We start from the raw sequence: 144,179 nt of genomic DNA, 5'->3' as shown, positions 1-144,179 counted from the left end.
GACCGACAACCATGGATCATGTACGCAACACATAGTCTAATCATGAATAACATTTCTGTGTAGAAATAAAAAAAATCCGTTAATATAATTAAAATATATTGGACAAAAACAAATTTTTACTTGACTTTTACCAGTGACTTTGATCTTTAATATTTTTTAAAATGTTTGTACATGTGGAAGATATATTTTGCAATACTTCTGAATTCTGTGTCCTTTTCTGTTTACATACCTTTGCGTTACTGGGTTTTCGGAATTGTTTTACGTTGTTAGTAGTGTCATTTCTGTCCAAATTTGAAACAAGTAAGGGTTCGGGGCATTTGTAATTCCTTCTGTTTTATGACAATTCCAGGCGTTTTAAAACCTTTTAATAAAATGAAACACTTAAGGGGTTTCCACTTTTACTGCAATTGAAATATTATGAGTGAGCATTTCAAAGGCAAAGCGAAAAATTTTCCCCTATAAAGCAGGGCTGAAAAATGTTTATGCAATTTAAAAAAATAGAAAGATCTGAAAGGCTGCAAACTATATTGCACAAACTTAACCCGGGCTGGTTTTTTCGTTTTTAATTAAGAATCATAATTTTTATTGTTTGACAATTAAAATTACTATGCGTAACATGTACGTTATTTTAAAATAATAACCCGTATTTTTTTTTATTATATTCTTTTAAAGTATCATGCCTCTCTTTCAACCCTTGGGACCAAGGACCACAGGAAAAAAAGAGTTTTTTTTTCTTTTTTTGTGTCATCCTTTAATTTATGTGAAAAAATGTTCATAACTTACTTCATATGCAACTTTTATTGTGATTTTAAATTTTTTTTATATGCATTTTTTTTATTTATGGGGAAAACTGGAAAAAAACAGTGAATATAAATCAAATATCAACACAGTGCCGAATTCTTTTTTTTTTCCCGATAAATTATCTCCCCCTTTAAATTTTCTTTATTACCTCCCCTTTTCTGCCTTTAAAAAAACTGGATTTTCTAAACCAAAACCCTCACGAGTCTGAACTGCTAGACAAACCATATAAAAAAGCAAGCTGTATAATTAAAATTTTCAAAAGAAATAATGTTACCTTTGTGATTGGTTGCTGGCCTTCCATTCATGTGCTACAATATGTGTGTTTCCTCTACTTTTTTCCATTGGGGCACTATCGTGTGGTAGATTTTACTGGCGACAGCACATTTAGTTGGTTGTTGTCTTAGTTAATTATCACAAGACATCAACTCAACCTTACGTAATATACCAGCATTTTCGTCGAAGTATTCCCACTCCAAGACCCATCTCCGAGCCCAGCCAGTTGTGTTCCAACTTCCATCCAATTTGTTATGCTATGCAGCTCCTAGATCAATATTTCCTAGCTATTTCTATTGAATCCATGATGATATTTAATTCTGCAGCTTGATTTTCCAAGGACTTACGCATATTCCACAGTTGTTTAGATTTTTCGTGTTGTTTTTTTTTAATCTAACCTTCAGCGTGTTTTGGTAAACAAAGCAAGCCTCCGGTTATTCAACGAACTGACGGTTTGACCCGAAAAGTTTTAAATATGCTTCTACTTAACTACCGGCATTTGTCAATGTCTCTGTTAGCCGCGGACTGTGTATTTTCACACAAAATATTTAATGCAGTTTTTGTTTTTAACAACAAAATGGCGTCGTGTTGATTTAATGAAACTAATCACCAATATTCGATATTAATGTGCATAAGTTTCCATGGTAATTTAGCGGATGTATCATATGTAACACGGTAGCTTAAATAAATCTGAATTTCGTCATGAAATATTGGATTTATATGAACATTTTTGCACGTAATAAACAGAAAATTCGTTGATCTTCACAAACTAGCATAAAATAAAAAGAAAATTTGTTTGTTTGCAGTGAGATATCGAAATATATCATCACCGATAAGGGAGACAATTCTGATATTTTCACTCAGGCTCGGCCTTCGTGAAAATATTCAATTGTCTCCCTTATCAGTGATGATAGATTTCGATATCTCACTGCAAACAAACAAATATTCTCTATGTATTGTAACTATGTTATATTTGCTCAATTATCGAAATAAATCTATCTATCTATCTGTCTATCTATTCTAACGTCCCAACACTAAAACAACAAAAATATATATGAAAAGGTAATGATTGGATCTTATACACAGTTTTATATTCAATGACATTGTAGTTGACCGGTATTCACTGGAAAATGCGCCTAAATGCGAGAAAGCGGGTAGTTCACTCTATCCTCCATTGTCATAGTACTAACTGTTACCATCTACACACAAAACTGCCCAGTGCCCGTGCATCGCTGTTTAGGATTAAATAAAAAGTCACGATCGTCCGAACACAACACCGTACATAAACGTAGGCCACAAGGCGTACGTATGCTATTGACAACACAGAAAATGACGTTGAACGAACGTCAGCTTCTCCCGGAAGTTAAGAAAATGAAAGTACACCTGGACCCAGTTGTTCGAAACTTTAACAGGCGATTAAGCTAACGGTATATTAACTTTTAGAGTTATTTTTCGGCATTTCAGACGACTTTGAAAAACAAATGTATAAGGTAAGAATTATGACCACTGAAAAATCTTTACAACAAAATCAAAACATCCTACTCGTGTTTCCCACTAAGTGTAGTATTTTGAATCAAAATTTAACCGGTGGTTACTTTAACAGCCGATTAAAGTTTCGAACAACTGTGCCCAGATGAACTTGAAAACAAAACTTCCATTTGCATCGGTCTACTGTCCTGGTTCACGCAAAATGGTCGCCCAATCTAGAAGAAATTTTTAAACCAGTACCTCGGAAGATTCTGACATACCAAGCGCTTATTACCTATAGTGTGTCCCACGTGCAAAAACCATAGAGTTTAAACTTTAAATGCGACGCTAGACTGCAGTTTGATATACAAGTTTTGTTCGCATTCAAGTGACAACGTACAAAACACAGATATATCAATCATAGTTATTGTGTTTTCCCTGAACATAAATGCTATAAAAGAAACAAAGCTATTTTTGTTTTTGTTACATCTTAATCATTCTCAATTCTCAAGTAACATTTGGTCGTAAAACTCATTCTCATAAAATTCCTTTTCTTTTATCTTTTGGAACAGCTTGTGAAATCTTGTCAGAAAGCCAAGAGAAATACAGGCCATTGCATTCGCAGTATGCACTGTCAGAAATACATACACCATACAGACATTACGAGGGCTGTTCAAAAATAAATTAGACTTTTGCTGTAAAAGCCGCCAATTGTGTACAGTGCAATGCGAATTATATGACTGCAATTGTAATTTGTTCATATATTTTCTGTCACATTATTGCTAGTAGGAGAAGTGCGTGGAAAGTTTTAATTATCATAGTTACGCTTAGCATTCATCTGTTATGATTCGATTTCTATGGAAAATGTTCGCAGTTATAGTAAACTTGATTATCTTAAAATACGCCAAAGTGCAGCAACACGTCAAGAGTCAAAGTTCACTTTGACATCCAGAAGGTATTCCTTTCCTTAGTTTTAATACAAAGGCGACAATGGTGTGCCATAAAGACACACGGAGCTTCGTCTTTTCCTTGTGAGATGATATAACACCAAAAGCAAATACAAAAACATTTAATTATTTTATGCGCACCAGTTACAGAATACTTTGATCATAAATGATTAAGAAATCTCCCACAACATTTCTCAGAACATTTTCTGGGAATTTGTCAGAGCGCCAGATGAATGTAATTGCCCGCACCATCAGAAATAAACACATCATACTAACAGAATGGTTTACTTCCATTATACTTAAATTAATAGCTCGTAGATTTTTTCTCAGTTATTAGACTTTTCAATATTTCAGAACAATGCCGAAAATCAGATCAAAATTCAGTCGTGTCAAAGACGTTTTACCTTTTATTTGTGATACGGATATTCTCAAGGTTTTCACAGAAAGACAATAATGGTGTGCAGTGATGATAAAGATGATATCAATCACATAGCTCTGTCTTATCCTTGTTAGATGATATAAGCAACACCAAAAAAAAAGCAAAACTCGTTATTATTACATGCTCAACAGTTACAAAATATTTGTCAGAGCGCCAGATGAATGTCATTGCATTGCCCGCATCATCAGAAATAAACACATCATACTAACAGAATGGTTTACTTCTATTAAACTTAAAGATATAACTAGTAGCTTTTTTCGCAGCCTTTATAATTTTCAGTATTTCAGAACAATGTCGAAAATCAGTATGAAATTCAAGGAGTATAGAAGACCCTGTGTCTGCAAACGATGCGAGCAATACAGAAATTACATTTAAATACAATTTGAGTCCGTTATATTGTCAAAACTTTGTAAGATAAATACAATCCTAGCTCAGATACTATGGTAAATTATTTGGAAAATGAATTTCACTGTAATTTCCAAGACAGTTAATATAATGAATCCTCTGTTTAGATACGTTTAATAAAGCGGTTATATACTGTACATTGACAATAGCCGCAATTAGTGTATAATCTTTTAAACATTATAGAAACATGTTCTTGCCATTTAGCCACCATCACCTAACTGATCTCATTTTCAGGATTACTGTTTATAACTCGCAAGACTCAAACAATTTACGCCCGATTGATATTGTTGTTATGTTTTAATACAAGGCAACAATTTTGATAGTGTCCATATCAATACTAGTTAGAGATAACAAATAAAGACAACTCCAAAGTGAGGAATTACAACAGTTTGTTGTGTAGTTTCCTGTAAGCACAACAACTGGTACGTGCCCACTATTTAGCTTTTTCTTTTAATTTGCTTCTGTCCTCCTATAATATAAGCCTTAGAGCGTATAATGCCCCGCTAGGCGGAGCTTATGTTTTACAATCTCACAAAGCTTACGCATGCTATTGACAACACAGAAAATGATGTTTGACGAATAAAACTCCAATTTGCATTGGTCTACCGTCCAGGTTCACACACAAGGGTCATCCTATCTAAAAGTATGGGCGTAGAAATGTTTTTGCTAATAAGGGTTCAATTTTAGCTCTTTCTAATGATTTAAAACATCTTTAAGTTTGAACACGACATGTTAGCTTTTATTCAATAAAAATGTTTCACGCAGAAGAAAAACAAATCCCACGAAACATAGAGGATATTACATGAGTGTCTTTTCATATTGAATTTATTAAACAAGTTGAATAAAATAATAAAATGCGAGCCTCTGCCGAGCATTTTATCAATTTTATTGAACGAGTTTTAAAAATTAAATGTGGAAAGTCACAAATGTAATATTCTTTTTATCACATGTTAGCCTTTCCTAGCTAATCTTTTTTATGTTGCTTTAAATGTTTTCCAATCTGTATGTGGTAAATTGCTTTCCTTTTCCTTTTATTTGCTAGTACCTATGTGCTATTTTTTGTTTTAATGTGCTGTAACATGTATGTGATAATTTGTGATGTGTTTATCAGTTGCTTTATTTGTTTTAATGTGCTTTAACATGTATGCTTTTTATTACAGCTGTTTTACTTATGTTGGGCTTATTTACATTTGTTTGTCGGAAAATAGCTTTAAGCTAGTGTTATATGTTTTATACTTATCCGACGTTAAATAAATCTTCTTGTATCTTGTATCTTGTATCTTGTATTCCTGTCGAAACATAAAAAATACTTTCTTTTACTATATAAACAAGTCAATTTGACCAACGTTTCCTATACTATAAATGACGTCGACGTCAAAGCTTTATTACACTGTGTATTATCATTTTTATGTAATGGCTTTATTACACTCCTGTGACGTCAAACATGTGATAAAATGGTATATGTTTTTTCGAACCTCTTCAAACCGTTTTAAGGCCCTTTTTGATGTTGTCTAAAGTGTAAAATGTTTTTGTATCTTAGAGCTGCTGACCTTTACGTTTTAGACATACTTTCAAAATAGACTTTCGTGTATCAAATGTTGATTCTGCGTAAATATTAAATGGCCATCAGACGCAAATACGTTTTATTACGTGACATGCGCGGAAAGGAGATCTCAAATGACAGCGTAACATGAGGAACCAATCATAGAAGATCAATGTACAGGTAGTATGCTAGGGATTAATGTGCGCTGTTCTCTTTTGCAGATCGTTGCACCTAAACCTTGATCAAAATGTAAGAAAATTCATATTCTGTTATTTCTCTATATACCATACATACAAGCTATCAAAAAATTACTGACGCCATAATCTCTAAATAGTTGTTGCCTGTCAAAGAGCAACAAAATGTTTTCATTTAGAGATGAAACTTTGTACATAGAAATAATTAAGTACGCTGCCTCCTATAATTTGGTTGCAATAATAATCGTAGTTTCTATTTGTCATATATTTCAAAGCACACTTCTGCTGAAAGTAACATATATTGGACTGATGTCAAAACTTATGTCTGTAGTAGAAAGCGATGTTTGCTTTTGCTTTCAGGAAATTAAAAGTATGTAATTCATTGAAGATTATTACAAGTTGACTACTTGTATCAAAAGTATCACCTGTAACGTAATTAATCGTATAAGCGTCTGATGGCCCTTTCAGGCTTGCTTCGTAGAATAAACACTTATTATATGAAAAAAAAAACAAGGATAAATATCAAACAGGGAAATACCACGTTCCAAAAACGCAGTCTCCCTAAAACGAGTCATTATAAAAATATGCCTGAAATGTCTAGGTTATCAGCTCTCAAACACGGAAATATGTAACATCTGAGGTATATGCTTGTCAGCACTTTAAGACAATATCTAAATGGGTCTTTTTACAATTTGTCAAAGTTCCAAAATTCCCCATATACCCATGCTTCGTTACGTTCATAGATAAAAAGGCTCATAACAAGATATATTCAAATCATAAGAAAGTGCTGAAAACACCCTTTCGCAAAAAAAAATGTCCAGGCGCACACTATTAGTCAATGAGACCCTCTTGCGTGAACCCTGAATGAAGAACAATACTAACGCCACATTCGTTTTGAAGTTTAGCCTGTGTACTTTCATTTTCTTTACTTCTGGTAAAAGCTGAAGGTCGTCTGATGTCATTTTCTGTGTTTATGCCTTGTGAGATTATATAAATATATAAAAATGTGTTCTAAGAATATAGGAAGTATGCAAAATTATTGGCTTAAGAGCGATGTCTGATGTCCACCATATACCAGTATAATTTTCTTCAGTGGTATTTTCTGCCACATACCGTGCCAAGACAGTGTTGATGTCTAGTTGTTTTACTTTGTGTGCGTATTTTGTGTTAATTTCAATTATATACACCACATTATGGTTTTCTTTCGAGGAGACTGCCTCTCGTAAAGTGGTTGTTTTTATTGGATCACTGTCCTTGCTGTTTTGCACTATACAATGCAGTCAGTTTGCATTTTCTGTTGTTGTTTTTCTTTTGTTTGCTTTTTGACAACCTTACTTTCTGTCAACACAACGTATTTGCGCATTGTTATAAGGCATAAGGTTGATAAGTGATAGTGTAACAAATAGGTCAAGGCTGCGTAGGATATCTTGATAACACAAGATATTGAATAGATTTGATTTTGTGTAATAGTTATGTTCCAAATGATGCAGCAAATTTTAAACAAGGACATCAGAATATTCTGATCCACCGAGCGTTACAAACAGTCAGTCTCACTGCAAAAGCAATATTCTGTGGCATAGGAAATGTATTCGCAGTATGCACTATCAAAAATACATAATACTCTAATAACCGATGGAAGTACTTGCTGTCTTTTATCAAAATACACAACATTTAAAAGTTACAAACAGAATACAGAAATAAAGCGATTATTCATTTATCTCAAGTCTCTCGCCTTGGCCCTTGCTTTCCTTTGCGGTTGTATATGATCATCGCGCATTTAGCCCATTAGGAGATTATACTGATGGCCCGTTTCCGGGTTTAGAGGAATTTGTAGGACCCTAAAATCTTAGAAAGGTACCACAAATAGACATGGGCATATATTTTTAATAGTCATTGACGGATAATCTTAGTGTTGAACAGAAACGTTCCCCGTGATAGCACAATGTGTCAATACATGATCTATGCTTGACGGCTTAAGGTCAAGGTCACTGGTAAATTGTTTCGGCGCCATATATATTTTAATTGCATTGAAGGATGTTTTATTACTACACATAAAAGAGGAGGATTCGTCGCAGAAGCGGTGGATAAATATAGCCGGCTGACTTCATTACGGTAAGTTTTCTGATGAGTTTTCCCATATTTATTCGCGTTTGAATAAAAACAACAAGTGAGACAGGAGCCCACATGCGTACTCTTCCAGCCACAAACACTTGATCGCAAATCTTTGTCATTATTGTAAACAATTCTGTACAGTTTGACGAGGAACTGTCGTTTTTTTGTAGATTGTTCATCAAAAATGGTAAAATATTGTACAAAGCGACCCCTGAGCACGTTTGCATCAAATCGTTATTATGACACTGTCAAGCATAATCTATTTCTTAGTAATCTGTGAATTTTTATTTGAAGAATTTTCTTTACTTTCCGGTAAAGCTATAAGTCGTCTGATATCTTTTTCTTTGTTTTTCCCTTGCGAGATTGCGGATATAGGATACCGGAAGAATGTAAAATGGATTAAGATAAAGAGCGAAGTTCAGTTTAAACATTTCATTGGTATTTTCTGGAACTGACCATGTCAAGTCAGTGTCCCGCTGTGTTTCTAAATGTGTTTGATGTATAGGTGTTTTACATTGTATGCGTGTTTTTGGTGTAAATGTCAATTATTTACATGTAACTAAATACACAGCTGTATGGTGTCGTTCCCAGGAGGCTGCCTTCCGTATAGTGGCTGTTGTTACAGGATCGTTGTTCGGCAGTTTTTTGTTTTTGGCAACATTATTTTCTGTGTGTACGACGAATTGTTATGAGGCTTTAGATAATTAAGTGACAGGCTTTAGATAATTTAGTGACAGTGTAGCAGATCTGTCAAGGCTGCGCAGTACATTTGCATGACACCTACCGAATATATTTTGTATAACCATTGAATACCAGTAAGATTCTGACATACCACGCACAAAAACCATATAGTTAAAAACTTTAATGCGACGCTAGACTGCAGTTTGATCAACAAGTTCTGTTCGCATTCAAGTGACAACAAAACATAGATATATCAATCATAGTTATTGTGTTTTCCCTGAACATAAATGCTATAAAAGAAACAAAGCTATTGTTTTTGTTACATCTTAATCATTTTCAATTCTCAAGTAACATTTGGTCGTAAAACTCTAATGAAAATAATTCTCATAAAATTCCTTTTCTTTTATCTTTTGGAACAGCTTGTGAAATATTGTCAGAAAGCCAAGAGAAATACAGGCCATTGCATTCGCAGTATGCACTGTCAGAAATACATACACCATACAGACATTACGAGGGCTGTTCAAAAATAAATTAGACTTTTGCTGTTAAAAGCCGCCAATTGTGTACAGTGCAATGCGAAATATATGATTGCAATTCGCAATCTGTGTGTAATTTGGTCATATATTTTCTGTAAATTAATATTATTGCTAGTAGGCGAAGCGCGTGGAAAGTTTTAATTACCATAGTTACGCTTTCATCTGTTATGAATTGATTTCGATGGCTAATATTCGCACTGATAGTAAACTTGATTACCTGAAAATATGCCAAATCAAGAGTCAAAGTTCACTTTAACATCCAGAAGGTTTTCCTTTCCTTTGTGTTGTGGGTATTTTCCAGGTTTTAATAGAAAGACGACAATGGTGTGCCATAAAGACACACAGAGCTTTGTCTTTTCCTTGTGAGATGATGTAACACCAAAAGCAAATACAAAAATTGTTACTATTTTATGCGCAACAGTTACAAAATTTTTTGATCATAAATGATCATGAAATCTCCCACAAAATTTCTCAGAACATTTTCTGGGAATTTGTCAGAGCGCCAGATGAATGTAATTGCCCGCACCATCAGAAATAAACACATCATACTAACAGAATGGTTTACTTCCATTATACTTAAAGTTATAGCTCATAGTTTTTTTCTCAGTTATTAGAATTTTCAGTATTTCAGAACAATGTCGAAAATCAGTTTGAAATTTAAGGAGTATAGGAGACCCTATGTCTGCAAACGATGCGAGCAATACAGAAATTACATTTAAATACAATTTGAGTCCATTATATTGTCAGATTTTTGTAAGACAAATGCAATGCTAGCTCAGATACTATGGTAAATTATTTGGAAAATTAATTTCATTGTAATTTCCGATTACTGTAACAAGACAAAAACATGTGTTTCATTTCATATCAAAAGTTTTATTGTACAATGAAATAAATTCTTGCGAGACTCTTGATGTAATGAATCCTCTGTTGAGATACGTTTAATAGAGCGCTTATATAAGTACATTGACAATAGCATTTAGTGTATCAGAGATATTTTTTAATTTATCTGAAAGCCAACCACTATCATTTCCAGATAATCTTTATACACTTAACAACCTTCCTAGCCCTACACTTGTACATTTGATGCTCTTTCTGTCAATCTTCAGTAAATGTGTACTCCTGTAAAAATTATAGAAATTAGCTACAAGCACCTAACTGATCTCATTTTCAGGGTTACTATTTTGTAACTTGCAAGTCTCAAACAATTTACTCCCGATTGATATTGTTGTTATGTTTTAATACAGGGCAACAATTTTGATAGTGTCCATATCAATACTGGATAGAGATAACAACCCCCAAGTGTGGTATTAAAACAGTTTGTTGCGTAGTTTCCTGTAAACACAACAATTGGTACGTGCCCACTCTTTTTCTTGAAATGAAAAATATAAAAATGCTAAAAATGCAATAGAAATTGAGCGGTTAATGAGGGGTGGTGTTAGGGCTTCAAAGGCCTGGAAATAGCTCAATTTATGTCACTTTATTCAGAAATGTTCTCAGGGACATCCCTCCCATACCAACCCTGTTATTTACTACAACCGCCACCGATTTTCAAGCAGCGTGACGCGACATCTTACTGTCTAACGCGACTGAAATGTCACAAAACGTAACGTCAGGCTCAGTAAATTGTCGTGAAACTCCAAAGTTAGCACTTCAGCAATCGAGCAAGGACTACTTTGTATGAAATACTTCGGACAATATATGTTACGTGCAATGAAAAGAATCAGTAACGAAACAGACAGGGTGTCGTCATTGGCAATACTGGTTACATGAAAGACGTGGACGTCGGTGAAGAAATTTGCATCTGGGAAGTTTTTTTGCCATTTTGGCAATGCCTTTTTCATGAAGCGGACATTAATTGACGTAATAAACGTAGATGTATATCCACCCGCAAATAAGCAAGGAATCAGAACCTCATAATTAAAGAATAGTATTTCAATACGCGTGAAGAAAATATATTCTGTGTAGGTTAGGAAAAATGCACAGTTATTTTTGTACTTGTTTTTAGTTTTAGATAGTTTTAGCACTTTCAGATTTTTCATAAAATGATAACGCATAATGGCTTATTTCCTTTATATGTAAGTGTACCTATTGTATTATTTATCTTTATCTATTATGATCCAATAGTATGATTTTTATACTTTTGAGGGAACTGAAATTTATACGTTTAGAAATGAACTGATATGAGTGTCTAAACGTAAATATGCACTGCATTTATTACTTAAGGAACTGTTTGTAATATCCACAATAATCACATGCATAAATAATCTATCACCATGGTTGCTATCTGAATATTTTTTATTTCCTAGCAACAGCTGGCTTATTAATCTAAAATGATATTTTGATATACAGCTTTTATATCGCAATAATGATGTGCCCGAGGCAGGCTCGAGTTCCATACAATCTGTTAAATAATTGCCAAACTGTTTTCTACTGACGACGTTTGGACAGTGAATAAAATCAATAAAAAATCTAATTTATTTTATTAAAGCATAAATAATGGGATTAAGCATATTTATATCGTTCTTATATAAACGCTATTAACTCTACAATTCTATGATACAGGGGTAAATGTAACGAAATAGGTGTTGTTTATTACATAAACATAAAAGTTTTTTTCTAATTCTTTCTTTAATTTTCCTGATTTGCTGATAAGCCGTTGAAGATATCCATAAAAAGAAGCATTTTTTTAAAAAAAAAATAATAGTAGGAATCTGAAAAAGAGCTCTGATGTAGACACTTTATAATTTTCTTGAATACCTTTTGAGTTCATTCATACCCAGAAACAGCCATGTTGAAAATGAAACAACACGATCCTTTCAATTGTATTTAACTTAATGCATTCTACATGAATTCTCGTAACACTTTTGCCGGTACATTTTTTTAAAAAATGATAAATATTCCAAAACTTTTTAATAAACAGTGACGTAGTAAAACTTTAGCTTTTTCATTAAGTATTAAATGTTATTATTCAGTGTGATGAGTTTTGAAATGAATGACGGTTAGAAAACTACTTTTTGGTCTTCAAGTCAAAATCCGATGACGTTATACGCGTTTTTGCGTCCAAACGTATAAGTTCAAATGCCAGTTATCCCTAAAATGTAGAAATATTAATAGTGTTGTCACACGTAGCCAGTTCCATATTAGATTGCAACTCCTTACCTCATTTTGACGAATTATGTTAAAACTGACTTAAAATGAAGGGACAAGTAGGGGTCATATATCTTCTCATAGAGAGTTTTCGCGTCACACTAGGTTACTTTAAAACCACCTTAAAATTAAACTGTATTGACCTTACTTAAACTGAGCTTTACTGCCTCAAATAATTCTTTTTTTTCTACCAATGCAAAACAAATACATTCACAATCATATTTTTAAAAAATGACGTTGGGATAAGTTCCAATAGAAGACGTTGGTCAAAAGACTAATATTAATTAATAGATAAGGAAAGGTTTAGCTGAAAAAGCTAACTGGTGAAAAAAGGAATCCTATGTCTTTGTCTTTCCGCGCTGAATTCTTTGGGCTCGTTGCATAAAAGTGATAAAACGCTCGCTAGAACATCGCATTTTATTATTTTAGACAATTAGTTTAATAAATTCGATATGAAAAGAGACTAAAATGACACCAACTTATTTAAAAACTGGCGTGGTATATACCATTATTAAATACAAAGCAGTTAAAAGTTACAAACAAAATGCAGAAAAAAAGCAATTATTCATTAATCCCAAAGTTTTCTTTGTCTTTTCCGCCCATGGTCAGCCCATTAGAAGGTGATTCTTATAGCGTGTGCCATTGTTCAGGGTCTTATCTATCAGGGTTGTGAACCGATGTTTTTATCTGCCTGTAATGCTCTATACATCAAATTCTTTAATTTGTACAGGTGTCACAGATTGTGTTGTATTGCGTGCCGTGTCTCGAACGCGAGCGTTTATTTTTCCTTTATTTTAATTAGTTCGGGTAACTTTTTATGAGAGAAATCTTTTAAGGTGTTAAGATTTCAGGTGTTTAAAAAAGATAAATATTTTTGAAAATGTGAGTCAAAATCGAAAAATGGCTCGTTCCCGCTGTCCTTGGTCATGTGGCACATTTGTAGGACCTAGAATTTAAAAACGGCCACAGATGTGAACATGGTCATAAATATGACATAATTTAACAGCAAGAAGTACCAATATGGTTAATACCCGTATAAATTAGCGCGATTCATGGATTTACAAGAAGTCCCAATGTTGTTTATACCCGTATAAACGCGCACAAATAGCATTCAATTCTTATATTTACATTTTAATTTGCTTTCCTTGAGTATCACAGAATAAAATTAATCAGTATAATTATTGATCCTTTCATTATCCAAATAGAACAACCAAAAAAGGCCCTCCCACGTTCATTTGAAATTCGCCTTCCGATGAAAAATACAGTTCCTCGTTTTTATTTAAAATACCGTAAAATCCAGTAAAAATCACACAATCATTCAATTTTAATCTCTATCGTCAGAAAAATCATTTTAAGCTATATTTAAATGTTCTCTTTGGAATTTTGGCGTCCAATATTGATTTTTTTTCAAACTACGCCATTTTGTTTATGTTTTTGGGGAATGACGTCAGACTGCTCCTGCAATCTCGTGGAAAGGGCCGTCCTTGACAGTATTACGCTAATGTTGTTAATTAAGAAATAATGTATAGAAAACCCGTGTTTTAACGTTATTAATACACGGAAAGAGGTTATACGTCCGTGGAATAATTTCACGAGGGCGTAACTCGAGTGAATTATTCTTGCGACGTATAACCCATTTTGAGTGTATTAATTTAGGTAAAACACGATTTTGCAACACATTATTTCGATTCTAATATGCCCTTAATATAAAACTGTAGATGAAATATAGTAGCGCTCTTTCTTGGTCGCAACAAAAACATTGACGTCATCGCACGCTAACGTGACGTTATTTTAGCGTAAGCGTATTTTAACAGAAACAGGCTGAATGGCTGCGACTAAAAACATATCTGGTACGCCTGTGATATTTTACAGACTCAAGTATAAACCGGATTCAAGCAATTTGAACGAAAAATATATTTTGTAACCACTGTGATACTTACCCTAACCTTTAGTCAGTATATTATACATACCATACCTTAAATTCGTGCGGACATGAAAAAATTTGCGCATTTTTGCCGTGCGCTCCAACTGATAATCAAATCCGGGCATGCGCAGAACGGCTGCACCAGATCTGCTATGAGAAACATCGTATAAGAATACGAAAATAAACGCTTTAATGTTTACTTTCATACAAATTGTAGAGTGAATGTAAATATTCGCGAAAAATACCATTTGCAAATTAAAGATGTTCGTGCATATTCATCTGCATCATGTTCTTAAACGCAAAAATACGTTTTTCGAACAAGGGTACTAACCATGAAAATGGTAAATAGTTTCTACACGAAATTTACTCTGTCTGCATTGTGGGTAGATAGAGTTCTTCCATTAAAAACACTGCAATAAAATTGGGCTTTAAGCAAACCTCTCTTGAACAGATACAATCAAGCCTTGTATATGACCTAGTATTTACAGACGAGATAATTGCTGTACTGTTTTCACAGTGTATAGACTCTCTGTACGCCCAAACGGAAGTCGCCAATAACTAGGCGTTCACTTTCGTTTTTCAAATTTTTGGAAGCTGTCGGTAGTGAGTATTTTTATGTTTTTCTTTGGCTTTTTGAAATAAATATTCTTGTTGTATATATTTTTCAATGTATGATAAATGTCTCTGCAACAAACTGCCGTTAAATAGACATTAACACATGAAATTAAAACGTATTTTCACCAAAAACCCAGCAGGTCAAAGCAAAAGATGATACATTCAGGCTAAAAATGCCCATTATTTAGGAACTGCGAGTGAAATACATGTCAGAACCGCTTCCGAATGTTAAATTATAAATCCATGCAAGTGAGTTTATACCTACAAATATGAATTTACAATCCTGAATAGTTTAAATATTGTTTAATTCAACATGCATCTGAATTATGCACTGACCGCCTAGTCGCAAAACTTTCTATAAAACTGTCCCACTATTCGCCAAAACACTGTACGCCTATTCAATAAAGAAATGACGACGTGTCGGCTTGTAGGCTCTATACACTGTACTTATTGAATTTATAAATATAAGTTTTGTTTTGTATTTTACTTGCGACAGTGAAACAGTATTTATTGGTCTGTTTCACCAACGACGTCCTTGTCTTGGACAAGAAATATAATCTGTGTACGTGTTTCCGTTAACATACGAGAAAAATATATATTTATTCCGCTCAGCTTGACAGGACACTGTTTTTTTTTTCCTTCGTATTTTCAGCTCGACTATTCGGGGAATAGCGGTGCTATTCTACTCGCCCTGGTTTCGGTTAAAGTTAAGTTTTTCGGCAACCTTTTTTCTGTCACATCTTTTTCTTGTTTTACTTTTGCTTATACCTTACTGTAACTTCACATAAACATTGTGCAAACAAAGCCTTTTTATGCAGGGACTTCCCATTATACCCAAGGTGAATGTCACTCTGTGTTGTTCTTGAAGTTTTTTTTTGAGTTTAAGCTCCGCCAACAGACAAACGCGCTGTCTATATGAAAACTTTGTACAATCAAAGTGTCTAAAACGAGTCCGCTCATATATCTTCCAAGACGGTGGTTAGTTATACGTGTAGAACAACTGATGTAAACGTTAGGAGCCAGGTCATTTTCATTTTGATTTGTAGCGATTACGGCAGCTGTTTCTTCTGTGAATGATGATAAAGTTCCCGAGGTAAAATTCGAACAAGTCTCTGAGATGCCGGAAATGGATCAAACACTGAGTTGTGCCACGTAACGATTATATGAATGATGCGTTAGTGATTTATGTGTAAAGAATCTAGTCATTATTACAAAAAATAATTTCATACACTATGCAGGTTAGAGTTTATTAGTACGCATTTACCAAATTGAATTAGTCGCGCGGCAGTGCCGCGCTAGACTAAATTGATTTGATAATTACTTATAATAAACACTAACCTTTACGAAAAGTAGATTCGAAACTGCAGTAATAACATATAAAATGGTCCGTGACTGTTACGAAAACGAAAGATAATATAACTATTACTTTTTAACTGTTGGTTATCATAACACAAAGTCAAATTATTGAAATACATGAATGAAAAGAAGTTCTGAATAGGCGTACAGTTTTTCGACTAAGCGTTCAGTCCGGATTTTAGAAATTGCGATTAGTGGGCCAGTAATGTATCGACTAGTGGGACAGTGTAATCGGCATATATGTCTCAGAAAAACATATTTTCCTACAAACGCATTCGTTACCATAGAGCCATGCTAGTATTTATCGATGCGTAAGATATTTATCTACGAAATAGCAAAGGTTTTAATTATTTGCAAAAGCTCAAGATATATGCATTTCAAAGAATTGATAGTTTTATTACAAAATCGAACAAATACCCACACGTAATTTGACTTGAAATGAAGTATATTAAGAGTTTTAATAGGCGTGTTTGGTATCTACGTAAACAGTAGCTCTTAAACAATATGTTGATTAAAAGTACACTTACTTTATACGATATTAACGAAATAAACAATGAAAATCCAAGCCATCCGCGACAGCAAAACTTTGTGTTTTGATTTCTGAACGCCTAGTTTCTGGCGACTTCCGGTTGGGCGTACAGAGAGTCTATACACTGTGGTTTTACATCACGATTATTGCCACACATTAGCCTGCTATTAATGAAGATCGTATGGTTTGTGTCAAACGCACACTGAAGGTGTTATGATTATGTTAATGATATAATCAAATACTATGCAATGGATTTACCTTTGCACTTCTGATGGCGTTAATTAGGATTCCTTTTAATCTAAACGGGTAGACCTGCAGTGTGCTTTGGCAGATTACACTAATTTTAAACTTTAGTTTTATACATAAATACTTGTTCAAAAGAAATTAAGCATATCGGTGTCTCTCAGAGATGATATTCAGTATGTTATTTATTGTCTTTGATCGCCATTTCTAAAAATTGTCTGCAGTGAAAATTTAGCTTTACATGGCACCCTGCCTTTACACGACAGGTCTATGAATCAGACAACACGCAGAACTCTTCATCTCATGGCTAACATCGATTTACCTTCCAAATGTCAATGGAGAGGTTTATGAGAACTCAAATGTTATTTTCAAAGACAGAATAGTTTATTGAACACAAACTGTGTGTAATCATTGGCAGCCGCCACATTAGATATATATATATATATATACTGTTATTTATAGATAAGGGAATTAAAACTTAGGAACATTTCTCTGGATGTCGATTTAGTATATAAAACAGTATATGAGCATATCCAGATCAAATTTGACATGAACCATGATACCTCCTTAATATCAGGAATATGTGTAGCAATAATCTTAATGTAATAATTTACAGTAAATATTCCCCCACAATCAAACCAACTGTTTCTAGGTATGTGTATATAATATGGAGATAACAATACCTTTCTGTATGGTACTGTAGCCATGTAAGCAAAAAGCAATAGTCTGCGTACTCAACTGGGCTTATCATATTGACTTTGTTTCTGGAAACATACTTTTAATTACATTTTGCTTTACATACTTGCTTTAATCTTTAATTAGGTCTAGGATTATTTTGTTGAAAAATGTACACATCTTGTTTGACAACAGACACATGATATATTAAATTAATTGGTTTAGAATCGTGTGTGTTTAGAAAAGATAAAAGGTTCAATTTTCTATGTACATGTTTCTCGACAGTTGAATGGAAAACTGTCCTAACTCAGTCAATTTTAGAACAAGTTACGACAGTTCGTCGTTTAACCCTCGATCTTTTTAAACTTTATTTGGTTTAGCTTTTTATAACAAATCCGTATGCCTTTCTCACTAGCGGGGTATTACCTTGGCTGAATGCATGAAATATATTACAGCTCCAACCATCCTCCCATATCAGTTTTCACAGATTACTTGTTGCCGTGCTGTAATGGTACTATTATCTGAAAAGAAATTACAACGTTATTACACAAAATGAGCGTGTTACTTTGCAGGAAAAGGAGTTAACAATCTAGAATAATTAACAATGTTGATTTTATAATTGAATTTATAAATGTCTAAAAGTAATAGATCTATCATAAGATATCAAACGTTAATTAGAAAATAATGATAGTGGTTAATTACTTATTTTTTCTAATTGACGAACCAGCACTGCCTGCTTGCACTTGTCAATATTTAAGGATCAGTACTAAATCATATGTGCAGGCAGCATAAACTGAATACAGAACATTCAGAGAAAAGATGTAGAAAGATTTCATAAAATCAAATCCGAAATGCAAGTCACTCGCATGTTACTGTAACACATTCAGCTCTAGATAACAAGATTATGTATATTGGCAAAAATCAGCGCAGTAATTATTTCGTCATAGCAGTAATCAAGCCTACTGTTTCTCGAGATTATATTGAAGGTTACACTAAAGAAAACAATAGTCATATCAAACTGTAATCATGATGAAACCAAATGATCCTCATAAGGCACTACACACACCTGTTGTTTGGAAAACAATGAAATACATACAGATTTTATTGTACTTGTGTCGATAGATATTTTCCCCGTTCAAGAAAGATGCGTTTCTGTATGACGGAAATCTTGATTATAGGCTTTTCTGTCTGGTGTGTAGTAGTTTTCCGCATAAATATGACGCAAGTATCTTTTCTTTTGACCTCCTGCATCAGCAGTTGAAACCTCACGTAATGCGACAACATATTTTTATTTCAATCCATTATCATTTTAGAGATCATTTTGAGGATACATTTGAGTAAACAATATAGAATTATGCAAGTCATGAAAACTCTCAGAGGAAAATAAACCGGCATAATCTGCATAATACTGTCGTCTGCTTTGTGATAAATGTCATTCACTCCATAACGGCTTTAGATTAGTATAATGTAATCAAAGAGAAAAAGAATGGAAACGAGTGTTCGACTTTAGGCTAAACCCTAGCAATTAATGAACAATGTTATTTAAATATTTGGATCTATAAATGTTTAAAAACAAAACCCATTTTCTGTGAAATTTAACACTAAAAATCTATAAGACCCTCTGGTAACATAGAAAGCAAGTAAGCAAAATTATAGCAGACTCAAGTTGACACTATTCATGATATTTAATAAAATCTACAACAATTCTCCTTGCACCCTCTAGCACCGGTTTCAGTGGTATACAGACTCGTTGAATGGATTTTATGATTTCAAAGGATTATCATTAAAAACAAACTGAGTCTATGTATGTGCAGTAGTGATGGGCAAATCGGTTAGATTTGCCAACCGATTAATCGGCATAATCGGACAAGCCAACCGATTCGATTGATCGGATATAATCGGTTACTCTAGTTGCATATCTATAAGTTCACCTCACAGTGTATTTTTTATGTCATTACTTAAGAAATGAACGACACAGACACCAAATATCATATTTTCATTGTATCCCTTCATAAACACGAGTAAGTGAACAGCATAAAAGTAGAAATATTTGTGAAGATTGTAAACTTCAAATCAGGTACTCGTCTTAATTTCACTAGGGACTTATCCAGTGATATTGTGTTATCAAATTAAAAATATTTGGAGGCAAAAAATATTAACGATTTATTAATTCTTAGTTAACGACTGGAATGATTTCAATCCCACAAAATCAAAAATTGAAATACCTTTGCTAAATATATGCTTGCGTAAGTCTTACGGCATGCTATGAATACTGCCATACTAATGTCAAGAGTTTAGGTTGATGGTTTTCCCGGCTTAATTTTGTAAAAGCCATATATCTTCCAAAATCTGCGTGATCACAGATTACCTCAATTTCTTTTGAGACTTTTGAGGAAAACATTTTTACATAGAGTAGTTTCCCTTGGCGTAATTGCACCAAAGAACCGTAATTTCCAGAAAGTAAAAGTTCAGAAACAACTAAATTATCCGTTTAGTGTGCCAAGTAATTAATCGGTCAGGCAAAAGTGAAGTCGGCGTGCAACGCCGACGATTATTCGATTGTCGCCGATTGCCGGCCCATCACTAATGTGCAGACTTTTTATGGTAGGACTTAACAGGACTATGTTTGACAACAATTATGACGTAACACAGTACAGTAATAATATCGTCATAGTAATGATCAAGGCTGTCGCAGTGTTAGTTAATAAGTTATACAAGAAGATCCTATCGAAATATAAAACACACCCAAATAAAATAAAGCAAGTCTGGTATGGTTGAGTCTGTTCATAAGAAGTAATGAAACATCCAACATCTCTGATGCGTCTCAGTGTCGACTTAAGATCGCTTCTGTTATACAGAAACATTAAATGGACTTCTTGATCCGAAATGACCATTAACTATAGCATCACTGAGTCCAAGAACGGAGGCGATTTTGTAAATATAAACATTTATTCAAAATTACAATCTGCAAAACACATGTTCTTCTTTTCATTGCTTGAAGAAAGCAAACGGATATATATTTGCCGCCAGATTTCACCAAACGAGACAGTTGTTTCGTAAAGAAAATTGATTTATGCTTTCAGCTTATGTCTTAATTGTAACTTGAGAGCCTCGCATTTTATAATTTTATTCAACTCGTTTAATAAATTCAATCTGAAAAGACACTCATGTAATATCCTCTATATATTAATTTTACAGCATCAAGAGTGTACTGTTTACTGTAATTGTTGAAACTGTGACGTGACACTTAAATATAAGCAATTTATCAAGGAAACTCATAAAACAATATCTCAATTTCTAGTGATATCAAATAATCCAGATGATGTCTTATTGTCAGTGTGAAATGCTGTTAATGATTCTAAAGCAGAACATTATTATTGGTGTATACATCAGTCACAAGCTTCTGTTTGGAAACTTGTCAAAGACCATTTGAAATATAGGCCACTCTGTTTGATAGAATGCATCTGCAGAAATACTTACATTGTACTGTTAGAAGTACTTACATTAACAATACTTAAAGTTATAGCCCATTAAAATTCCTGAAGGAAACTAATTACTTTTAATTTTCTGCTTTCGCATTGGCTTGAATGTTCCAGAACGTCGAATATCTTCGGCAATTTCATTATTCAGAATTCAGAGTAAATGAGTCCCGATGCCCGTAAAACATGCAAGAAACTTAATTTTGACACTACAGCGTTATGCTGACAGATATTATTTTGGAGTATGTGGTAAGACAAATGAAATTCTACTTTTAATAGTAAGGTAGATTTTCCGGGAGCACAGGGCACAGTAAACACAGAGCCATACGTCACAAAATATGTCCGCCACAGATAGCAACTGTAGAACTGTGGCAAGATACAGCGGACGAGTTGGTTCAAATGTTCATCAAGAAGAACACGTCAAACATGAGAAAACAAATTATGTCAGAGATATTTGTTAACTGATATTTTATCTAGCACCTTAATCTGACATTGTACATTATGCGATAATCATCTTTATCACCATCTATATAGTGTTACACATTTCATTTGCAAAAGGCGTATATCAAACCATTTTTTATATTCGACTGTATTTGATTATACCTCTTTTAGATCTTACGGAGCACCTAAATTGACATCCGACACTTTATTTTAGATATCATAATACTCCTTTTTATTTCGTAAAATTCGTTCTTAGAAATAATAAATTCGAAATATTTTTCGTGTGAATTTTGTTTTTATAAAATAGTATTACATTTCGTTTTTACGAAAGTAACATTTAGAATAAAGTGTCGAATATTACTTTAGTAAGATATATACCTGTACGTAACATTATTTAAAAGGTTAAAACAGACCTTTCTGTTGATGTACACGATTTCGATCTGTTATAACAAAGTTATTATCATATCTACATAACATCCCTCGTATACGTTTGTAGAAAATATAATCCGGTTATGGAAAAGTATGCATAAAACTGACGTAGCAACTCAGAGGTCAATGTTCCCATTTAATTGTCTTATATCTACCATTTTTAAATTATATCTACGAATCTTCTGCAAAACAAGAATTTTACGTATCGTATTCAAGGTTACGATATTATTATTTGCCAAAGTAAACAACGTATTTTGATCTACAGTTTATTTCATTAGATATTGCACAAATTACTACTACGTGCGTTTTCATCCAGGACCAATCGCAATAATAAACAAAATAACAAGTCTTGCTAATGAATATTTCATTATAACACAATTTGATCCTATGGAAACAACTTGTGAATTAGTGGCAACAATCATGAAGTAGCCCAGTACAGTAAAAGTAAATTATGTCTCCATATTTCCAATGTGTTTTTCGGCGACGCCGTCTAAATTCGTTTTCGTTACCTATGCCACGTGACTTCAGTTTGCAAATCAAACTACTTGATAACGCATTATTATAGATAATTTATCAAAATGGAAGATTTATGCAACGCTCTGCCTGATTGGACGAGAGTGTCAATTTCTTTCACTCTGTTGATTGTGCTACGCTGAGTGAAAGGTAGACAAAGCGTTTATCCTAAACGACGCTGTTCACAGTTTTAAAGCTAACTTTGGCTCAGTATATTTAGCAAGAATATTGATATATCTCAAAATGATAAGTCAGTTTAATAAATATGATAAAAACCTGTTCAAATACCAACATATATCAAATTAAAGAAAGAGCTGAATACGGTCTGCGTATCACATGAATAAGGGTGTGATAAAAGTCTTTTATGTAGAGAAGTGCTTTATAAAAGATTTTCCTTGTTACAATTGTCGTCTGTATATGAAAAGGTTTCTTGCTTTTGTGACTTATTCAGATTGCATATTAAAATGAGTACTTGTTTGCTTTGATATATTTGTTATAAATTATTTAACTGATTTATTATACTATATATGAATATTTTTCTTTAGTATGGTATGCAAATATTGAACTCAGTTGAAATCTGTTTTATTATATATATGCTATATAATGACTGAATCTCATTACACAGAAATGAAGGTACGCTGCATACAGTTTATCTATGTGATATGAAAACGGTCAAACTTTGCTTATGAAACAGAAATATTGAAATAATTACAATTGTATGTTTTGCTTGACCTTCACTTTTTTTATAGGTGTGACGTCATTGTCCAAAGATTCATGAATAGCGAATATGCATTTGTTAAAGCGGGATCAGTTGGCCTATTTTAGAAATAAATAAAAATAATAAATAAAAAAATCCTTTAATTGATTTTTTTCTCATGTATTCTAATCAAACTTGATTTGTAGCATCTTTATTAGGCCCGCAGCCAACTTTGTTCAGCTGGGATAACCCCTTTTAGGGGCTGCTAGAGCTAAAACTAGAAATGCCTTTATACAGCGTCTCATGAACAGCTTGGTGGATCTTTGTCATACTTGGTCTGGAGCATCATTATAAGGTCCTCTTCCAAATTTATTTATATAGGAACTTGGGCCCTATTAGGGACCACTATAGCTAAAAGTAGATATGCCTTTCTTCGCATTAAAATGTAATGGATTTTTATCAAACTCGATGTGTAACAATATCGTAAGGTCTCCTGCTATTTTGTTACAAATGGGGATAGGGACCAATTTAGCTAAAAATATAAACACGTTTAATGACCTCTTCTCATGAACCGCTTCATGAATCTTCATCAAACTACTGCTGTAATTATTCGTCTAAGGATAAACGAAACAAAATTGCAACCCTACGAAACCTTTGCGAAAAATTAAAAGAGAACCATTTAAATTGTTAAAGTGCGGTGTTAAGTTTTGCAATTTGAAAAATGTTTGATGAAAGATGAATGTTTGATGAAAAATTCATAAACTTCTTTCCTTATTACAATTCGCCGACCATCATTTTTAAAGATATTTCTTGTTAGGCTTATTACATAAATAAACGCTTGAGGTTTTTACATACAATTACCCTGATATTTTCATACTTTGCAAATTCACTAGCTTTTTGGAGGAAACTGATATTTCTTAACTTTAATTGTTACTAAACTTTTCATTTTTCAGCCGCGAACAGGCTTATTGGACAATTGTTTTCATTTATTAGCAATCGTGTTTTTAACTATGAAAGGTTTAACCGTATTAAAGGCCTATCTGCCTAACTTAACGTTTTCTGCATAGTATTATATCGTTTTTTTATAGTAAACATCTGCATTATGGGGCTTCATTTATTAAAGGCCATAACGAGTATAAAAATATACAATGTATTAATTATTGATATTTTCTATGTTCTGTAAGTGTTGTCTCATATATTTGTCATATCTTCTTTTATAGTCATGCGAAACATAGAAAGTAGCGCTTATCCAACCGTGTCATAACGAATATTCTTTATTTAGACACCCCTTTTATCTGTTTCAACATAAGATTAAAAGCGCTATTGAACTTTAACATATGACTGTTGAGTCAAATTCGCTTATCTAAAATTTCCGGCTATCTCGAAGACATTTTCAAGTCCCGGCCCAAAAATACGTGCACAAGATATCATTTCAAATAAAATTTCGGTTATCACGAAATAAAACGCTCGATTCCTTGGAACTCGAAATACCGAGTTTTAACTGCATATACTTACGTTGCTACGGAGTTTGGCTGTTCTATTTGGCTCCTTGTCCTTTTTTCGGCGTATCTGACTTAGACAACTTTTGACCTACTTAAAGAACTAATTAAGTAAAGTTTATAACTCTTCAACCAATAAAAACAGCGGGACAGAAATGAATATATGCATACTTTTAATTGGCGGAGAGTAATACAAAGATACTGGTCCGTAATGACGTTTATCGAAGAAGCACAAATACAGGAGGTATTTATACACTTTTACTTGAATGATGATTGTTTTTTAGTATACGAATCTTGGAATTCCAAATTTATGTAAATTTGTGTAACTTTTTATGCATAGTGCAGCTGACGGTCGTGGTGATCTTGGGCGTCTCCGTAAACTCTGTAATGTACTTGTGGATTGATTTCAAACGCTTGATTAAACTAATAGCAATAATAATGTCTTTTTGCTGGTATATCAGAAATCCAGTATCACAAGAAGATTCGAACTTTTTTGTAAAGCGTCATAATTGTGTCCAGAAGTATTGCATTTCTTACGTAATTAACGCGCGGGAGATTGTCATTGGAATGTCAAACGCAACAGTTAACGTGACTTTTATTGAAACTTAACATGGTTAAAGAGGACATTGCAAGAAAGCATGCACAGTATGAAAGAATAACTTATCTTATTACATACTCGTTTCTATTCCCCGTTAAGTTACACTGGTACCGGAAACGTCAATATTTTTCCATACACTGACGCCTGAATTTCATATCGGGTGCGTGACGTAATTCAGTGTGTGTTGTTGCACTATTTTTTTCTATTTAGTTCAGTATTGTCAATCCTATTCAGGTTATTGAACAAATTTATGATATTTACATTATATTTTTACATATAGATGCGTATGTAATAAAAAGGTTATTATCTTTGCATCGGGAAATATGCACTCGTTCTTCAGCGGAAGAATATTGCACTCCTAAAGTCGCGCAATATTTCCGCTGAAGAACTCGTGCATATTTTCCGATACAAATCTAATAACTTATAAATACTTCTTTATCTATAATGCAATACTGCATGTTCAATACATTAAATCTCCACCAAAACCGATTTTTTTTAAAAATATATTTCTAGTTTAGTCATACAGTTATATCGTGCAAGGTAGATAAATGAAATGCATTCGTCAATATGTTTAAAATTCTGCGTTGAATATTTTTCAATGCATATAGCACAAAAACAAACACATTCATGTTTACGTTCAAGGAGGATGGAAATGTGTTTGACGGAAACAATTTGAGAATGCACGTAAACATTACTGATAATGAAAAAATTATCATAGGTTATTCTATCCGTTGTGTGGTAGTTTCCAGCATGAAACCAGTAACTTGAATCCTCGATCTCCCGAATGAGGGGGCAAAACTTCCTTTACAACGCTACTCAGTTCATTATTCAGTATGTTTCTAGATGATTAATTTTCTCAAACAATATTTATTAGAACAGGAAACATGTCAATCATGACAACTCCCAAAGCTAAATTATCTGTTTTTTTTATAAATGACACAGACTCATTAATGATTACTGATCGGTAGTAATGCATAACATATAAGTCAGTAAAAACATCTTTGGAAACAAGAATGCAACCAAGAAAAATAATAGCAGACTCGGTTTGACTGATTCTCTTCAGAGAGGTAATGGAAAGCGCAACATCTCTCACGCTTCTTAGTACCAGCTTAAGCGGAATTCTATTATCTATATATTGAATGTACAAGACACGTACGTACAGCAATCTAACAGAAATGGTAATTGATAAGAAACAAACTGAGTGTTTAGAGAGATGAATAAGTAATAAAATAAACAACGTTGCTTCTACATTTGATTCTATAAGTGTTTGAAAGAAAGACCTCTTTCCTATGAATTCTAAGATATAGATGGCGATTAATTGTTAAAAAAATCCTTATACATTCACTACTCACACGTCCGTTTATTTAACCCTTCTTTTCATTGTATAAACCGATATTGATTAGCCACCAGATGTTTCCACATCAAACGATGTCTTCATTAACGGTTTGCGTCCTCTTTCAGCTGCTGACTAACCTCTTAAATTAAATTTGTACGTAGTGATTCTTATTCTGTGAACATAATACATTTTGTAGAAGAGATTTAATGAATAAAACTTGTGTTATAAATTATATTCATAACATTTCTGGCATACATATCTAGGCAACGTAGCATTACCCATCAGAGCAATTAGACAGGGAACGTCAATGAAATTGACGCGTCAATTTTATCATGACGTCATAATTTTAAAAGAAAGTCGTTTTCAATATTAAAGCTAATGCTTTGACCTCATACATTTGTCTCGCAATGCAAAAACAGTGTCTTTGGATTTTGCTGTAGGTACTGTTGCTTACGTCATCAATGCCTATTTCATAGATACAATGACATCATGGTGCTTTGTGTTTGAAAGATTTTTAGGTGCTGCATATCAGTTTAAATTTTATTATGAATTAGTTTTGATATTTCGTCATAGTAAAATAACACTAAATTAGAGCAGCGAGCAGCACATTTTCTAAAAATAAATATTTAGAAGAAAAAAATAATAAAACAATCCAGATTATATATTCTTAGCTGCTTTTATTTCTATCACCTCAAAACCTTTCGCACAAGTTTCGTTTTTAGTTATTTTTGAAAATGTTCCTGGAAACTTAACTAAAGTAGGCTACTTCGCCCGATGGAATGCCTTGTAAGAAAGGATCACATTGTACTAACAGAAGTGTTAACTTTTATTATAGTTATTCTTGTAGTTCGTAGAAATTCTTGAAGGAAAGTTCCAAATTTTATTTGGTGCTTTAACAGTGGTGTTATTGCCCTAGTGTTTTTTAACAACGTCGAAAGACATTCGATGAGTTTCATGTTTAGAATTCAGAGAATGTCGATGACCCGATGCGTATTGGATGAGAGTAATACTTAAATTATACCAAATAAGATCTTCTTTTACTTCAAATCCTACTCTAAACAATTTGGAAAACGAATTGCATTGTAATTTCCAATCCTTACAATAAGTTATATGCATTAAACTACATTTCCAGGATAATTAGCCAGTTGTTGAAACTGAATTGGCGTTTAGTTTTGTGAAATTTCTACGATGATAGAACCCAAACATTGCAGCACTTTGCAAGTGTTGTTATAATATGTTCTGGTCTTTTGAAATCATGGAGTCCATTAACTGTTTATTGATAATAGAATTCCGCTTTATGGATAATTGAGTATCGCTGGGGCTTAATGTATGTGTGTTGCACATTTCATTACCTCTCGTGAACAGATTCAATCAAAACAAGTCTACATTTATTTATGCTTGGTTACGTTCTTTGCTGCCAAAGGATCTTCTTGTAAAGTCTATTACAGTCCGCAACAGACTAACCTCTCTTCAACTTCCGCTGACTAATTGATCATATGCATCAAACCCGGCTCTTATTGTTTACAAATCATTTGTTGATGTCCATTTACATCTTTTTCATATTAGTATCTTGAATAAATGGTTTAACATGTCCAAGAAGGTTTTTCAAGCAAAAATCATTTCCAAATTTCGGGTCCGCGAAATCGATTTAGTCTGCAGGGGATATTTATTTTTCAGGAGTTTCAGTTTGAAAGGGTTTTAGTGTTATAAGAAATTTTGTTAAAAAGATATAATTGATGGATGAAAAGAATGCATAAAACACATGAAGTAAATTGTTGCAGTTAACATTGTTAAACCTAACATGTAGGTGAACAAAACCTAACATGTAGGTGAACCGGTGTCGTCTAAGTAAGAAGACCAGAAATATATGGCAAATAAAACCATTAACAGGTAACTAGTTTGTAAAGTGTGTTCTGGCTTCGTTTGGATCCTATGAAGTTTTCGCAAAATGAAATAATACATAACAAAAAGTTCGATAAACAGGTAACTAGTTTTTTTTTTTTTTTTTTTTTTGTTTTTGTTTGCTTTAACGCCACACTGACACAATTATATGTCATATGGCGCCTTTCCAGCTTTTTGTGGCGGAGGAAGACCCCAGGGCCTCTGCGGGCATTATTTCATCACGGGCGGGGAACCTGGGTAGAACCAACCTGGATGGGTTCCTAACGTGTACGGTTCGCCTCGAGTGAGACTGATAGGACTATTTTCAACAGAAAAAAGTGGAAGTTTTACAGATCCCTCAGCACGAGAAAAATGAGAATATTGCAGGCTCGGTTTGATTGAGCTTGTTCGTGGACGGTAGTAGAAATGCGCCCTACCCTCTTCACCCTGTGGCCTAGGTTTGAGCAGAACTCAACATTTACACATGCTACAAATACCAAAAACAATTTAGAGACATACGCAGATGTGTTCATACGGCGATGTACATGGAACCTTCAATGATACACTGGTGCGTTATTCAATGAAAAGCGGCGTATGGTCCCCAGTTAAAATAATGTGCTTGCCCTAAACGAGAAAACAATTGGCAGAACTTAACAAACTGGAATTTAGAAGGTGGGTCTAAGGTTACGGAGCTTGCAAGCGGAGCAGCATGGAAATTAAGTACGTAATGTCAGAAAATATCATCTTTCTGTCTGTTTATTTTATTCAAACAGGAACTCCTCTGAAACCATTTACTGGAAGTTGATGAAATTTGGATAATCCTTTCAAAATTGTTTAAACAGTTCTACTTGGTTGGAGATGGGACTGCTAGAGATAAAATTGTAGCCAATTATTAATATTTTATTGATTCTTGCAGTAGTTCTTTTGAAACAATTTAAAAGTTCTAAGGTATCTTACAATATGTTGCAGTCACATTTTGGATTGTTCAATTGAACTGGATAAAAAACAAACACCTACATCTCTTCATTCTTGCTTTCATCAGTTATACATTAATCTAGACTTACATATGTTCTGACAGTAGTATGACAGGTACTGTGACTGAGTTGCTAAGGTCGCTGACTTCAAATCTCTTGCCCATCGTTAGTGTGGGTTCGAAGCCTTACTATGGTTGTAGAATTATTTTAGGGCGGCCAACCCACGTTAATTTTTGATATTGTACGGGGAAAATCGCTCGATTCATGGAACATTTTTGTTTGTAATTTTCTTGTTACTTGATAGATTTTAATAAAAAGCGTCGAAGACAGAACAACGAGTGCTTTCCTTTGCACAAAACGTCTGTCACTCTTTATCAATACTGTCTTCAAACACCTCGCCCAAATTACAGTGTACGTTACCTACACATACGGTCCTTGAAAAAAACATTTGGGCGAAGTATTTGAGAACAGTATCAAGAATTTCTAGCAGATGATTTGTGACGTTAAAAGCACGTCTTAATATTTTTGAGGATTTCTGTTTTATTAAAATCTGTCAAACAAAAAGGAAATTATAAGCAAAAACGTTACCTGAATCGAGCGATTTCCACCGTGTGTACGGTACCAAAAAGTCAAGTGGGTTGGCCACCCGGTATTTCATGTGAGGAAGCTATTCACCTGATTTACGAAAGATCAATGGTTCTCATAATGTCTAGATGGGCACTTGAGTACTGGCACAACTATCAAGACCTGGAAAACTGGCATATATCATTGTGACGTAAAACCATAAGAACAAACGGTAACAGCATTACGTTTTGAAGAACTGTGGGAAAATGAGTTTCAAGCGAATATTGCTTTCCTTATTATTACAAACTATCATAATTTGTGGATGGATGTAATAACACGTAAGTGCAGATATTAGGGTGTCATAAAAGGTAAATACAGGTTACCTTGTTAATGAAAACAACATAATAATGTACAGATAATTAAATGAGGGTGTTACGAACTATGCCTCATACCATTTGTAGACTCAGTATCTAATGAATTCCGCACAGACATATAACTAAACAAATAAATAGACGTTTTAATATTATTGTACCTTTGCAGTTATTACAAAGGTCTTTGCCATCTTTTTCTTGTTTGTTCAATGTCTCATCCTAGGCATACAATAAAGCAAAAACACGTGCCACTTTTGCTTAGGTGTTTGGCTATTTTTTTTTCTGTCCACAGGTCAAATCAATTAGCATGTTACTTACTAAACTATATTTCTGGTGCCCTACCTGTATTTCGTGTAAAGAATTTTTATTATATCATAATATAACACATTCAGTTCCTATTTTACATGAACCCTATAAACTTAATTAATAACAGTATCAGGTGGTATAATAATGATGTTACACAGTTCATTAGTTATCTCTTAATAATGTAAACATGACGAATCCAGTAATAGGTGTGAGTTATTTACATTATCGTATGTCTGCGGTTTGGCAGACAATGAAGTACAGTTTTATGAAGTCATACAGTTAAATATTACTAAGCCAATGAAGTTCGTTCGGTAGTATATTTATGTTCAAACAGGATATATTTATTCTAAACGGAAAGAAATGAAAGCAGAGCAGACCTTACGTCTTTGTCATAAACGAATCTGTCAACCATGTATCTATTTGAATCATTAAGCCAAAATCCCTTTTTAACGAGACCCTAACATAAGCAACCGACACTGTATTCTTATTTAATTTAACTATGATTCTAGATCATATGAACATATCAGCATAAAAGTTATGCAAATCATGAAATCTCTAATTCGGGAGATAAATTAAGTCGGCTGCACAATTTGCATGTTGCGGTCGTCTTCTTTCTTACGAATGTCAAAGTCATGATTATGATTAAGTACTGACTTATAACTTTATTTAAATATACGTCATTGACATACAAAACAGAATGAAACAAATTGTCAATTTACCGTTTTGCATAGCTTAAAGAAAAAGAAAGAAATAGAAATCAGTTGCCACCAGACGTTCCCACATCAAACGTTTGTTTTATCAAGACCCTGATATTCAAATATTTAAATGAAAAATGTCTGAGGCAATTCAGTTTCCTAGATATCATTGCAATCATCTTCAGAATTTTAACAGCATTCTAAAGAAGTTCCTGTTGTTATCACTACAGTGCTTCTAACCATCACATACTTAATCAATATGTCTAGCGAAGAAATGTGGCTGCGGTTTTGGTGCGTGACATTCACTGTTTGTTATTTCTCTTTGTAATAATAAATCACCGAGACAGAAATTGGTGAATCTATTTATTAAAGTGGCAAAATATTGCTTGGTCAAGAGCAAAAAATTCTTGTACATGTGATAGGCATTTAAACAAAATAACAAATTTCAAGTAGGACTGCATATTTTAGATATATGTGTACTTAAATGCATCAAAGTTCAAAATCTGAAATAAATGATGGGTCAGATTCTGAAAAAGAATTATTTGAGTCAAATACTGGACACAACTCCGCGGAGATGTTATTGTAGACTTACGTACCTTTCGTATTCTGCAAACTATGCACTTTTTACCTCTAGGTATGAGAAAACAAGCTTCTAAAATTCTACAGATTGATTTGAGCAGACAGTTAATTGGTCAGTGATCAGTGATTTGAAAATTGAATAAATATATGTAAAGAGAACATCAACAAATGCCCATGGGAAACATTTTCGTGACATTTTCAGATGTGAAATTTGTCAGCAAAAGACCACTTTCAAAGGATTTCAAAAGTTGAAGTATGTTCATAAAGCTATTGCTGTATAGAGAGCAATCTCTCATCGATGCATGTCGTCAAAGTATGTGGTATATATCTAGAAATACAAGTAAATCGAAAGGAAAACCAATTTGAAGAGGGTTGGGTGTTATGACAATTATCCTGTATTGCAAGAAACAGAGATAAGTAACTTCTCAACTTCTCTATTGCATTGAAAATAAAATCATCAAAAAGGTTTCATTACAAACAGGTTGTTCCCTTGATTAAAAAGGTTTCGGTAGGGAATATATAGTATCAGCATGTTGATCTAGGCGTTTGCTTCGCCTCCATTGGCTATGTTATTTTCGTATCGCCTGAGCTCCAAGGTCGAGGGTGAAGGAGAAAGTAAAAACAACAGAAAAAAGAAGGATGTTCAATGCAGTTATTCTAAATATTTCTGGATAATGTACCTTTATATTCCCCAAGCTGCAATAGCTACAGCTGATGAGTAGCACATCTGTCGTATTCATCTGACTCTCATCTCTTTCTCGAACTGAAATCTGAATCGGATGGAATTCATTTTCATAGAGATGATGAGGTAGCTGAAGCTGTTGAGATCTTTTTAAACTAAGGAGCAGGAATAAAATTTCTTCAAGATGGCATAATAAAACAATAAATGCATTGAACTCAATGGTGGTAATGTCGAAAATGTGAGACCAAGTTTGAATTCACATTGTTTTAACAGTCGGATATAATTTGATGTTCCCTCGACTGTTAAACGATTGTATATTCGAGACAGTTTTGTCTAAAGCGTCTTTGCTATCTTTATATAGATATTTAACTTGATCAGATATAGATCAGTCTAGTTATGTTTGTTTATTTAACGTTAGTATGCTTTAAAAATGTTGATGAACGAGTTTCAAACGGAAATTTTAGTTGACTCATATAATCACACTCAGACTGAATGGGACAACCCACGGTAAGATAGAAACATAGATATCGGATATGACAATACATAGCAATAACGATTTGAATAAAAAGCAACATACATTCACGGTAAAACAGAAACCCTCATTGAGGAAGGCAAATGTGTAATTTGAATTGAACAGTATACATGTGAATTGGCAAAAATACACACACAAAAACCAAAACAAATAACTTTCTAAGAGATAAGTTACAAGTAAATTTGCTATGAAATATATCCTAAGTCTGTATTCATCTATATCCATTTAAGGATTCAATGCCACTTGTATTATTTTAAAGACCAAGAGTCGCAAGAACTGTGTTCATGTAAACAGTTTTAAATAAGAATATTTATCACAGCACAGTCCATCCCAAGCCGGAAACTCAGCTTGAGTCTAATATGAACTACAGGAACGAATGTGTGCCAACACACGTAAGATACCACACAACAGAAAGTTATCTCAAAACAACAATGATAATCAAGCCTTATGTTTCTTGGAAAATATGTTATGTTTTCGTGGACTATATCTATTTTAATTGCCGTAAACATGAAGAAACCACTAATAGGCGTAAGGTATTTACATAAACCTAGGATTGTGGTTTGGCAAGCAAATGCCCACTATAGAATTTCATATTGCTACGCGGTTTATGCAATAATTTAGTTGAAAAAGAAAACAGAACAATATACTTCTTCGTACGAACAATGCCATAAGTTATTTATTAGCCCACTCTGAAGGCGGAGGGATATTGTTTTGGTGTTGTCCGCCCGGCTGTTCGTCCGAAATTATATCCCCTGGACCTAGCAAAAGCAGAGTTTTTCATATTGATTTTGTAAAAGAAAGTTTAAATGCTCATAATTCAAACATATGTTTGCTCGAATCATTAAACCTCACATAATTATTAAATAGCACATGAATTGTGCTCACTTACAGAAGTATTCCTTCTTGATCTAGTAAGAGCAAAATTTTCCCCTTGATTTGGTAATAAAGAGTTTTTTTTACCGTATCTATGTAACTTATTGATGGATCTTCATGAAGCTTTACACAAATGTAGATCACAGTAGGATCGATTCAGTAACTGTTCAACTTTTCCATTTGATTTGGTAAAAAATAGGAACTCACAAACCATGGCACAGTCCGATTGTATAAATTTCTGTATTATCTCGAAATTTAATGTATTTCAAAATATAGTCCCATCATTGTAAATTCATTCAGTTTGCTAGTTTGTTAGTTGCTGTGATGAAAAGATCTATATACATCGATACAAAAAGTTCTAAAAAGCTTTTTATAAATTCAAAAATATACAGCTTTGCTCTTTCAACGTTTTGCAAATTCTGCAGTGGCGCAATGCATTAAATGGTTTGTTTGTTTCGGCAATTAGTTAAGAACAATTAAAATAATGTTACCTGTGTGTAAAAATACTTTCTTCTAGTTTCCTGTAACTACATTCAACCCAATGATTTGGTTTCATACTTTTCTTCTTTGAGTTATCACTTTCTCTACATTCTTCACATCTGATGTTGTAATGATTCCGAAGCCTTGTTACGCCACAAGCAAGCAAGTAGAACAAATGGAGTTCAAAAGCAACATTGATTATTCAGTACTGATATTTCCTCCGTATAACATTATCTAAATATAGAAATGAAGGGATATTTAACTGTTGTCCGGATATGTTCCCATTGCAGACGATTGCTTCATTACAAATTTGATTTAAACTTTCAGACAGACATCTCGCCAACATCTCATATATAAATTGCTTGCACGCGCAAAGATTCATAATTGGTAAGAAATATGTTTGTTAGATATGCATCGAAAGAAATTAAGCTTATCAGTCACCAACAAGCGGAGGGGACTATAGGAATTATAGGAATACTCTGTCCATCCGCAAATCTGAATCCTGCAGTTACTCAAAAAATATTCAAGCTAGGTCCATAAACCTTGGTATGTGAATAGAGGGCAATATGTAGATTATGCACGTATATGACTTATGCTTGTAGGTCAACGGGCAAGGTCATTATTGAATGTCAAGTAAAAATTGGTTCTGCTCCATAACTTTTATATGCATTGATCTTAACACTGTTGCCAAAAACCAAAGGGACAAACACTAACAAAGATTTATACCGGTAGGGGACTTTTGTATTGCCACTGCAATACCCTGTCACTTGTTCAAATAGGAACTGATCAGTGTGTTAGCAAAGAATACGAGCTAAAAGAAAGTAAGAAGCCAATGATATGATGTTGCTTGAAGTAGTTTTGATAAGAGTATTTCACAGGTGAGAAAGAAAATTCTGTGGAAGGAGAAAATAACAACTGCACGCAGATACCCGTTGATCTTAATCTCCCTATTATACCTTGTAACATAAGAACATAAGATACATTCAAAATCATTTCAATTATCAGTTGAAACATCACCAAGTTTGAAGGAAAAAACTATTTTATTACCCCCTGTTTGGCTTCACCGGGAGAGTAAATGGGGCTTGATTACGGAAATTGTTTGTAGTGGTTAAAGACCAACCACAACATAGTGACCTACTTTTACCTCCCACATGAACTTCTGATAATACTGTTATAATACAGCTATGCTACAAGAAGACAGGTGGAGAATTAATGCCCTCCTTAAATTACTTTATTTTGGTGGCCTTTTTGCAGCTATTACACCACAGTGTCGCCTCATTACTGTTACAAGTCCATCAACCTCAAAACATTTTGATCGTAAAGTCAATGAAGGAGTGTTCCTTTGTTTATCGTAGAAAGAGCTGCTGGAAGCCGGAAGAAATACATGCCGCTTCGTCATGAACTCATCGTACTGGTAGAAGTGTACGCTGCGATTGTACTTGAAGTTATCGACCGCAGAAACTCTAGGATGTAAAAAACTTTGTGATTTCCCAGAGGTTAGAAGGAAAAACAAATAACTGTCAAAACGTTCGGATACATATTCATGTAGTTAATATTTCTTGTGTGTATGTGCATGGTAATTGATTTAACATCTGGCATAATGCTATTTTAAACCATTTAAACTTAAACAAACGGACAATGAATACATTGCCTTATATTTCTATTAATTTCAAACAGTTTTTATTATCTGTATATTCCTTGGCCAGTGTTTGAACAGACGTTGTTTTTTTATTAATGTCTACATATATGACACCTTATGTTCATTGCAAAGATAAAAGATAGAAGTAGAAAACTATCTTATTTAAGATGTAAGTAAAAGTAAAAACGCAATGCATGGCTGGTGGGCGAGAAGATTTCAAAAACACAGAAAGAGAGAACAAAAGGCATGTGTTCAAGTTAACAGCTATAAATCAGTAAGTTAGGTAAATATGATGAGAGATACCTAGAAATAGAAAGCACATCCTTAACACAGTTCCACGATTCGACTTTTTGGACTGTGGAATTACACAACATACGAATTTGTGTTGTTATATTTTCTAGTCCTTTGACATCATGGAGTTCATTCAATTTGATAATAATAGAATACCACTTCAGTCGGCTAGGGGGCGTGAGGGGGAACGATGGTGCTTTACATTTCATTACCTTTAATAAACAGACGCATGCAAACCGAATCTGCTATTATTTTCCCTGGTAACGTTTATGCCTTCAGACTTCCAGTGGATCTTCTTATAGATCTTATCTCAAAATATCATTAATCAACAATATGTATTTAAACTGATAGGGAAAAACATAAGACCTTTAGAAATGAGGGTTTATGACATTTTACGAACATTATCGCTAAATCTCATTACCTTTCGTAAAGTTCTAGTAATAGTTACAGTAAGTGTGGTCCTTGTCAAATTAAAAAACTGATCTCACGTCTACTGCTTTAATTTTGATTTATTAGAAGATGTCTCACAGACGTATATATGAGTAAATCACCAGCAAAAGTGCGTCGTATTCGTAAATACAATAGGGTTATTATAATAGTAGCTCGATCTGGGATGCTGTATTCGGCTCGAGCGGATTTTGCCAGATCGGATCTCACTAGGCGCGCAAAACCCACGAGAGCCGAATACAAAATCCCAGATCTTGCTACTGTAATAATGACCCTTTTATTATATACCTCCATCTTTTTGTTTGTTGTTGAACGAAATCTTCAATATTTATTGATGTTAAAATAGAACTTAGTGAAGTTTTTAATTGCGCTATTTATGCAACTGTGTCGGATCATGCATATTAAATGAAAGTAGTCCGGCAACATACGATACAAGAGGTACAATACCGACTTTTTCTGCCTGTTAATATTTACTTGTGAAATACAAGCCGAAGTTATTACAGAACTAATATCGGTATATAATAAATTAATTTCCACCGTCAGTCCTGAATACGAAAGAGAATAATCGTCTGTGGCGGCTTTTAATCACTAAAAATATTTAGTCTGTTCTTTTTGCAAATAGAAGCACACAGGCTATGTTATGTCTTTTACAAGCAAGAACTAAAATGTCAACTTTAAGAAACTGTAATGAACTCCGTGCCGCCCAGTCATGCATATTGATTGCTCACAACAATATTTATGTTTCATTTTCATCACCACAGCGTTGCTGTGTTTCCATTCTGTCATATATGTAGGGAATGTCCTTAATATGTTTTTGCAGTTGATTCACAGACATTCTTGCCTGCTTAAGCACGAAACTTTTCTTGCATACCGAATGGAGGGGTTCGTTGTTTTTTCTTGAGTGTTACAGTGTATGGAAGAAAACGAATTATTCGCTACTTACCGCCCAAACAGAAAAACTTTAAACCACTCCGCGATTTTTTTTCAAGTTTTCGTCTTCTTTCACAAAGTCCCGTTGTAAACTTCCTGTCTGTAGCATACTAAATACAATCTGACATATATAAAGGGTTGTGTAAAACTTCTGGTAAAAATTTTAGTAGTTACTTGCATATTATCAGATGTTGGTATTAATGATGGTTGGGTGAGAGGAAATATCCTTTTAGAATTCCATACCAGATTTCATTTTTTGTTTGTTTTGTTTATGACTTTTTAGGCTAATCTTCTTTCAACTTACTTGTATTTTTGTGCAAACTGTTTTTGTATATTTTGTTAAAACTTTTATCGAAAAGTGACAAAATACTTTTGCTATAAACATGTACACAATTATCTAATCAAACATTAATATGAGCAAGATAGAACCGGGAGTGGCGAAATTGCTTGTATTTTTGTCAATGGCGAGTTTAAGAAATTCTCGATAAGAAATATAGAATAAATATGACTTCCTGTTTGTTTTGAGACATAACACGAGGGTAGCTTTTACGAATATAGCCATGTTGAATTGTTTAAAAAAAGTTATATGCATTTAATTGCTATTACTCATCTGATCACCATATCTTTGCTTCAGCAAAGAGGTTCTGACAGTAAAACGTCTGACGGATTTTTTATGCACGTGCCCTAACAACAAATATATATTTCTATCTTGAGTTTTCCACGTGCAACACAATTTTTTTTTAACTTTTTCCTTTAATTTTCGTATTATCATTTACATGCATAGAATAATTAATTCAGATCCTGATGTATAAAAACAAAGAGAAATATCAAACAGGATAATATTTTAATATTTAGCTGACGCGATATTTTAAGTATTCTTTGTTACTTACCATTCCACTAAGAACGAAACGAAAAATCTTATTAACTGTTTTATAGCATTTTACAGCAAAATTATTTATAATCTGGCAAGTGCATTCTACATGCAACCTAAAAGATTTTTCTCTTCTCGAATTTTCAATTGTGACACAAATACAACATTACATTGCTAGTTTTTCAATAATTATGACATGTCTCTCCGTTTTGGGACGATTCAAGCATTAAACATGAAACAACATGTAGATCTATTGAATCCTGTTTTATAAAAGTTCATGAGCACCATATTACAAAAAAAATAATGATAGCATCTTATACACAACCTTTGTAGGACTCGATACAAGTTTTTCACTATATTCAACAAATATTTATATTTCTGCGTAAGCACGTGCTTTGCAACAGATGACGTTGTACTATAATTGTTTTATTACTGTTACCCACAAATACTGATGTTGGATGTGACAACATGCTTTATGCCCAATGTCGTTGAACTAGTTTTTCTTTCCGGTGTAATCCACAAATTATTATTATATAACATATAAACAAACATTTGCTTCCTAACCGATAATGTTGTCATATCCACATAAAAATGCTTACTATTAATTGTGACCACATTACATTTAACCGATGACGCTTTATCCACATAAACCCACAAATTTTGATGTTGATGACATGCTTTTGCTGAAACTATACTAGACTTTCGCGCTCTAATCAACAAAATCTAATGAATAATTGTTAGCACGTGATGAAGATGTACTATCACTAATCCACCACTGTTTTCTGTATTGTAAGTGCATTCCTCATGACTGTTGTACTAATTGCTTTTCACTAACCCACACGTTCAATATCTGATGGTGTTTGACTAGCGTTTTTCCACTCTAATCGACAAATTCAATATCTATGACGTTTTACTAGTAGAATTACCACTCTTATCCACATATTTAACATCCGAGTACATGTTCCACTCTACTAATAAATCAGTATCCGATGATGTTTTACTAGTGTAGTAGATTTTCCACTCTGATCCATGAATTAAATATTCGATGGCATTATTCCCCTTTAATTTACAAACATATACTTCATAATCGATGAGATTGTATTATTTGTGTCCCTCTTAAGAGCACAATTGTATTTTAATACTTTAACATTTAGCATGTGCTTTATAACAAGTAAGACTGTTCTTTTGTAAACATCCATAATTTGTTCTGTTCAAATTATATTATATTTAGTTCTATGTGATGAAGGACTGGTATTTCCACTCAAATATGTACAATTCTTTTGTTTCTGAAACGTGCTTTTCATATAGAACGTTTTCCTCATTTCAACGTATATATCCGAAAAATGTTAACAATTACCCACTGTTATAAATAGCATATCAACAAAAGGCACAGATAAATAATTGATTTCATAACCTATGTAAGCTTTATGTTAACGATGATAAACACACACGCTACAACATTTAAAGATCTAAACAAAATAAAGAATAAGCGAAAATACAGTTGTCTCTAAGTTCCTTTGTCTCCCCCACCCTGAACCTCCGCTTGCATTTGGCGCTTCTTTGCCTTAGCTGTTGTTCTTTGTCGTCGCGTATTCGGCCCAGAGGGAGGTAATCCTAATGGCGCATTTTCTGGTTTAGAGCCATTGCTTGGCTCATTTTCCTTATTTTCTTTACAAGTTTCATCTGATTCCACACTTTGTAACCTAAGCTCTGGAGAATCAGACTGAATTCTACCGATATCACCAATTTTTGTCTTATTTGGTTTAACGTCATTCGTTGTAACTTCAACAACCTCTTGAATTACATCATCGGCCAGCTTACTTTTAAATCTAGGGACTAATCCATCCATTGACTTAGAGAATGCCGCAAACTGATGTTTAAGTCCATCGGTTTTATCTTCCTCTTTAATATTTTCTTCATCAACCTCTTGGATTTCATCAAATGTCACTGGTTGAGTCTTGTATCTCGCACCATTTCTAGCGCGTGAGCGTTTATTTTTCCTCTGGACCGGATGACCAGAGTACTCTGGGTTAAGATGTAAACGTGATAGTCGTTCTGGAAAATGCGTCTCAAAGTGGAAAAGCGGGTCGTTCACTCTTCCCTGCATCGCCATATTGTTCATAGTTTTATTCTAGTTGCACATCAACGTTTAGTCTACCTGGAAAATAAAAAAGAACGTGATAACTTCCACTGTCTTAAAGTACAATTAAATGTAACCGGTCTAGAAAAGGACATCAGTCACCTGGAAAGCAAACTGGCACAAACATCTTAGATACGCTTCAGAATTAGTGCATTATAATTAAGAAATAATAAATCTGTTCCTATATTTTATCAGTTAATAAAATATGGGCCGGAGTTTGGATGCGTAATAATTAAATCACGAGTGCGCAGCACGAGTGATTTAATTATTCGCATCCAAACGACTGCCCATGTTTTATTAATTGATAAAACTATTGGAACATATTTATTATTTCGATTCTAACAATGCAAATAATTCGCATTTTACAGTACTACATTTTCCGCGTAATACGTCATTCGGGTCATATGCTGTTACAATTTACCCCCTATGGTTAGAAAGTGTTGCATAGCCAATGGAACGTATATATATTTGTTTATTTTTTATCAGAATTTTGAGAAGTATATATAATTTAGTAATCTAACAGCTCGCAAACTAATTATGAACAGAATCATCAAAATAAGCGAGTTGACCCTGTATTACGAGTGACGAGATTAACTTTTATATGACGTCACATCATTATGACGTCATACTTTATGTCATACATTTATGACGTCACCGCTGAATCATAATTAAGCTAATTGAATTCGCTCGTAGAAATCAGAGTGTGTTTTACGGACCTACACATAGGTCAGTATGAGTTTTTATTATATTTATGTTTTTGAAATGCTGTTTTCAACCGTCAACCGTTTGGCCCTGAAATAATTCGTATGTAATGGAACTAAAGTAGAAGCTCTAATGGTACAATCATAGGGGGTGAAATGTAACAGCCAACCATATTTTATCGTAGATTCATGTATAGGCGATTTCGCTATATGTTTATATAGCAATGGTTGCGGATCGTGTTAGAATGTGTTTTATTTTTCATCACAAAACATCTGTAAAGAATACGAGAACTTAACTTAAATATGTAACATTATTGTAGCGGATAATATTGCCCGTATCAATTGAAGACAATTCCAAATAGTAACTGAGAACTCAAAAAGAACAGTTGAACCGAATAAGAAACCTTGTGATTAACGTCATATTTTATCCTATTTATTTAATATATATTTTCCTTCTATAAATAAACACTAAGGACTGATACACTAGTCTAATTAGGCATGTTAAAGTCATAGTAATATGTTTTGAAAATGCGGAGAAACGAATTTCAATTTCATATACTTCCAAATAATCCCGTGCGAAATCTGCTATATTTATGCTGCTTGTTGTAAACAAGAGAAATGTTTCATCTCTAAATTTACCCATTTCTTGCTCTACGAGTAAACACAACAACGCAGGTGGTAAACAAGCTATGATATCGTAGAAGAGAAATGAATATATCGTAATAATAAACAAAATTATAGCATGTAGAGACAAGGAATCGGTAAAACCGAATGATCCTCCCCGATGCATGTGCTTGTCCCAATATGGGGAATAACGTATTAGAAACCAAAAAAAAAAAAAAAATGGTGATAATAAAAAGAAGAATAGGTAGAGTTATGGTTCTTTCTTTAACACTGCACTTCCCGTCAATTGCCTCTAACAATTTGTGAAGTTTCAATGAAATGTCGTTAATACTTTTCAAGTAATGCTCCGGACAAGCTTTATTTTGTATAATAAAGGAAGATAATTAAAAAACTAGACAAAGTAGGGTTATTGTTCTTTGACAAGGCACTTTTTGTCAATGGCCTGTATCATTTGGTGAAGTTTCAATGAAATGCCATTAATACTTTTCACGTTATACTCCGGACAAGCCTTATTTTGTATAATAAAGAGAGTTCTAATATGCTTTTCTCTGTTAAAACACTCTTACGCTAGAATGACGTCACGTTAACGTGCGGTGACGTCAGAGTTTTTGTTGCGACCAAGAAAGAGCGCTACTATATTGTGTCTACTGTTTTAGATTCAGAGCATATTAGAACCGAAATAATTCATAGCAAAAGAGTGTTTTAACACTATTTATACTCTCGGGCGGTAATACGTCGTCAAATAATTTCACTCGGGCTGCGCCCTCGTAAAATTATTACGCCCGACGTATAACCGCCCATCGTGCATATATAGCGTTAAAGCACTTTTTTCCTATAAATTATTTCTTAAATAATTCAAAAACTAGTAAGGTAGAGTTATGATTCTTTGACATTACACTTTGTCTCATGGCCTCTATCATTATGTGAAGTTTCAATCAAATGGCAATAATACTTTTCAAGTTATACTCCGGACAGAAGTGTGACGGACGGGCGGACGGACGGACGGACAAAGCGGCAACTATATGTTCGCCCTTTTGAGAGCATGAAAATAAAGTACGAGTTCACGTGCCATTTTAAACACTGAATTCGTCGCAAAAATATCAGTGCGCCTACAATATGTGTTTCTATTGGTTTGTATTAACGCAACCATTCTAAAAACCTTTGCAAAAGCCTTCGCATCATGTGTACAGATACGTTAAATAGTTCCTTAAATACAGGGTAATTCAATATCATTTTGATTACGGAATGAAATATATTAACTAGAAGGTAATTGACCAGTATTACGTCTAGAAATCTAATTGTGCATTTTACTATTTCCCCAACGGTACTTCCGGTAAATTAAAAGTCACTCAGCCAGTGTTCCTGAAATTCTGTTAAGTGCATACATGTTTTAAGCAAAATGAGGCCTTTTAGTCGATGATCGTGTTACGTCTGCTGAAAGTAAAATATCTACATTGTACATCAATAATCTTTTTTCATATAAACAAAATAGTACAATTGGAGTATTTGTCCGGCAGAAAAATAAAATGTTTTCTAACCTTTTACGGCATTATTGTAAATTAACTTGTAAGCTTAAAAATAAGGTGGCATTCAAATTTGCTTTAGAATTACTTTCGGTTTCGTGTGTTGTTAAAAATATCGTGTACTGCCTGAAGGCCTTACCTAAACAAATCAAACAGCTAAAAATTAAAACAACAACTAAGAGGTTGACAAGCTTAGATAACAAAGTCAAGAGCATCTTAAATGACAAACTCAGACACTAAGCATGGCTTAAATAGTTCGTTTCCATGGAAACAAGCATAAATATCCCAATAGGAATAACCATGTCCAAAGTCTATTATGAATGTTAAAATAGAAACCCTCATTGATTTGCACTGATGTCTGGTTAATCCAATGTACTATTCAAGGTTATAAGATAATATGACTTGCCAAAGACAACGCAAATATCTCTCCTAGTGATCACCACATTATAACAACAACTCCACCGATATTTCAACGCTGTATTTTTCCCTATATAACATTGCTTATAGAAATACACGGAGACATAGAAATAAACGGATATTAATCTGCCTTGCTTCCCACCAGATGTTCCCACTCAGACGATTGCTTCATTAAAAGTTTGATTTAAACTTTCAGACAGACATCTCTAGCAAGCATCTTAAATGGATCACTTGCTCCCACAGAGATTTAGAATTGATTACAAAAGTGTTTATAGATATGCATCCAAATAAATTCAACTAACATCAGTATGTTAGCAAAGATGCTGTGTTGGTAAGGAAGATTAGCATTGTTTGAAAATAAAGCATAAATATCAGTACAGACCTAATAATTTTCACAGCGGTAATTAAAGTTATCAATTAAATTGTAAGGTGGTATTCTTAAAATCAAAAGAAGCAACTGTCTGTTCTAACGACTTAAAACAATTTTATGTACAATTAACCAGAAAATTCTCTTTCGTTAATCATTTACCTGCTGGAAACTTGTCGGAATGCCAGAAAAAAATTAGGCCACTGCGTTTGTAGTATGAATACAATGTACTGCGATATACAGATTGAGGAGCTTTTGATTCTGCAAAAAGCCTTGGAGGCAAACGTCACTGTTTCATTTTCTATATGATCTGCCCTTAGAACTGTCCCGTATTTCAAGATGAGTTCGAAAGGTTTTGTAAATTTCCAGTAAGTATTATACTGATGCTATTTTTGTGGTTTATATTTGTACAATACATTTTATTTATCTTACGTGTAAAAAGGGGATATTAGGTTAATTGACTAAAACCTAAAATGCTATACTGGATACTGTCGAGTTAACAAACGCTGGTTTGCATTCTGTTGCACGTGCATCTTTAAGCATTTTATTTACATCAGACGTAATACTGCTGCAAAAATATTTCAACTTATCAACATCACCTAATATTTCTTATATCATCAAATAGTTTTGTTACCGAAGTAGCATTTCTCTAGTCATTTTTAAAAATACAATTTAGATATATGATACCTTATCTATATTGCCTGTGCTAAGAATATGGAAAAAAAAACACATAATACCTGGTTGGTAGGCAAAGAATAAAACATAGACATAAAATCACAACAGACAATTGTTCTAGTGAACGGTATTCAAATTATGTCAGTGTGGTAAATATGCGAATATGTGGTTTCCAAGAGAAAACAGAATCGACTGAGTAAATTATAGTAAGTATGTCGTTTTCAAAATTCTACGATTTGAATTCTGACGAATGGATCATTTTACTTTTACTTCCATATTTAAAGACAAATACATTTAAATGTGCAGTCATATGTTAATCAATATAAATACAGACGGCTGTAATTCAACAAGCTTAAAAATGTACGAGTTAAAAAGGTTTTCTCTTGGCTTCTAGTACGTATTTTTTTAAACCGATTGGCTAAACAAAACCTGTTTTATTCAAGAAATTCTTGTAGCAATGTTTGCCTTTTGTGAATCGGGTTGACAAGAAAATAAATATATTATAATAATATATAATCACAATGAAATGCTTTTGAAATAAATATCGGTATAATGAATCACACGTAAACTGGTAATACGCTTTTAGATTCTTACATCTTTCGAAACGCGTAATAACTAAAGTAGAGTTCAAGTAAGCATAGAGCACAGTAAGCTAGACCAGAGCCTCATTTCGCAATGCGGGCCACCCGAAAATAGACACTGTAGTAGAAAGAAGGTGTGAATAAAATAATTCCCCGCTGAGATCAGCTCTACTATAAGTGACTAAGTATCCGCTATAAGTGATAAAGTATCCGACTGTATGACGAGGATCAAGCCAGGTATCAGTACACCAATGCTCGATTCAGACCACCAAGAGACTAATTTTTATAGGCAAGACTAGCCAAGTTATATGACAAAAGTCTACTCACTCAATCCTTCATGCGTTATGAGATGTTAAGTAAAATATGCACCAGCAAAAATGATTTGCATGCTTAAATGGATTAATTTACGCTGCCATTCTTGAATAAAGAACACATGCGTTCATGTCTTTCACCTTTGATTTGGATACAAATAGTTTTGATATTATACTATTTATGGTTCAGAAAATAGAAACGCCACAGTTGATTTATTTCATTCACATTATCTTTACACGCAAGGTTAAAGTCGACAACTTGAAGAAACTGTAATGAAATAGAAACTATAATGCATAAAAGAACAATTACGTGCCAAAGAAACAAAAACTTATTAGAAATAATACTAGCTATTGTGGGCTATCAATACAGTTCAAACATTCCCCAGAATAGCAATTAAGCAAAAATGAAAAATGTTATTAAAGGCAACAAATATTAGAAGAAAACAGTCTTATTCCCCACAATAATAATAAGTGGCAATAAAGCATAACGATTACAAAATAAAATCGCAGAAAAAAACTGCTTTAATATGTGATACAGTTCAAATTTCCCCTTAAATATAGAAATATTTAAAAGGTAATGAAAAATAAAAGTACAACAAAACCGATATTTATTAAGACAGGAAACAGTTAATCCCGCATGAGGATAATTAAATAGAACTGAGTAGCTCACAAGAAAGTTACTAATATTAGAAAAAGGCACTTTTCACACAGATCAAATATTCCCAACAATAATGATAAAAGTGGAAATGAGCTGAAGTTTTACAAAAAAATATCACAAATATTATATAAAAAGGAGAGCTATCAACATCTGATAGAGTTTTAAAAAAAGTTGGAAACACTTCCTTCGGGAATAATTTGATGAGAATGAAGCAAAAAGTTATAAACAAGAAATATTAGAAAACAGTGTGCTATTAAAATAGTTCTTCGCGTTCACATAACTTTTTTTCTATCAGGTTGAATCTGATTAACATTCAGAATTACTAAGAGCTTTTGGCAAATAAAAAATATATGGCCATGTGCTTGATTTATTGCGAGACTGATATGAAAAAAAAAATTGATTTTACACAAGTTTTCATAATTGGAGTCATTGGGAAAATAACAGTTTTAATGACATTATCGCAAATAGAAAGTTTTCTTTACAGTAGATTTCCATGAAACTTCTAACAACTGAAAATATGGTCTATTACATTGTGATAAAAAATGCATCACTTCCGGTGTTTCAAACGAGCAGAACTAGCTGAGATAATTTCGATATAAGTTTCATTTTTCAATACTTTACGATAACTGAAACCCAATCTGACTAAAGTACTTGATCTTCTAAACGAAGATCTGAGAACGACCCATTCACATTCGTCTTCTGTATATTTTGGATTTCCATTATTGCTATTTTTATGTTATCCAACCAGGCGACTTGTTTGATTGTTAAAGAGTAAGAATAATTTGCAGTTATTCCAGGACTCGAACCTGGGACCCCTCGCTTACAAAGCAAGTGGCCTACCGACTGAGCTAACCGGCTATATGATACATTACGACATAAGAATTGTAAATATCAAAAGTCAATGCTAGAGGTAGATTTGCAAGATGTTGTAAGCTAGGCTCTGATTGGCTAGTAAAAGGGCCGTCAGAACGAGGCAACGAATAGGTCGTTTTCAGATCCTATGCGAAGCGTAATAGGAGATGTACTTTAGTCAGATTGATTGAAACCATTATTACAGTTTTTCTAACATACAACGGAAATTATATCCGCTATTCTTTTGCCATTTCTTTCAGCAACTGTATATATCTTCATACCTGTTCACTGCATGTGCTTATAAAATCGGAGAAAATGGTTCTTACACTGAAAAGGAAATCAGTTATTGAGTGAATTCAGCTAGTAATGAGATTGTATGTTTTGAAAGAATTATGTAAAACAACAAAAGAAAAACAAGAGGACCATGATGGTCCTGAATCGCTCACCTATCCCCAAATGACCCAGTGTTCAACTGAGTATGACGTCGTTATTTCTATTATTTGACAAAGTGACCTAGTTTTTGAGCACATGTGACCTAGATATCATCAAGATAAAAAATTCTTACTAATTTTCATGAATTTCCACTGAAAAATATGGCCTCTAGAGAGGTCACAAGGTTTTTCTATTATTTGACCTAATGACCTAGTTTTTGAAGGCACGTGACCCACTTTTAAACTTGACCTAGATATCAACAAGGTGAACATTCTCACCAATTTTCATGAAGATCTCGTGAAAAAAATGGCCTCTAGAGAGGTCACAAGGTTTTTCTATTTTTCGACCTACTGACCAAGTTTTTGACCGCACATGACCCAGTTACGAACCTGACCTAGATATCATCAAGCTGAACATTCTCACCAATTTTCATGAAGATCCATTGAGAAATATGGCCTCTAGAGAGGTCACAAGGTTTTTTCTATTTTTAGACCTACTGACCTAGTTTTTGACCCCACGTGACCCAGTTTCGAATTTGACTTAGATATCATCAAGATGAACATTCTGACCAATATTCATGAAGATCTCATGAAAAATATGGCCTCTAGAGAGGTCACAAGGTTTTTCTATTTTTAGATCTACTGACCTAGTTTTTAACCCCACGTGACCCAGTTTCAAACTTGACCTAGATATCTTCAAGGTAAACATTCTGACCAATTTTCATGAAGATCCATTGAAAAAAATCGCCTCTAGAGAGGTCACAAGGTTTTCCTATTTTTAGACCTACTGACCTAGTTTTTGACTGAACGTGACCCAGTTTCGAACTTGACCTAGATATCATCAAGGTGAACATTCTGACCAATTTTCATGAAAATCCATTGAGAAATATGGCCTCTAGAGTGGTCACAAGGTTTTTCTATTTCAAGATCTACTGACCTAGTTTTTGACCCCACATGACCCAGTTTCGAACTTGACCTAGATATCATCAAGGTGAACATTCTGACCAATATTCATGAAGATCTCATGAAAAATATGGCCTCTAGAGAGGTCACAAGGTTTTTCTATTTTTAGATCTACTGACCTAGTTTTTAACCCCACGTGACCCAGTTTCGAACTTGACCTAGATATCTTCAAGATGAACATTCTGACCAATTTTCATGAAGATCCATTGAGAAATATGGTCTCTAAAGAGGTCACAAGGTTTTTCTATTTTTAGACCTAATGACCTAGTTTTTGACCCTACGTGACCCAGTTTCGAACTTGACCTAGATATCATCAAGATAAACATTCTGACCAATATTCATGAAGATCTCATGAAAAATATGGCCTCTAGAGAGGTCACAAAGTTTTTCTATTTTTAGACCTACTGACCTAGTTTTTGACCCCACGTGACCCAGTTTCGAACTTGACCTAGATATCATCAAGGTGAACATTCTGACCAATTTTCATGAAGATCTTTTGAAATATATGGCCTCTAGAGAGGTCACAAGGTTTTTCTATTTTTAGACCTACTGACCTAGTTTTTGACGGCACGTGACCCAGTTTCGAACTTGACCTAGATATCATCAAGATGAACATTCTGACCAACTTTCATAAAGATCCCATGAAAAATGTGACCTCTAGAGTGGTCACAAGTAAAAGTTTACGGACGCACGGACGGACGACGGACGACGGACACCGCGCGATCACAAAAGCTCACCTTGTCACTTTGTGACAGGTGAGCTAATAACAAACAAACAAAAAACATATAGCATAATGATGTGCCTGTGCAATCCTAATTACTAATTACTTTGGTAACCTAGCCAGCAAGTTAGAGTATCGCCTGAAAATTGCTTTATTTTAATTATTTTAATTCTCCTTTTTCTTAATTTACTATTAACTTAATATGCAGACAAAGATAAAGAAGCAAAATCACCACGAATGTTAAAACCGGTTATTTTTTTCTAAACCTTCGCCATGTGTAAAATAAAAGGTATTCCCTCCAGGTGAATCCCTTCAAGTGTCATAAAAGATGCTTTCAATCTATATTACTGTAATACAAATAAAGATATATGTCAGCTAAGATGTATATGTTGAAGCGGCTTAAAAGATAAAAAAAATCAGATTAAGGCTGGATAATCAGACATTAGAAAGAGAAGGTAGAGCTGTCTGAGTGAGTCAATCTTCTGTGCAAAGAACGTTCTTGTATATATTTATGTATTAATTTAACTTTACACGTCAAAAGCAGCAACCCTCTTGTTTATTGTAATATGTTTTCATCCACATCAAAACATTGTAATCATAAAATCATCGTGGAAATGGTTCACAGAATATCTGTTATTGCTAAACATTTGGAACAGCTTCTGGAAACATGTCAAAAGCCAAAAGGTCAAAATATAGGTCATTTCGTTCTGAGAGATTGAAGCTCACAGATACTTTAGAAAGTAAATTACAATTCTTGCTTATCTTCATTAGAAATTATTTTGCTTCATACATCTTAGGACAAGAATGGGTACTCTTAAAAGCTGAATAACATTTTTTGTTGGGTTAAACGTCGCACCGACACAATTATAGGTCATATGGCGACTTTCCAGCTTTGATAGTGGAGGAAGACCCCAGGTGCCCCTCCGTGCATTATTTCATCACGAGCGGGCACCAGGGTAGAACCACCGACCTTCCGTAAGCCAGCTGAATAACATACTTAGGCTAGTAATAATTAGAGAATACCAGCGACCCGGTGTCTTCTAACAATGCCTGGAAATTGATGCTGTTCTACTAAACCGGCGTCGTTGAAATATGTATAAAACCTGCATGAAAGTTTTTAAAGTACATTGACAAAAATACTTAATAACGACGAACTTTCACAGGAGGCCGTAATATGATCTGGTGTATAAAATCTTAACAACATTGAATTTTAGACGAACATAGGTGTAGTGCGATTATAAAATTACATTAAAAGTAATCATTTTAAATCTCCCCATGCGTCTACTGTCAGAATAGATTATATAAGTAGCGGAAGTGGAAATTGCGAGAATTATATCCAACTAAAACTACTTTTTCAGCATGTAAATAGTATCATTACCGGACTACTAGGTAAAGTTTTTACGCATTCAGGAGAGAAGATAAAGAGCCCTTATCCATGTGTACGTCACAGAGCTACTTCTCAAGTTTTTATGAGAATTGATACACACATGTGAGACTGAAATTTCTATCATTACAAAATGCACAGCTGCTTTAACGTCGATTTATAGTTTCGTGTGTAAAGAAGAAACGGAGGCCTTATTGTGTTCGGTAAACAGAGTTGGTATACAGTTTGGTGTTGATCTAACAAGCATAAACATGATAAATGGTCGTTTGCATCTTGTTGTATGCATAACTGCATACTGCTCTAGAAAACTATTTAAACTGCACTTTACCGAGACTGAAAATGTTGCCATAATTCACTTTATTTATTACATATTAAGTTTTATTGTCTTAATCATTTCAAACATTCTTTTGATACATTATATATGCCAATGAAGGATAATTCATAAAACGCCTGCTCGACACTGTGATATTAACTGAAATCATTTGTGTTGCTGCAATATTTTATAAAATAATAATCCACCTGAGCAACCAATTTTCATTTGATACATTCTTAGTTATTGTTCAGTTAAGCTTCAACTGTAAAGAAATTAAGTAAATAATTAATTCGTAATTTGCCCCTAGCTGTTCACAGGAGTGCAAAATTTAATTTCTGTCATCAATCTACACCTCCCTACGTTCGTTTAACCTGATTATTCTGCAGTTAGCCTGAAATTAATTCACACTTTATAACATGCATATCTATTAAATTATAATAAAACATGAAGAATTGAATTATATTAGCCATAAACATTAAATTGAAGATGATTATTGGATTCAGTTAAATGTGCATGTATGTAATTTGAAACTAAACTCTTATGGGATTACAACAGAAACCCATAGAAATATGTCTTTTCTTGGCATTTTAAGCGTTTTCTGGCGTACATCAAGAGTAATAATACTTAACAGGTAATCACTGAATAATTATGCTTAAGCAGGAGCACAAAGCAGTTTGAGGGAAACAAGGTAATAGATAACTGGAATTTCATGGTCATAAATGCCTTGAAACAAAACCAACTACTTGTTGCAACAATGACATGGTATTAAGATTATACATACGTGTAGAAATGTATTCTCACCGCTTAAAATATATATTATAATCAATCTGCTGATAAATTGTGATATTGAATGATGGTAAACTTTTAATACCCAGTTATGATTATATAGAACAAAATTTCCTTACTTAAATTATTAGCAAGAATATACAGATTTTGTCCCAAATCTTATTCAAGATTTAACATACTAAGTACTAATATATAATCCGGAAAGAATGAAGCTAAGAAATACTCTGTCATTAACAATTAATGGTTAAAGAACTCTATCTAATATACTATTAAAACAGACAAGATATGAAACATTGTTCAAACATGACATATTGCCAAAATTCAGAGGAAATGTTTCTTCTTGTATGCTTACCATGCCAAATGAATCAAACAGAAAATTCAACGCGTACAACATTACAGAATACCTAAATTATTTCAAAAGTGAAAGAAACACCTTTCAGTAATCTGACAACTTTTTTACCTTTACATACCAAGCTGGTAAAAATATGACAGCGTATCTACGTTCTTCCTTCTTAAATATATAGGATATACATTAAAATTATATTGTAGGTACAGATAGGTGTAAACTGAGATTTTTTTAAACCTTAAACACACATAGAACTTTAAATTTCCTAACACAGAAACACATTGAGTATAGTCTAGAAATTGATATCTAAGTCCTTCAAATGACCAAAAACTATTTTGGAAAGCTGAATTTTATGAAGGTTTTGTTTATATCAACAAATGAAATTTTGATATTTTTTGTATCTGTGTCCGCAAAAATCAGGTTTAGATACAATTTGCTATTTTTTTCGCAACAAATATTATTTGGACATATTCGTCTATGTGAGATTTTCCTTAGTGTCACTGTTTTAGATAATCTGTCAGGTTACTTACTGAAAAACAATAACATGATATTTCGCTAATTAAGTAAAGTATCTGTTGTATAAGTCAGTATTTGATATTGAATATACTTCAATTTTACTGGATACAAAATGTGAAATATATGATCGGGTATTGTAATACCTAACAGGTAGGATTAGTAAGTATAAAGTTATAATGATCTGAAGTATCAAGGCCTACCTTAAGCAATATAATCACGATACCCCTTACTTAAAAAAACATTACTTTGCAAAAGTCTGGTTGAAAAATGTTTGAAATATGTCCTGCATATTACAATGTTAATATAACCTTGAACCTGACTGTAGATTCATATCTCTACTGGAACATAAAACTAAAACTTGAAAATAGCACTATGTATTCCCTTTCTAGTTTAGAACTGTTCCACAAGTCTTGTTTAGGAGTTTGACATTGTCAATCTCAATTATTGTAAACTTTGAGCCTTCCCTTTCATCAAAGAATGATATAATGAGAATAATTCTGAGTTACCTGAGGAATTATATTGTATATATCTCTGTTGATAACAAGAAAGTCATTAATCATCGGCTATAAAAGTCGAAATAATATTTTTATGAGACAGTTAAGTCGTAATTACAAATAATTGTTGAAAAATATCAATCCAACATATCGTTGCTAAAAGCTTTAAACAATATGTAGAAATTGTTATTTTAAGAATAAATGAAAAAAGGTATTGACAGGGACTTTTAAGTTTATTATAATTCATCATACTTAACAAACACCACTATCGCCAGAACTTTAGCATGTATGATACACACCAAATAAATATTTAATTTCAGTCTGTAAAACTAATAGAATGCAGTATATCTGAATGTTCACTTGTATATGCTATTAATGTTACGACGTGCTCCAGTTTACTCATAAAGCATATGTAAAAGTTAATTTAAGTCAATACTTTCTTAACCACATATCACGTAGGAAATATCATGCCAGTTAACCAGTTACTTAACAATAAAGATAGACAGATCAATTTTAGAAAGATACGCGTGTTACCACTATTAATATCGTTTCTAATTTTTCCTAAATTATAAGTAAATCTAAACTTCTCAATTCAGAACTCACCACGGACGACTAGTACAAATAAAAATCGAAAGTCCTTTCAAGTTAATCCAAACACCATATCAACAAATTTGCACGGCAACAATGAACACGCTACGCATTATCCTGTATCTTGTAAATGACTGAACACTTTCTATATAATACTGATGTAATTTGTACATACCAAGCATATCAGTAACAACAGATGCTACCTATGATAATACAAGCATGTTATATATAACAAAAACAGATTACGATTTTTAGTGTAGTATTTCTGTATATTCACTCATATATGTTATCAGCGTTATGGCGTGCTCCTGTTTTACTCATAAAGCAATAGGTGAAAGAACGCTTTCAATTTAAAAATCGAAATAATGTAGACGAAAGGATTCTAGAAATAAACACATCGTTTACACCTGCCAGTAATGTTTTATTTTGCAACAACATAATCATTTACGAAGTATGATACGCACGAATGCTCGTGTTGGGAGGAGACATACATGAACTAAAGATAAGCCAGTAACATTTTATTTGTTTCTTATGTTTGAAAAGTTTAAAAAGTATGGGTGTTGAATTTTTACTATATTTTTATGAATTAATTTCCAGTTTAATCAACACTTTTTCCCTTTTCCAATCGAGATAATCTTTCCTCGGCCCAAATTTTCCATAACAATAGCCAGTTTTTTATCATAAACATCTGCAACAATATAAATCAGAATCAACGTATTTTGTATCTAACTTACTTATACTATTTATGTTTGGTTTCAGTTTTTTTTTCGTTCGATTTATTTGATGATACTTCTTTCTGTTGTAACTATTTTGTAGGACAACCTTATATTTTGATACTGTAACCTTCAATAAATAAAGAAGTGGAAGTTGAATTTTATCAACCCTCAGATATTACAGTCTTCAGCTATACCGATATTGCGTGTTATCAAGAAACTGAAAGAGGATAAGGGTATTCGAGTTGGATTTACAAACCACAGATAATATAAATCGCATAAGCTATTGTAATAGTTAATTCAACTGTTTAGTATAATAAATTCACCGACAACAAAACATTTTAATCGTAAAATCATCATGGAAATTCACAGAAAATTCTCTTTTGTTATACATTAAGAATAACTCTTAGAAACTTGTCCGAATGCCAGGTGAAATATAGGCCACTGCGTTCGCACTTCTTATGCTTAGACTGTACTTGAACTGATAGCTCTGGAAAGTAAATGCCAGTTCTTCTTGCGTTTCCACTTTCCGAGTGAATATAAATTTTCTGTCGGGAAAGAGTCTGATAGACTTAAAAGCTCGTACATACTTATAAAAATAACGACGAGCTATATTTAAGTAACTTTACTTAGTCTATGTTACTGGTACGCCAAATTAATCATATCTGATGTCAAAACTAACTTTGCACTAATGCTAACAAGCGATATTATGGTGATGAAATTACATTAAAAATAATCTCTATCTGAATAAATTATCTAGGAAGTGTAAATTGAGAGAATTATATCTCACAAACTGAACAATCAAAAATGTTCCCGTATTGGACAAATCAGTACTGTCAAATAATAGAACTAGTGAGTGAAGCTTTTACGCATGTGCAAAAGGTGTGAAAATAAACACACATGTTCACTATGAAACTCTCTCCCTTATAATGAAGTTGGAATGTACCAAAGAATCACAGAAATAGACAATCATAATACAAATTGATATGTTCATTACTATAGTCGGTTTTTATACAGCGTTGTGCTGATCTAACAAGTGCGTCTTGTTGTATGCATAATGATCTTAAAACGATCAAACTGCACTTCATGGAAATTCAAAACATTGGCATAATTTACTGCCTGATAATTCTAACATATTCTCTTGCCTGAATCATTTCAACAGATGTTTTCAATCATTATTTTCATATTTCACAAATAACGTTTATTGTATGTACTTAGAAATCGAAGTGTAACACATGTAGAATACCTGGTTGGTGGGCGAAGATAATGCATAAAACATAGACCTAGAAACACAAGAGGCAATTGTCCTAATTAACAGCCCTAAATCTGTCAGTGAGGTAATACATTTAAACAGTAAGAAAAATGGAAGTGATGGAATACAGAATCTTGGTTCATGGCAAGAATAATGCATTAAAGGTCCATTACTAAGGGAAAGTGAGTTGGCAATTTTTTTCATAGCCAGTGCATAGACTTCTGCAAGACACTAAATAATGAAGATTGGCAGGTCAAAATTTACAGAAGGTCTTTGGTACTCAAAGAAATGTATGTGTATTATGTTGAAATTTCAATGAATCGACAGAATGACCCCCAGGTCTTTTTAACTTTCTTCATACTTCATAGAAAAATAATTGTACATATACTGCGATTTATTTCGAATTTCTACATACCAACTTTCATTTTCCAATAAAATGAAATAGTTTCTGTGCTTTTTAAAAGAAATTAAAATGTTCACTTTCCTTAGTATTGGACCTTTAAAATGCAAGAGGCAATTGTATTGGTTAAAATCCTTAAAACGAGTTACAGATTAATAGTAGGATACTTTTCTGTTAAATATATTATGTAAAACGTTATCTTTTGTTAATAATACTATAATTCCAATATCCATTATTTCAAGCAATTTGATTGGTTTAGCCAAGTTGTTCACAAATCGATGAACTTTTCTATCATTTTTGTTTTCATGCGCATGTTTCAGCGTTACGTCAATGCCAAAACCGATATCAATAATATTCGAAAAACCATTAATTTCTTTTTTATTTAGATCATTTCCAATCTCGATTCAAAATTTGACAAAAAGCTGCTTTCAAAGTATTTGATGCATATTATAAAAAGAAATATCCCTGCAGAAACATGTTTACATAGAACTATAAGGATTCTATTGTTGTTGTTTTTTGTGTTCATTTTTGAACATATAACCAAACCAATTTGAAGCATTCATTTTTTTTTCTTAAAATAGTATTCAAAATAGCACACATCTTTATATTTATTTCAGAATCGCTTTTGGTGTTTCGTTTTATTAAGTATCATTAGCACACTGCCTTCATATTTATTGTCTTGTTTAGGAAAATCTCATTTTAGTTATCATTCCCATTCCCATAAATGGAAAATCAAAATTACCATGTCTTTCATCCTGCCTTATCATCAAACGTCATTTATTGTCTGAACATTTTGTTTCGTCTCCATAAATATAAGTTAATACAGAATAATGTTATGATTATCAGCTATCAAGTTGTAACAAAACTATCATGTTGCCGATTCGCATCACGTTTGTTTTGTTATTAAATTGACAACATACATATGTTCAAAGTTAATTGTTTGTTATTCTTTTATTGCTGTACTGAAGGTATCGTATGTCATAGACGTACACTAAAACTATGACCAAATAACATTTACCTACTAAACTGTTATGCTGAATTACTTTCTTATATTATATATCGAGACATTTGCGTGTTTCGTTATAGTGACTTTAACGAAAGGGTAATCTGCACAAGTAAACAGAATACTCCTATATTTGTTTATAATGACTATTGAACGCCGATGATGCTTCTGCCGCACGACAATCTAGACAGTAAACAGTGTAAACATTTATACACAATACTGATGTGATCTTAACATACCTAGCATACCGACTGAACAGATGTTACATAAAACAGGTATGATTTATCTTCACACACAGAATAAAAGTAGAATATTAAACAAATGCTAAACACTTGCAAAGTGAAGTAATTCTGGAATGTACAAACACTATTGAAAACTTTCTTGAAGGTTCGTAAAACTTGAATTCAAACGTATCAGCTTAGAGATCTTAGAAGTGCTAGCACTTATTTAGGAATTTTAGTATTACCTTCATCAACTAGTTTTCTTGGATATCGCCATTTAAAATCAACACTGACATTTACAGCAACAAGTCAGTGTAATATACATATTTAAATGTACGTTCCGTATGTTGCAATGTCAACAACAAATGAATGTACACAAAATTGTTGAATTTGGATTGGTTTATTTATTGCCGTAGTCTGTCGACTATACATCTATTTCAAATGACAGACAATGAAGAATTTTACATCTTCACTACAGTTAACTACGGTGACCCGTTGGGGTCATCGCCGCATAATGTGAGCTTTAAACCACGAAAACATGATACTACGATGTTGGAAAAAAATAAAATAACTAAAACGCGATGACGAAACTATGATGTAGAAAATTCGAAACAACGAAACTATGATGTAGAAAATTCGAAACAACGAAACTACGACGGTGGAAAGTCGAACTAATTTCGCACTTTCGACTTTACACCGAGGTTTCGTTGTTTCGACTTTTTACCAACTAAGTTTTGCGGTTTCGACTTTTCTCCATGGCAATTTCAACATCACAGAATAGTTCTTTCGTTGTTTTGAGTCCACAGTATGTGGCGATGACCGTAACAGCACACCTTAATTTACAGCCACAAATTACGAATTAATCAATGTCATGTTTTGTGTAACGCGGTAACTTACCAGTAAAACAATTAAGAATATTAATTTGCGATTAATATCACACAGTTGGGTGTCTGTTGGCGAATGATTATTATAAAACATGGTGCTCCATAGTATAAAACGTGTCTTCGGTATCAACTGGGATTTTTACAATTCATATAATGCAAGAACACCATTTACGTCGTTTCTCCTTGCATAAAAGTGTAGTACAAGCTATAAAGACGTCCATAACAAGCTTTATTTAAACTAAACATATATGCTGGATAATAACACAAACCATCAAGGTATTTCTTAAAAAGCATATTTACTGGATACTTTACCAAAAAGGTATTAAGAAAAAAAAATCAGTTGTTAACAAGTAATTGTTAAAGATATATTACTAAAGCAATAACTGTATTCGATCTACTCTTAAATCATTGAGAACAAACAGAAAAAAGAAAACACGGATGATTGTTTGCCAAAATTTATAGGAAATGTTGTACTGTTGTATGTTTATCATGCCAAGCGAATCAGACAGGAAATATAACGCCCACAACATTAAAGTACACCTGAAGTAATTCAAATGCAAAAATGTCTGATCACTGAAATCTGACAACCGTTTTATCCTGGCATACCAAAAACAGAGCTGGTAGAAGGTCTAATAAAATAACAAGAAACTGCAATCAAAATTGAACGTCATAATTACATCGTATTGAAGCTACTTGATACATTTGCGAGTATAAGCTCCTAGACTGAGATGTATCTTTGTTACATGGAATTAAAACAATGTAAAAATATCTTTATTATCCGTCTAGTTGTTACTCTAAATTGTGAGGTACACAAAACGATTTACCACGTATTTATTCATTTTTGATCGGTACATGAATGATATCAAGAATAGCAACATATACACAAAGGGAAATACAAAGCCTACAGTAAATGATATTGAAAACAGACAGAGCAACGAAATGTGTTTTGACCAATGTCAATTATTTGTGATGACCATTATTTTATTACCAATTTTATTTGAATTCAAACAAACTAATGTTCATCAATAGCTTCTACATTTGTGCCTACATATTAAATATTGCATACTGTAATGTAGCCGAACTTACACAATCTGCAGATATCTCTCTTATTTCATCAAATGACATTCTCACCAGAAATACGTGTATGAAATATACAAACATTTATTTTACAGATATTATGTCGATTGAAATTCCAATACTTGCGATAAGGCATAATAAGATATGTTTTATCTTCGCCTAAAATAGCGCTTCATTTACATACAAAATTCTACAGTTGCACCAATAGCAAGATAAAATGCTGCACAGCTGCTGTATATTGAGGTGTCTTCAAATTCATCTTTATACTGATGGATTGTCGTGGCTTTCTAATTACTGTCAGAAATAAGGAAATGAATTTGACAATTCTGTTACACATGCAACAATATAATTTATATTCTTATTCTTATTACTGAATCAACAAATAAAGAAAATAAAAACTTCACGATCAGATTATATGAACATCCGAGTTATTAAGTAATGCAATGTACGAAAAGCGGCAAAACTTTAGGGTACGACCATTAGAAAACCTCTCAGAGTCTCGTCCCACCCTTCTCCGGACGAATTTCTAAATGTTTTACTGTAATAACAAACGTCCTAAAATAGTTATTGTTATCTCGGTTAAAAGAACTGAAAAATTGTAAGTAACAGAAAATACTGTTGACGACGGTTCAAGTTTGACAAGCTAAAATGAATAGATGATAAACGAGTAATATGCATCGAAATTAACGAGATATTTTCCGTAATACTTCTGCATCCATTAAATGTTATATTCTTGTACATCCTTACACCAGAAGGAACGATAGCCAATTTTCATAGACAGTGTTAGCGTACAAAAAATCTCCCGGTATCAACAGACAGAACCTGTCATAAAGGCTAAAATATCATAAACGCAGAATATGACGTTCCGAATTTATGTACGCATAACATTATTTTTAAAACGCTAGTCAAAACAGCAGTCTGATCACTTTTGGAAGACAGTCGCAACACCACAAATGAATGCGTAACCTTAATTTCATTGCAAAAGTGACTAGTAAGCTGATTTATTTATTCGTGATATTGAGTGTTCTTCAATCCGTTTTGTCATTTGAGTAGACACACTCTGTGGCCGAGTGATTAAGGCCGCTGACTTCATATCACTTGCCCCTCATCGATATAGGTTCGAGCCTCACTCGGGGCGTTGAATTCTTCATGTGAGGAAGCCATCCAGCTGGCTTACGGAAGGTCGGTGGTTCTACCCATATGCCCGCTCGCGATGAAATAATGCATGGAGGGGCACCTGGGGTCTTCCTCTACCATCAAAGCTGGAAAATCGCCATATGACCTATAATTGTGTCGCTGACGTTACACCCAACAAAACAAACAAACAAACAAAAAATCATAAGAGCTATGACTTAAGGTGATTAATACCAAAGAAACTGTTTTGATACAATTGGAAAGTTGAATGTTGTGATCATGACCTTTGACCTCCAATTGTGACCTTGACCTTAGACCGAGTGACCTGGATTGTGCGCTCTGCAGGTAATCTTGATTAGGTTAATATTAAACTGATGCAAGCTTTATAAAAATCTTCCTAGAAATAAAGGCTATTTTATTGGGAACAGAAAAAAAGAAGAAGGCGAAGCAGAAATGGGTCAAAGTAATTGCCTATCTGAACTCACAAGAAAAGGAAATCCAGCGGAAAAGTAGCACTATGACATTTATGTATTTGCCTTGTTTTGGAGACTGGCCAGAAACTGCATAAAAATTCTTACAAGGTGACAAATTGCCTGTCTCAGAACGTTATCATTGATGATGCAAAAACAAGCTGCAAACAGAGATATACAACTTCCTTTTAAATATCAATTGCCAATCTCTATTTTACATACTTATTTCAAATGTTCAAAATCCTCAAAAAATGTATTTATCTTGGCTACATAAGAAATAACGGTGTATGTAGAGCTACGTTCAACTTACTTGCATCAGTACACACTGGTATAGACTAGCTCCTAGACTATGAAATATCTTTTACATTTATATGATTCAATTTAGTGAACTGAGCCAGTCTATATGCTATGTCCAATATCATATCTTTACTTCGTTCTCCTGTTAAAACCTTAAGAATAGACTGGCTTTAAACTCTATGAAATTGAATAAGACAAAAAAGGAAAAATAAATGCAGAACTACCTTTATTACCAGTCTAGTTGGTAGTCTAACATTTACACTGTTTAGCTAGTATTAGGTGTGAACTATTTCATTCCCAGTATACAGTATTGTGCATGCAACAATTTATTTGGTGTACTGCTAGAAACGTATAAATGTATAAAAAAATAAATTTTACATCATTTTGATCACTGTGTGAAACAAAACAAGATAAAAACACTCAACACTCACCATGAAAAACATACCCATTTCTTTCCAGATAATATGTCCATATGTATTAAATCAAAACACATATGTACACGGCGACACCATATCCTGTAAGATATCCTGTAAGATATCCTGTAAGTAAGTGAATATTTTCTATACAATATCGATGTAATCCTTACATACCTAGCATACCAGCAGCGGCAGATGTTATATACAATAATACAAGCATGTTATATAGCAAAAATAGATCACCATTTTCCGGTCTTTGTTGTAATATATATGTGTACTGTATCTTTGAACATGTTATATATATTATGGATATAGATATAACATTTCATTTAATGCCTTAAATGACGTCTAAAGTTTTAAAACTTCACGTTATGGATGTTGAATGAATTAATAATGAGCAAATCCAAACGAAACTGAAATACACTAAATCGTAAATATGTCCTTGAAATTTGTTTAAACTGTGTTGTACGCGTGCAGACTGTCATATAACGGTTTGTATTCACATTATTATTGTGAAGTGCGAAGTGGTAATTTGAACTGATATATTATTCAATATATTAAATCATGATATGATCGTATTTAGATGTTTCACTGTGAAACTAAACAAGCCATCTATTTCTTTGTTGTTTTTCATCAAGATATGCTTTCGTCCTAATTATGGACGAGTTACATCAATCCTGATTTCATACCTGTCGAAAAATCCGGAAAAAGAACTTAATGTCAGTTACATTATTTCACTGTGTAGGCATAAAACTAAAGAAACAAAAATAAAGTGTAATTTAATCAAATCTGTGATTGAGTAGATATGATTGTATGATTTAAAGCAACAATTTATGTTATAACTACTGTACGTCGTTTTGTTCTCAGCTCATGGAAACATCTGCCTCTGCAAAACGCTTTTGAATACATCACATTTGTCATAGTTGTAACACATTCTAGAATTGACTTTACATGTATTTTTGAAAATTTCTCCTTCACTACCATCTATTTTATAGATGCAGTATCAGAACATGGTTAAAGGATTACTTAGCCAGTCTGAGACGGAGTTGTCATTCTTGTTTCTCTAAAAAAGTACTTTATTTGATATCATTTATACCAATAGGAAAGGTACATTTTGGTACTCTGAGAAATGAATTCTGTAGTGTTTTATCAAAACAGATTTTAAATTTCAGTCCCATTTCAAAGACATTTTTTTTCAAAAATCATAGATATATGTAAAAAGTGTTAAAAGAACTAATATATATTTTGAGGGCAGTTATATGGCAAGCCTTAGAAAAAGCCACAACTTGACATTCACTTTTTAAAATGAAATGGAGAATTGGTAACTTTGGATAAAACTAATAGATAACTAGGACGGATATTTCTCGACATTGCATATCTGTATATGCATATCGAATTCTGTAAAAGATAATAAGGAAATAAATAAATCAGCAAAGAAAATGAGACAATCTAACGCTTATGAATGTTTAATACTACCACTGACAGGCTGACGAAATTACTTGTTTGAATGATATGAAGATTCGTAATTGTGCATATTTTACAATAAATTACTTCCCCTAAGAACATACGTAACAATGTTACAAGTGATATCTTTGTTTTATCTTTTAGTAAGAATCACATGATCTATTTTTTAAATGTACAAGTCTTTCCATACAAATCGTAAAATGATAATAAAAATAAATAAAAACAACAGGGAAAATCATTGGACATAAAGTTTTTTAATGATTCGGTTCGTATGTTTATAAAAAAATATCGCAAATCAAAAAAAAAAAAAAAACATATAATACATGTACATTATTTTACAAATGATTGTAATTTTACTGATATATGCCTTGAATTTCGGAAAAAAAGACTGCAAGAAAGGGCACGCTTCCGAACAGTTCAACGGATTCAAAAACTCAACATTTAAAACAACAAACAAACAAAAACTGTTACATCTCTTCGTTTCGATGATTTTGCAATAATGTCCAAATGCTGAAATTCAACATATTTAGGTTTAAGATCGTTTTCGACAATTTTGAAAATTGTTTATTTTTATTTCGTTACAAATGGCATACAAAGCGGGGACAACTTTTTGAAAGTATTACATGTATCAAATTGTACGCAACAGGGACATACGGTAAGACAAGTACTTGACTAGTAAATTGTTGGTGAAGATATTGGTCGCTTACTAAAAATTTTGAGAAGTTCATTTTACGATATTTGCAAAGGCTTGTACAGTTTAGTTTGAACTGCAATAGTTTCATAATAAATGCACAGAGATGTAATCTGTATTAAAAACCCTATTTTGTAGCATTCAAACTAAATGCATTTCTGACTTAAGATATATAAAAGGCCGGAAGTCGGTCTTTAGTGAAAGGATTTAAACAGACACAAACGTAAATACCAGTAAACTTGTGAAAGAAAAGAAAAAGAAATTTACCGGTAATTGTTGACGCTGTTAAAAAGGCAGAAAAACTTGAATTCTTGAAAAGACCTTACATATTAATATCTAAAAGGGGCAAGAGGGAAACATGTTAAGTGTGAGTAGGATGACCTGACCATGCGAATTGCACGTGACATATTGATATTGTCTATGAGGCTATGAAAACAAAACTACTGTTTGTATTTTAAAGCGTATCTATCTTATCTTTGCACGTATCTGGTTTTGTCTGTGTGCCATGAACAACAGCGCTTTATCAAAAAAACAACAATGTACTTGTTGACTTTATATTCTTTGTATCGATTTCTTCAGCTGTGATATGAACATTTGTGATATAACATGTCTTTAAGCAATGAATATATTTTCATACATACATCTGATATCAGTCCCTAACACTTTAATATCAGATATACATGGAGATACTGAATATTGCACAGAATAATGATGTTATCCGTGTATACCTGACATACCAATGGCAGCAGATGCTTCATACAAACAAGCATGTTATATAGCAAAAACAGTTTACACTGCGTTCTGTTGCTTGATATGATATGACTGCATCTCAAAGACTACAAAAAGAAGCTATCTATGAAAACTGAAATAATTGAATGAACACCGATTTTAATTTTGTTAACGGTGCATCCCCTATTAAAACAAAAAAAAAATCCGTAATCTTATAAAGTGTTAATTGGTAGGTAAATATTTGTCTTAAGCATTTATATTTGTCTCTTGCTTTGATATTTGTCTATTGCTTTTATAGCTGTCTATTGCTTTTATATTTGTCTATTGTTTTTATATTTGTCTATTGCTTTTAGATTTATCTATTGCTGTTATATTTGTCTATTGCTTGTGTATTTGTCAATTGTTTTTATACTGTATTCAAAATAATAAATTATTAAAATTGTTCGCAAAGGGAGTCTGAGAAATTATTTAACTTCAGAAAAGGGCGAGCACGTGGTTAGAATCGCTGACCTTTAGTAAACAAGCTAGATGGCTTTCTCTCATGACAGAATACTACACTCCATGCGAGGTTTCGAACACACAACAGTGAAACACAAGTATTCAAAGTCACTGTCGTTAACCACTCTACCACGGAAGCGAAGATCTTCTTTTTTAAGTATCGTTATAACTTCTGTTGTAGACAGCAGATTGTCCATACTTTGTAAGTGTTTACCTATTTCTATTTCTTACTGGCATTCAAAGCATCGCATAATCATTATTGCTAATATTCTTACATTTAGACGTAAGTTCATATTTCTTTTTCTTCTCAATACTCTATATCGTTTACAAGAATAATTTTCTTCACTTGCAATAACACAATTATTTACACAAGACGACACGAAATGACGCCCAAAGAGCCAGACGATGTTTCACTATATATAACTTTCCAAGCTAATACAATATGGGATTTAAAATAAATTGATTTACATATGGAAGGTCAACGTAAAAAAAAAACAAATTCTGTAACCAGTAAATATTTTCAGTTCTGTGTGCAATTGCTTTGATTAAATATATATAGATAAGCGTACATAGAAAACAAGAGGGCCAAGATGGCCCTAGGTCGCTCAACTGAGAAACACACCATTACAGTGTAAACATGTTTGACCTAGTGATTTCATGGGAAAAAAATATTCTGACCAATTATCATTAAAATTGGAGCAAAAACAAGTATTTTCTTTGATTTGACCTAGTGACCTAGTTTTTGACCCCAGGTGCCCCATATTCGAACTTTACCTAGATTTCATCAAGACTATTATTCTGGCCAAATTTCATAAAGATCAATTGAAAAATACAGCCTCAATCGCATACACAAGGTTTTTCTTTGATTTGACCTAGCGACTTAGTTTTTGAACCCAGATGACCCATATTCGAACTTAACCTAGATTTTATCAAGGCTATCATTCTGACCAAATTTCATGAAGATCAGTTGAAAAATACAGCCTCTATCACATACACGAGGTTGTTCTTTGATTTAAACTAGTGACCTACTTTTTGACTACAGATGACCCATATTCAAATTCTACTTAGATTTCATCAAGGCAATCATTCTGACTTACTTTCAAGAAGATGAAATGAAAAAAAAACAGCCTCTGTTGCATACACAAGGTTTTCCTTTGATTTGACCTAGTGACCTACTTTTTGAGCCCAGATGACCCGTATTCGAATTTAACCTAGATTTCATCAAGGCAATCATTCTGACCAAATTTCATGAAGATCAATTGAAAACTAAAGATACTTTTGAGAAAAGCGCATGTCTCCCACAACTGCCCAATGAAAAATGACTAGTTTCTCTGGATGATCTAGAAGAATGGATCCAATCAGTAATTTTTGTTTGTTTTGGGTTTAACGCCGTTTTTCAACAGTATTTCAGTCATGTAACGGCGGGCAGTTAACCTAACCAGTGTTCCTGGATTCTGTACCAGTACAAACCTGTTCTCCGCAAGTAACTGCCAACTTCCCCACATGAATCAGAGGTGGAGGACTAATGATTTCAGACACAATGTCGTTTATCAAATAGTCACGGAGAACATACGCCCCGCCCGAGGATCGGATCCAATCAGTAATTCAAGGGCCATAATTCAAAAGTGCCTAAGCGGATTTTGCTAGTTATCGAACTTGGCCGAGGTGTTATGGTCAAACACAATTTGGTCAAGTTTGGTGAAGATCTGATGAGAAATTTTCGACGTAGAGTGCGGACAAGCTTTGTGACAGTGCTGCCCAACGAAAAATGACTAGTTTCTCTGGATGGTCTAGATGAATGGATCCATTTTTGGTAATTCAAGGGCCGTAATTCCGAAGAGCCTATGTCGATTTGGCTAGTTATCAAACCTGGCCGAGCACTTATTGGAAGACACATTTTGTTGAAGTTTGGTGAAGATCGATGTGAAATATTCGACTTAGAGTGCGGACAAGCTTTGTGACAGTGCTGCCCAACGAAAAATGGCTAGTTTCTCTGGATGGTCTAGATGAATGAATCCATTTTTTGTAATTCAAGGGCCATAATTCCAAAGTGCCTAGGCCGATTTGGCTAGTTATCGAACTTGGCCGAGCACTTATTGGCAGACACATTTTATTGAAGTTTGGTGAAGATCGGATGAGAAATGTTCGACTTAGAGTGCGGACACGCTTTGTGGCAGACACACAGACACACACACACACACACACACACACACACACAGGCTGGAGTAAATCAGTACACAAAGTTTTTCTTTGATTTGACCTAATGACCTACTTTTTGACCCCAGATGACCCATATTCGAACTTGACCTAGATTTCATCAAGGCAATCATTCTGACCAAAATTCATGAAGACTAATTGAAAAATACTGCCTCTATCGCATACACAAAGTTTTTCTTTGATTTGACCTAGTGACCTAGTTTTTGACCCAGATGACCCATTTTCGAACTCAGCCTAGATTTCATCAAGGTAATCATTCTGACTAAAATTCATGAAGATTAATTGAAAAATACAGCCTCTATCGCATACACAAGTTTTTTCCTTTGATTCGACCTAGTGACCTAGTTTTTGACCCAGATGATCCATTTTCTAACTCGGCCTAGATTTCATCAAGGTAATCATTCTGACCAAAACTCATGAAAATTAGTTGAAAAATACAGCCTCTATCGCATACACAAGGGTTTTATTTGATTTGACCTAGTGACCTAGTTTTTAACCCCAGATGACCCATTTTCAAACTCGGCCTAGATTTCATCAAGGTAATCATTCTGACGAAATTTCATGAAGATCAGTAGAAAAATACAGCCTTTATCGCATACACAAGTTAAATGTTGACGGACAGACGACAGACGACATACAGACGCCGGACGCCGGACATCGTGTGATCAGAAAAACTCACCTGAGCACTGCTCAGGTGAGCTAAAAAGAAAACATTTAAGCGTGAACAATATCATCGGAAATACATGCTTGTGTGCACGAGTTGCTTTAGTTTTAACATATTTATTCCCAAGAGTACATTACAGATTTGTACAATTACAACAACAAATCAACATGATATTAAGGAAATGGTAAGAATGAGTTGCTTTAGATCAAACAACAATAACACACTGAAAACAAGTAGAAGCAGCAATCGGTTAATATCTCTGACACTGCAAACAATGTTATAAAATAATCTTCTATTGACAGATTAATAGTAAGTGATGTCGAATTTTAGGATATGCATGGCAAACGAAAATAATGTAATCATTTTACATATGCAAAAACGTGATTTATAATATTTTTCCGTGACACATTGACAACAAATACGTATATGAATTAAACATATATACCCACATTTTTATGAACATATATATAGCCATATCTTTTCTGTACCAATATTTTTATAAACAAATAGGCCAACATTTTTCATAAACATACCTGTCCAAATATTTGAATTTTTCATCAACACATACACCCGTGATGTACATCAAAAACAAACACACTTGAATAAGATTCAGAGAACCTTACAAGAAGTCAACGATCATTGATATACACTATTAAAGACACAGAGAACAGCACAAGATTTCACAGAGTTTGTTAATGACCACTTTCTATACAATATTGATGAAATCCTCATAATCCTTGTATACATGGTATAATGAGTGTACCAGATGCTACATAATACAAACCAGTTATATTACAAAAACAACTTAATCTTATCGGCATTGTAAAGTACATTTGTTTAATGTTGACCAAAGACTCCGCATTTGCATCATATTTAAATTAATAAACCTAAGACGAAATATTTACACCTGGGTGTAAACTTGGAACCCGATCAATATTTGCATCGTAAAAATGACATTTAAATTCATTCGTAACGGACTGATTAACTTTTATTTTTGATAAACCATTGTATTGATATGAATGTTGTCAGCAAAATGCTTCATATATATATATGGTTAGACTTCAAAAGTATAACGGTATTTTTCAATAAAGGAAACTAGAACAATATCATTTTACCTTGTATACTTATAAGTTTTAGCTTTTTTCCTTTGTTTAGTCCCTTGTTAATTTAATGCATTAAAATAATTCCATATAAATTCCCAATAAATCTGCGCGTGTTATAGTTTTATCTTTGGTTCCCATGACGACAAAACACATCCTGCGAAGGAGTAAATATGATTTGCATCTATTATGCGTAGAAAGTTTTGCGCAATGTGTATTTTAGTTTACATGACGGAAGATTTGGCGAAACTTGTTCATTTATGTGAATAATGCTTTAAACAATCTCTATAAATGCTAAAGTGCAATGCAAAAAAAATCAACTATAGATATGCTACTGTGTAAATCTCTTTTGCATCATATACGAAATTGATATATTACCACAAAATTACGTAAAGTTCTCTAGATATGGTCGCAAATGCCTCTCCTAAGTCTATAACGTTTCTGAAATCTCTGTAAATGCAAAACAAAAACAGCTATAGATATGATATTGTGTAAATCTCTTTTGCATCATATAAGAAATTTATATATATCCACAAAATTGCGTAATAGTTCTCTAGACAGGGTCACACATGTCTCTTTCCTACAGTCTACAACGTTTCTGAAACTGTTGTTTATTTTTGCAATAAAACAATTACTGATATAGAATGACACAAAGCGACTCCCGCGTGAGCAATTTAAAGTATTTTTTTTTTTTTGGTTGGGTTTAACGTCGCACCGACACAATTATAGGTCATATGGCGACTTTCCAGCTTTGATGGTGGAGGAAGACCCCAGGTGCCCCTCCGTGCATTATTTCATCACGAGCGGGCACCTAGGTAGAACCACCGACCTTCCGTAAGCCAGCTGGATGGCTTCCTCACATGAAGAATTCAACGCCCCGAGTGAGGCTCGAACCCACATCGATGAGGGGCAAGTGATTTGAAGTCAGCGACCTTAACCACTCGGCCACGGAGGTCCCTTAAAGTATTAGTGTATATATGCTGAGTTTATAGTATTTTTGAATTTCAAGCTGACTTTATTGGTTACGGACTGCAACTCCTTCGTACATGATTATGTTTTATTCCTTCAAATATATATAATAGAGAATTAGATACAAAACACCAAAATTACAGGGAGAGCGAAAAATCCTTCCTTAAATTTACTATAATATTTTCACACGATGCGCTAAACTATAATAGTACAAAAGATATACATTGTAATTTTTCTCTCTGTGTGATTAGCTGGAAAAGGTAGTAACTTCATGCTTTCCACTGACAAACAGAAAACAATGACAGTCGAGCTTATGTCTTTAAGATGATTAAATACATGAGGTGTTTTAGAGTCGTTAGCGTTGATTTGCTTGAATGAAATTTCTTTTTGGAAATTTTGGGATCAGCGGTGGATCTGGTCATTTCAAAAGCTATTGTCTGTATGTAAACATACTGAAATACAAACAATAATAACTAAGTGTTCATGTCCTAGTCTGCACGCACGTAAAAATTTCAAAGCAGTCAAACCTTTGTTAACCAAATTCACCTAACTCCCAAAGGTAATGTGTAACATATCAAATATCCAGAAAGTGCTAAGAAATTGAAATGTGCCAAATTAACCTTACAACGATCAGTAAGTCGGGAATGAAGGTGAACAAACAGACAAGGCCTGTCTGAATGAAACATTGTGATAGCAGGATGTATTGAAGTTTCTATTTATCATGCCAAATGAATCAGACAGAATTTTAGACGCCTGCTACTTTACCATATACCCAGAGTATGTATTATTATAAATCTAAGGACATTTGGGCAGCATGACAATGAATTCTTTCCAGCAACCAACATAAATTTATTCATGCTGAGAAAATTTGCCAGACGTGATTGCATCTGCACCAGACGCTGCAAATAGATAAAAGGTGATGAATACGCTGTACATTATATTGCATTGGGCTCATCTTATAACAGTAACATGCACCATGCAAGAAATGTCAAGATAGTGAAATTTTCAAATATTCAAACTTATTCATATTTTAAACGGTATTAACAAACAACAGAAAGACAGACCTTACTGTAATATGAATGCTATATCTCCAATATTCACCAACACTGGACGAGTAAATTAATCCACGAATGAACATTCGTGATGGTGCATACTTTGCAATCGATGTCATCAAGTTGGCTGGTATGTAAATCAAAGATAACACTAAATTGCTAACAGTGAAACACACCGTGTATTATCTTCCATTTATCTACACTTATTCTCATAGTTTCTGGACAGTTGGGTGCATAGAGGTTATTATTACTCAATTCTGTTTATAACGTTTAGCCGAATATGCTATTTAGATCTCTTTAGAATAAAACAAGTGTATGAAGTATTGTCATGCAATACAAAGTCCCCTACTGTGAGGCACCTAATTTTCTTTATTGTTATTTATAGTAACAACAAAGAGAAGTTAATCTTAAACAAAATCTACATTAGTCCACACATAACTCTTTACCAGGTAGAGATAAGTCAAAAAGCACCTAAAAATTGGATGTAACATGCATGTTGTACCACAGAAAAGTGGTCCCGATTTTTTCCTACACCTCTAAGTGTGACCTTGACCTTAGACATAGGGACCTGGTTTTTGCGCATGACGTCTCATGGTGGTGAACATTTGTACCAAGTAATATTAAAATCCCTTTAAGGATTGTTGAGTTACAGACTGGACAGGAAAAAAGCCCTTTTGGCCCTTGACTTTCAAGTGTGACCTTGACCTTTCAGCTAAGGGCCCGGGTCCTATGCATGACACGTTGTCTCATCCAGGGGAATATTTGTGTCAAGTGCTATCTAAATCCTGTTTTGCATGACAAAGTTATAGACCGGACAAGAAAAAATTCCTATTGACTTTTGATCTGCAAGTGTGACCTTGACCTTTAAGCTAGGGTTCTGGGTGTTGCGCAAGACACGTCATTTTATCATGGAAAACATTGATGCCAAGTAATACTGTAACCCCTTGATGGATGACAGATTTATTGACCGGACAGAAAAAACACTGTTGACCTTTGACCTCAAACTGTGACCTTGACCTTTGAGATAGGGGTCTGGGTTTTGCACAAGAAACGTCGTCTCATCATGGGAAATATTTGTACCAAGTAATATTAAAATCCCTTAATGAATGACAGAGTTATGGACCGGACACGAATGTAAACATTTGACTACCAAGTGTGATCTTGACCTTTGAGCTGGGGGTCTGAAAGTTGTGCGTGACACATCCTCTTATTATGAGGTATATTTGTGCCAAGTAATATTAAAATTTCTTCATGGATGGCAGAGTTATGGACCGGACAGGAAAACAGCCCTGTTGACCTTTGACCTCCAATTGTGACCTTGACCTTTGAGCCAGGGGTCTTGCGCATGACACGTCGTCTCATCATGGGGAACTTTTGTGCCAAGTAATATTAAAATCCCTTCATGAATGACAGAGTTATGGACCGGACGCGAAATTGCGGACGGACGGAAAGACGGAATGACGGAATGACGGACGGAAAAGTGAATTCCTATAGTCCCTGAAACTGGTTTTCAACCAGTAGGGGACTTATACATACCTGCAAATTTAACTTAGAATTAAAATTTAGATTAAAATGAATTCCAAACCAAGTTAGCGGATATAAAGACCTTCCGACATAAATCAACGAAATTCTTTTTTATGTTGTTTGTTTGTTTGTTGAGTTGATTTACAGAAACACACACTGAAAAGGTGTCAGATGTAAAAGAAAACAAATAGTTGTAACAGTGTGCTGCAGTACACTTTTTATCTTGGTTTGGTGTTGACTGAATTTCTTGATTATAACATTACAGCAAAGATTGTCTCACAAGCTGCCGGAAGAGCTCTTGGTGTGATTATTGCCAAGTTTAATAATGCTGGAGGGCTTCCATTAGATGTTTATACTAAGTTATATGATTCAATTGTTTGGCCGGTGATTGCATATGGCGCTGCCATTTGGGGTACAAGATCATTCTCCTGTATAGATGCTGTTCAACACCGAGCTATGAGGTTCTATTTAGGAGTGGGAAGGTATACACCGAATGCAGCTGTAAATGGAGATTTGGGTTGGGTAGCTCCTTTTGACAGACAATGGCAATCCATATGCAATCTGTGGTCAAGGTTTAGTAAGATGGATGATGATAGATTAAACAAGACAGTGTTTATATATGGTATGAACAATGCTAGGGGTAATTGTAGGAACTTTATGTACAGAGTCAAAAGTCACCTAAGTAAAATTGACTGTTCTCAGTTTTATGATATAAGCTATCCTATTCCCAAGGCTGCTATGAAAAAATCTGTATTAGAAAAGATGAGATCAATGTTTCAGATATTATGGCTCTCTGTTGTTAATAAAACTAATAGTATTAGAGGTACTGGTGGAAATAAACTCCGAACTTATAAGTTATTAAAACAGGACATCTTTTGTGAGAATTATTGTAAACTGGTAATACCCAGAATGCATTGGTCTTCTTTTGCTAAGTTCAGATTTGGAGTTGCACCTATTCGTGTAGAAACGGGTCGATACGAGGGATTGCCTATTCAGAATAGAACATGCTTATGGTGTAAGGATTGTGTTGAAGATGAGTTTCATGTTCTTTTGCACTGCCATTTGTATACTGAAATTAGAGCGAGTTTATTTGAAAAAGCTGTATCAATAGACCCAGACTTCTATAAAATGAACGATACAGATAAATTCATCTTTTTGTTCACAAATTCAGATATTATTCGTTGCTGTGCCAAAAGCTGCCATCTTATACTACAACGTCGACAATTATTTGCTTGTAAATAGTTTGGTTCTTGACCTTGGTATCTGAAATAGACACTGACTGAGAAACTGTGTTGCTTCCTGAAATTGATTCTAGGGGGAAAAGTTGAGAAAACTGTTTCTCCTTTTGCCTCTCTAGTTCCTTATTTGTAAGTTTTGGCTGCAGTCAGCAGATGTTTGAGGTATGAAGGTCAAATGCCAGGTTTATCTACAGTGTAAGATGTTTAAGGCCCCGTAACTAGAACTTTATTGTAAATTGCACTATATAAATTTTACTCTTTTTTAAACGACATAGATGACATTAATGTTCACTATTTGACGACATAGTATTATTATGTGATAGGCTCCGTCATGCCACTTATCGCATGACTGGGTACTTTTTCAGTGATTAGGCAAATATGTGATTTTGCAAATATCATGTGTTACAACATGCAAAGATAATATGACATTGTATTCTAAGACATCTCCATTTACTGACTATTTGCTTTGAATACGTCTGAAACATGTTAACAGAACCTTTAGCTGACCCTTAACGTTTTCAACAGGCTAGGTGATTGTAATGTGTTGGTAAATACCATATTTCTGAAATTCTGTGATATTAATAGTACAATATTAAATGTTAAAGGATCGATTTCCTTTATACAGTTTATACATGTAGAAATGCAAAATTACATGTCTGGTCTTAAATGTACATGTTTTTAGTCTTCTATAAAATCTTTTTAGGTTGGTCATATATATATAGTCTTAAGGTTTCTAGCTCGACTTTTCAAAGAAACGGTAGAGCTATTGCACTCGTCCCAGCTTCGGTGTTAAAATAATAATATATTTACTAACTGTCAACTATCGAAGTCTACGCCTCATAACTCTGATTTGAATATAAGAGAATTATCCCCCTTTATAACTTAGGAATTTTGGTTAATGTTTTTGATATAGTCAAATTATTTTAGTTACCATCAAAACTTAGAATAATTAATAACTATCCAAGTATACACAAGGAGAAATAATCCCCATAGCTCTTATCTGAATTTTGACAGAGTTAGGCCCCCTTTTTTTTATGTATATACTCGCGTAGCTCTAATTCATAGTCAAGCACTGAAAAGTCGAACGAGCTGTTTATTGTAATGGTCAATGTTGGTTTTATAAATGAATGAGACAGCAAAGTTCTAGGTTGCTTGTTTTAATTGGTATATTGTTTCGAAACCACATGCAATTCATAAAATGTGTATGTTCTAGTCTCCTGTAAATCTTTATAGATTGGTCATGTATATGTTGTCTTAATGTTTTTTTTATATTGTAAATGTCAATGTTTGTTTTATACATGAATGAGACTTAAATAAACTAAATAAACTTATTCTAATCACAAGTTTGCTTTATTTGAACAAGAGTTTATGATAAGATTATCATGTAGCAAAAAATAACAATAACTTGACAAAGCATTTACCTCAGCCACAATATATCCTAGATAATTCTCAACTGAGACATAATTTCTCCAAGAGTTCACATTTTTTATGCGTGCTAAAATTTCTATAGATTCCTGTGGCAATCTTCCGATATCAAGTAAAGATGGGCACTCTGTTGTTTATAGAACTACCTTTCTCTTAAATCATGTTACTGCTGCTGATGGTAATAATGCGTAGTAAACAACCTCTTATTATTGCCTTTAACTTTTTATATATGCTACTGCGGTTACTACTTCTTTTGCTGTTGCCGACGATAATAAGATTATTTTGATGTTGATAACTTTGCTTACTTTGCAACAGATGTTGCCACCGCTGACGATGATTTTATAATTATTATCATGGGACCAAAACCATAAATACCTGCGTTATGTTAAAGGCTGTTTTATCACACCATAAGTAAAGAAATATTTTCAACTTTCCCTTATCTTACAGCATATAGAAAAAATTTAACAAGAGAACCTTACTTTTTTCCAATTCGAAGGCCATCAAGTTAAAGTCTGTAACAGTGTGAAATATCTGCAACAGTTGTCAGACACAAGAAAATCTTTCCTATTAACTTTAACACCATGAACTAGCACGTTTTACAACACGAGTCCAAAAATAGTTTCGTCTTAATATTTATAGGCATGCTTTCTTCGAAAAATAAGTTATGGGCACTTTACAATAACGCATTTATATGGGCGCTTTACAATAATGCATTTATTACATTTCAAAGCTACTGCTGTTTGAGATGCACCACTTAAACTGATATATCATTCCAGCACTTCTCGGCGAAAGAATTTTTGCTTAAAACTTCGAAAAAGACCGAAGTCATCGAATCCCATTGAGACTTTTTGTATCTTGCTTTCTATATGAGAACAGTTGCAATTACACTGGCAGGCTAAGAACCAGTGTCATAGGGACCTGCCGAATGGAATTTCATCTTTGCGATTTTGTTGTTGATTTGTTTATAATTATATTTCACAGTCTGTCGAATTACCTTTTTTTTTGTGTGATAAAGACATCATGAATTTTGTACATTACTTAACAACAGAAAGGAATTTTAAAGTAGCTGAAAACGTCCAATATGTTTCGATCTCCAGGTGATTTCAGAGAACTATTAATAATGAATATAATTTGAAGGAATAAGTTTCTGTGTTTAGAAGACCTACAAAATTTATTCAAGAACTAACCAAAGAAGAAAAAGCAGAATGAACAAATCTGACTTAATTAAATCTGAAATTACAGAAGTGAACTTATCAAAATCTGTTACATTAAGACCAATAAACTAAGACCAATTTCCACTAAGATTCAAATCGCAGTTTGAATTAAAACGTTAATGATTAATAACTTTTAGTGTAATGCTCACGATGCCATCACAAATTGAATATGATATTGCATCAAGCATTAGCTGTTTACATATTAAATGACACCAAATAAAATGTATCAAAAGACGAAATCTGTTTCAATTTGGACAAGTTTCTTATTTTCGAATATTAGAATTTCTAAATGTGCATGTTTCCGTTACACCTCCTGCTTTGGAAATACTTTTTAGAGATACCGTAAAGCATATAACGGCATCGTGCTTGGCATACAAGGACCGTGCGATATTGATACCGTGGTCTGGCATCATCATATCTGGCATTTGCGTCGTATTTTCACGCCGTTGCTCCGTCTACCAAAGGCAGAAAATACGCTAAGACGATGTGAAGGCGCAACAACGCAATGCGAGTGTGCAGTATTCGCATTTGCCTAACATGAAACAGGCCTGTGGAGTTCTAAAATAACTCTTGGCGGCATCGTTTTTAAATTAACACGTATCGATCTGATGATCTTGATGGTGTCTTAAATCTAGTACAAGGATGCCATTACGATTTCAAGCAAGGTTTCTGCTGCAGTATGCAGATCATTTAAGTTTAGCATACATATTTTTGTAAACAACAATTAAATTATTAACGATAGACAAAATTGTTCATAAAGGCTTTATTATTCTGAAAACAGTTTTAGAACTTACGCTTGAAATCGATTTACTGCGCAATATGAGCCTTTCAAAAATCAAAATATTGCATCGAAGTATTGATAATATGGGAACAACTGTGAACGAACTGACAAAACGGGGCCTTCGTAGGCGAGTCTTAAAGTCGCTGACTTTAAATCACTTGCTCCTCACCGAGGTAGATTCGAGCCTCAATCGGGGCATTATTTTCGTCATGTGATGCATCCTTTTTTACGACATACCCAAGAAATTATCCTTATCAACCCTATATGACACAGCAATCGAAATAAGAATGGGCTGGCTCAAAACATTTGCCAGAAAATTTGCCAGACAGAGAAAGCCTTTTCAGCCGGCGGTAAAAAACACGAACATCAACATTCAAATCTGATCGATACAGTAACATGTAAATGTTTGTCCTTGAGAAAATGTCTAGAATATTCACATTTAGATACGTATTTCAGATTCTATGAAATATATTATCAGCAAGCAGAAAACAAGAGTCAACTGAATACTGTATCTAAAAATTAACGCATTGATGAATACGATAAATTTGTGTTGGTTCTGTTTTGCAATCAATGCCTGCATATTGCCTGCTACGTTAACCAGATCAGGCTAACAGTAATTAAATTCTTTATGTGAGCAGCAAGATCATTTCACCTTCATTAGCACCACAGCAACACCATCGACACGTATATTCCTTCTCTTACCAACAATTTTTCTCAATAATAATTTCTTGACAGATGAAATGAAATTGAATGTTATTTTTCCCCGTGTACTTTGTACCTCTGTTACACTATCTATTCAAATAATATGTAAATGATATTTATTTACTTTGTACCTCTGTTACACTATCTATTCAAATAATATGTAAATGATATTTACTTATATCTCTAAATCTATACATGCAATTAATCAGAACAAAAACTGGAATAACTGAAATGGTAAATTGTACAAAGGAGTCAAAGATAAAATATTGTTTCAAGCTATGTTTACGAGTATGCAGCTCAGCAACTAATCAAATCAAATGTAGCAGAAATATTAAGTATACGAAAACAGAACAACATTTCGTTTGCATCTGATTGTATTGAAAATCGGCTCGTCTTGTAGTCCCTGTGCGTATTGAACAAAATGAAAATTCACGTTGTTTGTCTGTATACCAGTTATCCGTCAGTAAGGTCACTTAAACAGACCCGATGATTGGCAATAAACTAGAAGTCTGTAAATAATTAAGAACAAATTGCCACAATATCAATAAAGTGACAATGAAACAATAAAAGTCACGCTATGAGAATGGATTTGTTCAAAGATCAATTTAAGACAAAGTCAAAAATAAAAGACTGACACAGTAACAATCCGTTCGTATCCAACGGGCTGATAAAATGGACCCCATTATAGTAAACAGAATATTATGAAAATAAAGAATCGGAAAACACCAGTGTTAATAAAGAAATGTCTCTTGGGCTACTACATGTATACATCGGTCTCTCCACCATGAAGAATCACCCCCATTCGATTCCTTAAAGCTCTAGATTTACATCTATTCTACACAAAGTAAGACATTCCTGTTTACATTTACATTCCATGTTTAAACAATATGCAAATATTATTCATTTGTCTACTGGATTGTCATTTTGTTCCGTCTATTTTGTATCTATTTCGAGGATATTTCACTGTTACATGGATATTTTCAAGAGACTGAATAATGAGCTCTTATTTTATATTGATAACTTGAAACAGAATGGTGTGTAAATATTAGGTATTATATATATTCCGTTTATTGTTCACTGATATGTGCATTTCATCAGGGAAAATTTTTCATAACACTCAAGGTAAATCAGACACAATAATTTTGCAACAATTATCAATAGGTGGTTGTTTTCTAAAGTATATTTATACAACATATTAAGTTGCAAACATCATAAACAATTATTTGAAACACAGAATAAGACAATAACTATGCAAGGCAGTTCACTCAACAAAATTATTTTTATCTGTGGCTTTATGTCTTCCAAGCATGGGACTATATCTCGTTCTGATTTACTGATTACTTTTCTACATCACCTTTTACAGCTGTTTTATAGCCGCATGGACCTGTAAGGTGAATGAACTTTTTCGTGAAAAATCTTTGTGTTTATTTAGATTAAATATATAACAATGACGGGAAATAGATTTGTTCGAAGCATACTGGATTGTATCATATTCACTTTAACCTTGGCACGTAATATTGCCGAGCTAATTTACAGGTAAAACCGAGAAAACACATTGGAAATATGTAAGAGGTAAGAGAAAAGCCAATAGGTATACGAAAATGCCGGAATACAATTGTACCTGTCATTGAAATAGGGTTTCTTAACAATGCTACAGTCCACAGTGTAGCCAAATTCATAAACATTCAGGTTGGACGTGACCCTTAGAAAGAAGTATTTATAACCAATTTCAAAATATCTTCAACCTGTATCTGGTTAAAACAATTAACGCTCATTGTAACTGAGTATATTTCTCAAACTAAAAATTATTTTTTTTTGTTTGGTTGGTAAGATATTATAGTTATTTTACGATATGTGATAAGTGTTATCTTCCTAAAGAGAGTGGTTAAGATCACTGACTCCAAGTCACTTTCCCCTCACTGATGTTGGTTCGAGTCTCACTCGGGTAGTTGAATTCTTTATATGAGGACACCGTCTAGCTGGCTTACTGAAAATCGGTGGTTCTACTCTGGTGACCGCCCGTAATGAAATAATGCACGGAAGGGCACCACCATCAAAGCATCAAAACAAGCAATAATTGTGTCGGTACGACGTTAAAGCCAACAAAAACATAATAATCTCTTCGCTATCAAAGATAAATTATTTAAACCATCACAGAAAAGATATTAAAAAAAAAATAATGTGATAATTATTTCTGTATCAGCTACGTTTAATCTGTTAAAGTATTTACCTCAACAACAATATATCCTAGATTCTATCCCACTGAACAGAATTTCTCCACGAGTTCACATTCACTAATGCATGCTAACATTCCTATAGATTCTTGCAGGCATCAGCTTGTGCTAATCTTCCAATATCAAGAAAAGGTAAACACTATGTTGTTTATATAACTACCTTTCTCCTAAATCATGTTACTGTCGATGATTGCAATAACTAAGTCAAGTTTTTCGATGCTGCTATTTCTTCTTTTACTGCTGCTGCTGCTGCTGCTGCTGCTGCTGCTTTCAGTGATAATAACAGAAAATAATAATGGCGCTGATTGTGCTATTATGTCAAACGCCTTGGACTTTCTAGAGAGGTAAGCTCCGCAGTTGTGGTTTTGCAATCGTCCGTCCCAAGGCGGTGCACAACTGTGTTTCTTTTTTGTTCGTTTTGTCCTTTTTGGGTTTCTGTTGTTAATCTGACGTTTTGCTGTTTCAGTTATATCTTTGTAACTGTAACTGCTTCTGTTTTGAATCTGATGTTATTTCAGCAGCTCCAATGAATGAAATAAACAGTTCAAAGTTAAACCGCATTTATATATATTCTGTTTAAGAGCATCCGACTCTAAAGATGCTGATGCACACGAATGATATAGAAATTTGTATAACGCTTATTATCAAGCATACAATTTGGTTTCTAGTTTTATGAGTAAAATATTAAAAGTGCACAACGTGTGTGATGATGAAAATGTACAATCATATCCTGTATGACAAACTGTAAATATGGATAGAATATTACATGAGGTTTCTTTCTCCGTATTTTGAAATGAAGGTTTACGTCATTGTGGGTTGCACTTAAAACTTTTTTTTCAGGTACAATTTTCACACCTCTCGCTTGTTCGCATACTTAACATCATAAGTCCAAAACTCTTTTCATCTTACCATTTATTTAAACGCTTTCTTGGGAAAAAATCAAGTTCTGGGCAGTTGACAATGATACATTTGTTATATAAAATTAATCGCCTAGTAGTACCTTTTTGCTGCCTGATAAAGGCGCGCCTTTATGTGCGATGAGCCCTTCGACATAATAGTATTTTAATAAAACACTAATTTGAGATAGAAACAGAACAGTGAAATGTCGATACAGAATCTATTCATTTGCTAAGTTGATTTCTAACTTTTAGTGTATTTTATCCAATTACATGGTTTCAGTGAATTACCGAAATATTGGCGTGAAATAATTATATCTGGTATTTTCACAGTGAAAAACTATAAATGGGTAAATTTAGTCAAAACATGAAATAAAAAGAAAATTTGTTTGTTTTACATGTAAGATCAAAAATTATTTTTCACTCATGAACAATATATCTTATATTTTCTCTCGTGGCTATGCCACTCGTGAAAATATTGCTTCTGGTGTTCATTCGTTCAATCTTACACTGAAACATACAAATATCCTCTATATAGTTTTCTACGTAGTTTTTGATGCTGTACATTTTTATGATATTGCAACAATGATAAATGATGTGTATGTAAAACGAAACCAAATAAAGTAAACCAAAACTACAAATCAGTTTCCATTTCGAGAAAGTTTTTTAATTAAGAATTTTTAGATGCGTATTTTTCCATTACATCTCCTACTTTCATGACATGAAACCACACATTCGAGATACCAGATGACATAATTCGAGATACCAGATGACATATAACAACATATTGCAAAGTAGTTTAAATTTATTTTGGAGTTGAATAATTAGCCAACGTGTAAAAATATGTTTCACCGAAGATGTCAATTAAATTTATACTGTAGTCTTGTCTAACAGGTTATATCACGAAAACAGTTAAAAAGAATAAAGAAAGAAATTATATATAACAATTTTGCAATGTTTCTTATGTGGCACAGCCCACCCGCTTAACTCAGTAGGTAGAACGTTGGTCTACGGATCGCGGGGTCGTGAGTTCGATCCTCGTGTGTCCTCCGTGGCTAATTGATAAACGACATTGTGTCTGAAATCATTAGTCCTCCACCTCTGATTCATGTGGGGAAGTTGGCAGTTACTTGCGGAGAACAGGTTTGTACTGGTACAGAACCCAGGAACACTGGTTAGGTTAACTGCCCGCCGTTACATGACTGAAAAACTGTTGAAAAAAAGCCTTAAACCCAAAACAAACAAACAGACAAACTTATGTGGCACACAAAGACGTAATACATCACACAAGCAGTATTACTTACGTCTAATGTCAAAACTCAAAATCACAACATTTACACTGTTTTATAGCTTAAACTTCATGGTTTCGAATTTGATTATAATGTAGATACTCTGAAGATGTTTTTTCGTATCATTTCCATATCTAAAAGCATAGCCATTGAATTTTAATATAAAAATATTTTGACCAATATTCAATTTCAGATGCGTGCTTATACCAATGTGCCAATATGTAAGTGTTAATAGTATTTACGTTAAAGAAATCCATGATTTTTAATAATATATTTTAATAACTTCAATATTATCCAATCCTACTTTTTTGGTTTATTTTGTTATTCTGGAAACAGTTTACACACAGATTAAAACTATAAACACATTAAGAGTACAGCCACAGCACGGACTGTATTTAAATGTTAATTAAAATTCATTAAAATTCATTAAAATGCCTGATTAATGCACTTCACGCGCGCAGACAGTAACATTAGGTACATTGCTTTTATTTGCCATGTTAAACAGGTTACTTTTTGTCATGTCATATTTCTGTCTAGATTACAAGTTCATTTCACGTGTGTTTATGTTTCACCTATGTTTGATTTTACTAAACACTCTTTTGACATATCTAATTTAAAAACAATATGGTAAGTGTTTCTATGTCTATACAGATAAATGACGAAAAGGAGGCTTCGTTTCTCGCAGTGTTTAATAAATGTTCGTGTGCTTGTGTGTGTGTGTGTGTGTGCGTGCGTGCGTGCGTGTGTGTGTGTGTTCGGGTTTAACGTCTTTTTCAACAATTTTTCAGTCAGTTGTTTATTCAGCCTGTTACCACTTCACATTGATTCTGTGAAATAAACGCGGAAAAAGAACCTGGACGTAAATTCGTAGAAATATCTTCAAATAGTTTTATTCTGCACTGCCTTTAAGTTTTAACTTTTGAAATAAATTCTATAAGCTATATTGTTTTTTTTTGTTTCAGCTTCAGCATTGTGATTTAATTTTGTTGTTAAATATGACAACTTGTAACATTATGTCTATTTCCACTTTTATTACCATTTTATTGATTTCAATATCGGTCTGATTCATTCTAGGAAATTGGGGAATAGAAAAAAAAACATAATATAAATAATTTTTAAATAAAATGACAAGTCTAGACGGTGAATTATTTATCAAAAAGATTTTTTCGTCTGCATTGCTTTATCAGGCAACCTATGGAGATATGCACAAGCTACACATATTTCAAAGCCGCATCAATTTCTGTTTAGAGACTATGCTGTATTTATAAAATAAATCAAGTTTTCATAAGGTCAAATATTTGAATATTAATAACATATTTTGTGTAAAAGGACAGGGGGTAAGAAATTCTGCAATACTTGATTATATCATACACAATAACTGAAACGCAGTTGTATTCCAGGTCAAACGCTTATAATACAGGTTCCTTTGAAATAGATAAACAAACAAAACAAGATATTATTCACTAATCTGTGCACAAGACGTTCATTTTTTCAATTCTAAATGTAGCGTGTATTTAGTTTTCAACACTTACTCGCTATACTTGCCGGCTTCATACTGTTTGTTTGTATCCTTAACATTTCTGAATTAGGAAATAATATTTATCTAGAAGTCAACAAATCATTCTGATTATTTCGCCTTAACAATGGCAATGGAATAACACAATAGAGTAAAACACAATACAATCAGGAGTGTCCAAACTGGAATTGTAGTATCACAATTTGCAGCAATCGTGTTTGACAAAAAGGCATTACCAAATTTACTTGAATTGTCTTTAAAAGTCGGCATAAATGTAATAAAAACTGAACATGATTTAGCCAAACATTAATAAAGCATGAAAACATTATACTGAAATTAAAACTGTAACTTTCTAAAGAATACCTTTCAGTTTCAACAAATACTTTGAATTATCATACAGAGCCTTTGCTTCAGGTACTTAGAAAATCAAGACAGAACAGGTTATACCAGGCAGGTAAACATTCTGAGTCATAGAACATTAGCCTAGAAACACAAGAGGCAAATGCCCTACTTAACTGCCTTAAATATGTCAGTAAGGCAATTATGAACAGTGGTTGCTGAAAATACTTACAAACATAATATGCGAATATTTGTAAACACATCATTTGAAAAATTTGAAAAGGTGAAGTAAGTCTTAGTATTAAACCCCCTTGGGAAATGATCTTCCATTAATTTAATGGTGTAATACTATAATCTTTGTTGCCTTGTTCAAGTTACCAAATATTGTTGTAGACAAAAGTTTACCGATAAATCCGACTCATAAATTCAAATGAAACGGCAAAATCATGCTTAACTGCAAGAATCAACTTCACTGAAAAACTTCAGAGAGAAATAACATTATGGAAAAAATCCCATTTTGTAATGATACTAAATCCTTCTTGTGTCTGTAATAATCCTATTGGATTCTATTTGACGTCATTGAACTCACTGAAATCTACGGATTTCATTAACAAGAAACACATGCACACTTGCCTAGTCAATTGTAATCTTTAATCAACAGTTATTTTCATACCTGCTTTATATTTAAAGCAGACAGAGTAAGAGGCAAGATAATTTTACATAAAAATATAATGCATCATACATAAGAGCCGCGCCATGAGAAAATCAACATAGTGGGTTTGCGACCAGCATGGATCCAGACCAGCCTGCGCATCCGCGCAGTCTGGTCAGGATCCATGCTGTTCGCTAATGGTTTCTCTAATTACAGTAGGCTTTAAACGCGAACAGCATGGATCCTGACCAGACTGCGCGGATGCGCAGGCTGGTCTGGATCCTTGCTGGTCGCATACCCACTATGTTGGTTTTCTCATGGCACGGCTCATATGTGCATTTGTCTAAACTGATTTTCGAAAAGAGACCAAACAAATGTTTCAAGCACTAATTGATATTATGGAAAGTAAATCGATGCTACAAATAAGACATTTTAAATAAAAGACGTGTTGCTCGATTACAGAAGTTAATTTAACTTTTTGAAATTTTGGAAATTTTATAAATATTTGTTATTCATACACATTTGTCATTCAAAACTTCTGCCCTTCATCATTGAATACTCCTTTTGTGATTTTTGCATGACTTTTCGATCGACACTAATTTGTTTTTAGATCGACTTCGAAAGGTTAAGCTTTCGACTTCGTTTACTTGAAACAACAGTACTGGTGTACAATGAGAAGGCGAGGTTGTGACCCTAGTTTCGTCCGAACCCACGACACCGAGGTTGAGCCTAGTAGTCCACTCCTCCCCTAAAACTGGTAGTGTTTTATTATTTATTTTTTTTATTTTGTTGGGTTTAACGTCGCACCGACACAATTTTAGGTCATATGACTACTTTCCAGCTTTGATGGTGTATGAAGACCATAGGTGAATTATTTCATCACGAGCCCGCACATGGGTAGAACCACCGACATTCCGTAAGCAAGCTGGATGGCTTCCTCACATGAAGAATTCAGCGCCCCGAGTGAGGCTCGAACCTACATCGATGAGGGGCAAGTGATTTGAAGTCAGTGACCTTAACCACTCAGCCACGGAGGCTCCCGGTAGTGATTTTGTGAATTATGGTTTGAACCATATATAGGTAAACGTATACCTGTTTATATGAAATATACATGTACAGCGAACAAACATCTTGTGTTTTACGAAAAATCTTAAACATAAGATTTACACTGAACATTTTCAATACAATATTTTATGTTATCCATAACTACCTTGCACAACACTTAAAGTGTATGCTACTTAAATACAAGCATGTTATACAACTTTTTGCAGATTTTGGATTTAATTGACTCTTGGAAGAGAGCTCCACTTCGGCAGGTTCATCCTGACGATGCCTATAAACAAGCATGTTCTTTCATTTTTGCTTTAATATTGTTAACTGCATATTTGTGAATAATTGACCGTTGTTTACACACATGTCATAACAATTTAACACCAACGAGAACGTCAATAAGTTGATTGCACGTATTTTGCAAATAATGTCTTGACAAGAACAGTAAGAGAATGACTGTAAATACTTTGTGAATGATTTCCGACAAGAACGTCATCAAGATGAGTGTTCCTATTTTATAAATGATTTCCGACAAGAACGTCAAGAAGCTGAGTGTCCATATCTTGAAAATGATTTCCGATAAGGAAAGGCAATGTCTTGATTGACGTAATTTTGTAAACGATTTCCGAAAAGAACGACAACAAGCCGACTGTTCGTATTTTCTAAATGATTTCTTACAAGAACAACGTCAATAAGCTGAGCATCCGTAATTTGTAAATGATTTCCATCAAGAACGTCAATAACCTGAGTGTCCGTATTTTCTAAATAGTTTCCGTCAAGAAGAGTGTCCATATTTTGTAAATCGTTTTCAGTCAAGAACGCCAATAAGCTGAGTGTCCATATTTTGTAAATGATTTCCGTCAAGAACGCCAATAAGCTTAGTGTTCGTATTTTGTAAATGATTTCCGTCAAGAACGCCTATAAGCTGAGTGTCCGTATTTTGTAAATGATTTCCGTCAAGAACGTCTATAAGCTGAGTGTCCATATTTTGTAAATGATTTCCGACAAGAACGTCTATAAGCTTAGTGTCAGTATTTTGTAAATGATTTCCGTCAAGAGCGTCGATAAGCTGAGTGTCTGTATTTTGTAAATGATTTCCGTCAAGAACGTCAATAAGCTGAGTGTCCGTATTTTGTAAATGATTTCCGTCAAGAACGTCTATAAGCTTAGTGTCCGTATTTTGTAAATGATTTCCGTCAAGTGCGTCAATAAGCTGAGTGTCCGTATTTTGTAAATGATTTCCGTCAAGAACGTCAATAAGCTGAGTGCCCCTATTTTGTAAATGATTTCCGTCAAGAATATCTATAAGCTTAGTGTCCATATCTTGTAAATGATTTCAGACAAGAGCGTCGATAAGCTTAGTGTCCGTATTTTGTAAATGATTTCCGTCAAGAGCGTCGATAAGCTTAGTGTCCGTATTTTGTAAATGATTTCCGTCAAGAACGCCAATAAGCTTAGTGTCCATATTTTGTAAATGATTTCCGACAAGAGCGTCAATAAGCTGAGTGTCCGTATTTCTTAAATGATTTCCGACAAGAGCGTCAATAAGCTGAGTGTCCGTATTTTGTAAATGATTTCCGTCAAGAACGTCTATAAGCTTAGTGTCCGTATTTTGTAAATGATTTCCGACAAGAGCGTCAATAAGCTGAGTGTCCGTATTTTGTAAATGATTTCCGACAAGAGCGTCAATAAGCTGAGTGTCCATATTTTGTAAATGATTTCCTTCAAGAACGTCAATAAGCTGAGCATCCGTATTTTGTAAATGATTTCCGTCAAGAGCGTCAATAAGTTGAGTGTCCGTATTTTGTAAATGATTTCCGTCAAGAGCGTCAATAAGCTGAGTGTCCGTATTTTGTAAATGGTTTCCGTCAAGAACGTCAATAAGCTGAGTGTCCATATTTTGTAAATGATTTCCGTCAAGAACGTCTATAAGCTGAGTGTCCGTATTTTGTAAATGATTACCTTCAAGCTGAGTGTCCGTATTTTGTAAATGGTTTCCGTCAAGAACGTCAATAAGCTGAGTGTCGATATTTTGTTAAATGGTTTCCGTCGAGAACGTCAATAAGCTGAGTGTCGATATTTTGTAAATGATTACCTTCAAGAGCGTCAATAAGCTGAGTGTCCGTATTTTGTAAATGATTTCCGTCAAGAACGTCAATAAGCTGAATGTCGATATTTTGTAAATGATTTCCGTCGAGAGCGTCAATAAGCTGAGTGTCCGTATTTTGTAAATGGTTTCCGTCAAGAACGTCAATAAGCTGAGTGTCCGCAGTTTGTAAAAAGTTTCCGTCAAGAACGTCAATTAGCTGAGTGTCCATTTTTTTGTAAATGGTTTCCGTCAAGAACGTTAATAAGCTGAGTGTCCGTATTTTGTAAATGATTTCCGTCAAGAGCGTCAATAAGCTGAGTGTCCGTATTTTGTAAATGATTATCTTCAAGAGCGTCAATAAGCTGAGTGTCCATATTTTGTAAGTGATTTCCGTCAAGAGCGTCAATAAGCTGAGTGCCCGTATTTTGTAAATAGTTTCCGTCAAGAACGCCAATAAGCTGAGTGTCCGTATTTTGTAAATGATTTCCTTCAAGAACGTCAATAAGCTAAGTGTCCGTATTTTGTAAATGATTTTCGTCAAGAACGTCAACAAGCTGAGTCTCCATATTTTGTAAATGATTTCTGACATGAGCGTCTATAAAATCTCCGTTTTTAGTACATTATTTTAGACTAGAACATCAGTAAGGTGAGTTATTATAAATGATTACAGACAAGAATATTAATAAGCTGAAAGGCCATATTTTGTATTTTTCATATAGTCATTACATTTAGATGAAAGCTGTGCCTATTTTCTCCACTTTCAATAACACTATTATTTACATGGCTCGACACGCAAGACGCCCACAAAGGTAGACGATAGATATCAGTTAAAAATGTAATTAAGTTCCAGCTGCTGTGTTTTCTATTTATAATTTTCAAGCTTACACAAAACGTTAGTTTGAATTTAATTTCAACGGCGCGACTAAAGCACTAACGTTCATTTATAAGGTTCTATTTTCATGTAAAATGCTTGAACTAAAACGTCTCACTAATTAATTAAATGCGAAAATAGACGTAATGATAAGAAGACAACAATTAGTGTGTCTGCCTGTAAGTTTCAGAATTACATAAACGGCATTTAAAGACAGAAAAGGAGGAAAGCAGGTCAAAGAAATGTGATGTATGTCAAAATATTGTACGCAGAAGAAAAGTATACAGGCAAATGTAAAGGTATCAGATTTAACAAATAAATTATCACTTTGTATTCCAACATTCTAAGCCTGTCGTAAGTTTTGTGTAATATATGGACAAAATAAGTAAGCATGAAACAACGTCATTCACAGTGTTTCTCCGAGCGGCGTGAAAAAAGATATATATGTAGAGAGAATTAATGCGAACTAATCACCACCACAATATACCAGACAAATTACGACAAAGCGCCTAGCAGTACAAACGAGCGTGTAAATGGCACGACAAATCCACTATAACCCAACAAGATCTTTATATACACACCCAAATTGTACTACACATTCGCAATGGTTCAACATTTGCGTATATACCCTAATCACTGTTATCATGTCTTATTAATCAGCATTGACATTTTAGTCTTTTTAGCTGATTGGGACCAGATAAGCTATATTTTCTCTCTCCAAAGGTTAAGTTAACTGGATCTCAAGGATAGGCTGAATTTATAGAGATAGTTTGTATTAAAGTTCAGAACAGTTGACTTTCCCATACGTGAGATTCGCGAATATACAAGTTCGCATTATAAATTATTATATAAATAGAGAGAATTTATAAAAACTAATCACCACCACAATATAATATATACTCACAATTTTCCATATGTTTGAAACTAAAATCCAAAGCTGACACAACGTAGAGCAACATAAGAAGTCACACAAATGATTTATGGACACTTTCTATACAATATTGATGTAACAGTTACATACCCAGCATATCGACTGCAGCAGATGCTACGTAATACAAACATGCTTGGAACATGCCTTTCAAATCGATATATTAACAAATGCTTGATCTTTCAAACAGCACAAAGGTATAAAGGTATAATTGATAAAATACGAAACATTTGAAAACTAAAGTAATTCAGGTTGAATAATTCAAATATGGGCGAGACTCCCATACGATGATTGATGAATATCCTCCCCCGAAAATGCTCTTTGAAAAGTATGACATTTTTATTTCACCGAAACATCAATTTCTGTTTAAAAAATGAAATGCAAGCTAAGCATCGCAAAAGACCCACCATAAACAGTTCATCTTGAAAATAAAATGATTGCATATACAAAATGTATACAAATTACGATAAAATTGCCATATACGTTTTACATCAAACAAATAATTTCACTAACTGTGTTTTGCAAGTAAAGATTACTTTCACAATACTAAAATTGACACAGGATGAAATGAACAAATTCCTACGTGTGGCATTTTGAAATAAGTTAATAGTTTGCCTGCTGCATGTTCATGTTTGTTTCTGCTTTTAAAGGTGGATAATCAGATTTTGGCCATGTAACGGATTTGTTCGAAACTTTAGCATCGGATCATTTACACTCATTTATGTTCACTTAACACATTAGATTTTCACTGGAGGTTTTTTTAAAATTTCATTTTCCTATCCTGGTTGCCCAACCAAGATAGAGTTATTTTATCATAAGTATAAATTTGATAAACATACTTTGCCTAAGGAAATGTATAAATATTAGACATATTGTAATATATTTGTAAAATATTTGCATTAAAAATTATGTATTTAGATGGAATTCATTAGAAACGCAAGTTTGAAAAATTATTATTACCTCCCTTTGCCTATCTTGGTTGCGCAACCAAGATAGATTTGAAATAAATGAATTCAGAAGCTACACACAGCTTTAAAACTTGCATTTTGGTTCAGATTGTTCAATAGTTGATATGTCTATCAAATGCAAATGTAAAACTAGACATTGTATCGAAATAAAAAGAAATACCCAGCTTTTTATATACTTTCATATTAAAGGGGAGTAATTACAAAATTTTATAAAAATAATAAAATATACATTTCAAATAGGAATCTAACTCTATGTAATCGGTCTTTTTGTTCCTTAAATAATTCTCTACCAGAATATACAAAAAGTAAAAAATGTCATTAAATGTTGATTAAAAGTGATTGACCACCTTTAATATAACTGACTTATAAATAAGGTACAAAATGTGCTGCAAAGCAGGAGTGGACAAAAATCATCTATGAAATAGTCTAAAAGATTGATCGAAACTATCATATGATCGCCGTCGGAATTGAACCATACATAAAACATCAAATGCATTCTTTTTATATGAATCTTTCACATCATATGGAATAACTTATATATTAGAAGGATAATACACGTTTGTGTGCATTAATGTCTGCAGAAGCCCGCTGGAATGTTTGTGACCGTGACCGAAAGTCGCTATCTTTGCATACAAAACATGACGCGACGACTAAATTTATTGTTTTCGTATGTGTTGACTTTACGATTCCGGTACATTTGAATTACCATTCTGTTGTTCTTGGAAACGGTGAACATGGTTTAAATATCCATAACCGGAGCCCACATATCAACAAAATTACCAAAAGCATGTACTGAAGGTTTTTAAACTACTTTTTTGTCATTACAAACAAGACATTACCCATAATTTTGCATACTACTTAAAATTTTCGTAAGTTGAACGCAATTTAAAGAAGAATAACTTTACATTCGAGTTATTCTGAGTACGAACACATTTCGAGTACGGATGAGTACGAACGTAGTGACAAGTTTCAAGATCTATATGAATTCTGTGAGAAATTAGATAGAAACATACCTGATACTTCCCAAAATCATTAAGATGATTCCTAAAAAACAAAGCGCGTGACAGCTCGAGAATCGCCTTGTTAATACACGATTTCTCCCCCGTTAATACATGAGCGAACCCAGGGTAAAAATATTTTTTATGCAAGAATATGAGCCTTAACAATACGAACTGAGAATTTGGAATATGTTCCAAAAACATTTTTACAGTATAAGACCATAAGCAACTTACAAGTTTATACATAATTTGAGAAATTCCAATTTTCTGCAATATCAGAGGGAAAAAACGAACAAATGTAATTCAAATAGACTCATTTTAATATCATGTCTATGAAACAAGCAGACAGGCGTACGGCAACACCTATATCCGCAGGAAATAATTATCGCATGTGCATCAATCTATTTCAAAACAACATGTTAATGTTAACTGTAAAGGTATTTTGAACTAGTTTTTACGATGTAAACCTTCAGTTTGCCTACCGTACTTGATATCAAATATAAATGCAGCAACGTATTAAGGTGCAACATAAATAAATATCTTCACACCAATGAAATACTTATTGTCTGACCTTCTTTTATCCATCCTGTCGGAAATAAGCACAGCTAAAATCAGTAATCATGTAACACACACAATAACACGATTTACATCATTTCATTTTTACTATGCATTTTAGAAATATAAGGGTAAAAAATAATGCAATTTGTTTTAAAGTCAGGACAAACTACAATAATAAAAATATGCGTACAAGACATAGATTGGTAGCACTGAATAAAGTAGAAAATCCTCTGTTAATCCAGATATATTCAAATACCATTTACCCCAAAAATTGTATTATTATGAGATAAGAAAGACATTTTATGAAAGGCACTGACAGCATTTTATTAATGTGTGCCTTTCAATCAGAAATACATCGTGTTTCTTATAATAGAGTTAAATTACACTTTAAAGATCAGTTTCGTGTATAACCTAAATATATAAATTCTTGGACAAACACGTTTTGGGCGGTTTGCAATCAAATATGTATACATCTGAAAGCCGATGTCAAGTTGTACCACTGTGCAACATGACTGAATGTTACAATTACTCTTCAAGGAGCATCGATTTTATGACAACTTCATCTTGAAGATTCTTAGAATTTAATTAAAGGAATGCAAATAAAATCTCAAAAGGTGCTCTTTTCCAGGTATGCAGAATATTTGTTTCTTGCGGTTACAATCTTTTTCTTTCTTATATATTGAAGGTAACGTATTTATGATCGATGCACCAAATCTATAATAATTTTAATGCACTCAAAATATCACTGATAGGGGCGTCAGTTGAATGAAGCCGTTTCGTATGTGTTCCCATTTTGATTTGAGATTTTTATGAAGTATGGTATAAACAGCCAATGATATGTACTAGAAATTACTGTCTGTTGTCTACAATAGTTTTAGCAGAGCGACCCGCAATGACGCCCGCAGAGGCAGACAATATATATTTATCTTAAAACGCAAATGACTAAAATTTCCTGCTGCTTTTATTTTGTATTAACATTTATATGTTTTTTTCCCTCTCACAATTTAATGGAGTTTAGTACGAGGAATGAACAAGCTGTGTTTGGAATCTTTATAAATGGCAACATAATCTCGAAAATGCTCTTGAATTTATCTGCATTAAAATGATAATAATTCTAACGCTGTATTTTATTGTAATGAACAATCTTAAGCACCCTTATAAACAATGCATTTGGAAAAAGGACTGTGTGACAACACTGCCACCTACGATATACTCACAAATACTTTTGATAATGTCTTTCCAGTCCACGGCATTTGTCTCTGTAATAATACAATTATTGACATGGCATGACACCACCAGATAATCACACGAATACTTTTAGAAACATCAAAAACTATATGTCTGTTTCTTAAGTAATGCTTTAACTTCTCAAGCTGACATCTTTCACATATAATACAAAACTCCGTATATTTATTTCATGCATATATTTAACAGCAATAAAAACGACAAAACGAGATTTCTCTAGGTGCTTTTATAACCGTTGTCAATTCGCGTGCATAAAAGATTTAAACCGACAACAGGTCTGGTAAACAGTGCAATGCCGAAACTGAAACATCTATGAATCATCAGATTTTATTCGAGAACATTATATAAATATCATATGGCAGCGTATGTGACATTGATATTGTCAACCCGAGGACAGAATGTCACCCGAGGCGGAAGCCGAGTGGTGACATTCTGTTCCGAGGGATGACAATATCAATGTCACACACGCTGCCATATGATATTTATTTTATTATACCGAGCAGAATTTAGTACATAAAAATATCTAAAAATGTTTTTAATTCATTTGATTGAACAGTTTCATCTTTAGCGCGGTAATCGCCTGTGTACACTTTGAATAGTGACGTTACTACTATATGTGTACAAGGGAGGCAATCATTTTGGAATCAGCAGGACTACTTTGTGAAGAACAAGCAGGTTTTCGAAAACATTATGGCACTGTTGACCATATTTTTTCACTAAAATTATTAATTGATTTTTATTTAAGTAAAAATTGTCGTCTGTATTGTGTTTTTATAGACTATAAGAAAGCTTTTGATTCTGTTAGTCGAGTTTGTTTATGGAGGAAGTTACTTCAACATAATGTTGATGGAAAAGTTTTTAAAGTTATATACTCAATTTATGATCAAGCAAAATCTTGTGTTAAAAGCAATCAAGGTCTCTCAAATTTTTTCATTAGTGCATCTGGAGTTCGACAGGGAGAAAATTTATCACCAATACTTTTTTCTATTTTTCTGAATGATTTAGTGTCCTTTATGTCACATTTTTACAAAGGACTAACAACTCTATCAAATGATGTTAAAGAGTTTTTGAGTGATGATACTACTAAAGTGTTTTTCAAATTATTTTTATTACTCTATGCAGATGACACTGTACTTTTTGCTGAGACACCAAATGAGCTACAAACATCTTTAAATGCAATGTCAGAATATTGTGATATGTGGAAACTGACTGTTAACTCTAGTAAAACTAAAGTTGTTGTTTTTTCTCGAGGTAAAGTGAGAATAAAACCAGTTTTCCATTATAATGGTGAAGTACTTGATATTGTTGATAATTTTAGTTATCTAGGCATAAAGTTTAATTATAATGGTAATTTCCACGAGACGAAAAAACATTTAGTAGATCAGGCTACTAAAGCTATGTATTCTCTGTTGAGAAAAGCAAGAAAACTTCAACTAAGTATTGATTTACAGTTACATCTATTTGAAACAATGATAATGCCTATATTTTTGTATGGATCTGAGGTGTGGGGTAGCAGTGATATTAGTTTAATTGAAACTTTTCAACTAAAATTTTTAAAGATGTTACTAAAAGTTAAAAAATCCACACCAAATGTTATGGTATTTGGTGAACTAGGGGCTTTGCCCATTAATGTTATTGTCAAAAGTAGAGTACTTAATTACTGGTGCAAGGTTATTGAAAGTAAAACTGATAAAATCAGCCATATTCTGTATAAGTTAATGTATAAGCTTCATATTCATGATGTATATTGTTGCCCTTGGATTTCATATGTTAAGGATACATTAGAACAGCTTGGATTTGCAGAATATTGGATTAATCAGTCAGTTCCTTCACCACTTTATTTTCGTAATATTATTAAGCTTAGATTGAAGGATCAGTATATACAAACTTGGACCAGAATGTTTCAAAACTCAAGAAAGTGTGAGCATTATAAAATATTCAAGACAGTCTTTAAATTTGAAGACTATTTGAAATTGTTACCATCAAATCTTGCATTATCCTTATGCCATTTTAGGTGCCGTAATAATAAGTTGCCTATTGAGAAGGGTATTTTTCTTAATATTGTCCATGATGAGAGGACATGTCACTTGTGTAATAATGCAGCATTGGGTGATGAGTGTCATTATATTTTTGATTGTCCTTTTTTTAATCTGGATAGACAGAAATACATTCCATTTCATCACCAGATTTCAAATGATAATAATTTTCAATGTTTGTTTCAAAGTTGTGATGAAACCCTTCTCCTGAAGTTGGCATTATTTACACAAAAAGTTATGTATGTTACTCAGTGAATCTGTTAATCTGGTGCTAGTCAGAAATTATTGATTTACGTCAGATAAGCATATATCTTCCGTTAAATACCTACAGTAAGATACAGTATCTGCTATGTATTTTTTACATGTATACGTTTTGTTTTATGTACATGTATTTGCATGTAAATGTTGCCTTTACAAGGCTGATGCCCATATGGGCCTAGTTCTTGAATAAAATCACAAAAAATCACAAATTAAAGCAGTTAATTGCCCTTATATGACATTCAAAATATCAGCGCGGTCACATGACCTGACAGTCACTTGGTCACATGTCAGAAAGGTTGAAAATGTTTTTGATAGTCAAAATATCTCTTTCTCGGATAATGAGATTTTATCATTGTAGACAAAAGAGAGGTATAATAATAACGTTTATCATTTATGATTTTTAAAAATGCCGGAATCAATTATTGATCATGAGACAATTAAATAATTTGTTTTTATAAATGATACGGGACATTTCAAACATTGTGTACTGTAATTCAAACTAGTTTGTGGCTCTGTTTTAACTCTACGAGAACAGGCGTAGGCATTGTGGCGACGTATTAATGACATATTCGACGGCATGCCATTAAGGTAATTTTAACAAAAACATGAAAACAGTATAATCATATTAAAATGCAGATTTTTTCGACTAGTCTTTATATTCGAGGAATTTAAAGTATATTTTATAGAATTTATGTTTTACTTAATTGATAACGAGTACAGCAAAATTACTAACGTGCGAAATATTAACCAATATTTTCTAATAAATCAAGCTAGACATCGCTTTATCATTCTGTTCGAAGACATGGAAAGAAAAATCAGAAAGGCATTAAAGTCATTTAATAGAATCATTTTTTTAAAAACGTAACTGTAAACAGAAGCATAAAATAGAATTTTGTTTTGAGATTAGCACAATGAAAACACCCTAAAATATCATAGACGTAACAGCCAACGGAGTACTTCTCGATATACGTAAAGTATGCATTATTATCAAGCAGCAAACGTTGAAAACAGTCAGGACATATTTTTACATATGTATTAAATATTCTGTAAAATATATTCAGAATAGCAAATAATTAACAAAAGGAACAGCTATCTGTAATGACTGTTATATGTATGATATTAATTGTAAATCAACACCGTCGCAAGGAAACTGTTTTTCCTCTTAATTTCTTCAAGTAAAAATACATGAACAGTCTTGATCTAGTTATCTAATCAAACATTCTTAAATATTCCCCGTTGTCTCTTTTAATGCATGCATCTAGTCACAACCATATATTGATTTTAAATCGTAAAATGTAGTTAAATGTGAATTATGTTTGTAAAGCTTCAAAAAAGTTAAAATGCTGGTAAGAAATGAACGAAAACAGATTATCGTTCGTTTGTATCTTTGGATACATACCCGGTTCTCTCAGTACAAAGGGAACGCTTTTTTGACTGACTATGAAGCGGTCTAGGCCCCTGGCTCCTCGAACTAAAACTACTAACTTTGGGATAAGAGTTTCATGTATAGGTGTTTTACACCTGGCACACTTGGGAACCGGGAAAACTTCTGGAATAGAAGCGCCTCCTGTATCTTGCACTATCCTCCCAGCAAAAAAAAAAAACTGTCTTGTGAAGGAGTCGCCCACATGGGCTACCGGTGACGACTACAATTAAGCTTTTATACAAACATCTATCTGTGCACCGTGAACTGACATCCTTAATCAATTACTGTACTTTTTGAATTAACATTCTTTGCATGTATTTATCCCTAAAGTGATACTAGATAGTTGTACTACAGTAGAATTCTATTAATATTGTAGCATCAAAGATGTTAACAATCAATAACGAAGTAAAGTCATTTAACAAAGCTAACGAAATGGCAATAAACTAGAAGTCTATAAATAATTCAGATTAATTTGCCACAACAATAATTCAGTGTAATGCCATAACAAAAGTCACAATCATTAGGAAAAGGGAGATATTCTTACTTAGCGAGAAATCAAAGACGTCTAAAAATGCGTTAAAAGAAAGCCGTTATATCGTAAATTGCTAAAGGCATAACAACACAAGTATCTGGAGCCTGGATTACTCATAGAAAATGCTGTAACTCTTCATATAGCTAAAATTTGCATTCTTGGCAAGAACGTTTCTTGGTGATAAAGAAGTTGCAGCTACACCGGCAACAATACAAGCAACACACCATTCTGAAAGAAGTCTCATTGATTGTCATAGTCATTAATTATCATTCTAATATAAACTTAAAAGAGGACTACAGCTGGAACAATCTGAAATATCCACAAATCCGGTGATCCTCCGTACGTACCCAGTGATAATATCATGATCGATGAGATTAGGAAATATCGTCATCAAAAAAGAAAAAGTAATGTTTCATGTTCTTATATGTATGTACAACTGTAATCCGATAATATTTCTGTTAAAATGTCTATCATTGAACTTGTATTTTGTATTATGTGTAAAGCTGAATTTTATACAGTGCAGTATAGACATTTGTGTGATTGCATAATTGATTAAAACAAATCATATATATTTATTTTAATTGATTAAGAAAAATCATATATATTTATTCTAATTGATTAAGAAAAATCATATATATTTATTTATATAAAGTTGTTCAAAAACCGTTTCATATGTACTATATTTGACCGTCCCTACGGTCCATTTTTTGCAAGTAAAGCTCGACATCATTATCTTGCTATAATCTTCCATTCAACATCAACACGTTTATACCAAATACATGCGTATAAAAGAATTATAACTTAGTGAAGTGAAATCGCACTGAATACGTATCTAGTACTTGAAACTCAGGCAAAAATGGTATCAAAAAAAGAATTGTGGAAAGGTATTTTGAAAGACCCGTTTTCTGCTTGGCGTATGTGCCAACGAGATACATCAGGAGTGCCGAATGTGAAAGTTATATGGTTGGCGAAGAAATTTTAATACGAGACTGACTCATTAAAATGCTCCAATATTACGGCGCCCTTCGAGTGCAACGTCTTAAACCTATATCAAGAAAGTTTTTGTTAATACTTTTCACCAGATAGCAGGAGCATTGACCGCTGGTATATTACAAACAAGCAGTTTTCGAATTTTGAGGCGTGAATTAAAAGTAAGACATATAGTAAAACGGATTCCACAATTACTGACAATCCAGCAAAACCTACTACGGTCCGGGTGGCCAAATAAGTATTGAATATGTATCCTAATGTGACAAAAAATGATTTTGTTACTGGGAATGAGTCGTAGACTAAACATTGCAAAAAGGACCATCAGTGTAAAGAAAACAATGTATACGATATTTTTCAGCATTTTCAAATAGCGGTACCCAATGGAATCTTTCAGTGGCAAGTTTCATATAAAAATCACGTGCTAAAGAAACTTAAAAGTGCTGTGTTAAGCATCGTCCAGGTAGAGACATTAGGTTATGTCTCAGTTGTATGAGAATGCCCCTTCACACATGTCAACTGCGTTATTGCGTTTTTGAAGAAGGAAGAGGGCTGCTTTACTCCAAATGCATGTTATTCACTACACCTGGCACCATACAACATTTTTTTCTCCAACACTAAAATATCATTTATCTAGATACAAAAATCAATACCTTATTTCTTAGAACATCACTAGAGCTTGGGCTTTTTTAGTAATACCACAGTTAAAGAGAAAGTTAACATTCAGGTTATACACGCCGATCAACTGTTTCTTCTGTGTATTAACATCAACACTTTGCATAACTCAACCTATATCTGGTATATATTAACTGGCATTATGTTTGACTATATATCTTAGACTTACAATTTTTAAATTTATGCACGAATTGAGATGTTAATTGGCTGCGGGCTCGGGTCTTTTAAACCAAGAATTTACAAGAACATGATATTGTCATTTCTACAACACTACAAAATAAGTGATTTTGCAATCGAATTGTTATAAAGTAAAACTTTCGCGTATATTTTTCTGTCGTAGACAAAAATGTTCCCGTCATAAAATTTAGTGAAGTACACTAAGCCTAGTTAACTCATAAGTGCTCACGTATCAATGTTGTCTCCGTATCAGTTATCATAGACCAGTATATTAAATATAACCAGTAATCTTGCAGCACAGAAAATGTATTTTCAAAATATAAATAATTTCAAAAACATGACATCAAATATTTAAAGATAACGTATTTACCAAAGCGTAAATCTATCCAAGATAAAATGTCACTGAACAGAATTTCTCCAAGAGTTCACATTCACAACTACATGCTGGCATTCCAATAGATTCTTGCAGGCATCAGCCAGGCGTAATCTTCCATTATCGAGAAAAGGTAAACACTATGTTGTTTATAGATAAACCATTCTCTTTAATCATGTCATTGTTGACGACTACAGTACACAACCTCTTACATTGACCTGTCACATTATTCGCTCCTATTGTTTGTTACTACTGCTAGTGCTGGTGCTGATGATGAAAATAGTAAAAAAGTTTTAAGCTGATTATGGTAATAATTTTTGATTTTCTGGTAAAACTTATGCGGTTATTACTGTTACTGTTGCTGACCATGACAATAGTGATTGCCACGACACTTGTACTGTACGTTTCCTTCCTCTTGTTTGTTTTTCTATGATGTGAAAATGAATATGAGATTGACAATCATATCTGGTCTAACAGGTTGAACGCTCGCACGGATCACTGGATAACAACATGGAATACCTTTAACAAGAGCATCATAATCCTTCCTATGTCATCCCAAGATCCTTACATTACATTAAAGGCTGGGCTTTGAATTGTCTGAAGTACTTACAACAATTGCCAGACAGAAAATAATCTTCACCATCAGAATCTCGCATACCTAACATCTTTACACCATAAATAATTTCCTTTTTGCCATTTATCAATATTTGTTATGTGTTATCAATGTTTTCTTGAAACGTTACGTTTTGAGCAGTACTCTTAAAACAGTAATTTACCAAGTTGCAACAATTGGCAGCATGACTGAACTGATAGCTTATTTGCTATTAGCTCTGCAGTTACCGGGTATCGTTTCGTAAAATAGTTTAGACTGAAGCATTAGGCAAAATGATATACTTCGTGAAAATGTAAAAGTCGACTAAAGGAACTTCTCACTAACCGTAAACAAGGTTAATTAAAGGAGTATTAGGTAAAGCAACCTGCCTACTTTATTTTCAACTACAGTCCTATTTGTAGTTGGTTACGTATCGATGTGTGGCTCTGGTTTTGTTTTATTTAACAAAGTGCTTCTACTCTTTGCCTTTTCATATTTGATTAAGACAGATTTTATTTGACTATCACAGTGCCGTGTAGCGGCCGTAAAGAGTCTCTCCGTACTTAGATTCAGTGTTGTTATATTTTCTGGACCTTCGGGATAATGGAGTCCACTCAATGTTCATGGGTAAACGAGTTGCGCTTAAGCTGGTGCTAGGGGGCTTGAGGGGTGTTGCTCTTTCCACTACCTCTCAACAGACTCAATCAAACCGTGTCTGCTATAATTTTGCTTGGTTAAATTCTGTGCTTCCTAACGATCTTCTTACATGTTTTATTTTGTAGGTGTTTTTTTTTTCGTATGTTTTGAGTTCTAAATGATTAACTCGATTTACATTCGGATTATCTTATTCACTTTAAGAAAGAGAGACTAACCATAAGTAAATACAATGTAAAATCGAAATTAACTTAGTTTTTTGTAGAAGTTGGATCTAAGAATTTTTTTATCGGAGTCTTCGAGAATTTCGTAATGATTTTACTCACGGTGGGGAAACCAAGAATGCAACGTCATCAAAAAGCAGCGCAAATGAGCTGGCCACACACAAATTTACGTCGATTCAGGTAAGAAAAGTCTTGTAACTTTTTTATTACTGCAGCTTTTGACTCGAGATAAAGAGCACCGTACCCAGCCTGGAGTATACTATTCTGCGGTAGTGTTCCATGTTGTACGTATAGCTTGGTTTTTGCTCGAAAACGCGAACAGTTGGCAAAGAGGGTATGAGCTGTACCACACTTTTGTCTAAGAAAGTGAGTTTTGATCGTATTTTCGTAAAATGAGAACAGATTTGACGCTCATTTAATATCAGTGACGAGCATAATAGTCAACCACTGTTTTATTTTGCTATTTACAAGGATATCTGACGATATTTTATTCAAAACAAACAACATTATTAAAATGAGAACATCCACACTGACGACTTTGTTGGAGAACATCCACACTCTTAATTACCATTATTGCAGTTATGCTTCCTAAAAGCTATGTCTTAGGCAGTCAAGCTACGTTGTTCAACAACCAGTGTCGTCTATACATACAATCAGCAGTTCTAACCATTTACCTCGAGTCTAGACCAGTTAAAATAGATCTGCCTAATCATATGGCAATGGCTGAGCACATGTTAGGCTAACATTAATCTCTGTGTATAGTGTGGCATAAGGACACGGTGTTCAGATTGGTTGCATCTTAGGAAAAAAATATTTTAAGATAACAAGACAAATTTGCATAAAAGTCCTGCAAACAAAGTTTCAAAGCAAATAGAGGATTGGAATAGTTATTGTATTGTTATTTTGTTTATAACTATATCCACCCCAAAGTGCATAAAACACGAATAGTTAGTACTTTAACTAAATATTATAACTAAGATATTTTAAATCTTATTTCAGCAAATGGAAGTCTCTTTCAAATATCAAATACAATCCAACCTTATACATAAAAAGGTCATTATCACTTAAGGTGATTATGCACATTTGATAAACCGGCAGAAAGGCATACAATGTATTATCATTGCGTAGACTAAAGCCTGGGTTCTGCATACGGAACCGAAATTCATTTATTGAATGGCAATCCCATGACAACAATATTATATTTCTAAAGATAAAACGTGATATTAAAATTGTTCGAACATTAAATAGTTCTAAATAGTGTCTTTAAATCAGCTTGAAATGCGCTGATCTCTTAAAATAAAGGCAACGTCTATAGCCTAGTGGTAGAGCGTCCGCTTCGAGCGCGCGAGGTCGTGGGTTCGATCCCCGGCCGCGTCATACCAAAGACGTGAAAAATGGTATCAGTAGCTTCCTTACTTGGCGCTCAGCATTAAAAGGGAAACTGGCCTCTTCTCTCATACCCTCGTGGAGATTGATCCTATCAGGAATGAGGGGTCGAGAGTGAATAATTTAAGTTGTAGAACTTCCTTCACAATCGACCTAAAATGAATTCTGTATAAACTAAAATAAAGGCACACGTAAGACCGTAGCTTATATTTTCGACTGAGAAGATTCATTAAAAGCTTCATTGGGGACAATTTACTTTTGAAAAGATGATTTCCTATAGGCACATATTACAAAAAATTACTTAAGGTCAAAACATTTTGTTAAGCAGAAAAAATCACATGACACTATCAATTTACATTTGCCAAAAGTTGCAAGTTCATTCTATAATTTGGAAAAAATCGGAGTTTAATCGAATTTTAAATCAGTGAAGAAAAACAAATGGATCAGAACTTGTAGAACTACCTTAAGCAACATACGGGAAAGATTTTCATGTGACGCCTTCAACTTTCGTCAGTGTTTATACACCTTTCCACACTCCTCACATCCTTGGTTTTCTCTTTTAGCTGTGACTGTCTTAAGTGATCCCGCAGAGCAGGTTTTCTGGCTGAAGCTTAACCCCTAATATCGCACTTCAATCAAATGCTGATTTATTAAAATAAATTTCCCATAATTTGAAATGTACTGCAATGCTATTGGACAAAAAATAATTTCAAACGTTAAATACTGTTACAACTGTATTAATAAATTTACTAGTTGCGGACACCTTTTGATATTAGCAGATCTTAATAATTTCAAACTATTTTATAGAGCTTGAGCCGTATTGTTCATTAATAGTAGTTCAGCCAGGAAAATTGTAAGGGTGTTTAAGTATAGGTTTGTGGTTTGGCAAAAGAAATTTACATATACTTTGTTATCTCGCATATGTAATTGGTGCCAAAATTATTTAAATGAAATGAGAAGATTTATTTTTCTAATTATTGGCTACCTGTTTAGTATTAAAAATTATTTTGTGAACAAATTTAAGCTCCGCATACAGTATGTGACTTACCGGGTTAATAAACGACTGGAAGTAAATGTTGATTTACCAAAATTTATTTCCCAACGACATTAGTTGTTGAACAACGTAGCTTGACTGCCTAAGACATAGCTTTTAGGAAGCATAACTGCAATAATGGTAATTAAGAGTGTGGATGTTCTCCAACAAAGTCGTCAGTGTGGATGTTCTCATTTTAATAATGTTGTTTGTTTTGAATAAAATATCGTCAGATATCCTTGAAAATAGCAGAATAAAACAATGATTGACTATTATGCTCGTCACTGATATTAAATGAGCGTCAACTCTGTCCTCATTTTACGAAAATACGATCAAAACTCACTTTCTTAGACAAAAGTGTGGTACAGCTCATACCCTCTTTGCCAACTGTTCGCGTTTTCGAGCAATAACCAAGCTAAACGTACAACATGGAACACTACCGCAGAATAGTATACTCCAGGCCGGGTACGGTGCTCTTTATCTCGAGTCGAAAACTGCGGTAATAAAAAAGTTACAAGACTTTTCTGACCTGAATCGACGTAAATATGTGTGTGGTCAGCTCATTTGCGCTGGGTTTTGATGACGTTGCATTCTTGGTTTCCCCACCGTGTTACTTCTATAATGGTGGTGATGTAGCCATGTCAACAAGGCACAATAAAAATGACACAGCATTAGGTATTTCTGATTTATCTGTTCAATACAAGGAAAGAAGTACTTCAAAGATTAAATCCTTACTATTTCGAGAAAGTTTCCTGTTTTAGAATTGACAGATGCTGCATTTTCCAATTTTGAATACAATATACTTCTTTGGTAAACCAGATACCATATAACGGTCGTCTGGGTGGAAATCATAAATATACAGAACAGAGCAGATGAAGCAGTAAATAGACGTTCTAGTGACAAATAAGAGATAATAGGACAAAAACGTTAGAATGAAAAACAAATCTGCCATATACACCGACCTTTGAGTAAATCAGTCATTTTTTCCCTCTCCATTAAAATCCAAAAATAATGACGAAACATAAGTGATGAAATGAGCTTGATCTCATCTCTATCTTTACGCTTTTAACGACATAAATTATTATGTTGGTGCTTGTGAAAACCCTGTTTCATCGATGATGCACAGATATGATATATATCCTATTTTGTCATATTCTAAGAAAAACAAACGAATATGCGCATACGCTGTCTCGTTTGTTACATTAGCAGACAGTAAATAAATGAAAGCTATACACCGCTACAACAATTTACAGCTGTCACACTTCAGACAGCTTTATCGAGTTTTTTTTCGAATTTCGTTAACACTCTAGACAATTTATGTAGACAACTCATAAACTGTCTGTTATATAACATATTTTGACTAAGAAAGAGAAGCCAACATATAGGAAAGGGAAAACCCTTTGCCCGTTATCAAATTACAGAATTATATTCGAGTTCCTTTTATGTACATGTGCGTGAAGTAATGCTTAAATAAGCATTTGCGCATATATTGAGTACAGTATTTTGAATTCATATTTAAAAAAAAAGATATATAAAAATATTTTACAAACCTAAAGTATAAAACATTTTATTTTCAGACAGTTTAAAACTTTAAACATATATTGGCAATAAAGAATTCACGGATAGAATACATCTAATATTGCTGTTTATTACATTACCTATTTTTAAACTCTGTTAAGTATCAAACGTCCATATTTCTCGTTTTGCGTGACGTTTTTAGTGACGTTACTTTCACATGAGTTATCATGCTAAAATTTAATTAACGGTTATACTTTTCAACTTTTATTATGGTAAAAAAAAATATGATTTATATCACAGTAACGCGCGGATGCGTTTTTTATAATAAAATGTTCATTAGTGGAATAATATTGGGCAATATTTTCGCTGCAGAATTTAACAAATCTGATAACCCATAAATGCACGTTAAGTACAGTTCACGTATACAGACAAAATATTAAGCACACTGAATTTTTTAGCTATACTTATAATCACGTCAGATAAAAATACAATTTCATCTCAGTATATGTTTACTTTCACCTTAATTTGATGCATTTCACTCAACAAAGTTTCCACAATCTCAGGGGGAACAGGTAACTGTTACTATTTCAGTAGACATGACAAGTTTTTTATCGTACAAAATCTGAAGAATTTTCTTTCATACAGAATGCAGCTAAAACTTGATAACACGATGAGTAGACAAGAAATTGAATACTTTATTTTCATAGTTTTTATATCAGAATTGCTAAGAAAGTTTTAAATAATAAATTTAAATCCAAACAAAATGTTGAATTGTTGCCCCTTTTCAATTCAGGGGACCGGTGGTCTAATGGTAAAGCTGTCGCCCGCTAAATCAGGGGGTCGTTGGTTGAAGCCTCACTGGGGTCATGACGAAGCCTTTTCATATGACTTAAGACTTCGTCACGATCGAACTTTAATAAATTAGTATAAATTAATTTCCAAGTTTCTTACACTTACTTGTTTGCTTTAAACATAAAATATTGATACCTTAAAATGATCAAAGTAAGAAAGCAATGATTCTCAAGACCAATTATTTTGGGGCAAGAAATTTAACAATCTAAAATTTAAGTTACCTGTCGACAAATATGTGACTGTTCGACTTTTTGCTAAGCACAGTAACCTATACATCAAAACAGTAATGAAGCGACCTTTATCACAGTGTATTAGAAAAGAAGCGGTAGTTTCATCTGTTACATCTGTTAGCACATTAAGCATTAGCAAATCAGTTTTAAAATACTTACGAATAAATCTAAGGCAAACTTTCATTCCATCCTGCCTGTAACTTTTACAGTGCATAGGAAACAAAATAGCAAAAGTAATTTAGATTCTTACATTTCCTTTTGCGATGAGACCATTGCGATTTCATTTGAAAGCACTCATTATCATCCATTACATTTTTCATGACTATATTGATTTAGGATGTCAGTCTGTTTTATAATGAATTATTTCTCGGCAGGAACAAGGAAATCAAACACCAAATGGATGAATAATGCATCATAAATTGCTAACAACAAATATATATCTGAACGTTATAAAATTGCTTGTCTCCCCATGCATTTAATTATGACTAAGGAACAGAAAAAGATATCAAACAGAAAAACATAAGCTGTAAATTACGAATGGGGCTAAGCATATTTAGTGTATGAACATTAAAGGACAATGATTCAGTGAAATATCATTTTACTCCTGGCTATATTGTAAATACCAATCACCCTGTAAAGTTTCATCTGAATCCAGAAAGTGGTTTACGCAATAAAGACCGGTAAAATACTGTACACAGATTCAGTGTATGTATACAAAAGACCATAGCTGCTTAATTGCTACTGATAATTCCTATAAAGTTTCGTTAAAATTCCATTGTTTTAGCGTTGAAGTGTGAACGAAAAAAATAAAAACAACTTTTGTATGATAATCAAGAGGCATAACTCATGCAAGTTTGACATGCACAACTTGTTTTAGTACTGCTGATTCCTATGAACAGTATTATAGGAGTAGTACTTAGTTTGAACAGATTTTATAAAAAAGGAGCCCGCTAAAATAACCTGAGTCAACGTTATGCACAAGAAGGCCGTGAGGGATCTGGCACATTTCATTACCTCTCGTGAACAGATTCAATCAACCGAGTCTTCTTTTCTGTTGCTTTTTTTGCGTTCTATGCTTCCAAAGGATATTCACAGATTATACTGGTATTCATAACAATATCTCGTGTAAAGTTTCGTTTAAAACCAGCTGTGGAATTTCAGATGTACTGCGAACAAACTAAATACGAACGAACGAACGGACGGACAAAAGAGTAAACAGACCGCAAAAATAGAAAACAAAATGTCTTCCGGGAATAGGGGAACCATAGATAAACATATATACCCACATCCTGAAGATCTTTGGGTATAGATTTGAATACCTTTTATCAGGGACCTAGAGCAACACCAGTAGCCGCACAATTGTTTATAACTTCTTTCTGTACAATATTTAATGTAGTCCAAACAAGCCTTGCATACCGATTGCATCAGATGCTACATAATCCAAACATACTTTATGATATACACTGATAACTTAACTTTTATAGTTTTATTTTCATTCGTAGGTGACTAAAAGAAAGGAACGACCAAAAGGTAAACACTTGAAAACTAAAGAAATGTGAATAAAAGAGTAAATGGTTTCAAAATCTCAGCGATGTTCTAGAATCCAACATTAGGAACGGCACACATTTCGAAAACACTCCTGTAATCCAATTTTCTACACCAAATTAATGCATGACATTAAATTTGAGAACAATTACAACATAAACGGCAATTTTACGACAAGGCTGGCAAATAATTTAACAGATAGTTTCACAAACGTCTCTCCTACTGTTTATGACAGTTTTTGAAAACTGTTTATTATTCTCTGCTAAAAGGAATCGGTATAGAATGACGCAACAAGACACCCACATCTTAATGCTTCAATGGTGTTACAGTTTTTTTTTTCTCTCAAAATTTTAGAAATGTTAATCATTTGTTATGGACAAAACAAGAGCTGTGGATATGATCACGTTTTGTTTTCTTAAAATACAAACTGATGAAAGTGATTAAATTTAATACAAAAATTATAATAAATTATAAGGAGTGGACTCATGTCTTCTTATAGTTTTTTTATGGAATTACTGAAACGCTACCATTAGACATAATGAAGTATTTTGTAATGTAATACAAATCTCGGAAAGTTTATTCTATGTCAACAGCAATAAAAAAGGGACTTATCATTACGATTTAATTTGGCTGTAGCTGCTCTAGAGTGGTGTGCATATATTCTGATATCGTAAATAAACTGGACCATCATTACAACAGCAGTAAGCCACGATTCATACATTACTTTAACATCCAATGTTAAGGAGTTATGTAGAGATAGTACCTGGAATTTTAATTTTAAAAAGTCAATTTAAATATTAATATTAAATACTTTCAGCTTTTTCTTACTGACACTTTTGGATTTGTTCAGATCATAATCGTTATCATGTGATTCGTTATATAAATCGTCTGTCAATAGGTTGTGCTATTTACTCAAAAACAAATCTGTGGAATATTTTGATTTCATGAAATAAAACACATCGCAGTGTCCTTTGAAGCCCGGCCAATAGTTTAGATTACTGATTTACCATTTAATAAATTTATGTACATAATGACATGGATTATCACCTTTTTTTGTAATAAGGAGAAAACAAAGTCATTATAATTCACGTTGGTTTTTATTCAAAATACTACATCTTCTTACTTAAAAATGCTCCGTTTACAATAATATAGTCGGCGACTTGTTATTCTAGTAATATAGGCAACAAAAAAATGGTCAATTTCAATTTTTCATTGGTCTGTATAATCAAACCAGGTATTTAAAGAATATTTTTGTAATGAAATGTTTGCTTCACTCAACGTATTCGTGCGCTTTCTAATGAATTAAAACACTAAGTAATGGATATCATTCGTCACTCTTGTCGGAAATGAAGGAAGCGAATTCTGTAAGCTTGCTTCGCAGGCAATGGCACCATTTACAGCATTTTACTTTATTGCGTGTTCAGGATACATATATTTAAAATGACAACGCCTTCATCCCAAGCAAACTTTATAAAACTTGTTGAGAAAATTTGACACAAAACATCATCAAAAATCAAAAGCAATCACTACAATGTACATTTATACGGCTTATACATCTAACTAGACCAGTTACGAAGTCAACGAAAGAAAATGTCAAGATACTTTCCATTTACAAATGTATTTCAGATTCTTTTAAAGATATTTGCATTAAACGGAAAATTTATGTTTGATCTTAAAGCATAACAAGTAATCTGTTGATGAATATTAATAGTTCGTGATTGTGCATACTTTGCTATCTTGTGACATAGCGGATCTTCGCGTGTGCAGTCAGTGATTGCCATTCCTTTCCCTATTTATCAGGAAATTAACGTGTATATTCTTCCTCTTACAGACATTTACACTCTTCAATAATTTCTTGACAACAGAACAAATATCTATAGTATTCATGTCCTTAGTAACTCAGCATATTTTGACTATTTATATCTGTTTAATGTAATTTTTCTTCATCTCTTTAACCATACATGTAGTCAGAACAAAATACCAATTCAATCAAATATGATTGTAAAGTTTCAAGCAACGGTAACGAGTACACATACTACCAACTTACCAAGTATACAGTTAATATACTTACAGAACGATGATAAAATTACGTTTTTAAAATATGGAAAAGTAGATTATGTTATTGTCTGTTGGTTGCGTGCTAAGCTTTCAAACGGTCTTCTTATTCATTTTGTTAGTTAGGCATTGTTTTCTTTGTATTACGCGTGCTAAATTTTTGTATATTATTAATCCACGTTTATTTTCTGTATCTATCTCATTGGTGATACTATATATTTTTTAAAAGAATGTATTAATATTTTGTCACCAAAATAAACTCGAAGAAATGGCAACAAAGTCCATAAATACTTCGTTAAACACAGTGTAGTGGTAATAAGTTAATAAAGCGGACGACAAAAGTGTCCCAACTGGTACGAAAATGAGACTGTCTTTAGAGATTTGTAAACGAGTCATTCAGATTGTATCAGAGGGGCTTGAAAAAAAGAGATCTAATATATTGTTACTGGTTTAAGTTTAAAATAAAAGCATTATCCTGGAAGAATCGGAATAATCAGTGTCAGTTCAGTCAACATGATATATAACTGAAATTTGCATTGTAAGCTAGAAAATTCCTAAACCAATCCACCAAATCGAAGAAAGCTTAAATGCCTCTAATCAACATGTTTTCCTTTTAGTCCTATATTTTGATAACACTGATCAGTTGTTTATATATATGCGTCTATTATATGGAACTAAATCGGATCGAGTTATCTAGTCCTCGAGTCACAACATAACTTTAACATTTTTGCGTCAAAAAGTATTCTACAACATCTTCAAGCTGCTGAAAAAAAGTCAAAGAAACGCATCGACCTGAAAGCTGAATGAACTTTCAGAACCGAACGTTTTTATTTAGACCAGACCTACAACATTGAAGGATAATAAACTGATCGAAACATTCTAGGCAGTATCCTATTCATCTTCGTTTTGAAACTTAATGATGCGAAGCACATTTGCAAAACATATTGAAAATGCACCAGATACGGAAAAACAATACACTAAACTGCTACAGAACACGCTAAATGTCATCGTAATGGTTTAGTCATTCTACTGTCTAAGGTTTTCTTAATCAAGATACAGTCCAAAATATTGTCAAAGATTATTACCATCTAGATTAGTGTAGGAACAACCCTTAGTGTTGCGTATTTTCCATGCAATTATAAAGTAATCATGAACATTAGTAACACAAAAAACTGAAATTGTATAGTGTTTGAACATAGATAAGATTAAAGTTTCTATTTTATAAAAATAATTTAAATGTGTTTTGGGGGTGCTACAGCTAGTGCCTTGCCGATGTTTGCACTAAGTCTACAGTGTTCACTATTAATTTGCTATCGCAGAGGTCTCCTTAAAGAAAGTGAAACGTGTTGGCAAGCCTTAATGCTTTATACAAATTTTAGACGCATACATCTGGTGAAGCAGTTTGTGTAAATGTATCACTAAACATCTCTACTGTTATATCTATATAATTCGTGTAATACCTCATTGCTTAGAAAGGTTAGACACATGAATTATTCTCTTTCTCACGGAATATATCTGAATTATGTTATATCTCAACATAGAAAAGATATGAAAACTGAACACTTCAAGCCAATTTTTTTTTTTATAAATTTCGTATTTGATAAAGGAATTACCTCTGCCCAATTTAACCTAGATATATGTAATACCTAAATGAACAGAATTTCTACTCAAGCAGGCATTCACTTGTGGTGATATTCCAATACCAAGTAGAGGTATTCAGCACTTTTATAGAACTATCTTTCACCGCTGATGACTGTAGTAAACAAAGAATGCTTCTGCTGTTTCTACAGCTACTGATGATGATAATAATAATAATGATATTGTTGTTGTTGTTGTTTATTTTGAAATATTTTGTTTAAGAATTACTGATATTGATATTGTAGCTGCCTGATGCTGCTGTTCGATGACAATAATGGAAAGAATGAAATAATCAAAGGCCTGAAGGGCCGGAGTCGGCTAATGATTGATGTACTGACAGTATAGTCTACCAGTTTCAGTTTGTTTTTAGTTTTTTTCCCCAACTAAAGACAGATTTTGTTACAATAAATGAAATGAACATTCGGTCGATGCCTAGTAAAACTTTGATTGACATTATACAAGTATTTAAACCCAATATATTTCTCTAAAATTGAAGAGTGGTTTGCAGAAATAAAAATGTTGAAAGTACAAACTACAATTTGACAGCTGACACTAAGATACTGCCCATGACTTTATATATTTTTCCAGTAACCATTTGCCTCCGGCATTGCCAAAAGAGGCAATTATCTGGTCAGGATCCATGCTGTTCGCTGTCAAAGCCTATTGCAATTAGAAAAACCGTTCTCATTTTCTGAGCACATCAGACGTTTGCAGTGAAGTAACAAACAGACACTTAAATACTTAATACTAACAAAATTATTCTTTAAATATTGATGTCGTCAATGTAATAAGGAAAAAGTATGAATCTTTATCAACATCTATCTTTATCATGACATTTCAATTGCTAAAACATAAACACCGCCATGTCTAACCCAATAATGGTTTCTTTAATTTGTTCCAACAGGTTCGCATGGGTTGCAATTTGTTTCGTTTATACATCTTAGACAATAATTACAACAGTGTTTGATGAGATTCTGACGCGGTTCATGGAGGAGTCTGTAATAATGTGTTTTTTGTAAAAATTGGTTCTATGCGCGTTGTATGATAATTGTAGAGAACTTACGATATTGTTACAATTGAGTTTAGAATAAAAAGTCCCATTACATGTTTAGTGTTACAGATGGTCAATTTCACTTTCAGCTATTTTGTCCAAATAAAGTGTCTATATAAATTAAATTGAAGAGCCTTATAATGATGCTCCAGACAGTATGACATATTCAAGATGTTGAACGCTGATTATAAGTGATTTCTAGTTTAAGTCTACAAGGCCAAAAGGGTTTTAAATGTCCAACGAAAAAGTGCTAGCTAATAAAGATGCTAATTTAATCAAGTTTTTAGAATAACTGAAAAAAAACAAAGGATATTTATTTCTAATAGCCAATGATCCGCTGTCAAAGATTGATTCAGAATACCTCAATGAATCACACTTATAAAGCAAATGCAAGTCAAGCAACTAAATTGTAATTATTTAAATATTTCTTTGTAGAAGTTTATACGTTGTTTTTGTTCTAACAAACGGTTCATTTCAGTGTAATGGATTCGTCATATAGCATATGTAAACTAAAAGATTGCACTGAGTTCATTTTGCCCATATAAAGCATTGATAGGATAGTATACAAATCAGGTTATAATTATTGATTTCAGCAACAGTATTCATGGTTTAAGCAATTGTAGTCAGAAAGCAAGAATTTTCAAGTACTAACGACATTGTAACATGTACGCTTAAAACCTTTTCTAATAAAAGACTTAAAAACATTATCAGGATCCGGGACGTATTCACGCTCTGCCCTCATTGTACAATTGGTATTTACACGTTTTTATTCTTTTATTAACTTATTATATTTAATATATCAATTCTTGAAATAAACTAGACCAAATTTTTCAGTTTAAAACGTGAACATGTTTAGGATACAGCATGTCTACTTTCATAGGTATGCTAAGAAAGAGTAAAGAAATTGACACTTCAAAACGAGTGTTGATAACTTCACCATTTTGATAATTCATCTATTAATGCGTTTATAAGCAGTTGATTTGCAACTGAAAGTCCTTGCAGTAATATTCGAAAACGATTTAAGGTGTTCGCCGTAAAAAATACTTAGAGCAAATTAGATGTTTTTAACTTACATTTGTAAATACAGACCAGTGATAAATATCTAATCAAGTTCCTCACGTAATAGTATGAATGATGACGAAATTGTAAAAATAAATTTAGCGCATGGAAAAATACAGTGTTGAACGATGATCCAGACCGCTTGCATTTCACAGGCGTTATCCAGTTAAGTTTCCTTCTACTACAATTGTGATAACGTTTAGCAAATATCAATCGTCAATATGTTGGTTTCTCATAGTTCATTTGTAGTTTTTCAAAAAACTTCTTCCGTATAATTATATCTTTAGAATGTAAAATGTTCAAGTTACAATAAGTTCCGAGTTTAGGTTTACATCACAAGTGTACTTCAAAGAAAAAATATAATTCTAAAATTAATGAACACTAAAACTGAATTTCAAATTGCATTTTGTACAGTCTGCAGTTTGTATTATATTAATTTCGTCTTATGCAATTGATTTAATGTACCGCTTGTTTAATTTATAAACTAAACAATTAAAAAAAGGAAACAATATGCAATTTTCTACATATGACGTGAAAATGGCAGATTAAAATATCTAATTTATCACAGTATAATGGAACTGCAAATAAAAAAGCAATTGAAAAGATGATATTCTTTTCTTATAAAATCCTGTGATCTGATTAGAAATGACCTAATGTTATCCATTATGCAGCTGTCAATCTGTGTCATAATAGATTATTAATTAATTGTTCCTTTGAAGATTATTAATTAATTATTTCTTTGAAATAGGGAACAGGGGAACAAATCTTTACAAGTTGTAAACATAACAATTAATCATAATGACATGTCACATGTACTGTTTTATAAGACAAAGAATGAGGATATGCGGTGATGAAGAAAATAAGAACATTGACAGATTCAAAAAAACGTTTAAGTTTCGAAGTAGCTTCAAACCTTTTGGAAGTATGTGTCATTCATCAAATTACATACCTAGTTTTCATTAACAGAGATAAAAAGATTCAACAGTGGAAAATCTTCCTTCAGTAAATATTCTTGTTTTGTACGTTGCTTTTTAAGTTATACGCCGGTAAAAAAATACTCTAGAGACAAAATACAATGTTTTTATGAATTTAGATTTCAAAGCTACGTGCCCATAGTTGGGATGAAATTATTAATCAAGTTCGCGTCCACCTAATATGTCATGGAATGTATATATGACACTGAATAATGCTAAAATGAGTGAAAATAAGTGTAAGGCATTGGTAAAAAAGCAAGATGAACGTTGATTTTCTCTTACATTTCAAAGGCGTTATCACAGTTACAACAGTTTACTCCTTTCTACACAATATGGTGATATCTTGCAAAATCCGTAAGTAAGTTTGTACTACTGATCAAATTCATAGTATCCACATTTTGTCAGTTTTTGACAGAAATAAAATTACGGGCAAACTGTGAGCAAGTTATTTTAATGTTAATATTTCGAATGTTACTGACATGTCAATTGGTACGCATGGTTCATACGGCTTCACTAATAAAGTTCAAGGACCGGGGCTTTTGTTGCTGTGTGGTTAAGTTCGCGAAGTTAAACCCAACAAAACAAACAAACTAAAATTCAAAATATTCATAATGAAACACAGATTAAAACTGTTTTTATAATTTTACAAAATGTAGAATTTTGTACAGCCAGTGCAAGTATAAACTGTATGGATGATTAATTTACTCTTTTGCTTTTGTTTTGTTGGGCACCCGCTTATTTTCGTTTACATATCAAATTTATATAAACAATAATAACATAAACAATAGTAACAGCATGAGCAGGATTTATATTTACATCATTACTGAGAAATGAGAAAATATTCTTGTCAGGCATATACTCATCAGCAAATAAAGTGTATCAAACTCGAGAGAAAAGAATCCCCATTGCCAAAGGACATGAGTTCTGAAATTGGTTTTGATCATTAAAAAACGTTGCTCAGTCTTGTTAGAAAAATCTTAAAAGCTTGCAAATTGTTCTCATCAACAGTTTGATCTTGATATGTATGCCTTATCGATTAAAACATGTTACAGTTTAAGTACAAAATAGGTCATTTTCCATAGATACCTGTAACCAAAAGCAAAACAGTCGCCGCTTATTCAGACAAGTTAAAGCAAAAACAAAATATTTCTGTTACATAAATTATGTAGAACGAAAACCAGTTATGGCTGGTCAGAGACGTCTTGAAGACAGACAGCTACAATACTCTGTACTGACATCTGAAGAATCAGTTATGTGCAAGTATTGTCATTCTAGACAACACAGTGTTTACGTAGTTGCGCCAAAGCACACATAATAGACTAAACATGATTACTTCTTCGTTTTGTTTCGCTATGAAAATGTTCCAAGAAAGATTAATAAAATATGTTTAATGAAATTCTGCTTCCGATGTGAAATTTACGTATGTGCGTAGATATTCTTATTGACCACTGTTTTATATAAATTGCAGCTGTAGATAATGTCCCCGACTCTAGGAAAGCATTGCGTTTCTGTAAATCTTTTAGATAAAATAATTTCAACCAAAACGTCTAGATAAGCTAAATTGTTCTTAACGATCACCATCAGAGAAATCTGAAATCTGCGGAGTCATTATAAATCCAAGATTCCTTGATTTTATTTCAAAGTCATGAATTATTCGAGCAGGTGACAAACAAAATACTAATAATTGAACATATAAAAAGCAATAATCATATTAACACAAAATGTTTAACTATGACTGAATGTTAAATGTAACCGGATATAATTGGATAAACAATTCCAAGTTGATTAGAATACAGTTTTGACTAGTATTAAACGAAACGAATTAATCAAAATTTTGTCATGGTATTGGATTTACTGGAAAATGAGTAAATTACAGTAATAAACTACTATCTGTGTAGGAAAGAAAAGATTGATGTATGACACTATCTATTTACAAATCAAAATAATTCCCTCACAAAATAAGGCAGTATTTACTAAAATTCCAACAACTACGCAGACCTTTCTTATCAAAAACTAATATATTATCGTAATCGCATCGTGTCACAACTGTATTGATATTTAATTTTTTAAAGATATATTCTGTTATGATAGTGAAATACTAGCCAAGGTGCGCAATTTATTTCAAAATACTACGGCGATGAAATAGTAACAAAACGTAGCTGAAGTGTTAGTAAGACTTAACTCTTAATAAACTAACAATGTGTTTAATGCAAGAGATAAGTAAAAATAAAACAGTTTACCTTGACACAAACAGTACACTCCCTAGCAAATATACATCCTTAATAATGAACAATTAAATGCATTTAAATTCAACATGCATGCAGATAGTAAATTTATGTGCATCGCTTTACTTAACCTTGTTTCAACAAACCACGCATTGTAATATGATTATCTGGGATGTCAGTTTTAAAATAATTTATATCAAACTATATTCACCTTACTTCTGTTCCACTTCATTCAACGATTTTGTTTTAAATCTGAAGTAAAAATATATTAAACAAGTATCTCTGCGTATTAAGATTAAAATAAGGATTTTATTTCATAATAATATCTAAACTGTCGTGTAAAAGCTGTTTTGGGGCATAGGTATTAATTTATAAGAACTAGAAATCAATTAAAGGCAGATCAACAATACATGTATTTCCCCATTTCCTAAAACGTAGTTTAATAATGTGTGATTCACTCAATGTTATTCTAATCTATTTCCATATTTTGTCTATTTATGAGGTTAAATCACACGCTAGCGTTAGACACCCTTGAAATTTGATCATAAGCAATTTGTTTCAAAGTAATGAAATAGTCAATATTCAACCAAACAAAAGCATTCATATTCACACATCTAATAAAATAAAAAGCAAGAAAAGAAGTTTTAAGATGGGACAATTAGGATAAATAAGGTGTCCAATATTCAATCAAACAAAATGTTTCAAATGTGCGTATCTTATAAAATAAAGGCAAGGAAGAAAGTTTTAACATCAAATATTCAATCAAACAAAAGTTTTAACATTAACATAATTTAAGAAGTAAATGCAAATAAGGAAGTTTTAGTACAAATAAGACACTCAATATTCAATCAAACATAAACTTTCAAATTAACATAACGTAAGAAGTAAAGTCAAATAGGGAAGTTTTAATTAATACTGGACAAATAGGACAAACAAGACTATCCCGGCTTATGAATTATATGGAAGACAACAAAGTGAATACAAATCCGTAATCGTTCGAGCTCCATCATCCGAGCTATCGTGGAGACATGATAAATTTCATTTTTGTTATCTAATTTATGTCACTTGCACTTTCTTGCTTATATCTATGAAAGCTGAGAACTGGCACATTAAATCATTTATCTGCATCATAATAACCACAGCATGACTAGGTATGACTGTTCCAGAGACAAAGAATAACAGAAAACATACTCTTCAATTCTGGCACATATTTATCTGTAAGAAAGAAGTACTTTTGTTTTTTGAAAAACAACGATAAAATTCACACCGTGTTACTCACTACTGCTTACCAGAACTGATATTTAGTTGTTTGTTTACAGTGGTTCTCTGCCAAAGGATGTCATGTATGAAATTGTCTTTGAGCATTACGAACAATACAGCTTAATCTCGTCTGCAGTTTCGTACACCTTGCACACGTGCAGGCGATATGCGAAGCACGTACTCGTAATAGTGAAGCCCGAAATCGAGAAAATATCATAATTTCGCGTTTCGCCATTCCCTAAAGGCGATACGTGAAGCGTGTGTTTTGAACTGAAAACAGAAACTTTCTGAACCCACTCCAATAATACATCATATATCGGTATAATATGCATGCACTTTGCACACACAAAAATCAGCCATTGTTTTTACAAATATCCTAGGCTAATGGCTAAATTAAATTACATAAATAAAGACTGTCCTTGTTCTTTCTATAGGACGTATGTGCCAATACATGTTGTTATTGCGAACAGATACCAGCATAAACCTTATTTGTGATTTGTATAGGGTGGGGAGAGGTTTGTGTGTGGAGTGTTTTCGTAGTTCCTGTGCTATCTGCTTAAGTAACCATTGGAAGAACGTAAACGAGTAAAACGTATCAAGAAAAATAGAATGTTTATCTTGACACAAGTAAAAACGCACATACTGACTAGAGTACATATTGCAGTTATAACACGCTCAGACAATGATGTAAAATGCACCGCCCTGATAACAGACTTGTTTTTAACAAGTCAAGTATTGTAATCTTTATATACGTTTGTTACATTGTTTATATTCATCTTCGTTCAATTGTTTAACTGCATTCAAAATATACATCTATTTAACAACTTGCATCTCGATGACGAAAATATAAATATTAGAGAAATTACAATTATATTGTTGTTAAATCACAATGTAACAATATATTTGCCTTTGGCTTTCCTTCAAGCTCATTCTAGTCAAGGTAAGTGTTTTTTGCACATAAAACGTTGAACTTCTCTCTGCGAGATAAGTAGGCATTCGGGTCATTTCATAAAAAAAAAACATGTTTTCTATTATTGTCTCAATTCACTCCAGCTTAGAATCATAACAAATGATTGTGATCCACTAATCAAACGTAAAAACTCACTACAATTGAAATTAATTAATATTTTTATTGAAAAGTAAAGCTAAAAATACCGTGCAAATCTGTTATAATATAACACATAACTTTGTCAATACAATAAAAACTGATTTGATACTATGTAAAGTAAAATCAATTTCAGCACGTTTATAGGACAGAAAGCATTAACAATTAAAGGAAGTAGAGTTGTTTTTTTTTCCATTAAACATTGACATTTTCGTAGTACACAGGATATTGGTTAACGAAAGACGAAAGAAGTCAAAGGTTGCAAGCTTGTGAAAGGATTTTACACGTATTTATAGATTCTAGACCTCAACGAAATTTATCAAGACTTTCTCAATTCATTTAATGCTTTTAGTTTTATATGAGGGAAATTCAGAAAAATTTGAGACTAACGCGCTTCCGTAGAAACTGAAACAGGTACAAGCACGTTTATTTTTCATGGACCTCTAGAGGATTTCAGTAGCCAGGTTCATTGAAAATTTCAAAATAATTGGCTTTGATATTGCAGAGTTACAAGCGTTGTGACACACCACACTAGTATATAGTGGTGTTTTTATTGTAATTGTGGAGTCTCAAGACAGGAATGAAATTAGGTCCTTCAGTAAGATGCATCGTTCTCTGAATACATCCAAGCCAAGCAGATTCTGCAAGAATTTAAAACTGTTTACGGTCATTCTTCTCCATCCATAGCCACAGTTAATATGTGGGTATGGGTATTTAATAAGGTCGAATCTAGAGTCCAAGATCTACCCCGTGTATCGCGCCCTAAATTGTAAGCATCCTCTCATAAAATTGCTGCTGTAGAGCCCATAGTAGCAGAAGGCTCGAGATATACAGTTTCCCAAATAGCTGGCTGCATCAGTGGTCATTTCATCGGGAAGTGTTCAAGAAATTCTGACCAAACAATTTATTAATAATAACGAGGATGTGTGCAAGGCGGGTTCCCAATATTCTGACCTAGGGACAAAAAGCCCAAAGGGCGCAATGTTGATAAAACGTCTAAAAGTGTATTAAATTGCAGATGAAAGGAGGTTTAATGACATGGTCACTTTATTTGGAACCTCAACGGCGGATACACAACAATGGCTTAGGAAAGGGAAAGAACGGCCAGTAATCGCAAAAAAATGGGTTCCTTATACAATTTCTTCAATTCCAAGTGCTCTGTGGTGCAAATGCTCAGCGTACCAGGCAAATCTATCACTGGAAAAATTTACTGAAATAAGGTTCTGAACTCAGTTGGAAAACATTACGTAAAACGTCGCCCACAAACTGGTTTACGGGGCATCTGCCTGATTCATGACAATGAGCAATATTGTACAGCAGTGCTTACAGAACCAGCTTGTCGAGATATTCGCCCGACATAAGTCCTTGTGATTTTTAATTCTTTCCTTTCTTGAAAAGTGCTGGATGGGCGTCGCTTCTATTCATATAGCGCCCTTGGCAGCGTAGTGTGTCAGTGTCTTCATAGTATACCAAGGACAGACTACTGCGACTTTCAGGTCACCAATAGCCTGGATGGAAAAGCATGTTTCTGTTAAAGATGTGTATTTTGGGGGACATATATAATTAACATACTTAAACACAGGGTTTTCTTATTTTATATGCATCAGTGGGCATTGTTCAAGACAGTCTCAAAATGTTCTGCATTCCCTTCGTAATGAACATAGCCTGAATACCCACAACGAAAACGTAACATTAATTTCGATTACCAGAAAGTGTAGCATGATGTCTAAAATGCTCTCCTTTATACTCCAAATAAGAGAATGGAAATCAGGAGCACGTTATTATAAATTTACATGGAGAAAGAAGATCCGTCTTATTTCTGGTATAATTCATCACGTGTTTTCAACTGATAAATACGCACCGATGAAAAGACTCAAGTGCTTTGTTGTTGCGATCCAAGCTAAATATTTTAAGTAAAACAAGTAATAAAACATAAGCTTTTAGCATTTCCTCATATCTGTATTATAATATAGAAGAGAATACTGTGGAAATTTTACAGCACACAATCCGAGGCAAATGACCTGAAATAAGTTACCTGTATACTGATAATATAGAACGGATGAGCGTCCTTAAACTCTACCTGCTTTCACAAGCATGAAATAATTATACTCTCGTTTATTTTTGTACCCCCCGACAACAAAGTTGTAAGGGGGGGGGTATACTGGTTTCAGGTTGTCTGTCTGTCCGTCTGTCCGTCTGTCTGTCCGTCTGTCCGTAGACGCAATCTTGTGCGCTCCATCTCTCCTTATCCCCTTGACAGAATTTAATGAAACTTCACACAAGTGATCAGTACCAACAGTAGTTGTGCATGAGGCATGTAAGGTTCTTTTAGAAAAAAAAATTGCAGAGTTATGGGACTTTGTTTTTTTTTTGTCACTATACTATATACATAGACACAATCTTGTGCGCACCATCTCTCCTCATCCTCTTGACACAATTTAATGAAACTTCACACAAGTGATCAGTACCAACAGTAGTTGTGCATGGGGCATGTTAGGTTCTTTTAGAAAAAAAATTTGCAGAGTTATGGGACTTTGTTTTTTTGTTACTATACTTTATACATAGACACAATCTTGTGCGCACCATCTCTCCTGATCCCCTTGACACAATTTGATGAAACTTCAAACAAGTGATCAGTAACAACAGTAGTTGTGCATGGGGCATGTTAGGTTCTTTCAGAAAAAAAATTTGCAGAGTTATGGGACTTTGTTTTTTGTTACTGTACTATATACATAGAGACAATCTTGTGCGCACCATCTCTCCTCATCCCCTTGACACAATTTAATGAAACTTCACACAAGTGATCAGTATCAACAGTAGTTGTGCATGGGGCATGTTAGGTTCTTTCAGCGACAAAAATTGCAGAGTTATGGGACTTTGTTTCTTGTTAACATACTATGTACATACAGTCTGCATATGCAATCTTGTGCATGCCTAATCTACCAAACCCTAACACACAATTTAATGAAACTTCACACAAGTGATCAGTACCAACCCTAGTTGTGCATGGTGCATGTTACATTCTTTTAGATAAATATTCTGCATAGTTATGGGACTTTGTTTTTTGTTACTTTACTGTATACATACAGTCTATATACATACAGTCCACGTAATTATGCAATCTTGTGTGCATCAAATTGCAATGTACTGTGTCAGTGCATGCGGGGGTACATTCATCACCTTTAGTGATAGCTCTAGTCTGGTTTACTTTGACACAGGTAAAAACGCACACCAAAACAAAAGTGCATTCAACATACACACATATCAGATACAACGTGAATGCAGTTAATATATTCCGACAATAATATGAAATGCATGACCTTAATCAGCATAGATTTAACAAATCACCTATTAGTTCATCATTCACCTTCGTTGAAGTTGTTAAAGTTTGCCTTACTTTAAGAACATTTCTATAACCATATTTCTTTTTAAATAAAGGTATTTTGATTTATCTGGATTGTTGGAATATGATTGTAAAATAAATGAAACAATCTGTATTATTTTCATTATCTTTTGCTGTTATGGCAGAAAGTCGCATTTCTGCCCAGAATGGACATGAAACGAATAGTCAGATTTATCCTACCCTCATATAAGATTTAGCACACTATCGGCCTGCCTAATAAACTTTGCTTTATCTAGATATCACTTTTGCGGAAACTTTTGAAATCACTTATTTTATTAAAATTTTGCATTTAAATCATCACCATTGTATTGGAAATGTCTCAACTTAGAAAATGAGTGGCCAAATCAAAGGTTTTTATTCTGAAACAAAAAAGTTATTGCTATTTTTCACTTTTACAGCACTTCAGCTGGAAATTTTGAAAACAATTTTTTCCGAAGTTTTCATTGAAACTGTTATCATTGTATTGGAAATGTTCTTACTAAGAAAATAAGTGGTAAAATCAAAAGTTTATATCCAGAAACAAAAAAGTTCTTGCATTTTTTCAATTTTCCATAGACTGAATTACACTAGCAAACGTCATATTATATGACGTCAAGTCTGCACGCTGTTGCTCTTTCCAACGACTTTTTCCAAATTTTCTGAACAGGTAGGATTAATAGAATATTAGATTACTGTCTGAAAAAAAATAAATTTATTAGGCTCATCTAAGAAAAAATATCAGGCTCGGTAGAGCCTCGCCTAATATATTTTCTTCAACTCGCCTAATAAATTTAAATTTATCAGACAGTAACCAAATATTCTCTATGTCTAGGATTGCTTTTCAATTTTACTTTTAATTCCCTAGTACCAGATGTAAATATACGATAATTCATAAGGACATCAATATGGAGCAGATTGCTTTCTGAAAACGTAGTATTATAATTAGCTCGAGCGATCATTCGGCGCATCAAGTTTTAAACGATGTTGTACATTTCATTACCTCTTGTAAACCGACTCAATGAAGCCGAACCTTCTCTACGTAAGAATTCAGAGCAATGATTTATGTTCGAAGATTTGTTATCAAACGAATTGAATGTGAAGTTATAACAATATACATTAATTCTAAATGATTACTGAAACAGAAAAACACGTTCTAAATATTTAAGTGTATTCACCTTTATCATGTGTTCCTTTCCTATGTTTGTCCACAGACGGAACATTTTTGTAATAACTTTCATAAAATTTTCGCGATGATACTTATAAATAGGGAATGGCCTAATGTTCTTATAATTGTTCTGGTACTTGTTTACAGGTGAAGAGTATCACTATTCTATGAAAACAAAATCATTCGTCCAATGGTGTAACTCTCTGCTAGAAATTATGCTGATGTATTACATGACATATATGAATCTCCAGTCAATAGTTTGCGCTATTGGACCGGTCTTCATTCAACACTAAATTTTGCTGAGCTTAAGTCACAATACGAAGAAAATATTATGAGAAAATTATAGTGACCATTAAACGTTGGAAATTGATGACATTTATATATACTGTATATAGTAAAGGGTTTATCTTAAATTTTGTTTTGACAATACACAACCAAGACCATCAAAATGCTGCTAAATTAAACTTTTTGCTGCATCTTTATAAATTAACAAAATATAAAAATTCAGAAAATACAAAACTCAATTCACAGTGTTAATATTAAATCTTCTTTTCAGGTTATAAGTGTGTACAGGTAGCATGCTTCTTAATACTAAAAGGCAACGAGCTATAATTTTACTTAAGAAACAATATTTCCCAAAAAGTGAGTGTCCTGGATTAAAATCATTGTTTGGAGTTTTACATAACTGTAAATGTAATATTTCGAGTTTCATTCGTTTCTGAGCATTACAAACAATACATCTTAATCTTTTTTGCGTTCTCTTACACCATGCGTGTTGATCAAAAATCCGACAGTTACATTTCTTCTCATGGTTACAGCAGATACAATACATTAATTTTGTATAGTGTTTTCTAACAATGACGGGATGTAATATTTATCAGTTACATGGTCCTTTAATTGCATTTATTTGGATTAAATCACAGAAATTTCACTTGCCAAATGTTTGCAAACTTCTGAAAGGAAGTTTATATCCACTTATTAGACACTTACCCGAACTTCTTCTTTCTTCTTTTATCGTTCGCGACTACACTGTCAGACCAGTAGCCTCGAAGAAACTTGTGGTTTGCCGCAGATCCTCAATGCCTCCATACAATTTCTGGTGGATTGAGGTATCTATCGGCCAAGTCGCAGCTCGCTCCTGGTCATGCCTTTTACATCTCTGAAGTATATGCTCCGCAGTCTGATCTTCTTCACCACATGGACAAGTTTGCGATGATGTCAGTCTGTATTTCTTGTACATGTGAGCATTGAGCTTGTTGTGCCCTGAGCGGAGCCTGACCATCATCACTTGTTCAGACCGATCAAGGAGATGAAAAGCATCTTCCTTCATCCTTAGTCTCGTTAGTGCCTTGATGATGGTGACTTTCTCCTTGTAACTCACAGGTTCTGTTGGTTGTTCTGACTGAGCTCCTAGCTTAGCCAGTTTGTCTGCCTCTTCATTGCCTGCAAGTCCACAATGGGATGGAATCCACTGAAGTGCTACTTTGCAGGTTGTACTCAGGCTCTGTATTCTCCTGGCTAGCTGCGGAGCTTTATTGTTGTTCAGAGCTTCCATGACAGACAGTGCATCTGTAAGAAAGACGACTGAGGAGCTTTTTTCTGCCGAGTCTTCAACCATTGAGACGGCCTTCATGAGTGCTTCAGTCTCTGCCTTGTAATTGCTGCAGTGTTTACCTGTGGCTGCATGTAGTGTTTCTCTCTTGCCAGATGGGTATTGAATGAAAACTCCTGCTCCTCCATCTTTGACGGCGCATGTGGCTGATCCGTCTGTATAAACATGAGTCCATGATTCCGGAGGAAAGTCTTCATTGATCATAGCAAGTGTGAGGCTCTTCCGAATGCCTTCATCCTCTTGCTTCCCGCGGTCAAGACGAGGAACAGCAAGTCTCACAGTCACTGAGGACAGATCAGTCGCTAGTGGGTTTATAATGTCTTCACTACCTAGAGGAGTCGTTGGTGTGCTCAGCTCAGTTTTGAACTCCCGGTTGAGTTTCTTTGCCTCATGTACGAAGCTGCTGCGTTTGAGACGATTCTTTGTGTAGCCATCTAGCTTGGCTTTCATGAGATGGTCTTGAAAAGACCTGAACTTCTCTGCTTGAAGCAGAACCTTTGCATGTCTTCTGTCTTGTAACGGTTGTGTGCCTGTTAGCTTCTCCATGAAGGAGATTGGTGTAGACTTTGTAGCACCTGTCATGATCCGCAATTCTTGGTTCTGGACCTTGTCTAAAGCCTGTTGGTTAGTTTTGGCAGTAGTGGACCAGGCAGTTGAGCTATACTCTAAATGGGGTCTCACTGTTCCCTGATATACTGTCTTGAGTATTTGCTCATTTGCTCCCCACGTTGTTCCAGCAAGTTTGCGCATCATGGCAAGCTTCCTACGGGCCTTCCCTTCTGCTTGACTAATGTGGGGCTTCCAGGTTAGCCGTTTGTCAAAGGTCACTCCGAGGTATTTTGCTTCGTCTGCTTCAATCAGCGAAGTATTTCCCATCTTGATTTTACCCGCCCTCTGCTTTGACGACAGGGAGAATAGTGTGGTGGACGATTTCTCTGTATTGATTGATACACACCAATCTTCAGCCCAAGCTGAAAGCTTGTTAATGGCTTCTTGCAACCTGTATGTGGCTGTAGTGGCATGTTCTTCCTTACACCATAACGCCAGATCGTCAGCGTAGAGAGCAGCCTTAACTCCTTTCGGTAGTTCAGACACCAGATCATTGATGAAAAGCAAGAAGAGAGTAGGAGATAAGACTCCGCCTTGTGGGACACCATGACGCAACAGGAACTTCCTACTGCTGGCCTGTTCTAAACTGACTCTTGCTCTCCTGTTGTGGAGGTATGACTTAATCCACCTCAGCATGTGACCTCCTACTCCAGTCCTCATCAGCTTGACAAGGAGTCCATCAGTCCAGACTTTGTCAAACGCCCTCTGAAGATCAATCCATGCTGTAAGCACGACTTTCTGCTCTTGGAAGGCGTCCTCTATCTCTTGCGTTAGATAAGTGGTCTGGTCCTCAGTGCAACAGAAATGCATCACTTTAAAGACAAGGTACCCATTAAAACACAAGATTATCTTGGTTAATATTGCATCTATTTATATACATCTTCGTTCAATTTGTTAAACTTCACTCAACATATTCTAAACTTTAAGAACATTTCTCATTTTTTTCATAGTTTATGTAAGATAGTTCTGTTTATTTGATATAAGTATACAAATATAAATAGCCTGTTGCTGTAACGATTGTAAACTTTGCTTATTTTTGGAAGGAGAAAGAATTTTATCAAAACGCTAAAGCAACGTTAGCAATAGCTAGAACCACAAGACTTCAAGAAAAGATATAGCTGCTTAAAGAGTAAAGGATAGAAAGTATCTATTTTGTCACGATGTGGACAATGAATCTCGCGTATTTCTTGCATGTTGTATGTGACTGCCTTAGTATTCTATTTGCCAAAATCAGTAAATGAATGGACGCATACAATCAGTAGCTGTTATTTTGTTTTCTTTCACTGTTTTTTTTTTTAACTATAACCGTCAGAAATTCTGTAGTTATTGCGCTACGCGAGCGGACTTCTTTGCAAACTACCTTTTAAAGTGTTAAGGCTACTTCATTATGTCAAAATCTCTTACTACAATAATTCATGAAAACTGTCTTCTTACCCTCAAATGTCTAAAAATGTCAGTAACTGTAATGACTTGTTTACAATTAACATCACGAGACGTATTATTAGGTTTGACTGTTTGACTTGGGTATCATTGTTTCATGTCACAGAATTACGTTAAATAAGATTTTGATTCATGTATTTGTTTACAGGAAAGCAATAGTTACAGAAATCGTTCACGGTAATGTAGGAAATTATAATGACATGAAAAGATAGTATGTTTATGGTGTAAATCTTCCAAAGGTTGCTGGATATAAAACATAACAAACGGTACAATTATTAATCGTGTCTGAATCCTCTTGTCACCTTGATTATTATACATAGACCTGGCAGCTATTGTTGTTCTCGTTGTCTCAGTGGATTCTCGTATGTAATTGCGTTTCTTATGATTATTACGAAAGGTCTGTTTTTCTGAATAAAAAATGAATCCAACACAAGTAGTTTTCTCTAAAGCTTATAATACGCATTGAAATGTATTTATTGTGTGTTCGCTGTTCAAAAGAAATCACCTATAATAAAGAATTCAAATTGACCAAATATTGAAAACACGAATGCACCAAGGAAAACAAATATAGTAAAACGGTTCAATGGAATAATTATTCGTCTACAGACTTTTATTAAACCGGCCCTATAAAATCAGAACCTCAATTGGTTTGTCGTTTTATAATGTTATTTTGAAATTAGCTAGTAATATGCATTCCGAATGCATTGTATCATTGTTCATACCAAATGAATAAGTCGTAAGTATCAAACTTGGACATTCTTGTGTAAGCTATATATTTAACATACATAATTATTAAAGAAGGATCTCGAAAGGCTATAGGAACACCTTTAATAATAGTTCCAATTACAACATTTAAGTAGCCATTTCCTTATTATTTTTGCTCCCCTGCCTACTTCATCTGTTTTTTTATCAGCAAACACTTTTGGACAATCAAATGTACTCTTGAGGAAAAATTGTTGAAACAACGTTGATATTCAGTAAACCCATCACGTCTTTATAAACTTCGTATGCCCACTCGGTAAACTGATGACAACTTCTTGTTTGAATAATGTTATTGAAACAAAAAAAAATGGCTTGCTGAGCTATTCATTCTCTCTTCTTCTTGATTAATCGAGAAGTAAGGATATTTGACATTTGAAGTGCTTCAGGAATTATTGCGTCTACAGTTGACTACTTCCTCTGCCAACGTTTTAAATCATAATTTTTTTGTCTGTTTCGACATTTAAGCGAGAACAGTACGACTCTATTCCGGTTTCAGGAGATAAATATAATAATATAAAGTAGCTCAATTTTGGTAGCAAAAAGATGGCTTTTGTACCATTTTAAATGCGTATGTTGTGCATGGCTCCCCCAAAATTGTAAATGGGAGGTTGTAAATACTTAATCACGATGAAATGGAGATAACAACATCTGTCGTGGATGCGTGTGTTATGAAGTATTATTGTTCGAGTATTTCTTATTTCATTGAAGTTGGAACTTTGGTCGAAATATTACAAAAATATTAATTACAGCTACAAATTTTCTCATCAAAGTCATTTTCAATATAATAATTTATACTTGGCATTTCGCAACCATCATATTTATTGCATATCATACTTCAAAAGGCTTGGCATACACAGATACAGACTTAGTCTCTCTATTTCGATTCGAAATATGAATATTTCATTGTCCAGATAACATGTTTGTCAAAATTTACGGTAGTTCAAAACATGGTACGTTTTACCTTAACCAAGAAGAAAACGACACAATGCCGCAACATTTAAAGATTAGCATATCACAGAATATAAATAATATGTTTTTATAGTAGTGTCTCCAAAAGAAAAACATGCCGAAAGTGTTTGCTGTATAAAGAGATATCATCGCCTTGGAACGGTCTGTGGCAAAACAAACACTGGGGAGCTTAAACCTAACTTCACTCTTACCCTCACCATATTCCAAAATTACAGGACAGTGGGAATAAAAGTTATCCCCGCCAGGCGAATCCATAACACGCGCAATGGTAACAGAAATCATGCCATGTAAAACACACAAATGCTTCTGTAAATGTATATAAAAAGCAAACCTTAGGAACCAAACGAAACAGGCCAGAATGTACTAGTAGATATTAAAACAACTCGGTCCCAGTGTACCTGTTCCGTCAGACACATGCAAACAGCAGAGTAAACTGAAGCAATTAACTGTAAAAGGGTCGAATGTGTCCCAAAACAGTAGGGTCGTAACCTCTTAATCAAATGATTTATAACTTTACCAAATACAAATACAAAACCTTTACGAGTTTGTGAACAACATCCCCCTAAAATCTTGCCGTAGAAGTGTATTGAATTACTATTAAAACTTTGTAAAACAAATCTAAATTACGATTATTTGACAAAATTTATTTTACTATAGCTTACATTACTGTATCTGTCGAAATCGCATATAAAAACTTAAGAAACAAGTACAAACATCGACTTTATTGATTTTGATGACTTTAGATTCTGAAAGATAATTTTCTTTGGACAAATTCTAATTTAGTTTCTAACTCAGTAAAGCTTGACATTGCACGTGTTTCATTCTGTGCTTTGAAATCAGCATTATAAGAAATTAAGGGAAACAAAACAAACGATTCGTACTTTTAGTTTTGTATTGTTGTCGTTTCTAGTATTCTGAAACGATGAATATTTCATTTTATGGCACATTGAATTTGCTACATTTAGTATACCGTAACACCACCTTTGATTTTCTTGTCCGAAGCATAACTGCAAGTTTACTGAAGTTATTTCATTGAAACATATAGTTGATAAAAGCCATAGTTAAAGGAAATGCGAAACACATAATCTGTATTTCTGTCGAATGTTCTTTAAGATTTAAGTTCCAGTTCGTAAATATCTTAAGCAACCTGCTCCTCCTTTATGCATATGATCATCTAAAAAGAGCCATCGGGAGGTATCTATCGGTCGGTTCCACGAATCTTCTGTTTAAATTTCTTATGAGAGAAGAGAAGCCAGTTTTCCTTTTAATGCTGAGCGTCAAGCAAAGGAGCTACTGGTACCATTTTTCACGTCTTTGGTATGACGCGGACGGGGATCGAACCCACGACCTCCCGCACTCGAAGCGGACGCTCTACTCTACCATTAGGCTATCGAGACTTTACCGCTAGGCTACCTTTATTATCATAGTCAAATTATCGAGTTTCTCCTTATAAAATAATTTTTAGAATTGGCTTGATTTTATGCCATATACTGAATACTTGCTGGTTGTCAGCCCGCTAGCCTGATATTACATTATATTTTTGCAACTTAAAATAGCACTTCCTTGTACAACTTCTCTCTTTAGTATGAATAGTCAACAATGAATGTTCACTCTTCTATAAAGGTATCAAGATTTTTTGTATCAAATTACAGTTTTTCAAAGTGATCAATACCGGTATTTATGTTTGTGATATAAAATTACATAGGATATAGAAATAGCGTCATTTCTAACCTACAATAATTGAATCATATAGACTTAAACGACACCAATAAAACAAAAGACCACGGGAGAGCTGACAGAATGGATACAACGTCGACGGAAAAATATGTGATAGAACTAATACAGGAAGGAAATGAAATTCATAACTAATATTATAACTTTTTACTGTGTAATATTATTATCATACACATAATATCTTAACTAAAAAGTATGGGTAATAAACCAGGAAGAAGTGACAATACACTGACAAAAGAGAGTGACTCTCTCAAGAAAGTACTTCAGACCGTTTATGATGCAATAAACGTGGGAGACCATGGGACATTAGATCTGTTAACAAAATGTATACGGCAGCGTAGGAGAAATATATGACAGAACTTATCAAGGAAGGACATGATTTATCGGATGAAACCATTAACCACGTCGTTGGTCGCTGTTACAAGTTTCACGAATTTGATGATGGAAAGCACTTATGTTGGTTTGGATTTATACTAACAAAAAAAGGAATACCAAGGCAAGCATTTTAAGTGTAAATCATTTCATAAACTTAATAAACGCTTGGTATGTCATAATGGAGCTATTTATTACCCTGTCGATATTCTATCAAATCCACTTGGCGAATGGCGACCGGAAGAACCGAAAGTGAAACCCGAAATTCAAAACGTGTACACCATGATAAGAGAGAAATGGCCGGATCATTGGTATGAAGATGAATTACACAAGTATACTCTGAAACATTTTATAAATATGATTGAAAATGGGGAGCCACTGACTAAAGATATAAAAAGACATATTGTAGATGGATGTGACAGAGACCACCACAAACTTGATGTCCAATAAAGACTAAAACATGTTTACATATACATTGTACATTTGTGGAAGCTAAATGTTTGATATGGTATGATATTTTAATTCAACTGAATTTAATTCTACCAGTGAAGTGGCACTTAAGCAAGCAGGCGTAGGAATTGCTAAATTGAAAACATATTCTGAAGTTTTCCTGGAATGCTGCCTACACTCCTCTTTTAATAACTACTCGGTAAATCAAATAAAGCAATGAAATTCGTGTGCACGTATCTAATATCAGAAATAAAGGAAGCATATATGAAGACTGATATCCGTTTTATTTCCGATATTGTGAGCATTAAATTGCAGCACGTGTCTTGAACTGATTAATTTCCGATATTTTTTGTGCATTAAATTGCATCACGTTTCCTAAACTGATTACAGATTGCGTAAAAACATTTTTGAAAACGTGATGATGAAAAGTTGTCAGGGCATTTGTGTCTGCATTTGCAAATGCGGAAAAACTGCTAATCTGAAAAGCAAACATAAATAAAGTATTTCAGAATTACCTCATATCTCGGTACGATATAAATATGCATGCAGTATTCAAAATGGAAGTTAAGTCAAACCTGTCAAACAAGTAACAACATCTGGATGCTTAAGGCAAGGTGAAATAAAATAAGAAGTCAATGTAAGAATTAAACATTACCCTTTAACTCTCTGACCATGTACGTAACATTTTCTATCACTTATCTTATTATGGAGTTCAACCATAAGAGTCAACCTTAAGGAAAAATGAAATATTTACCAGCGCACATCCTAACAAAAGTACATATATTACACGCACATTAAATGCAATATTTTAACAGGCAACAGAAATGCACCGCTTTAAAGACAAGTTACCCATTAAAACACCAGATTATCTTGGTTAATATTGCATTTATTTATATTCACCTTCGTTCAATTTGTTAAACTTCACTCAACATATTCTAAACCTTAAGAACATTTCTCATTTTATTCATAGTTTTGTTTATTTGATATAAGTATACAAACGTATAAATAGCTGTTGCTGTAACGATTGTGATCTTTGCTTATTTTTGGAATAAGAAATAATTTTATTAAAACGTTGAAGACTGCTTTACGTAAGCAATAGCTAGAAGAACCATAAGAAAAGATATAGCTGCTTAAAGATTAAAGGATAGGAAGTGCCCATTTTTGTGACGATGTGGACAATGAATCTCGTGTATTTCTTGCATGTTTTATGTGATTACATTGAGTATTCTATTTGCCAAAGCAGCTTGAAACTAATCAGTAAAAGAATGGACGCATACAATACTAGTTGTTATTTTGTTTTCTTTCACTGTTTTTACTTGCCGTCATCCGTCGTTTTAACTATAACCTTCAGAAATTCTGTAGTTGTTGCGCTTTGCACACTACCTTTTAAAGTGATAAGGCTACTTTATAATGTCAAAATCTCTTACTACAATAATTCATGAAAATATAGACTTTCTTATTACCTTCAAATGTCTGAAAATGTCAGTTACTGTAATGACTTGTTTACAATAAACATCACGTAACACATTATTAGGTTTGACTGTTTGACTTGCGTATTATCGTTTCATGTTCCAGAATTACGTTAACTAAGTTTGTGATTCAAGTATGTGTTTAGAGGAAAAGCAGTAGTTACAGAAATCGTTCATCGTAATGTAGGAAATTATTATGGTGTAAATCTTCCAAAAGTTGCTGAATATTTAACATAACAAACGTTATAATTACTTATCTGGTCTGAACCCTCTTGTCACCTTGATTACTATACATAGTTCCCGTTGTCTCAGCGGGTTCTCGTATCTTATTGCGTTTCTTATGATTATTATGAAAAGTGTGTTTTTGTGAATAAAAAATGAATCCAACACAAGTAGTTTTCTCTAAAGCTAATATTACATATTGAAATGTATTTATTGTGTGTTCGCTGAAAGAATTCACCTATAATAAAGAACTTATATTTACCAAAAATTCAAAACACGAATGCACCAAGCAAAACAAATATAGAAAATCGGTTAAAGGGAATAATTATTCGTCAACAGACTTTTATTAAACCAGTCCTATAAAATCAGAACTTTAATAACCTCAATTGTTAATCATTTTATAATTTTATTTTGAAATTAGCTAGTAATATGCATTCCGAATTCAGCATACGAAAGAAATCAGAAACCTTTACATTCATGTATGCTCATCTTTACCTTCCTAGAGTCCCATTCCTGATTTCTGAGCAAATTAAAAATAACAGCATGGCCTAATTTTAAACATTTGTCAGTTGAATTTCAAAGCATGCAGATAAACTACCCTTACATGTAAGCAGACATTCAATCCAGGTTAACAAGGCGATCGGTGGATGCTCCCCGAAATTACAGTAGAATAAGGGTCTTTTCAGTCACGGAGGTTGTGTTAAGGAGAAATGTACCTGTGAGGTGGAAATATAACAAATGAAGAACATTTATTTTATTTTAAAACGAATTCATTTATTGCAGAATAAAGCAGTAGACTTAATGAAGTTAGATGACAAGAAGTTGTGGATAATATAATATATAAATCCCTGAAAGTGGCATGACAGTATTATTATCAATCTCTTTGATTAGAGTCACCAACTGAATTTAAAGCAAATTATTCATTTTCAAGAAAGAAATGTTCGAGTTATGCCCCGGAAAATGTTTCAAGAAAGAGGAAGATATTTCAAAAATGGGACCACCTAGAGTTCCTTGTCACTGACCTCTATCAATATGCACAGTATGAGGTCAACGCGTCACATAGTGTTCAAGTTATGCCCCGGACAAGGTTTTCAAAAAAGGATTAGTCAGATACTTCCCTTGATTATGTCCGAGAAGTAACTTGGTCCGTCCTCTGTTTTTATCATTGACTTCTTTTGTAATTTTAATAAGCAATATCTGCGCTAAATTTCACTGGATTCGAAAATGATTAAGCACAGGTTTTCTTTTAGCGACTCTGTGCAAAATTTAGGTTTGATTAATCATTTTTATTTAGAAACCTACATATAAATAGCATACATTGTATTTATTTTGACCAACAGCAACATCTTTGACAAAGGTAATAACGAAAAAGTCAGAGGAATCCAACTAAAAGGGGCCAAAGTTGTATCCTTATATATAGTTATCCTTGCGCTTTATCATAGAGCTTTCAAGGGAAGTAACAAACTAATGTTCCTCATTGAAAAATGAGACCACCTGGAGATATAGTTCCTTGTAACTTCACTTTCTCTCAATAAGCTCTGTCATTGTATAATGTTACAACTTGGTAACTTCAATACTTTTTGAATAATCCTCCGGAAAGGAAACGTGACGGACGGACAAGGTGGTGACTATTTGCCGCCCCCCCACCCCCTCCACCCCAGCCCCTCCGGGAAGCATAATGAGGCCATGATTAGAAGTCACTATTTAGCGCCATGTGTGCATAAAGAAATGGAGCTTTCACTGTTTAAAACGAAATGTCACATATCACAACTGTCTTGATTAATTTACACACACACTGAGTTTGCTATTCGCTGTACAGAATAATTCGACATATTAAACTATTCCGCGAGACGACCTAGCCTTTGCCGCCATACATGCGCGAAGAAACATATTCTTTCTATCATATTTGATCTAAATTTTACTATAGAAGACATATTGGAATCGAAATAATTTATAGCAAAACCGTGTTTTAACACTAACTATTATTATTATTATATCAGACTTATATAGCGCCCTTTTCATGATGAACACGTTCAAAGGCGCTCACATATAGCATATACACTCTATCGGTTATAAATACGTCGTACGACATACGCCGTCGTGAAATTGTTATGCTGCCGGAGTGTTTGAATAGTGTTAAAATACGGTTTTGCTATACAATATTTCTTAAATAAATTAATGTTCTACAGATGTATTGTATCATTGTTCATACAAAATGAATAAATCGTAACTATCAAACTTGGAAATTCTTGTGTAAGCTATATATTTAACCTCTAATCAAGAGGAAAACTGCGTAATTATCAAAGAAGGATCTCGAAAGGCTATAGGAACACCTTTAATAATAGTTCCAATTACAACGTTAAAGTAGCTATTTCCTTATTATTTTTGCTCCCCTGCCTACTTCATCTGTTTTGTATGGGCAAACACTTTTGGACAATCAAATGTAATTTGCACACACTTGCAATATGTAAACTCGAGGACAAATTATTGAAAAACAGCGTTGATACTCAGTAAACATATCACGTCTTTAAAAGCTTCGTATGCCAACTCGGTAAATAGAAGACAACTTCCTGTTTGAATAATGTTACTGAAACAAAATAAATTGGCTTGCTGGCCTATTCATTCTCTTTTCTTCTTGATTAATCGAGAAGTAACGCAATTTGACATTTGAAAAACTTCCACTGCCAACGTTTTAAATCATCATTTTTGTCTGTTTCGACATTTAAGCAAGAATACTACGACTCTATTCCGGTTTCAGGAGATAAATATATTATATAAGTTATCCCCGCCAGGCGAATCACTAACACGCGCAATGGTGACAGAAATAATGACATGCTGTAAAACACACAAATGCTTCTACAAATTCATAAAAAAGCAAACCTTAGGAACCAAAATTGCCTATATAAAAGGAACACTCTCAAGGACTTGACGAAACAGGCCAGAAGGCAGATATTAAAACAACGCGGTTCCAGTGCAAACAAGCAAAGAGACTGTAAAAGTGTTAAATGTGTCCAAAAACAGTAGGGGCGTAACCTATTAATAAATTTACCAAATACAGTTGGAAATATACCCCAAATCTTTACAAGTTAGTGATAAACATCCCGCTAAAATCAGGCTTTATATACCTTGCTGTAGACGTGTCTTGAATTACTATTAAACTTTATAAACAAGTCTAAATTACGATAATAAAATTTTAATAAAACTATTTACGTATTTTACAATAACTGTTATCATCGAGGATCTGCAATATCAAGAACCTAAAAACAAGTAAAACCACATAACTGTTAATGATGAACATTTACCAGAAAATATTTTTTCGGACAAAAATTCGGTTTCTAACTCAGTAAAGCTTGACATTGCACGTGTTTCATTCTGTGCTTTGAAATCAGCATTATAAATAGTAAGTGAAACAAAACAAATATTTTAGTGAAAAAATGGGAATTGAATATCTTAAATTGAGCACACCGTTTTATCTGGATTTATCAGCTAGGCTGTTTTTAAAATTAAATTAATAAAATTATTTCAATCTTTGAATCTGCCTAAACAGTTGGAAATAATGTCCTCCAAAATTATCAGGAACATCTTAACAACTCGTTTGTGCATTATAGCTAAATGTAAACAATACAAGGGTTGAATGAATGACCTCAACTTTTGTGGAATGATAGGAAAGGCTTGAAGATATTGGAAATTACCATACACATATATTCTTGTACTTGACTCATTCTGACTTTGCAATGAAAATTTTCAGGAGCAGTCCAAACCATTAAAGTGTAGTTCTGTTGCTTATACTTAATTTAGACAATGGAACTAATTAGAACTACTCAAACCAAAAGTTTGAAAGTCTTTTTGTCATCAGTTTAACTTTGGCAATGTTTTTTTATCATTAGAATACAACAAGTGTGCATTGCATCAAACGGAGTAGATAACGTACTTAAATATACCGAGGAAACGTCCCAAAATATGGTCACATCTGCATTCGTACGTAGTAACTAAAATTCTATAAATACTGAATACGTAACGACAAAAATTACAAAAATGAGTAGTTCAGCATTACGTCGTATGAATATTCAAAATTGAAATGCGGCTGTATTTTTTCTCACATCCTAGTATAAGCCTTATTGTATTTTACTTACTGTGAATACTTCGAAAACAAACTGCGTGTGAATAAAATATTTTTGATTAACATAAAAGTCCCTTTCATAAGCATATTGAATTATCTTACTACTTTGAACAATTATTTTGTAAATACAGCAACGTACAAGAAAAATAATACGTATCAGAAAAAATGAAAGTTACCTTGATACAGGTAACAGCTGACAACCAGATAAAAGTACATCCAGTAAAATGCACATCAAATGCAGTATGAATGCAAAACACAGATACAGACAGTGGTATAAAATGCATCACTTTAATTAGTTTACCTGCCTTAACGTCAGATACAACTTTCATCTAAATTTATTTTGCATTCACTTCCGTTCAGATTGTTTTATTTAACGCAACATTTTACACACATTGGAAAGGAAATTAATACCAGATATCTTTAAACTGGCATAAAAGTACATGAAGCTAGTCGGTTGTTTAAGAAAGTTAGTAATAGTGGCGTGCAAGTCATAGATCTATAATACTGTTTATGTTTTCTAAATTTGGATGTAAAACAACAAGATCAACGTTCAGTTGACCTTTGTGTTGTTGTTTTTTTTGTTTTTTTGTTGTTTTTTTTTTTTGTTTTTTTTTGCTGAAACTGTGTTGTATGAAACGACGGACAAACATAGAAAGCAAATAAAAAGCCTGTTAAAAAGTCTGTGAAAAATGATTGTCCTTGAGAAAAGAAAGACGTATATATAAAGGCATCCCTATTTTATCTGAATGCTCTTCCCCAATATGAAACGACGGACAAACATAGAAAGCAAATATAAAGCCTATTAAAAAGTCTGTGAAAAATAATTGTCCTTGAGAAAAGAAAGACTTATATATAAAGGCATCCCTATTTTATCTGAATGCTCTTCCTCAATATGACCCGCCCGCTTAGCTCAGTAGGGATAGCGTTGGTCTACAGATCGCGGGGTCGCGAATTCGATCCCCGGGCGGGACGTATGTTCTCCGTGACGATTTGATAAAAGACATTGTGTCTGAAATCATTCGTCCTCCACCTCTGATAATTCATGTGGGGAAGTTGGCAGTTAATTGCGGAGTACAGGTTTGTACTGGTACAGAATCCAGGAACACTGGTTAGGTTAACTGCCCGCCGTTACATGACTGAAATGCTGTTGAAAATCGGCGTTAAACCCAAAACAAACAAACAAACAAACTTCCCCAATATAACAATTCAGATATGTCTCTTTGGCTAGATATAATTTTTCAACACTAGCATATTTGTCTGTTATCATATTAAGTATATCTAATGCTACCTTTTAAAAGATTACTTTAAGTTTTGTTCCTGATTGACTGTAAGATTATCTTTACATCTAGATGTCACTACGCAACTGTTCTTACAGAGGCCTACTTAATCTCATTCTTATCCTTCAAAGGTTGGTCACTGCTAGTCCGTCCTGTTCAACCTAGTTACAATAGATAGTGACAACAGACCAGTGAAAGTCAAATCAATAAGATACATAAACGTATCTTATCATGATACTACCAACTCTAATAACATCTAGCGCAGTGTATGCCAGTCAGTGGGTAATATTATCTGATACTGGAACAAAATAACGGTAATTTTGTTTTAGAACTAGCTTTGAGGTAAAAAGTACTATCATCTTATGAAAAGTTGACCATTCATCGATTGGTATCAAGTCTTTACTGTAAATTATTATGATATTAAGATGTAGTATGTTTACAGCAGATCCCTAAACTAAACATTGTCCTTCAGCATTGCAAAAACATATCTAGATCTTGTTGGAAAGCTCTCTTGACACCTTGCTGACTGTTCGAAAACCTGACAGTTATTCTTCTCACTATCTTAGCATATTTTCTTATGCATTTGTCTTGTAAATCGTACCTTTTTATAAGTACAGACATAGAGTTGTGTGTCCGCTGAATACAAAAATGTTTTAACATGAGGCTATTAGTGCGCCTCCGACGTCCGTCCTATCGTTCTAAAAAGCAAACTATCAAGGAAAAAGGATTAACAATATTTTTCGTTAATTAAAGTGGCATGATGCGCATCTTACTGCACATGGTATGTTTTTGGTGAATGTTTTATAAAAGCAATTTTCGGTTGTTGTACATTTAAAGTTGATACTTTAGAAATAAAGAAATGGGACTAATAAAATAATAGTTCTTTTCTTCAATCTTCTACACAGTGATTTCCCTTACCTTTAGGTAGAGATTTCTAAAGTTGAAGGGAAGTAACTCCTGCGTGCAGTTTGACTTTTCTTAAAAAGACTGCCCCAGTTGAAATAAGAAAAGTCAAATTTGGAAACTTATTATTTCGTACTGGTAACAGAAAGAGTTTGGTATACTGGGTTAAAAGCTATAATTTCCTCGGCCTTTTTTACACACACATTTACTTCAGCTGGATTTTTATTGGAAAATGCGCATAATTCTACTTTAATATGCTGTATTAGAAGAGATATTAAAATTACTAAAATTATTTAATTTAAACGTAATTTGTTACTTTTAATAATGTTTTTCTGAAATATAAATTTGATGAATGCTGCATACGGTAGCCTTGACCTTCTAAAAAACGAAATTGCTTTATTTATTGAAAGAAACTTTGGCGGGCCTAATTTGCGGTGATGGCTTTATGGCTGTACTTGGAGTGCTTTTTGCTTCCGGGAAATCTACCATTACCTTTCATTTTTAAACTTCGTGCTTTTACCGTTACGCAACGTTTTGAAAACGTTTCCTGCCACTTTTTGCTCTTTAAATAGTGATTCAAGTGATTACAATTCAAGCGGCAATTCTTTTCCTGTGATCACCTTGCGATTGGCTGTCCGTCCAATAAAGAAATAAAAGCTGAAATCAACTGAATTGTTCCTTCTGGATATATTTTACACTCGTATAAATATTACTGATATTAATGTCCAAAAATGACGTTTTAGGAGCAGCCGCAGGTTTTATTTAAAAAATTTATAGTTTATTTTCTGTTAGGAATTATAATCTACGCAAGTAATAAAAGAGGGTTAAACTCCGAATCTAAACCTGTTAATAACGAAATTATACGGTCATATACAGCCCCATTATTAATGATCAAAGATTTGCTTAAAATAACTTTTCAAAATAATGTCAGTTTTTTCTTTTGATGTGTCTATAAAAGATTGCAAAATTAAGCACTAGTAGTTGAGATGTCTTAGATATTCTACAGAAAATGTTTTAAGATGCGAAAACTTGTAGCTGTTATTTCCTTAAGTCGGAATCCAGCCATGATGAGATTCATTTTGCGGTGTCTGAACATCAACAGAATTTTAGTTCGACGTTTTATTAGCTTCATTTAGACGTTTACTACAATTCTTAATGATTATCTAGTTTTATATTAAAATAAACACTAAATTTCTTTACTTGAATTATCGTACATTTTTTCGGCGACGCCGTCTAAATTCGTTTTCGTTACCTATGCCACGTGACTTCAGTTTGCAAATCAAACTACTTGATAACGCATTATAGATAATTTATCAATATGGAAGATTTATGCAACACTCTGCCTGATTGGACGAGACTGTCAATTTCTTTCACTCTGTTGATTGTGCTACGCTGAGTGAAATGTAGACAAAGCGTTTATCCTAAACGACGCTGTTCACAGTTTTAAAGCTAACTTTGGCTCAGTATATATAGCAAGAATATTAATATATCTCAAAATGATAAGTAAGTTTAATATATATGATAAAAACATGTTCAAATACCAACATATATCAAATTAAAGAAAGAGCTGAATACGGTCTGCGTATCACATGAATAAGGGTGTGATAAGAGTCTTTTATGTAGAGAAGTGCTTTTTAAAAGATTTTCCTTGTTACAATTGTCGTCTGTATATGAAAAGGTTTCTTGTTTTTGTGACTTATTCAGATTGCATATTAAAATGAGTACTTGTTTGCTTTGATATATTTGTTATAAATTATTTAACTGATTTATTATATATGAATATTTTTCTTTAGTATGGTATGCAAATATTGAACTCAGTTGAAATCTGTTTCATTATAAATATGCTATATAATGACTGAATCTCATTACACTGAAATGAAGGTACGCTGCATACAGTTTATCTATGTGATATGACTATGGTCAAACTTTGCTTATGAAACAGAAATATTGAAATAATTACATTTGTATGTTTTGCTTGACCTTCACTTTTTTATAGGTGTGACGTCATTCTCCAAAGATTCATGAATAGCGGATATGCATTTGTTAAAGCGGGATCAGTTGGCCTATTTAAGAAATAAATAAAAATAATAAATAAAATCCTTTAATTGATTTTTGCTCATGTATTCTAATCAAACTTGATTTGTAGCATCTTTATTAGGCCCGCAGCCAACTTTGTTCAGCTGGGACATTTGATCCCTTTTAGGGGCTGCTAGAGCTAAAACTAGAAATGCCTTTATACAGCGTCTCATGAACAGCTTGGTGGATCTTTGTCATACTTGGTCTGAAGCATCATTATAAGGTCCTCTTCAAAATTTATTTATATAGGAACTTGGGCCCTATTAGGGACCACTATAGCTAAAAGTAGATATGCCTTTCTTTGCATTAACCACTAAATATGTAATGGATTTTTATGCAAACTCGATGTGTAACAATATCGTAAGGTCTCCTGCTATTTTGTTACAAATGGGGATAGAGACCATTTAGCTAAAATATAAACACGTTTATGACCTCTTCTCATGAATCCGCTTCATGAATCTTCATCAAACTACTGCTGTAATTATTCGTCTAAGGATAAACGAAACATAATTGCAACCCTACGAAACCTTTGCGAAAAATTAAAAGAGAACCATTTAAATTGTTAAAGTGCGGTGTTTAGTTTTGCAATTTGAAAAATGTTAGATGAAAGATGAATGTTAGATGAAAAATTCATAAACTTCTTTCCTTATTACAATTCGCCGACCATCGTTTTTAAAGATATTTCTTGTTAGTTTTTATGGAGGTTTCCAGCTCTGCATAGCTATTGGAACACTACCATTATTTTGTAAGTTTTGAAAGTTGCACACATAAAGACATTACATACAACACTAAATTGTGTTTTTTTCCGGAGTCGAAATGGTCAAGTCACATGGAAACAGTATTGACAATGTTAAGTTGTTCAAATAATCTAACAAAACAAGAAAAGTGTAGTATCACCAAGATTCAAGGCAATTTGTTTGCTCCTCTGTAGTTATATGTAACGCCCCCATAAGACGTTCCAAATTCCTAATTTTTGCATAGAAAAAGAACTATCAATTACGAAGTCATTAGATTGTTTTCAATTACCCGGCGAATATATGATCTTAGTCTCTCGTGTCTATTGTATCTGTTTTGCGTGGGCATAACATTTCAATGATTTGCCACTAGCAGACACATGTAACGGTACGTTGCTAAAATAATGATGACAAGTTGCATAGCAGCAGACACTGACTCCAGAACGTTTCACAAATCTGATGAAAGTCTGCCAGCTCATAGTTTCTTACTGACTAAAACGACGTATTTAGTTACTAATTCTTTCTCGGACATTTTAAATGCTTCGCAAATTTGTAGTCCTTTTGTGTCTGCGTTTCATACATTTGATAACGTCCGATGTTGTCTGTGATCCATAAAACAGCTAAGTTTTAAATGAATTTATTTCTTCCCTTTGTAACATTTTAACATGAAAAACAGATGTATTTAGTTTTAGGAAAGAAATGTAAACTTTATTACAAGATATGATTCTTTAAGCGTGTAATCAAGACATGTCGGTTGTGCTGCCAACTAGAAATGTTACGTGCATTTGAAAGTACGTGAAATTGCTAGATTATGAGGAAATTTAGACAGAACCATCTGTCTTCAATACCTAACATTGATCTG

General features: G+C 33.5%; 1 protein-coding gene across 10 annotated transcripts; it reads right to left on the bottom strand.

Moving 5' to 3' along the window:
• Positions 1-39,243: 39,243 nt before the first annotated feature.
• Positions 39,244-138,528, bottom strand: LOC123552248 (uncharacterized). 10 transcript variants are annotated; one of them, XM_045341755.2, is made up of 2 exons: positions 138,504-138,528; positions 39,244-41,152 (listed from the first exon to the last, which is right to left on the bottom strand). In XM_045341755.2, the coding sequence occupies exon 2, from the start codon at positions 41,114-41,116 to the stop codon at positions 40,502-40,504; it is 615 nt and encodes a 204-aa protein (XP_045197690.2). In that variant the 5' UTR covers positions 41,117-41,152; positions 138,504-138,528; the 3' UTR covers positions 39,244-40,501. The 10 variants fall into 10 exon arrangements, with proteins under 10 accessions (XP_045197690.2, XP_053397725.1, XP_045197687.2 ...); XM_053541750.1 differs by lacking the exon at positions 138,504-138,528 and adding an exon at positions 117,672-117,776; XM_045341752.2 differs by lacking the exon at positions 138,504-138,528 and adding an exon at positions 100,618-100,763.
• Positions 138,529-144,179: the final 5,651 nt, after the last annotated feature.

Source organism: Mercenaria mercenaria, chromosome 4 (assembly GCF_021730395.1).
Source record: "Mercenaria mercenaria strain notata chromosome 4, MADL_Memer_1, whole genome shotgun sequence".
Lineage (NCBI taxonomy): Eukaryota > Metazoa > Mollusca > Bivalvia > Venerida > Veneridae > Mercenaria > Mercenaria mercenaria.
The sequence above is the reverse complement of the archived record's forward strand: the minus strand, read 5'-3'. Positions and strand labels throughout refer to the sequence as shown.

What these genes read in the sequence shown, in the direction of transcription:
- LOC123552248 (XM_045341755.2), bottom strand. Translation starts at nt 41,116, where the DNA reads ATGAACAATATGGCGATGCAGGGAAGAGTGAACGACCCGCTTTTCCAC.